This window comes from Schistocerca nitens, chromosome 1 (genome assembly GCF_023898315.1).
Source record: "Schistocerca nitens isolate TAMUIC-IGC-003100 chromosome 1, iqSchNite1.1, whole genome shotgun sequence".
Taxonomy (NCBI): domain Eukaryota; kingdom Metazoa; phylum Arthropoda; class Insecta; order Orthoptera; family Acrididae; genus Schistocerca; species Schistocerca nitens.
The window spans coordinates 245,034,420-245,178,598 of record NC_064614.1 but is presented as its reverse complement, the minus strand read 5'-3'; the positions used below and the strand labels follow the sequence as shown (position 1 = coordinate 245,178,598).

The following is a 144,179-nucleotide window of genomic DNA, read 5'->3' as shown; positions in this document are numbered from 1 at the left end:
AGATAAGTAGCTGTGTTTTCAAGATGAGTAGTCATAGGAACTAAGTGCCCTGAAAAAAAAAAAATTAGTCATCGCCAGGTAACCACACTAATGTCACGAAACACCACCTCTATCTCGATAATGCTCTGATTATATAAAATAAGTGAAGCGACCACTCACCTATAGCAGCTTGATGCGTTGAGTACAGACATGCATAACAGGAAACAGCATTCACACTAGCTCTTGAGCAATAGCTCCTCCTCTAGCCCAACTACACACATTCACACATATAACAACACAGACACACACATTTGCATGGTCATAACAAGACTGTTGATACTCAATTACTGAAAGCAGTTGTCTGAGCTGTTGCAGGTGGGGAGGTGGAGAGAGGATAAGGAGAAACACAAGGAGGGGATAGTAAGAAAGGGGCAGGTCATTGGACAGATGACTCCATGGCTGCACAATGAGATGAGAAGAGTACAGAACGTAGAGCAAAAAAGAGATGTAGGAAGAGGGAGAATGGAGAAAGGGGAGGGAGGAAAAAAGAGAGAAAAGTGGAAATAAATAGGTAGAAAGGAAGAGGAGAGGGAAGAGTGTGCGGGGGAGGGGGGGGGGGGGGGGGGAGCCAAGGAGCAGGCAGCGCACGATCTGGATGGAGGAGGAGTGATGTGAACAGAAGAGGGAATGGAAGGTGAGGCAGTGGGAACAGGTTGGCAGAGGCTTAGGCCAGGAGATTTCAAGAGGGCAGGATATGCTGGAAAGAGAATTCACACCTGTGTAGTTCAGAGAAACTTGTGCTGGAACAGAGTATCCAAATGGCCCTGTGTAGTGAAGCAGCTGTTGAAGTCATTTGTGTTGTGGCATGCAGCATGTTTAGCAACTGGATGATCCAATTTATGGTTTGCCACCATTTGGTAGTGGCCATTCATGAGTCACTTGTCAGGCCCACATACAATGAAGTGCCAAAGAAACTGGTATAGGCATGCCTATTCAAATACAGAGATATATGAACGGTCTGAATATGGCACTGCGATCGGCATCACCTACATAAGACAAGTGTCTGGAACAATTGTTACGTTGGTTACTGGTGCTACAATGGCAGTTTATCAAGATTTAAGTGAGTTTGAATGTGATGTTATAGTCAGTGCATAAGCAATGGGACACAGCATCTTTGAGGTAGCAGTAGGGATTTTTCTGTATGACCGATTCATGAGTGTACCGTGAATATCAGGAATCCTGTAAAACATCAAATCTCTGGCATCGCTGTGCACAGAAAAGATCCTACAAGAAAGGGACCAGCAATGACTGAAGAGAATCATTCAGCTGACAGAAGTGCAACCCTTTGTAATGGATCTGGGAGATGTGTTATTTTCTACCAGATTTGTCGATATCAAATCTAATGAGGGAGGTTTTAAATGTTTTCTTATATTTTTGTCAGAATATTTTTTGTGAATTGTAATTTGCCTTATTTTATGCTAATTTGATTATATGTTCGAGAGTGACAGCATATTGATTAATATTAGTAGATGTGACGAATAATATCAAAGAGACTGGTTACAAGTGGAAGCTTGTGTGTTGTGTGAAATGTCTTTGATGCTGGAGTCGTCTTTGAGTGTAGTCAGTCGGCAGTGAACACTCGGTGTGTGATGGTGGAACAATGTACAGGTCCCCGTTATAATAATTTGCAAGTGACCAGCAAAAATGAGTTATTCTACTGCCTTTTTTTTTTTTTTTTTAAGCACCAAAAATGAGGCAAAAGCATTGATCCAGGACATTTCTGCAGCTGACAAAACAGCATTATGGAATCATACTTTCACAAGACAACTGAAGCTAACACAAAAAAGTCAAATATCATCTTATAAACATCCACGGAAAAGTGAATACTGTCACGAAATATGCTAAATTCAAGTATATAAAAATAGTGAGCATATTTCACCTTCCACAAATTTCTGCAGATTTCAATACAGGGCCATCAGCAAGTCTCAGCTTGCTAACAATTCAATTGAACATCATTGATATGGGCTTTTGGAGCCAAAGTTCCATTCATGTACCCTTGATGAGTGCAGAATACAAAGCTTTACATCTCATCTGGGCCCATCAACAACAACTATTGATGCCTGAAAATATGTTGCTATGTCAGACAAGTCTCATTTCAAATTGTATTGAGTGGATGGATGTGTACGGGTATGGAGACATCCTCAGGAATCCATGGACCCTGCATGTTGCACCGTATTGTGTATTCCCCAGGTATGAGTCCCCCCTCCTGCTGGTAGTGTGTTGTCTCACACAGCACACAGGCACCTAAATAAATTGTCGTTAAAGTCTATGTGCTATACCTGTAGCCCATGTGAGTATTTGTGGAAGTTATTGAGGTAAATATGATAGTGTAATAACACTATAAAATTCAGAATGTATTACCTTTTTAGTATTTGTTGTTTGTTTAAAAACATTTTTACAGTTTGAATCATTGGTTATTGTGGATATTGTATTTTTAGATGACAGTTTCTATAAATAAAACGAACTGACAAATCCGAAGATGGAACAAAAATCATCAATGAAAAGGCCACTCCATCTGCTCTGTAGAACATAATTTACTCCAGTTACCTGTTTTGAGATTTGGTAAAGTTTTGCTCAAAACAGTTGCTGATGGCCTCTCATCCTGCTTTGATTTGATTTGATTTGATTTGATTTGATTTGATTTGATTTATTATTGGTCCTGTAGATCATACAATTTCTACAGCAAAGCACATCATGATATAGGACAAGTCAATTTGAAAAATTATGTTAAGATGGTATATGACGAGAGATGACAGTAGTGGCACATACATATAGGATATATAGACAAAATATAAAAAAGGTGGTGTGTGATGAGAGATGACGGTGGTGCATACTGCAAATAACAGAATACATATAAGAGGTACAGACAGAATATGAGTAACAAACAATAATTAAATTATCTTACTAAGTAGAAATATCTACAGCTTATTACAAGTAATTAAAATATTGTGGTACATAGTTAACATAGCAGAATACATATATGAGATACCGACAGAATATAGATAAGATAAAATAATTAAATTAGCTTACTAAGTAGAAACATCTACAACTGAATAAACAGCTTATTGCAAGAAATTAAAATTTTGTTTCAAGAAATTCATGTACGGAATAGAAACAGCGATTTAGTAGCAATTCCTTTAGTTTAATTCTTATTATTTTTGGGTTTTTGCTTGTTTATATGTCTGTTGGGAGGTGATTGTATATTTTAATGCCCATACATTTAACCCCATTCGCATATAATTTTGTGTTGTGGGCTATAATTTGTAACTGTGTTTTGTTTCTGGTGTCATGTATGTGGTGGTCTGCATTTCTGTCGAGGGTGTCCAAGTGCTGTACTGTAAAACAAGCTAGTTCCAATATATAGAGGCATGGCAGTGGCAGGATTTTTAGCTGTTGAAATAGTGGTTTACAGTGTTCAGTTCTTTTTTACATTTCATTATTCTTACTAGTTGTTTTTGTAACTTGAAAATTGTGAGAGAATCAGAGCTCTTTCCCCAGAAGATTAGGCCACAGCTCAAGACAGACTCAAACAGGGCATGGTACACCAGCTTCAATGTATCTACACTGGCTGTGTCTTTTAATGATCGTAATAGATAGCAGGTTTTACTAAGCTTTTGTGACAATGCCTCAATATGTGATTTCCAATTTAGTGTGTTACTGATGGTAAGTCCAAGAAATTTGGTGTCCTGCCTGTTTGTAATGTCATTTGCTGATAACTATAACTGCATTGAAGGGGGTTAGGTTTTGTCTAGTATGAAAGTTCATAATTACAGTTTTTTGAGTATTTATGAGTAGTCTATTTGCTTCAAACCACGATTGTAAATGACAAGTAGTTTCATTAACTGCATCTTGCAGTGTGTCACCTCTACTGGTTATCAGGATATTTGTGTCGTCTGCATACAGAAAGGAGCTGGCATTTGGTATGTGTTCTGGGAGATCATTTATGAACAATATGAAAAGAACAGATCCAAAGACAGATCCCTGAGGGACGCCATTTGTTGTATATAGTATATCTGACCTGCAGTGCCTGAATGTCTCTGATTTTCTTATTTCTACATATTGCTTTCTTTGACTAAGGTAGCTATGGAACCAATTGTGGGCTACACCTCTAATCTCATACTTATGGAGTTTCATAAGCAGCAGCTTGTGGTCGACCATGTCAAAGGCCTTGTACTGATCAAGAAATATACCGACAGCAGGTTGCTTATGGTCAACAAAACTTGAGCACTTTTCTAGAAATGCATACAGAGCATGTGTGGTGGACCTATTTTTCCGAAATCTGTATTGGGAAGATGTGATTATGTTGTTAGAATTTAAACATATTTCTAATCTAGTTAACATACAGTATTACAATTTTGTCGATATGGTGGGCATAATGGTCTTGTGATATATTAGATTAGCAACTCTGAAACAAAAGTCATCCACCACCATTACCTACCAAAAGTCAGATTTGAGCTAGCAAGGCTTTCTATTGAGCACTGCATGTCACAGGAAAACATACACAGAGGTATCAAACTCAAAGACAGATTACTTCTTAGGCTTCCAGAACAACCCCTGCGGCCTATTATGCCTAATTTTGAAGGAGCTGGCCATTGTTCTGTTTGTAGCAGGGCTCCTGATCATGGCACACATAAACAGTGCAGCAAATGTAAGAGACGCATTTATGACAATCATTGGGCATTCATGTGTCCTGCATGCATGCCAATTGAGTGAAAATGATTGTGAAAAATTGATTATTGGTTCAGTTATGTAGATGATCAGAAACCAGGAAACTAATAAGTATTATATATGAACTTAAAAACATGTGAACATAATCTAAAACCATGCTTTAGCATTGATTTTTTTTAGAGTTTTGTTTGTTTATTTAACACAACAGTTACAAAGTTACATTTTGTTATTTTATGTGCAAATGTGATAAAAATAAAGGTATTTTGTAACCACACAATGTATTTTATTTATATTATGTCCTGAGTTAATGTAATTTATTGTTGGGCTACATATGTAGCCCATGCATGCACTCGGGGTATGTTTAGTGTTAATGATAACCATGACTCATATGTCACATCCCTGAAGGTTCTCTTTTAGGCGGTACCTGTGGGCCACGATAAATGACTGTTTGAATGAGTAGAGGTGACTGAAATGATGGATGGTAATAGAGACACAAAAGTTGTCATTGATGTCTGTAGCTCTCCACACTAGTCTATCCTGTGCAATCTTTTTCAACTCTGCGTAACTACTTCTTCATTCGAACTTGGTTACTGTTTTCAAGCCTTCAGCTCTCTCTACAGTTTTGCCCCCACACTTCCGTGCATTACCAAGCTGATAGTTCCTTGTTGCCTCAGGATGTGTCCTATTCTCATCTGATCATACGATTTGTTTTGTAGTAACATATTTTGAAAGCTTCTCTACTCTCTTCTCTGAACTGTTTATTGTCCATATTTTGGTTGGGTACAAAGCCGCACTAAAGACAAATACTTCGTTAAAGAGCTCCTAACACTTAAATTTATTTTCAGTGTTAAATTCCTCTTCTACAGAACTTCTTGTCTTGTTATTGTCAGTCTGCACTTTATATCCTTTCTAGTTTGGCAATCTTGAGTTATTTTGCTGTCCAAATAGCAAAACTCATGTTCTACTGTTTGTGTCTCATTTCCTAACGGAATTGCATCATCGTAACCTGACTTCTCTGTGAACTTTTAATTTCCTCTCCAAATTTCTCCTTAATTTCCTTTACTGCTTACTCAGTTAACAGGCTGAATATCACTGAGGATAGACTACAACTCTGTCTCAATTCCTTCTGAATTACTGCTTCTCTTTCATGTCCTTTGACTCATAAATGCAGTCTCGTTTTTGTATAAGTTGTAGGTAACCTTTTCCCCCCTGTATTTTAACTGTACTATTTTCTTAACTACAAAGAGAGTATTCCTGTTAAAAACTCCACCTACACCTACAAGTGGCACCAATTTTCAGTTTGCCTTTCTTCATTTTATCTTCTAATATGAATCAATATTGCCTCATGTGTCCCTACATTTCTCCAGACACCAAACTGATCTTTCCTGAGATTCCATCAGTTTTTCCATTCTCCTGTAAATAATTAATGTCAGTGTTTGAAACCATGACCTACTACATTGATTGATAAATAGTATTCACACATATCAGAACCCACCTTCTTTTCAATTAGAAGTATTACATTGTTCTTGAAGCCTAGAGATATTTCCCTTTCTCATGAATCTTGCACACCATGTGGATTAGTTTTGTCATCATGTTTCCTGAAGTTTTCCTGGATACACTCCAAAAAAATGACAGAATTTTGTCGTTGTTTGCTCTTCCCATGATCTTTGACTGACTGAATGTTGTCTGCTCCAGGGGCATTGTTTCTACTTCAATCATCCAGTGCTCTGTCAAATTCTTTTCGCAGTATATCTTCCATTTAATCTTCATCTACATCTTTCAGTGCTCTGTCAGATCCTTCTTGCAATACCTATCCTGTAACTGACAACAATGTAGGAAAAGACAGGTTGCTACATACTGTAAAGAAGACACGTTAAGTTGCAGACAGGCACAATTAAAGGGCCTGAACAGCTGCAGCTGGTGGTCATGTGTGCATGAGGTGTGCTTGCTTGTGTAAATGAATGGCGTGTATTTCTCTGTTTCTCTTTTGCTAATGAAGGCCGTGCCTGAAGGCTTTGTGTATTGTCTTTTAATTGTGCCTGTCTGCGACTTAATGTATCTTCTTTACTTTAAGTAGCAATCTATGTTTTCCAATATTGTTGATATTACTACGTGGAGTTTCCATTGATTCATATCCTCCAGCTAATCTTATCTAATTCCCCCTCTGTCTCTATAATAATGTCTTCAAGTTAATTTTCCTTGTATAGAGCTCCTATTTATTCCTTCCACCTGTCCACGGCTCATGGTCTTGGGGTAGCGTTCTCACTTCCCGCACATGGGGTCCCGGGTTTGATTCCCAGCGGGGTCTGGGATTTTCTCTGCCTCAAGATGTCTTTCATCATCATTTCATCCTTATTCACTCGCAAGTTGCCATAGTGGCATTAAATAACTTGTGGAGCGGCAGCCGAACCGCCCCGTGAGGGGTCTCCCAGCCACCAAGAGCACCAGAAGGCAAAACAACACGCCAAATACCGCGAGACTTTCCACAACTTCCTGGAGATCCTGCTGACCGCCGCCTTCAGGGATGCCCTGTCTGCCACCATGTGACATGTCCGCCACCGCCGGCCACCGCCACAAATCCCCCACACCCTCGTTGCAGTCGCCAATGCCCTCCCCCATCCCAAAAGCACCAATAGTGTGATACGCTTGTTAAAGTGTAAAAAAAAAAAAAAAGTGACAGTGAAAAGTGGTATAACACGTAAAAGTTTCCCATATCATGTCAGTGTAACCATAGCTGTGAGTGGTTTTTTTTTTTTTTTTTTTTTTTTTTTTTTTTTTTTTTTTTTTTTTTTTTTTTTTTTTTGCTCATGTGCAATCGAGAGGTGTGCCCAACAGTGTGTACCTAAATATGATTATAGTTTCATGAATGCAAGAAATTAGTGCCTCAAGTGCTTATATATGTCTTTCCTTCCACCATGAATAGTTTCCTTCCCTCCTTTCTGTCTTCTTTACTCTCACTCACCACCTGTATCAAACTAGCTCTACGATTGCACCGCCGCTGTTTCCTAGTGTATTGCTCATCACTCAATCTGACAAAGTGGTTTTAATAATTCGCTATAATAGTAATGTTCTTTTCCTTTTTAGTTTTTATTATGGTTTGTTTTTTTTCTATGTTAAGATAGTTATTCGTGAGTGTTCTCCTTTGGATACCACTTTGCTCACCAAATAATGGCTTACAGTTGATACATTCATTAATATTCTGTCAAGTTTATTTCATGTCAAGTGTATTCTCCACTACAGGCTGGGTTTTAAGGCCCAACGTAAAATGCCTCCCATTTTTGTTTGCAACAGTAGATTTAATAATAAAATAGTAAAAATACAGCATTATTTTAAAATGGACAGAAACATCAACAACTCAAAATATATATATATATATTCCTTTCATCTTTCCCTCTCCTTCCCTCTTTCCTGACGAAGCAACCGTTTGTTGCGAAAGCTAGAATTTTGTGTGTATGTTTGTGTGTCTATCGACCTGCCAGCGCTTTTGTTTGGTAAGTCTCATCACTTTCTTTCTTTTTAAAAACAAAGATGATGTGACTTACCAAATGAAAGTGCTGGCAGGTCGACAGACACACAAACACAAACATACACACAAAATTCAAGCTTTCGCAACCAACGGTTGCCTCATCAGGAAAGAGGGAGGAGAGGGAAAGACGAAAGGATGTGGGTTTTAAAGGTGAGGGTAAGGAGTCATTCCAATCCCAGGAGCGGAAAGACTTACCTTAGGGGGAAAAAAGGAAATAAGGACAGGCATACACTCGCACACACACACATATCCATCCGCACATACACAGACACAAGCAGACATTTGTAAAGGCAAAGAGTTTGGGCAGAGACGTCAGTCGAGGTGGAAGTAAAGAGGCAAAGATGTTGTTGAAAGACAGGTGAGGTATGAGCGGCGGCAACTTGAAATTAGCGGAGATTGAGGCCTGGTGGGTAACGGGAAGAGAGGATATATTGAAGAGCAAGTTCCCATCTCCGGAGTTTGGATAGGTTGGTGTCAGTGGGAAGTATCCACATAACCCGGACGGTGTAACACTGTGCCAAGATGTGCTGGCCGTGCACCAAGGCATGTTTAGCCACAGGGTGATCCTCATTACCAACAAACACTGTCTACCTGTGTCCATTCATGCAAATGGACAGTTTGTTGCTGGTCATTCCCACATAGAATGCATCACACTGTAGGCAGGTCAGTTGGTAAATCACATGGGTGCTTTCACACGTGGCTCTGCCTTTGATCGTGTACACCTTCTGGGTTACAGGACTGGAGTAGGTGGTGGTGGGAGGGTGCATGGGACAGGTTTTACACCGGGGGCGGTTACAAGGGTAGGAGCCAGAGGGTAGGGAAGGTGGTTTGGGGATTTCATAGGGATGAACTAACAGGTTATGAAGGTTAGGTGGACAGTGGGAAGACACTCTTGGTGGAGTGGGGAGGATTTCATGAAGGATGGATCTCATTTCAGGGCAGGATTTGAGGAAGTCGTATCCCTGCTGGAGAGACACATTCAGAGTCTGGTCCAGTCCCAGAAAGTATCCTGTCACAAGTGGGGCACTTTTGTGGTTCTTCTGTGGGAGGTTCTGGGTTTGAGGGGATGAGGAAGTGGCTCTGGTTATTTGCTTCTGTACCAGGTCGGGAGGGTAGTTGCGGGATGCGAAAGCTGTTTTCAGGTTGTTGGTGTAATGGTTCAGGGATTCCGGACTGGAGCAGATTCGTTTGCCATGAAGACCTAGGCTGTAGGGAAGGGACCGTTTGATGTGGAATGGGTGGCAGCTGTCATAATGGAGGTACTGTTGCTTGTTGGTGGGTTTGATGTGGACGGACATGTGAAGCTGGCCATTGGACAGATGGAGGTCAACATCAAGAAAAGTGGCATCGGATCTGGAGTAGGAGCAGGTGAATCTGATGGAACCATAGGAGTTGAGGTTGGAGAGGAAATTCTGGAGTTCTTCTTCACTGTGAGTCCAGATCATGAAGATGTCATCAATAAATCTGTACCAAACTTTGGGTTGGCAGGCCTGGGTAACCAAGAAGGTTTCCTCTAAGCGATATATGAATTTGGCCAGCTATGGACCGCATACAACTTAAGACTTATGGTGTTTCTTTTTCTTCCGTTCTTCCCAGTACTTCTTCATTTTCTCGCCAACTGCTCGTCTCTGCTCATCTGTCCACACTCTCTTGGGTTGAGGTTTTGGCGCATCTTCTTCATAGTTTGCGTTTTCTATAAGTAGCTTAAAGTTATTTCTGTCACGTATTATTTCTTCTGTAACACCTATTTTGTTGGCATCTTTCTTTACTGCTTCTATCCATCCTACAGCTTTTTTCAGCTTACTAACATAATTAAAAATTTTCTTTGTAATCCGTGTTTCTTCCATTCTTTTTAAATGTCCATAAAATTTTAGCCATCTCTTCCTCATTGTATCTGTGATCTTTTCTGTATTTTTGTATAGGTCTTCATTTCTCCTTTTAATCCAACTATTTTCCTTGTTTTTCTCAGGACCTAGAATTTTTCTTAATATTTTTCTACCTCTTTTTTCTAGTTCTCTTAATTCGCCTTTCTTATTCAATGTTAGGCACTCTGATCCATATGTTGCTTGTGTCCTAATAACTGAATTATAATGTTTAATCTTTGCTTGTATGGATATTTATTTCTTATTGTAGTAGTTTTGTGTTAATTTATATGCAAATTCTAACTTTTTTATTCTTTCTTTATTTGTTGCGTTATCCAGTCCATTGGTTTGGATCCACTCTCCCAGGTATTTGAATCAATCAACTCTTAATTTTTCCATACTTTGTTTTCATAAACTTTTCTGTATTATGTTTGTGTTCTATATACTTGGTTTTTTCATAGGATATTTTTAGCCCAGTCTTTTCAGCAATCTCTTGTAACAGATCAAGCATAACTGTTGCATCTGTTCGGTTTTCAGTTATCAATGCCATATCATCCGCAAAGGCTAAACATTTCACTTCAAATTTGTTCTTTCCTTGGCCGATGCATATACCCTTTGTGCCTCTATTTTTTAATGTGTTTTCCCATGTTTTTACTACTTCATCTAAAACCAAGTTAAAGAGAATTGGGGACAATCCATCTTCTTGTCGAACTCCTGTTTTGATTTTGAATGGTTCAGAAATTTCGCCTTGAAACTTAATTCTTGAAGTTGTATCTGTGAGTGTTTGTTCAACAAGTCTTCTGGTGTTTTCATCTATCCCTGATTCATAAAGTATCTGGAATAGTGTTTGTTTGTCAACTGAGTCATAGGCCTTCTTGAAGTCTATGAAAGTAACTACTGTATTTTTATTTTGTATAGCTCTCACTCTCAAAATTATTTTTAAATTAAGAATCTGTTCTGCACATGACCTACCTTTTCTAAATCCTGCTTGATAATCTCCTATATTAGGTCCTGCTTGTTCCTCTATTCTATTTAAAAGTGCTTTAGAAAGTACACTCCTGGAAATGGAAAAAAGAACACATTGACACCGGTGTGTCAGACCCACCATACTTGCTCCGGACACTGTGAGAGGGCTGTACAAGCAATGATCACACGCACGGCACAGCGGACACACCAGGAACCGCGGTGTTGGCCGTCGAATGCCGCTAGCTGCGCAGCATTTGTGCACCGCCGCCGTCAGTGTCAGCCAGTTTGCCGTGGCATACGGAGCTCCATCGCAGTCTTTAACACTGGTAGCATGCCGCGACAGCGTGGACGTGAACCGTATGTGCAGTTGACGGACTTTGAGCGAGGGCGTGTAGTGGGCATGCGGGAGGCCGGGTGGACGTACCGCCGAATTGCTCAACACGTGGGGCGTGAGGTCTCCACAGTACATCGATGTTGTCGCCAGTGGTCGGCGGAAGGTGCACGTGCTCGTCGACCTGGGACCGGACCGCAGCGACGCACGGATGCACGCCAAGACCGTAGGATCCTACGCAGTGCCGTAGGGGACCGCACCGCCACTTCCCAGCAAATTAGGGACACTGTTGCTCCTGGGGTATCGGCGAGGACCATTCGCAACTGTCTCCATGAAGCTGGGCTACGGTCCCGCACACCGTTAGGCCGTCTTCCGCTCACGCCCCAACATCGTGCAGCCCGCCTCCAGTGGTGTCGCGACAGGCGTGAATGGAGGGACGAATGGAGACGTGTCGTCTTCAGCGATGAGAGTCGCTTCTGCCTTGGTGCCAATGATGGTCGTATGCGTGTTTGGCGCCGTGCAGGTGAGCGCCACAATCAGGACTGCATACGACCAAGGCACACAGGGCCAACACCCGGCATCATGGTGTGGGGAGCGATCTCCTACACTGGCCGTACACCACTGGTGATCGTCGAGGGGACACTGAATAGTGCACGGTACATCCAAACCATCATCGAACCCATCGTTCTACCATTCCTAGACCGGCAAGGGAACTTGCTGTTCCAACAGGACAATGCACGTCCGCATGTATCCCGTGCCACCTAACGTGCTCTAGAAGGTGTAAGTCAACTACCCTGGCCAGCAAGATCTCTGGATCTGTCCCCCATTGAGCATGTTTGGGACTGGATGAAGCGTCGTCTCACGCGGTCTGCACGTCCAGCACGAACGCTGGTCCAACTGAGGCGCCAGGTGGAAATGGCATGGCAAGCCGTTCCACAGGACTACATCCAGCATCTCTACGATCGTCTCCATGGGAGAATAGCAGCCTGCATTGCTGCGAAAGGTGGATATACACTGTACTAGTGCCGACATTGTGCATGCTCTGTTGCCTGTGTCTATGTGCCTGTGGTTCTGTCAGTGTGATCATGTGATGTATCTGACCCCAGGAATGTGTCAATAAAGTTTCCCCTTCCTGGGACAATGAATTCACGGTGTTCTTATTTCAATTTCCAGGAGTGTATTTTGTATGTCACTGGTAACAAGGATATGCCCCTGTAGTTGTTGGTGTCTGTTTTATCTCCTTTTTTATGGAGAGGGTGGATCAATGCTTGTCCTCCAGTCAGTGGGTATGATTCCTTTTGTCCAAATGCCTTTAATTACTTTGTGAATTTTCTGACATGCGGATAAGCCCCCTAGTTTCCACATTTCTGCCACCATCCCATCCTCACCTGGTGCTTTGTTATTCTTCAATACTTTGATAATCTTTTCTATTTCTTCTACTGTAGGTGGTTCCAACGGTGGATTTTCACGTTGTGGTTTTTGAAATTGCACCTGTCATTAGGCTCCTCACAATTTAATAGATTTTCAAAGTATTCAGCTAAAATTTGGCAGTTCTCTTTATTGCTTAAAACCATTTTTCCATTTTTGTATTTAAAATGTAAACTTGGTGACTGGAATCCTGTTAAAACTTCTCTGAAAGCTTTATAGAAGTCTCTAGTGTTGTTCCTTTTGAAATCAGAATCCATTTCTTCTAATCTGTCTTTGTCATAATTTCTTTTCACTGATCTGATGATTTTTGCTGTATTTTTCCTTTCTTCTTTAAACTCTTCCCAGTATTCGTGTTTCTTATTACTGTTCCACTTTTTCCATGCCTTTAGTCAATTGTCAATTGCTTCATCACACAGCTCGTTCCACCATTTGTGTTTTGGTATTCTGTGTGGCTGTCCCATTTCTTTAACTGACTCTAGCATTGTTTCTTTAATTTCTTCCCAATTATCCATTTTTCTTGTGTTTAGTATATGACAGAATTTGTCCTGATTTTGCAGGAGAAATTCAGTGTTTACTCTTGGAAATCTTCTTGGTTTTGGTTTAGGTTTGTTTGGTTGGAACATGGTCTTTATTTCTGTCAGATAATGATCTGAGTCTATGTTTAGGCCCTTCCTCACTCTGACATCCAAGATTTCCTTGTAGTTGCGAGTCGTTATTGCCACATGGTCCAACTGATATTCTCCTTGATTTGGATTAGGTGATACCCACGTTTTTTTCTTTCTTGCATGTTTCCTGAAACATGTCGACATTAATTTTAGATTAGACAGTCTACAAAAATCTATGAGTCTTTCCCCATTTCTGTTGGTTCTTGCATGTGCTGGATAATCTACAACTACTGATTTAAATTTTATTTCTTTGCCAACTTGTGCATTAAAGTCTCCCACTAAAATTTTTATATGTTCTTTTGGTAATATGGATGTTTCGTATTCTAGCATTTCCCAAAAGTCTTCCACTTTGTCAACATTTGTTCTGTTATGTTGGTTAATAGGTGCATGTGCATTTATAATAGTGTAACGTTTATTGCCTGACTTGAATGTCAGAAATGAAATTCGTTCTGATGGGGAGCTAAAATTAGTTATTGATTCCGTAAGTTGCTGTTTGACCATAAATGCGGTCCCTAATATAGTCATACTATTGGAATTTTTAATGGCTGGTTTTCCTTTGTAGATCCTGTATCCACCTGATACAAATGCATTTTCATCCAGATACCTTGTTTCTTGAAGAGCTAATATAAGTATGGTGCGTTGATTGAGAGTGTCCATTAGGTGTTTTAGTTTTCCAACTTTCATAAGTGTGTTGATATTCAGAGTCCCCAGTAGATGTTTTTTCTTGGGTCTTATCTTTGAAGAAGTGCTAGGAAGCTCTGACTCTTCCTTACATGATGTTCTAGGCTCTCCAGAATCCAAAGACCTAGTTGCACCACCATGAATAGCAATGGAAGATTGGTTACTTCCTGGAGTAGTTTTCCTTTTGAAATTTACCATCATGTCTTAGGTTAAAGTTTGGTTTGGGGAAAGGTAGTTGAATCTTTTGATGATAAAAATTCAAGCATTTAGAATAGGAGAATAGATATATATTGAATTTAATTGTAAACTGTATTCAGTTCTACAGTGCTTTGGAACTGGCTCTCAGGGGCCACAATGAATCAGATGTCTCTCAAAATCAGGTTTTTTTTCGCAAGCTAATTCAGTTCAGCATGGAACTGGATAAAGATCTTCAAGTTCATCTCATTCAAGCATCAGTGTTCAAAGGTATTTCTAAGACTGTTGAGAACGAACTACTGTAATGCATGTTGGAAGTGTACTATGATGAATTTTGTATAGAAATAAAATGTGCCGATTATCTTGCAATAATCGTGGATGAAAAAAACAGAATTGTCTTGTGAATTTCAATTGGTTATTGTTTTGCGTTCTGTTGTTGAGGGAAAACCTGTTGAAAGATTTTGGAACTTTGTTAATCCAGAAAGTCAGAATGATGAGAATATTCTGAAAGAAATTGAACCATTAATTGGCGATGATTGAGCAAAAATAATAGCTCAGAGTTACAATGGTGCAAACTACATGAGGGCAAGTCGAATGGGGTTCAGAAATTAATTAAAGACAAATATCCAAATGCAAACTACATCCATTGTTATGCGCTTCAGTTCAACCTTATGTCTACGGCAGCCTCTGTTAATTTCAAAGCGCTTACCTTTCTTGCACACCTTTCAGGTGATTCTTCTTTTCTTCTAACTCAACAGAGAGATCAAAAATGCTGCATAGCATTATTCAAAAAAGCTTGCCCCGTGTGTATGGATGAGATGGAATTACAATTCGTGAGTAGTAAAATATGTTCTTGAAAACAGGGAAAAATCTAATTACTGTTATGGAATTCACTGAGAGAAATGAGCATAAAACTATCTTCTACTATTGAAAAAGCTGGTTCATACAAACAAATACTGCAAGATAATTAATTCATTTTTTGGCTATCACTTTTCTATAAGATAACGCCACATGCAGACATACTTTTTAATCAGCTTCAGAAGAAGATAACTGGACTGACCACAGTAATGGGAGACAACCAGAACTTTGAAGTGGTAATGCTAAACATCAGAGATGACATTGGCTCCATCCTTAACTAGATTAGTTTTGAAAATGACAAAACAGTGCCTGCCAAGAAACCATGGTTTCTTGATAGGCATAAAAAAAAAAGAGATGCTTTGGAAGTGCTCGATGCCATCCTTTCTGAAATAAAATTACATTTTCAGTTCACTGGACACCTCATTGCAGCCAACTTGCTTGATGTAAATCATTTTGACAAACATCACGGATTTTCCAGACAAATACCTTGAAGTAAAAGACACATATACAATTCTGGAAAAAAGACAGTTGGAGGGTGAGCTTCAAGTCTTGTATGCTAGACCTGAGTTGAGAGCAGTTGCTGACACAGTTCTGTTTATTTCACTGATTCTAGAGGATGAACTTCATGACACATCCGACAAAACTGTTAAAGTTTTGAAACTGCTAATCACGACCCTATCTTGACATCAGAAGCTGAGCAGTGCTTTTCAATGTTCAAGAGAATTAAAAAGTTCCTACAAAACACAATGAAATAAGAATGACTGAGTCCTTAGGGATGCTATCCTGTGAAAAGTCATTTGTATGCAAAACTGAACATTTCAATCAGAGATGACAGATATATTTGCCAACAAGAAGGAGCGACGAATCGATTTACAATATCGTACCTAATGATTATTTTGAAGCAGTCTTCCCAAAATCATGGAGTTGCTGCATTTGGTGAGTGTAATGCTTTTAGTTTTAAATGTTGGTAATTTGATTAAATGTGCTTCACAAAATCCACATTACAAGTTCGAATAATTTATACATGCTCTATTATTTCTCCTACTGACACTCATATTGTAGCAGACACTTTTCTGGCAGTCAGCTGCGAATGTAAAACAAACAAGGAGTTGAGGCTCTCAAGGGGACAAGAGCACAGTGGGGGATGGGGGAGGGGAGGGAGGGGGGGACAAGCCGCACCTTCCTCTCAGATGGCTGGCAGCCTACGTCCATGTTCTGTCCTCCTAGGAAGGCAGAACCGATATAATAATGTACATATGGATCACTGATTCCATCTGGTGTTGTGAGAGTCATATTTGAACACTGTGACAGAGCAAGATTTCTCTCTGCACTCCTTTCAAAATAAGAAAAGGAAACAACCAGGAAGCACAACTTAAAGCAAAGCGGATCACATAAATCATCTGGTAATGGCTAGAGTGCAATTGTTAGCTGAGGTTGGTGGAGTCATCATGTGGTAGTTCAGGCCTCATCTCCACCAGTATCTTAAGCAACTATACATCAAAACATCCCCTGCTTACGACTGCCATGCAAAACCGACCGAAAATACCCTGTGAGGAGTGAAAAATTATGCTGTTGATATGTGTGTTTATTTTTGCATGTAAGAGAGATTTTCGGAGTTCATGCAGACATGTGAAAAAGATAGCTAAGACAACCCCCCCCCCTCTCTCTCTCTCTCTCTCTCTCTTATATCTCTCTCTTATACAAACACTTGCGATCATATTCTCCGGTAACATAACAATCTCTTACTGTGCATAAGAATGGCGCTGTTGTAATACATGTTTATTTCTGATTCCCTATATGTTTTGTTTGATGTAATATCTTATGAAATATATGAATTACCTACAAAATTCCATAATATGTTTGGTGCCATGAAACTAAGTTTTTTTGGCACCACCAGTGGAATGCCTCAGTGGCCGTCATTGAGGAAACATGTAATTTTTTGAAATTCTATTCCTGCTTACAGCCAGGATTAGGGAAATGAAGGATTGCCCAAGTAGGTGAACAATACTACAGAGTTTAATACCCAGATGCAGAGTTTAATACACAGATGATTGAGAGAAATGGAAAAAAATACTGAATATCTAAAGAGACAAGTTCAAAGTTCTATCGAGCTGTGGCTAAATTCATAAATGTTAAGCTGCCCAAAGTAAGGAAAAATATTATCAAAACTGCACAAAAGCAAACTGAAAGTTTTTGGAGTAGGAAAACATTCTGAAAGCATTAAAAACATGCAATAAATAGAAAGAAGAAAATAAGAATTAATAAAATGAAGACAACCAAAAACAACACAATCATAAATAATTGTAAATATTGCTTCAAAAAGGATGACCAACAAACATAATTTGCCTTAAATCTGGATACAAAGTGTGAACAGCTCTTGTTGTTGTTGTGGTCTTCAGTCCTGAGACTGGTTTGATGCAGCTCTCCATGCTACTCTATCCTGTGCAAGCTTCTTCATATCCCTGTACCTACTGCAGCCTACATCCTCCTGAATCTGCTTAGTGTATTCATCTCTTGGTCTCCCTCTATGATTTTTACCCTCCACGCTGCCCTCTAGTACTAAATTGGTGATCCCTTGATGCCTCAGAACATGCCCTACCAACCGATCCCTTCTTCTAGTCAAGTTGTGCCACAAACTCCTCTTCTCCCCAATTCTATTCAATACCTCCTCATTAGTTATGTGATCTACCCATCTAATCTTCAGCATTCTTCTGTAGCACCACATTTCGAAAGCTTCTATTCTCTTTATGTCTAAACTATTTATCGTCCACGTTTCACTTCCGTACATGGCTACACTCCATACAAATACTTTCAGAAATGACTTCCTAACACTTAAATCTATACTCGATGTTAACAAATTTCTCTTCTTCACAAACGCTTTCCTTGCCATTGCCAGTCTACATTTTATATCCTCTCTACTTCGACCATCATCAGTTATTTTGCTCCCCAAATAGCAAAACACCTTTACTACTTTAAGTGTCTCATTTCCTAGTCTAATTCCCTCAGCATCACCCGACTTGACTACATTCCATTATCCTTGTTTTGCTTTTGTTGATGTTCATCTTATATCCTCCCTTCAAGACACCATCCATTCCGTTCAACTGCTCTTCCAAGTCCTTTGCTGTCTCTGACAGAATTACAATGTCATCGGCGAACCTCAAAGTTTTTATTTCACCTCCATGGTTTTTAATACCTACTCCGAATTTTTCTTTTGTTTCCTTTACTGCTTGCTCAATATACAGATTGAATAACATCGGGGAGAGGCTACAACCCTGTCTTACTCCCTTCCCAACAACTGCTTCCCTTTCATGTCCCTCGACTCTTATAACTGCCATCTGGTTTCTGTACAAATTGTAAACAGCCTGTCTCTCCCTGTATTTTACCCCTACCACCTTCAGAATCTGAAAGAGAGTATTCCAGTAAACATTGTCAAAAGCTTTCTCTAAGTCTACAAATGCTAGAAACGTAGGTTTGCCTTTTCTTAATCTTTCTTCTAAGATAAGTCGTAAGGTCAGTATTGCCTCACGTGTTCCAACATTTCTATGGAATCCAAACTGATCTTGCCCGAGGTCGGCTTCTACCAGCTTTTCCATTCTTCTGTAATGAATTTGTGTTAGTATTTTGCAGATGTGACTTATTAAACTGATAGTTCGGTAATTTTCTCATCTGTCAACACCTGCTTTCTTTGGGATTGCAGTTATTATATTCTTCTTGAAGTCTGAGGGTATTTCGCCTGTTTCATACATCTTGCTCACCAGATGGTAGAGTTTTGTCAGGACTGGCTCTCCCAAGGCCGTCAGTAGTTCCAATGGAATGTTGTCTACTCTGGGGGCCTTGTTTCAACTCAGGTCTTTCAGTGCTCTGTCAAACTCTTCACACAGTATCATATCTCCCATTTCATCTTCATCTACATCCTCTTCCATTTCCATGATATTGTCCTCAAGAACATCGCCCCTGTATAGACCCTCTATATTCTCCTTCCACCTTTCTGCTTGCCCTTCTTTGCTTAGAACTGGGTTTCCATCTGAGCTCTTGATATTCATGCAAGTGGTTCTCTTTTCTCATAAGGTCTCTTTAATTTTCCTGTAGGCAGTATCTATCTTACCCCTTGTGAGATAAGCCTCTACACCCTTACATTTGTCCTCTAGCTATCCCTGCTTAGCCATTTTGCACTTCCTGTCGATCTCATTTTTGAGACGTTTGTATTCCTTTTTGCCTGCTTCACTTACTGCATTTTTGTATTTTCTCCTTTCATCAATTAAATTCAGTACCTCTTCTGTTACCCAAGGATTTCTACTAGCCCTCGTCTTTTTACCTACTTCATCCTCTGCTGCCTTCACTATTTCATTCCTCAAAGCTACCCATTCTTCTTCTACTGTATTTCTTTCCCCCATTCCTGTCAATTCTTCCCTTATGCTCTCCCTGAAACTCTGTACAACCTCTGGTTCTTTCAGTTTATCCAGGTCCCATCTCCTTAAATTCCCACCTTTTTGCAGTTTCTTCAGTTGTAATCTACAATTCATAACCAATAGATTGTGGTCAGAGTCCATATCTGCCCCTGGAAATGTCTTACAATTTAAAACCTGTTCCTAAATCTCTGTCTTACCATTATATAATCTATCTGAAACCTTTTAGTACTCCACAGCTCTTGTGTGGATGTAAATTGTTTCCTCATTAGGACGTGATACTATTGCCTCTTTATCTAGCTTGTCCAACGTCTATCTGTTCTTGGTAGTTTTCAGACAAAGCATTTAGTAGCATTTCACACTCACCATTAACAAGACTGTAATTATCCTAGTTGATTGTTGGATTGGTCAATAGTTATTTAATTTGACTATTGGTCTGATCAAACTATACCACAATAGCATTCTAGCATTAGTAATCTACTATGGATCTAGCATTTTGATAACCAGGTTCAAGCTGGTTAAACCAACCATTACCATGAGGAAGTTTGTAGGAATCTGTTGTGGCATTTACAGCCACCCTAACTGATTTGTTTCTTGCAATAATGCAATTATATATCCTTGATAGGGTAATTAAGGAACAAACAGCCAATGGTTGGCTAATAGAACACAATTTTTGAAAGATAGATTAAAATAGAGAAATACATACCGGTAATACCTGATAGCTAAATAATATCTAGCAGCCTTTATTCAATTCACTAGTCTGTGACTCAACTTCTCCATGTGGTCAGAGCAACATATCCTTTTTATATTTTTAATTCACACATCAAAAAAAGTTTTGTATCACGAACTCCTGAAGATAGATGTTGACTGTGGATATTGTATCACAGACACAGTCCCTTTGACTGTTCAGAGTTGTCACTAAACCCACCCATGGATGTAAACAAACATGCATGAGCAGCACCTGTTAGATGGAGAGGGTCCGACAGCCGATCAGTTCCAGTCATTCCACCAGAATGGAGGTACACAGCCCATGTTGTCTGTAGTTCAACCATGCCTAGACAATCAATACTGCAGTTCAATCACATCTGCATTGTTACCTTGTGCCAGGAAGGGCTCTCAACAAGGGAAGTGTCCAGGCGTCTCAGAATGAACCAAAGCGATGTTATTCGGACATGGAGGAGATATGGAGAGACAGGAACTGTCGATGACATGCTTCTCAGGCTGTCCAAGGGCTACTACTGTAGTGGATGACTGTTACCTATGGATTATGGCTCAGAGGAACCCTGACAGCAATGTCACCATGTTGAGTAATGCTTTTTGTGCAGCAACAGGACATTGTGTTCTGACTCAAACTGTGCGCAATAGACTGTGTGATGCGCAACTTCACTCCTGACATCCATGGCAAGATCCATCTTGGCAACCATGCAGCATGGTACAGATGGGCCCAACAGAAGCGGAATGGACTGCACAGGATTGGCATCACATTCTCTTCAAGGATGAGTGTCACATATGCCTTCCACCAGACAATCGTCGGAGACGTGCTTGGAGGCAAACCTGTCAGGATGAAAGCCTTAGACACACTGTCCAGCAAATGCAGCAAGGTGTAGGTTCCCTGCTGTTTTGGAGTGGCATTACGTGGGGCCGACTTATGCCACTGGTGGTCATGGAAAGTGCTGTAATGGCTGTATGATACATGAATGCCATCCTCTGACTGATAGTGCAACCATATCAGCAGCATATTGGTGATGCATTTATCTTCATGGATGACAATTCGCGCCCCCATCATGCACATCTTGTGAATGACTTCCTTCAGGATAATGACATCTCCAGACATGAACCCTATCAAACATGCCTAGGATGGATTGAAAAGGGCTGTTTTGGACGACGTGACCCACCAACCATTCTGAGGAATTTACGCCGAATCGCCGTTGAGGAGTGGGACAACCAGGAGCAACAGCGCCTTGATGAACTTGTGGATAGTATACCACGATGAATACAGGCATGCATCAATGCAAGAGGATGTGCTACTGGGTATTAGAGGTACCAGTATGTATAGCAATCTGGACCACTGCCTCTGAAGGTCTCGCTGTATGGTGGTACAACATGCAATGTGTGGTTTTCATGAGCAGTAAAAATGGCAGAAATGATGCTTTTGTTGACATCTATTCCAATTTTCTGTACAGGTTCCAGAACTCTTGGAACCAAGGGGATGCAAAACTTTTTTTGATGTGTGTATAAGAACATTATTATGTCTAGAAAATGTTTAAGGAACTTCACTTAAAAGACAGTAGCCCGTTTATTCCTGTCCAAATGAGGGACAATGTGGTGAAGAGACCATCCCTCACTAATCATTTTAAGGCTGCAGTCTCCTAAAACACGAGTCAATAAATTAAATCAAAAAACAGATTCTTACATTTGTTGCAGTCCTTAAGTGTTGGTAGGATACCCAAGTTTCAGGCTGGTCTTTTGTTTAGATGATATGAGTAGCTAAGAAAGTTGAAGCTAGAAGCAAAAGACTCTGAATCGACTCTAACATCATTTAAACTGTTTCAGCGTATAATTTAGATGTGCTTTAAGAAGTAAATGAGTGCTGTAGTCTAGAAAATAGTGGAGGGTGTTGCAGGTGAGAAGGTCAGTTTAGCTTGATAGTAGGGACACATGTCCTTATGTCATAGTGGTGGAGTGGTAGCTCTTTGGAGTTAGCACCAATGTAAAATGTAATATCGATGTAGCTATTATTGTTTAATACTGTAATCAAAGTAGCGGCATGGTACATTTTAGACACTATGCAATAGCTTTTATTCTAATAAATAAATAATGAGCTGAATTACTGGTGCCTCAGTGTTTGGCACAACAATAGCTAAGGAGAAATGGCTAGAGGACAAATGTAAGGATTTAGAAGCATATTTCACAAGGGGAAAGATATACACTACCTACAAGAAAAATGAAGAGGTTGTTGGGGAAAAGAGAAGCAGCTGTATGAATATCAAGAGCTCAGATAATAAACCAGTCCTAAGCAAAGAAAGGACAGCTGAATGATGGGAGGAGTATATATAGGTCTATACATGTGAGATGAGCTGAAAAACAATATTATAGAAAGGGAAGTGGTCATAGATGAAGATGAGATGAGAAATATGACACAGCGAGAAGAATTTGACAAAGCTCTGAAAGATCTATGTAAAAACAAGGCCCTGGAGGGTAGATGACATTCCATCAGAACTGCTCATAGCTGTGTGAGAGCCAGCCATGATAAAACTCTTCCACCTGGTGTACACGATGTACGAGACAGCGAAATACTCTTAGACTTCAAGATGAGTGTGAAGATTATCAAACTCTCAGTTTAATTACAATATTATGAAAAGAGTAGTTGCTGCTCACCATATAGCGGAGATGCTGAGTTGCAGATAAGCACAACAAAAAGACAGTCAACAAAATAAGCTTTCAGCCAACAAGGCCTTTGTCAAGAACAGGTGACACACACACACACACACACACACACACACACACACACACACACACACACACATATGACTGCAGTCTCTGGCAGCTGATAACCTGGTTTTAACTGCCAGAGTCTGCAGTCATGTATGTGCAAGTTGTATTTGTGTGAGTGTGTGGGTGTCTGTTGTCTATTTTTGACAAAGGCCTTGTTGGCTGAAAGCTTATTTTGTGACAGTCCTTTTGTTGCGCCTACTGCAACTCAGCATCTCCGCTATATGGTGAGAAGCAACTATCCTTTCCATAATACTGTACCAGTTTAATAAGTCATTGTTGCAAAACACTAACACAAATTCTTTACAGAAGAATGGAAAGAAAGGTAGAAGCCAACCTTGGGGAAGATCAGTTTGGATTCTGGAGAAATGTAGGAACATACAAGGCAACACTGACCCTATGATTTATATTAGAGGATAGGTTAAGGAAAGCCAAACCTAAATTTATAGCTTTTCTAGACTTAGAGAAAGCTTTTGACAATGCTGACTGGAATACTCTTTCTACTAAAGGTAGTAGGGGTAAAATACATGGAGCAAAAGGCTATTTACCACTTGTACAGAAACCAGACAGCAGTTATAAAGAGAAAGGGGCATGAAAGGGGGGCAGTAGTTGAAAAGGGAGTAAGACAGGGCTGTAGCATATATCCCATGTTATTCAACATGCACATTGAAGGACACCAAAGAAAAATTTGGTGTGGGAATTAAAGTTCAGGGAGAAGAAACAAAAACTTTGAGGTTTGTTCATGCCATTGTAATTATGTCAGAAACAGGAAAGGACTTGGAAGAGCAGTTGAACAGAATGGACAGTGTCTTGAATGGAGGATACAAAGTGAACATCAGCCAAAGCAAATCAAGGATAATGGGATATAGTCTAATTAAATAAGGTGTAATCTGTTAACATCAAATATAAATTTAAGTGTTAGGAAGTCTTTTCTGAAAATATTTGTCTGGATTGTAGACATGTATAGAAGTGAAATATGGACAATAAACAGTTTAGATAAAAAGAGAATAGAAGCTTACAAAATGTGGTGCTACAGAAGAATGCTGAAGATTAGACGGGTTGATCACATAACTAACGAGGAAGTACTGAATAGAATTGGGGAGACAAGACATTTGTTGCACAACTTGAGCAAAAGAATGGATCCGTTGATATGACACATTCCGAGACATCAAGGAATCATCAACTTACTATTGGAGGGAGGTGTTTGGGGTAAAAATTGTATAGGGAGACTATAAGATGATTCAGAAAGCAGATGCAGAAAGATATAAGTTGATGTAGTTATTCTGAGATGAAGAGGCTCACATAGGATAGAGCAGCATGGAGAGCTGCATCAAACAAGTCTTCAGACTGAAGACTACAACAACAACTGGAAGAAAGCAGTACCCACCTTGGTTGTATCAGAGGTACATCCATGTTTGATCACTGTATGTTACATGTAGAAAGTGGGGGACACATGCCAGGTGTATTGACGGATCAATCAACATCATTATGCAACATCTGGCAAGATTGCGAGACACAGTGCAGAAGGAAATATTTGCTGGCACCAGGTCATATGGCAAAACTCTATGGCAGATTTAAGGGCTGATGTGGACCACCACTGCTTTCACTTATCAACCAACCAGTGACTCTACTGATGATGACCCTGCACTATGTGGTTTCACCTAAACAGCAATTTGGACTTGGTTCTTACCTACAGGTGACATTTGTCTAACCACGGAATTGACTGTCTGCCTTATGTCATACAATTTCCGCACTCTATTCCACTGTATGTGGAAACACTGAGAGCATGGTTCATATTCAGATGCTTCCCAGTTGGAGCTACAAACAATGTTCTCCTTCACTAACATGTGAGTCACACAACAAACTTCCAGAGTACTGTATCAAAGTCTTTCGTTGTGTGTATTTCTAGAAGAATCAGAAACAATTACTTTTTGTAATTTATTTGTACATAATTTGTGTTTAATAAAGTTGGACCACTTAGTTGAGTGTTTCGACTATGATGTACATACTGTTTTTCGACCACTGGAAACAACAGCTAGAACAGCAGCATGAGCTCATACAGGAGCTGGCAGATCGAGCATATCACCAACTGCTTCCGGCAATCTTTGTTTTCCTGCTGTATAATGAAGTTCAAGAGCACTGGGAATTATACCAAAAGCAAGTCATCATTTCTAGGCGAGTGAGATTGTGTCCTGAGTCACAGCAAGCATTTCTGTTATCTGCTAACCTACACTTCTATTTTCTTGTGCCAAAATTGGCCCCTTTTATCTGACCCATCAGTGCTGCCCCTCAAGACTACTCATCACTTTCATGTGAACATTTGCGACAAAAATGCATGTGGCGGCCACACATTTTAAGAGTTCCTTCAACATAGTAAGCAACAGTAGACAGTTATGCAATATGGATTGTAGAACTACAATGCCTGGCTAGAAAAGGCAAGTTTGTATGATGTTGTGGACTATCATGTGCAAAATAATTAATACATGATGTGGTGATTAGATTTGCACTGGACAGTAAGCGTGTGCTCGAGCACCATGACAATCAGATGCTTCTTTAACTGAAAATTTGTCTATTATTAGGGCTTTTGAGGTTACTCAAGTTGCTTGGATTTCCATTTCCTCAGACTGTGTGGTATCAGAACATTCATCTCCATCAGCAACTGCAGCATGATCTAGTCTGTCCAACAGTGACACTGCAAAAATGTTGTGGCTCCAGGTGGCAGTCGAGCGAGCAGCTCTCACTTGACAGGGCAGGAGATACCCAGTGCCATAACTGCTTTTCCATTCAGTTTTGGCAAAATATTCACAGACAGCCCAGTTATGCTGATTGTTTTTCCTCACATGCTAAACATAGTTGCCCACATTTCAATGATGTCTGTCAACAGCATTTTTGCAAGTGTCATACAGTAGTTGTCCGTCAGAACCAGTCAAGGCATCAGCAGTCGTGTGCACCAATGCAAATTCTGTCCAGTAAGTCTCCTTGAGTTGGGGTTCTGGACGAATTTTCCATAGCTCTTTCCATATCCTGAACCTAACCAGTCCTTTTCCTTCATCTCCTTCATCCCTTCTGCCACAAGAAGGAGCCAGTGGCTCCAAAAATTTGCGAATTTCCTTAACTTTAATGTGTGTTTTCTCTTGTCCCACTTGGTGAGTGATTTTTTTATCTACCCATTGCTAATAAATGGTACCACATACCACACTGTCTTACTCTGTCGAATACAGTTCGCAGCATTCCCATGTTATTCCTTTTTGAAATCTAGGGGATCAGTCTCAATTATTAATATCTCTAAACATCTTCTTTTGGCATCTTCACCCTTACAATCAGTGTGAGCTAAGCTATGGGCTGCCACTCATGAAATTCCGATACTAGGAAATGTACTTTTGGGATTAACACAAACGCAAGTGACCAGAACCCTTACCTCCTCTGTAGTAGCAAAACTCTAGGTGGAAAATATTTTCAGCCTGGATGCTTACATAACCTTGGAATTTTCTATCCAACAATCAGTCCAAGCAATTCAGACTACCATTCCATGTGCAGAAGTAGATTCTTTGCGTCTCCAGTATGCTCTTGTTTTCTCCAGGATTCTAATTTGTCTGCTTGAAATTTTCCAAAGCATGCCCTATACCTCTACCTTGTGGACAAAGTTAAAGCAGAACTGGATCACTCAGAGAAGTTAAAAGTGCTTCCCCCAATTCCTTATAGCAGATGGACCTCATCACTGAGCATTGTTCACATTATGCCTCTGTGGGGTCCTGAAATTTGGTAAATGATCAATTGGTTTGTGGACTCATATCACCCTTCTGTGTCCTGAAGAATTATTTTCAAAAATAGCAGAGGTCAGTATTTTTCTAAGACCAGTCTTTTGGAAGCTTATTTTCAACTTCCTTTAAACAAGGCTTCCAGAGCCATTCTGGTTTTAAATATTCTGTACAACTTCTATCAGTATAACAAGTTAACTTTCAGCATTTCTAGTGTACCACCAATCATTCAAATTTTTTTTAGAACACACTGTTGCCAATATTCTTCAATGCATCGATTACCTAGATGTCACAGTGCTCACAGGATGAACTCTGGAGGAGCATAAAGCAAATTCCCAGCGAGTATTTTCTATCCTTTTCCAATTCGGATTAAAGTGTATCTGATTATGCTTATCGATTATGAATATTTTAGTGTATCTTGTCAAAATGCTCTTTTCTTTCAGCTTTTCATAAAGTACAGGACATAGGACATATCCTCAGCAAGGATGGCAGCCATTTTCCATATTCCTACACCAATGCACGTAAAGAACAAGTGAGTTTAATGGGCAAGGATACCTATTATGCCCAAATTATCCACCAAATAGTAACAATAGCTCAACTACCGAACTGTCTGCAGGGAAAAATTTCCAGTAACCTGCAGATTGTCACCAAGAATTTCTTGAATGGAAGCAATGTCTCCAAACTACACCTCAGCTGACTTTGTATCAGCCTCATTTGCCACTCATTTTGGCTGGCCACTAACGTGTCATCATATGGCATTGAGACATTGTACCATTTTAAGTGCCTGAATGGTTCAAAACTGCCTGTTGCGTTTGCCTCTAAGGACCTCACAACATGGCAAGAGAATTACTGCCAAGCAGAAAAGAAAGCACTGACAATTATCTTCAATATCAGAAGTTCCTACGTTTCCTGAATGGCAACAAATTTCATTTGATGGCAAGTCATAAGTCATTGTTCTCCAGATTGAACCCCAAGTCACAGTCATCTGAAAGGACATCTCAAAGATCACAATGCTGTTTTTTTCTTCTTTTTTTCTAATATCACATTAACAATATTCCATTCCTCTTACAAGGCAACACCAATCCACAATCAAAGCTTGATGGGACTCTTGCATGGGTATCCATGCAAAACCTGTAGCAGTCTCCTTTGGTAGCAGAGGATGCAGACACACATTTTAAGGTGGACGTAGCTGGGTTTAATCAACGTGGCTCTATCACCACCCAACAAGGGTGCCAGCTGGTCCTAGTGGCCACAACTTGTTCTGCCAACATCAGAATCAGATCTGTTGTGCACCCACGGCAAACTCCATCTGCAGATCTGTTACACTGGTGGAGGCAGATCACCTCCCTCACCTCAAGGACCAACAACAGCAAGTGTGGAGTCCAGTGCCAGGACAACATCCTAGGTAGTGGAAGCCTGGCATTCCCAGTTCTCCAGCGAAAGTACATAACCCCCATTCTATGTCATGTCTGATGTCAGACCCATAGCCTTCTCAAAATGAGCAGCAAGCACTGAGTCCTACCTACCATTGCTTCATGCCCCTCTAACACTTGCCCTAGGAATGGCTCCTCCACTACTAGCAACATCCAAAGCTACACTCCAGCCTTTGCAGCAGGTCATGCCCAGCTCATTCTCCCACGCTGTCCAGAATGGTTCTGATTCTATAGGCCAGTTCAAAAAGAGAGGGATTTATAATCCTGCTACACATATAAATGTATCAGTCAATATAATTAAACACTGAAGAGCCAAAGAAACTGGTACATGTGCCTAACATTGTGTAGGGCCCCCTCGAGCACACAGAGGTGCCGCAGCATGACATGGCAAGCACTCAACTAATGTCTGAAGTAGTGCTGCAGGGAACTGACACCATGAATCCTAGAGTGCTGTCCAAAAACCTGTATGAGCACAAGGAGGTGGAGATCTCTTCTGAACAGCAAGCTGCAAGGCATCCCAGATACGTTCAGTGATGTTCATGTCGGGGATGTTTGGTGGCCAGTGGAAGCATTTAAACTCAGAAGAGTGTTCCTCCATTCTGTAGCATTTCTGGCCATGTAGGGTGTCACATTTTCCTTCTGAAATTGTCCAGCCCAAGTCCATCGGAATGCACAATGGACGTGAATGGATGCAGGTGATACGACAGGATGCTTATGTATGTGTCACCCGTCAGAGTCATATCTAAATGTATCAGGGAGGAGTGATGTATCATAGGTCATAGCCAAGACAGAGACAAGGTCAACACTCACCATAGTAGCACAATTTTAGATGCCTACTACCTCTGCAGATTATGACGAAATTGAAAGAAAGTGTTTGGTGAGATAAAAGAAATAATTCAGATCATCAAGGCAGACAAAAATTTAATTATAATGATGCACTGGAACTCAATAGTAGGAATAAGACAGGAAGTAAAGATAGTAGAAGGAAACAGACTGGGGGAAAAGAATGAAAGAGGAAGCCATCTAGTAGAATTCTGCACAATACACAATTTAATCATGGCTAACGCTTACAATATAAGAATCACGAAAGACAGTTGTAGATGTCAAGAGACCAGGAGGCACTGTAAGGTTGAAGACTGATTACATAATAGTAAGACAGAAATTTCAAAACCAGGAGTTAAACTGCAAAACGTTTCCAGGAGTTCCGTGAACTCTGACCAAAATTTATTGGTTATGAATAGCAGCTAAAAACTGCAGAAAAGAAATGAATTAAAGGAGATGGGACCTGGGTTGTCAAAAGAACTAGAGATTATTGAGAGTTTCAAATAGAGCATTAAGCAACTGTTGATTTAAATAGGGGAAAAGAGTACTATAAAAGACGTCATTATTAAGGAGGAAGGAAACTGCCATTCTATGTATCGGAGCATGGAATGTCAGATCCCTTAATCGGGCAGGTAGGTTACAAAATTTAAAAAGGGAAATGGATAGGTAAAAGTTAGATATACTGGGAATTAGTGAAGTTCGGTGGCAGGAGGAAAAAGACTTCTGGTCAGGTGAATACAGGGTTATAAATATAAAATCAAATAGGGGTAATGCAGGAGTAGCTTTAATAATGAATAAAAAAGTAGAAGCATGTACAAGCTACTACAAACAGCATAGTGAACACATTAATGTAGCAAAGATAGGCATGAAGCCCACGCCTACCACAGTAGCACAAGATTACATGTCAAGGAAGAGAGACAAAAATTTAATAGTCATGGGGGATTGGAATTCTGTAGTAGGAAAAGGAAGAGAAGGAAAAGTAGTAGGTGAATATGGAATGGGAGTAAGGAATGAAAGAGGAAGCCACATGGTAGAATTCTGCACAGAGCATAACTTAATCATAGCTAACACTTGGTTTAAGAATCATGAAAGATGGTTGTGTATGTGGAAGAGGCCTGGAGACACTGTAAGGTTTCTGATGGATTATATAATGGTTAGACAGAAATTTAGGAACCAGGTTTTTAAATTGTAAGACTTCTCCAGAGACATATGTGGACTCTGACCACAATCTGTTGGTCATGAACTGTAGATTAAAACTGAAGAAATGGCAAAAAGGTGGGAATTTACGGAGATGGTACCTGGATAAACTGAAAGAAACAGAGGTTGTAGAGAGTTTTAGAGAGGGCATTAGGGAACAACTGACAAGAACGAGGGAAAGAAATATAGTAGAAGAAGAATGGGTAGCTTTGAGAGACGAAATATTGAAGGCAGCAGAGGATCAAGTGGGTAAAAATATGAGGGCTAGTATAAATCCTTGGGCAACAGAAGAGATATTGAATTTAAATGATTAATGGAAAATCTCATATAAAGATGTGAAACAAATACTAGCAAAGAGATAGAGGGGCTGGCCAGTACTTACCTCAGCTCAGTACAGCCGATAGATACACAAAAAACAGAACCGAAAATTTACGTTCCTAGCTTTCAGAACAAATGTTCCTTCATCAGGGAGGAGAGAGGGGAAAGAAAGGGAAGAAGGGAAAGTAGATTCAGTTACTCACAACCCAGGTTATGAAGCAACAGGGAGAGGAAAACAGGGACGGTGGCAAGGATGGAGGCATGGTTGTCGGAGGGAAGCCAAAGATATCTTGTCTTGAATATCTTTGGCTTCCCTCTGACAACCATGCCTCCATCCTTGCTGCCCTCCCTGTTTTCCTTTCCCTGTTGCCTCATAACCTGGGTTGTGAGTAACTGAATCTACTTTCCCTTCTTCCCTTGCGTTCCCCTCTCTCCTCCCTGATGAAGGAGCATTTGTTCAAAAGCTAGGAACGTAAATTTTCGGTTCTGTTTTTTGTGTATCTATCGGCTGTACTGAGCTGAGATATTGAATTTAATTGATGAAAGGAGAAAATAAAAAAATGCAGTAAATGAAGTGGACAAAAAGTAATACAAATGACTCAGCGATGAGATAGATAGGAAGTGCAAAACGGCTAGGCAGGGATGGCTAGAGGACGATTTGTAAGGATGTAGAGGCATATATCACTAGGGGTAAGATTGATACTGCCTTCATGAAAATTAAAGAGACCTTTGGAGAAAAGGGAACCACTTGTACGAATATCAAGAGCTCAGATGGAAAACCAGTTTTAAGCAAAGAAGGGAAAGCAGAAAAGTGGAAGGAATATATAGGGGGTCTATACAAGGGTGATATACTTGAGAGCAAGATTATGGAAATGGAATTGGAAGTAAATGAAGATGAAATGGGAGATATGATACTGCATGAAGAATTTGACAGGGCACTGAAAGACATAAGTCGAAACAAGGCCCCGGGAGTAGACAACATTCCATTAGAACAACTGATAGCCTTGGGAGAGCCAGCCCTGACAAAACTCTACCATCTGGTCAGCAAGTTGTATGAGACAGGTGAAATACTGTAAAACTTCAAGAAGAATATAATAATTCCAGTCCCAAAGAAAGCAGGTGTTGACAGGTGTGAAAATTACTGAACTACCAGCTTATAGAATTCTTTACAGATGAATGGAAAAACTGGGACACGCTGACCTTGGGGAAGATCAGTTTGGATACGGTAGAAATGTTGGAACACGTAAGACAATACTGACACTGCAAATTATCGAAAAGATAGGTTAAGGAAAGGTAAACTTATGTTTCTAGCATTTGTAGACTTAGAGAAAGCTTTTGACAATGTTGACTGGAATACTCTCTTTCAAATTCTGAAGGTGGCAAGGGTCAAATACAGGGAGCGAAAGGCTATTTACAATTTGTACAGGAACCAGATGGCAGTTATAAGAGTTGAGGGGCATGAAAGGGAAGCTGTGGTTGGGAAGGGAGTGAGCCACAGTTGTAGCCTATACCTGATGTTATTCAATGTATATACTGAGCAAGTAGTAAAAGAAACAAGAGAAAAATTTGGAGCGGGAATTAAAATCTATGAAAAAGAAATAAAAACTTCCGAGTTTTGCTGATGACATTGTAATTTTGCCAGAGACAGCAAAGGACCAGGAAGAGCAGCTGAATGGAATGGACAGTGTCTTAAAAGGAGGATATAAGATGAACATCAACAAAAGCAAAAGGAGGATAATGGAATGTAGTCGAATTAGATCAAGTGATGCCGAGGGAATCAGATTAGGAAATGAGACACTTAAAGTAGTAAATTAGTTTTGCTATTTGGGAAGCAAAATTACTGATGATGGTCGATGTAGAGCATATATAAAATGTAGACTGGCAACGGCAAGGAAATCGTTTCTGAAGAAAAGAAATTTGTTAACATCAAGTGTAGATTTAAGTGTCAGGAAGTCTTTTCTGAATGTATTTGTATGGAGTGTAGCCACGTATGGAAGTGAAACATGGACAACAAATAGTTTAGACAAGAAGAGAATAGAAGCTTTCGAAATGTGGTGCTACAGAAGAAAGCTGAAGATTAGATGGGTAGCTCACATAACTAATGAAGAGGTACTGAATAGAACTGGGGAGAAGTGGAATTTGTGGCACAACATGTCTAGAAGAAGGATATGTTCTGAGGCATCAAGGGATCACCAATATAGAATAGGAGGGCAGTGTGGAGGGTAAAAATCATAGAGGGAGATCAAGAGATGAATACACCAAGCAGATTCAGCAGGATGTAGGTTTCAGTAGTTACTTGGAGCTGGGTGCTATAGGAGTGAAGAGCTTAGAACTAGATACACTGTGGTCAATGAAGTGGGGAAAACATTTTGTGAAGTCAACAATGGCTCGTGACAGATTCAGAGAGAGAATGCATTATCTCAGATCTGACATTAGATCCATAACATCAGAACGACTGAAAGAGGACACATTTGCTTCAGTATCAGAAATCTGGTATGAGTTCACTGCAAACACACAATGTACCTACATACCCGGTCCATATATAACAATCAACAAACACTTTTTTCCTTCAAAGTGCTGTTGCATATTCACACAGTTCATGGCCTCAAAACCGTACAAATACAGGCAAAAGTATTGGATGACAGTAAATAAAGACTGCAAATATATTGTGAATGCTTTCCCTAATCTAGAAAAGGATGACATTAGGCCGAAGAGCATCTTGCCAATTTTGTTGTGAAAAAATTGATGCAACCTTACCTCAATAAAGGAAGAAATGTCATGTGACAATTTTTTCACCTCCTTGGTTCTCTCTGAAACCTTGAAAGCAAATACTAGAGGTCTAGTGGGCATCATAAATTGATGTCGGAGGGAAATTCCAGTCTGTATCAAGAAGGCAAAAGAAGTGTTATACAGCACAGTATTGTTGAAGAGCAATTATACCACACTGACAGTTTACCAGCATCCTTATGTTAAAACTGAAAATGGTTTGAAAAATAAGTCAGATACAGTTACATTTTATAATGGCTCTAAGTATGAAGTGGACGTGGTTGACCAAATGGCTCACAAATACTTATTCACACATTTTACAATTTTCTAAATTTAGCTGGAATAAATGCCTGGGTATTGGACAATGCTCTAAACAAGGAAAAGTTCAAACGCACAGACTTCATACTGCAGCTGGGGGAGGAGCTTGCTGAGAACTATGCAGTAACCAGGAAGAAAAGTACCTCTGTCACACCTGAAGATAAGAAATGCAAACATGTTGCCTCGTAAAGTCTAACTGTGAAGGAAACAAATCATTCATAAAGTGTCATATGTGCAAGAAAACTGTCTGCAACAAACATACATTAAAAGATGATTATTTGTGCTCATTATGTGCTGGTACCAGTAAAGGCACTCAGCAAATGTGTGTACATTTCTTAAAATAATAAATGATAATTTGTGAAAAGCTACTTTATTTTTGTTGATTTCATAATAAAATGCCCAGTACTTCAAAGAATAGATTCATTAGTAGTAACAATAACCCACTGACACAGGAGAATAAAAGGGAAAGCTACGTCAGTCATTAGTGGTCCATCCGCGGTTCTAGGTATGTCGAAATATCAGTGGTTCTGGTGTTAAGCAGGAATGGCCAGAGGACAAATGTAAGGATTTAGTAGCACAGTTCAGTAGGGGAAAAACAGATACCACCTACAGCAAAATTAAAGAGGCCTTTGGGGAAAAGAAAAGCAGCTATATGAGTATCAAGAGCTCAAATGGTAAACTAATCCTAAGCAAAGCAGGGAAAGCTGAAAGCTGGAAGGAGTATATAGAGGTTCTGTACAAGAGAGATGAACTCAAAAGCAGTATTACAGCAAGGGAAGTTAATGTTGATGGAGATGAGATGGGAGAGATGATACTGGGAGAAGAATTTGACAAAGCTCTGAAACATCTAAATCTGAACAAGGCCCCAGGGGTAGACGACATTCTGTTGGAACTAATGATAGCTTTGGGAGAACTAGCCATGAAAAAACTCTTCCACTAGGTCTACAAGATGTACGAGAAAGACAAAATACTCTCAGACTTCAAGAAGAATGTAGTACTTCCAATTCCAAAGAAATCAGTTGCTGACGGGTGTGAAAATTATCGAACTGTTACATACCATTCTGGATTTTCCATTGTTTGAACTATCAGTTTAATAAGTGGTGGTTGCAAAATATTAACACGAATTCCGTACAGAAGAATGGTGGAAGCCAACCTCGGGAAAGATCAGGCTGGATTTTGGAGAAATATAAGAACATGTGACAGTAAAAAATTGTGACACCCTCCACTGACCTGAACACTGAGTCTATGTGAAACATAACAGACCAATTTGTTGAGCATATTGGACAGATCAGTACCACAACTCTCAAATCACTGTGGGCAAGCCATCAACCAGACTGCAATTAACAGGATAATTATAATGTCAGAACCAGTAATCTCTACCTTGTGAATTATGTATGTAAATGTTTATGAAGCAACAACAAATCAAACCTATGAAACTCAGTTGGTATGAGAATCTAAAATTTTCGTATTGTTTTAGTTAACATGTAATGAAATAGATCACTCACTTTCATTTCATCAGCCAAAATACTTGAAGTAATGTTTGGAATAACATGAGAACTGCTATTATCCATTATTGTAATTACTGAATGTGACAAAGTTTACTTATTTTCAAAATAACTGTGACAATCTGTGAAGTAATGAAACCCAATACACTTGAACAAATTGTGAAAAGATACTTTCCTCAGTAAAAAAACAGAATAATTAATGTTAATATTGCTCAAAAGCTCTAATCAAATGTGCTGCTAGAAACAGGGTTTAGTTTTGTTATTGTGTAATTAATGAAATTGTCAAGATCATTGTCTGTTCTGCATACCTGATGTAAATTCAATTTATGACATTGTTTTCTGACCAATTTGTAAGTTTGAAACGGATATTAGCAATTGTAACATCTCTGGATGTACATCAAATTAAGTTTTTTAATTGCAATATTTAAAAATTGTAATACCAACAATGAAGTACTTGTTGAAAGTGTACATAAGGGCATAAGTTTGAGAGTTCATGGTTCACTGTGAGCTCAATATTCACATAGGACAATGTGTATCATTCTGAGTAATAAATAAACCATTTGAGGGTGTATCTTTTACTTATTTCACATAGCATGCTGAATGGATATACATTACAACCAAATCCTGTACTTGTGAAGACTTACTGGATATCGAATGAGAAGAAGTTAAGTACTTAAGTTAACCACCCTTCTGAACTGTTTATATTTTGTTGAGTCTCAACTGCAACGAGCTTACATCATTTTAACTGTCAAGAAATAAAATACATTTAGTTGAAGTGATTACATCTCATGTGCCTTAATGAGTTTGACAGGGAATGTAAAAATGGGAAAGCAGGGATGGCTAGAGGAGAAAGAAAGATGTGGAAGCATGCATGACTATGAGAAAGATACATGACTCCACCAGCAATTTCGAGGAAACTTTTGAGAAAAACATAAGCACCTGTATGAATATTGAGAGCTAAAACACAAACCAATAGAAAGCAAAGAAGGGAAGAGTGAAAGTGGAAGGAATTTAAGAGAGGAATCTACAAAAAGAAACAAACTTCGGAATAATACAATGAAAAGGGAAGAGGAAGCATGTGAGTTGAGATGGGAGACTGGATATGCAAGAAGAACTGGACAAAGAACTGAAATACCTGAAGTCAAAACAATGCACCTGGAGTAGGTGATGTTCCCTCAGGATTGAAATACAAGATAGACAAAATACCCTTAGACTTTGGCAAGAAAAACTTAAATAGTTCCTATTCTGAATAAAGCAAATGATGTCTGGTGTTAATACCACAAAACTATTAGTTTATTAAGTCTTGTTTGCAAAATACTGTCATAAATTACTTATAAAAGAAAGGAAAACTGTTAGAAGTCAGCTTCAGGAAAGGTCAATTGGGATTCTGGAGAAATGTAGGAACATGCAAGGGCTTACGAGAAGCCAAAGAGTGTAGACAGACAAACCTACATTTATAGCACTTGCAGATTTAGAGAAAGTTTTTAACAATCTTGATTGGAAAACACTTGTTGAATTTTGTCACAGACAGCAAAGGACTTGATAGAGCAACTGGACAGAATGGATAGTGCCATGAAAAGAGGTTATAAGAACATCAATGAAAGTAAAATACCAGTAATGGAATTTAGTGAACTTCCATAAGTTAATGCTGAGGGAATCTGGTTAGGAAATTAGGCACTAAAAGCAGTAAAAGAGTTGCTATCTGGGCAGCAATATTACCATATGATGGGCAAACTAGAGGGGAAGTAAAGTGTAGATTGGCAATTATAAGAAAAGTGTTTCTGAAACACAAACAGCGAAAATAAATTAAAGTATTTCAAAGTCTTTCACGAAGGTATTTGTCTTGTATGTAATATTTTACAGAAGGGAAATGTGGACAATAAACAGTTCATAGAAGAAGAGAATAGAAATTTTTGAAATATGGTGCTACACAAGAATCTGACAACTGACATGGGTCGATAGGATAACAAAATTAAAGAGGTACTGAGTTGATTTGGCAAGAAAAGCTGTTTACAGCACAATTTGCCTAAAAAGATTATATAGATTGATAGGACATGCTGTGACTGACGCATCAAGGAATACTTAATTTGGTAATGGAAAGAAGGCAGAGGTAAGGGGTGGGGAGGGGGCGGGAGGACCAAGGCCTGAAAACAGTATGCCAATTGAAAAGGATGTAGGTTACAGCAGTTACACAGAGGCTTGCATAGGATTGACAGGAGGCCTCCATCCAACTAGTCTTTGGACTGCAGATAAACACTTATTTGGTTGCCAAGACATCAACATTAGTTCGCTTCTGCTTCTCAAACCACTGTAGCAGAGACGCTGACAATTATACTGCTGAACGATGACATCTCTGTCGGGGAACACGTCAAGCACGAAGGGATGCAGATGGTTCACAGCTGTCAGCGTGTCTTCGATTACTACCATGGGTCCCATGCAAGGGCAGGAGAATGTCTCCCATTGCATAATACTGCTCCCACCAGTGTGCATCTGTGGCATGCTGCACATTCTGAGCCACCATTCACCTCAGTGACCACATCTGTGGAGACAACCATCAATCTAGTGTAGCAAAATTGTGATTCACCCAAAGAACCAGCATGTTCCCATTTATTGACAGTAAACTCCAATGGTCCTGCACCAACTGCAATCATAACTGTTAATGATGTTGGGTCAATATGTGAACATGTAAAGTTGGTCTGCTGCAGAGCTCCGTGTTCAACAATGTATGACAAATGGTGTGCTCCAAAACACTGGTGCATACACCACCACTGTGCTCCTTCGACAGAGATACCACAGATCACCATCTATCCTACTTAAAAGAGCAGACAAGTCTTCAAAACCCAAGTTCTCTGAAGAGTCGTGAGCATCCAACCATTTACCACCTAGCGGTAGTTTTACTGCCCTCCTACCTCTTTCTGTAGATGCTCATGACAGTAGCACATGGCATTTGACCACTTTGCCATTTTTCAGACACTCATTCACAGGCTCTGCATGATAATAATCTGCCCTTTCTCAAAGTCGGTTATCTAAATGGATAACCCCATTTGCAACCCATATCTTCACTAGCCTCATCCCCGTCTGTCTCTGCTCCACGTACATACTTTTGTTACCACGTCACACGCCTGCACACCACCAGGTAGCACCCAACATTGCGGTGGGCAGTGGTCATAATCTTTCGGCTTATCACTGTACACACAATTCAGATGTCATAATCACACAGACAGGTTGCGTAAAGACTACCGACAGTTAACAGACAAGTTTCGCCAAAGGCAAGGACTTTTGTGAAAATTGCCTGTAGCCTGTCAGTAGCCTTTATGTAACCTTTGCAAGTTTAATGACATTGACTAAATTCAATGTATTTTACACACCACTGTGAGACATCTTTTATTTGGTATGCTACTCAGGCTTATAAGTAGTATGTGCTTTTGATTCATTTGATGTAGTACTTTTCGACCAATGATTATTTTAAAAACCAAAACTGGTAAAGAATAAAATTGAATGTGTACAGCTGATGACTGCAAAAAATGCTTTTCTTCAATTATTTAACAGCTGTAGCAAATTACCTAGGCAAAGTAATTTTTCAATATTTTATTTGCAGCCTGGAAATAGATATACATTCTATGTTAGCAATTTCATGTCACATTTCTTGCGCAGTGCTATAAAATTTTTCTGTTATTAAATAATTTGCTAATATGACACTCTTGAATGACGAAATGAAAAGGTCTGTCAGTAGTTGTACAATGCAGGTTAAATTTGGTTTGATGATAGCTGGCAGTTCCACTAAAGCTACTCTACATTTATTTGATTTTTTTTTTTAATTTTTGGACAATTCACCAATATTTTAGAATGCATGGATGATATAGATATACAAATTTCAGTGCCTTGCCTTACTTTGTTAGTCCATAAAGATCACACATTGAATTGCAGTGAGAACCAGCCATCTCCAAAAGCTCCAACCTGCATTCCAGAATGCTGGTCTGATCTGCTGGAGATTGCAGTCATGTACACAAGAAGCGTGTTGTTTGTGTGAATGAATGTGTGTTTCCTTTTCTGAAGAACACTCTGGCTGAAAGCTCAATGTGAAACAGTCATTTTGTTGTGCCTGTCTGCAACTCAACATGTCATCTTTACAGTGAGCAGCAGTCTACCTTTTTCCTTATATTTTTCACCTTTTTAATTGTAAGATATGTGCTGCTCCTGATTCATATCCCGATGTCTTCATCACTCAAAAAAAAGTTCAGGCTAGTGCATTTGCTTGTCAAATGCTTTAGTTTCTCCAGTACGTGTATTTTTTGCTTGTGCCATGATTGATATTCATGACAACCTGTGACATGGAATGTGACAGCGGGTTTAAAAGTGAGATAAATTTTCACTGAAAGCACAGCTACATGCTGGCCATTTACATCACTGCCATTGTTAAATCAATCTACAATAAAAGTTGTAAAAAACATGAACACACATACCATCTACAACGAGATGTATCTATTCAGTACGAGTTGTCATGCAATAACAATTCCAAATTGTTTCAAAAACTTTCATTACCTGGCAGCACTTTTAACACACATGGGAGCGGTCAGATATTTTTTATCGCTGCATACCTTATTCCTTTCTGAGCAAGAAAAACTTATGGATACTTGGGGCTATTTTTGTTCCTTGTGAAAGCTTTACAAATGTTATTTTCAAATAGCACCACAAATTTCACAAGAATGTATTTACATTATGGAGCTGAATGCCTAATTTTTCAGTAGCCTATACGAAGCTCAGCATATGGACACCAGATAATATCCTTACAGCATGTTCCTGTGCAATGAAAACTGTGTACAAGGGGCATTCAAATGAAACCTGGTCACTAGTGTAAAGAATAGTAAAGACTTTATTCACTCAAAAATGTAGTTATACACAGTACACACATTTATCCCTTTGTGACACTAACCCATCGATTCCATCCTTTAAGAAGTTAGTAGGCTGCTGTCGCATCCAGGCCTGGACCAGTCACACACTTCATCGTCCATTGCAAATCGATGTCCAAGAATAGCTTGTTTTAGAGATCCAAACACATGAAAGTCATACAGTGAAAGATCAGGACTGTACGGTGGATGTTCCAGCATTCCCCACTGAAACTGCTGCAATGTTGTCTTCACCGCATTGGTAATGTGTGGGTGGGCATTATCATGCAGGAGGATAACACCATTGGACAACACGCCTCGGCATTTTAACTTTATGGCTCATCTAAGGTTCTGTAAAGTAGCTTGCTAACACTGGGCACTAACGGCGGTTCCCCATCCAGGAACTCGACAATCAGTGGACCCTCGTGGCCAAAAAAAGGACATCATGACCTTACCAGAACTGGTGTGTAAGGCCTTTGATATTTTTTTTTTTTTGGGGGGGGGGGGGGGGGGGGGAGTTGGTGAAGATGCATGTTGCCACTGCTTGCTCTGACACTTGTTTTCTGGTTCAAAATGGTGACACCATGTTTTGTCACCTGTGACAATACATGTCAGAAAGCCATATTCCTCCTCATGATAGCATTACAGATGGCTCAAAGACAGCGTCATTCGAGTATTGCGCTGTTTGGCAGTCAGTTGGTGAGGAACCCATTGTGCACAGATTTTTTGAAAGTTCAAGTGTTGATACATTATGGGGTGGACGGTGCCCACACTAATACCCATTAACCAATGGATGTCGTCCACAGTGGGTCTGCGGTTGTCCAAGACTAAAGCATTCACTTCTGCAACCATTTCCAGTGTGACGACACGATGAGCCTGCCCAGGATGAGCAACGTCTTCCAGTGACTCATGCCCCTCAAGGAATCGTTTGCGCCATTCCACAACACTTGAATGACTCAAACTGTACTCACCGTACACAGCCTTCATCCATCGATATATTTCACGCGCAACTCCCTCCGCCGCCAAAAATCTAATCACACCTCATTGTTCCTGCTTACTCTCCTGCAGGCCCACTAGTGGATGGTAACTTGTGAGATGACCTTCTGTTCGGCGTGAAATCACACTGGCACTATGCAACATCAAATGGTGCGCACAGATCAGTCTCTCTACTAATAGATGGTGCCACCATACCCACAGTTACATGGTGCCACCTTAGAGGTAAGGCAAAGATAGATGCACTGACCATGTTTCATTTGAATGAACCTCATACATTTACAGGATGATCACATCTCTTTATACTACAGCCTGATAAAGCAGTATCTTGAGAAAATAACTTCCTAAAAATTTGATGGCACTACTTTTACCCACTCCACTTGCAGTTAGAAAAATGACCGCCTCAAAAATTAAAGCTCTGAGTAGGATAGTAGCATTAACGACATGTATCATTCTTCCTCAAATGTTTAATATATCATGTCGACACACTTCTACAGAAAGATTAATGTATCCCCTTAACAAGAAAGGTGGTACAGAGCTGACCATCTCAGCCTCCCAGTCTTCCCCATTACCTCATTGCTGTCATGTTGCAAACTTGCAGTCAAAAGGTGTAGTAGTGCAAGTAGTGATAATACATCTGGGATGGCTAGCCTGCCAGCTCTGCAATGTTCTTAAGGCTCAATGGCAAGTGCAACTTATTCTTAAAACAGTGCTATGGGAAAGAAGGACAATTTTACAGATGTTAGCAGATACATAATAGTGCTGTACATGATTGGAAAAGTGGCTGTAACCAGAGTAATATTAAGGTACTAATTATTTAATAAGTTGGGTCATTTAATTTCAGATGAATGATGCATCCAAGCCCACATCATTAGATTTTTCTGAAATCGTCCTTGTTCACTTTTACAACCATTTGAAAAGTGAAGCTCTCTCTGTCACACACAAAACAAAGCTGATTTTTTTTCAATTACAGATGAGGGTTCAGGAGGGAGGGCTGGAAGGTGGGTCACCTGATAACAGTTTAAAAAAATTGCAATGGTAACTGGACAATGAAATAAATTTTGAGAACGTATTTGGAAATAGTGTTCCTCTGATTTCAGTTTGAAAGTAGGTACTACCCAATCTTCACCTAAGGAGATATACAAGTTTCAACTCTGGGCCACGAGAGAAAATCATATTTTCCTCTCCAATTTTTTATTGCCTTCTGGTTTCAAAAAATTTGTTTCATTATTTTAAAGATGCAAGTGAAAGAGATACTGGTATTTAACAGAAACAATGTTTATTAGCACTATTTTTAATTTATGATCGTTGGAAAGGGAATATGGTAGTGATGAGGGTCATGTTCAGGACAAAGAAATAGACGCCAAGGGAATCACAACAAGCATGATAAGGTACAAGACATAAGTGCTAAAATATCAAACATTCAACATCAACAACTTTATGAGTGGCAGAACCAAGCTGGGACAATTGCGTGCTAGTGTTTGCATTCAATTTGCAGCCCTTCAACACTGTCAGTGGCACAGGTTCCCATCAGTTTTTCCGAAGAATTAATCAGCTTTGTTACCAAATAAGGCACAGTGAGTGCATAAGAAAGGTCACCTTCTCCGAAAACATAAGCCAACCTATTCAAGAGCCATTGAAGTGAGATATGAGATCATGTATATAGAAAAGGAAGCCACAGACTAAAATGATCATGCTATGATAAGCAATCTTAGGACAATCATCACTAGATTCCATACCACACTATCACAACTAATACTGTAAATCACGAGAACATGTAGGAACTAGGAAACAAAGTACTTCTCCGAATCAAATTTGCTGTTTCTACAAAAACACAGTGAACATATGCACATGTAATTACGCAAGAAAGATTGCTGCTAAATATAATTAGTCTGGTTTCGAGCAAATTATTTCTTTATTTTTGTCTAAGTCCCACTGAACTTAGGTTAATGTTGACTACTTTCAAACACCTCCGTTAATTATCAAACCATTACTTGTGTGGTACTGAGATGATCCCATTAATTACATTTGTACATCCTGAGCTATTCAACTCCGAACGTTCTGTGTCCTTAACGTAAGTGCCTATTGTACAATGAGTCATTGTCAGTGGAATGACGATTCAGTATATAACTGGCCCTTACATTATACACACACAATGTTCAAGGTTGAACAGTTGTGAATAGCTCAATATGTACAAAATTCATCAAATGAGTAGAAGGAGTTACCATTAAGAAATTCTTTTAATTTCCTTTTAAATGCTATATGGCTATCTGTCAGACTTTTGATGCTATTAGGTAAGTGACCAAAGACTTAAGTGGCAGCATAATTTACCCCCTTCTGAGCCAAAGTTAGATTTAACCTTGAGTAGTGAAGATCATCCTTTCTCCTAGTGCTGTAGCCATGTACACTGCTATTACTTTTGAATTCGTTCGGATTGTTAATAACAAATTTCATAAGTGAAAATATATATATAGAGGGAAACATTCCACGTAGGAAAAATATATCTAAAAACAAAGATGATGTGACTTACCAAATGAAAGTGCTGGCAGGTCGACAGACACAAACAAACACAAACATACACACAGAATTCAAGCTTTCGCAACAAACTGTTGCCTCATCAGGAAAGAGGGAAGGAGAGGGATAGACGAAAGGATGTGGGTTTTAAGGCAGAGGGTAAGGAGTCATTCCAATCCCAGGAGCGGAAAGACATACCTTAGGGGGGAAAAAGGACGGGTATACACTCGCACACACACACACATATCCATCCGCACATACACAGACACAAGCAGACATTTGTAAAGGCAAAGAGTTTGGGCAGAGATGTCAGTCAAGGTGGATGTAAAGAGGCAAAGATGTTGTTGAAAGACAGGTGAGGTATGAGTGGCGGCAACTTGAAATTAGAAATTAGCGGAGGTTGAGGCCTGGCGGATAACGAGAAGAGAGGATATACTGAAGGGCAAGTTCCCATCTCCGGAGTTCTGACAGGTTGGTGTTAGTGGGAAGTATCCAGATAACCCGGACGGTGTAACACTGTGCCAAGATGTGCTGGCCGTGCACCAAGGCATGTTTAGCCACAGGGTGATCCTCATTACCAACAAACACTGTCTGCCTGTGTCCATTCATGCGAATGGACAGTTTGTTGCTGGTCATTCCCACATAGAAAGCTTAACACGTCCGTCCACATCGAACCCACCAACAAGCAACAGTACCTCCATTATGACAGCTGCCACCCATTCCACATCAAACGGTCCCTTCCCTACAGCCTAGGTCTTCGTGGCAAACAAATCTGCTCCAGTCCGGAATCCCTGAACCATTACACCAACAACCTGAAAACAGCTTTTGCATCCCGCAACTACCCTCCCGACCTGGTACAGAAGCAATTAACCAGAGCCACTTCCTCATCTCCTCAAACCCAGAACCTCGCACAGAAGAACCCCAAAAGTGCCCCACTTGTGACAGGATACTTTCCGGGACTGGATCAGACTCTGAATGTGGCTCTCCAGCAGGGATACGACTTCCTCAAATCCTGCCCTGAAATGAGATCCATCCTTCATGAAATCCGCCCCACTCCACCAAGAGTGTCTTTCCGCCGTCCACCTAACCTTCGTAACCTGTTAGTTCATCCCTATGAAATCCCCAAACCACCTTCCCTACCCTCTGGCTCCTACCCTTGTAACCGCCCCCGATGTAAAACCTGTCCCATGCACCCTCCCACCACCACCTACTCCAGTCCTGTAACCCGGAAGGTGTACACGATCAAAGGCAGAGCCACGTGTGAAAGCACCCACGTGATTTACCAACTGACCTGCCTACACTGTGAAGCTTTCTATGTGGGAATGACCAGCAACAAACTGTCCATCCGCATGAATGGACACAGGCAGACAGTGTTTGTTGGTAATGAGGATCACCCTGTGGCTAAACATGCCTTGGTGCACGGCCAGCACATCTTGGCACAGTGTTACACCGTCCGGGTTATCTGGATACTTCCCACTAACACCAACCTGTCAGAACTCCGGAGATGGGAACTTGCCCTTCAGTATATCCTCTCTTCTCGTTATCCGCCAGGCCTCAACCTCCGCTAATTTCTAATTTCAAGTTGCCGCCACTCATACCTCACCTGTCTTTCAACAACATCTTTGCCTCTTTACATCCACCTTGACTGACATCTCTGCCCAAACTCTTTGCCTTTACAAGTGTGTGTGTGTGTGTGTGTGTGTGTGTGTGTGTGTGTGTGTGTGTGTGTGTGTGTGTGCGCGCGCGCGCGCGCTCCAATGTATACCTGTCCTTTTTTACCCCTAAGTTATCTTTCTGCTCCCGGGATTGGAATGACTCCTTACCCTCTCCCTTAAAACCCACATCCTTTCATCTTTCCCTCTCCTTCCCTCTTTCCTGAGGAAGCAACCGTTCGTTGCGAAAGCTAGAATTTTGTGTGTATGTTTGTGTGTCTATCGACCTGCCAGCGCTTTTGTTTGGTAAGTCTCATCTTTGTTTTTGGAGATTTTATATATATATATATATATATATATATATATTAGTGAGGCTACAGTGAGGATCTCTAGCTCTTTAAATAAGTGTCTGCAGGATGATCTTGGATGAGCTCCAGAAATTATTCTGATTACACGCTTTTGTGCAATGGACAGTCTTTTACTCAATGGTGAGCTACCCCAGAATATGATGCCATACGAAAGCAGAGAATGAAAATAGGCGTGGTAAGCTAATTTACTCAGATGTATATTGCCAAAATTTGCAATGACACTAATAGCATAAGTAGCTGAACTCAAACATTTCAGCAGATCCTCAGTGTGTTTTTTCCAGTTCAACTCCTCATCAATGCATACACCTAGAAATTTTGAATATTCTACCTTAGCTACTGATCAAAGTCTATATTTATTAATGGTGTCATTCCATTTAGCAATCTCATATAGCGTGCCGAAAGAACGAACACCTTATCTTTCCGTACGAGCTCTGATTTCCAATTTATCGTGGTGATCGTTTCTCCCTATGTAGGTCAGTGTCAACAAAATATTTTCGCATTCAGAGGAGAGAAAGTTGGTGATTGGAATTTCGTGAAAAGATTCCATTGCAACAAAAAACACCTTTCTTTTAATGATGTCCAGCCCAAATCCTGTATCATTTCTGTGACACACTCTCCCATATTTCGTGATAATATAAAACGTGCTGCCCTTCTTTGAACTTTTTCGATGTACTCCATCAGTCCTATCTGGTAAGGATACCATACCGCACAGCAGTATTCTAAGAGGACAGACAAGCGTAGTGTAGGCAGTTTCCTTAGTAGATCTGATACATTTTCTAAGTGTCCTGCCAATAAAACATTTTGTGTGGGTTCCTTCCAATTTAAGTTGTTCGTAATTGTAATACCTACATATTTAGTTGAATTTACGGCTTTGAGATTAGACTGATTTATCATGTAAATGAAGTTTGACGAATTCCTCTTAGCACTCACGTGGAGGACCTCACACTTTTCGTTATTTAGATTCAACTGCCAATTTTCGCGCTATTCAGATTATCTTTTCTAAATTGTTTTGCAATTTGTTTTGCTCTTCTGATGAATTTATTAGCCGATAAACGACAGCGTCATCTGCAAACAACCTAAGACGGCTGCTCGGATTGTCTCCCAAATCGTTTATATAGATACGGGACAGCAAAGGGCCTATAACATTACCTTGAGAAATGCCAGAAATCACTTGTTTTACTCAATGACTTTCCGTCAGTTACTATGAACTGTGACCCCTCTGACAGGAAATCACAAATCCAATCATATATCTGTGACGATATCCCATAAACACCCAATTTCACTACAAGCCGCTTGTGTGGTAGTGTCAAAAGCCTTCCGGAAATCCAGAAATGATCTGAAATCCCTTGTCAATCGCACTGAACACTTCATGTGAATAAAGAGTTAGTTGTGTTTCACAGGATCGATGCTTTCTAAACGCATGTAGACTGTGTCAATAGACACTTCTCTTCGCAGTAATTCATAATGTTTGAACACAATATATGTTCCAGAATCCTGCAGCGTATCGACGTTAACGATATGGGCCTGTAATTTAGTGGTTTACTCCTACTACCCTTCCTGAATATTGGTGTGACCTGTGCAACTTTCCAGTCTTTGGGTACGGGTATTTCGTCGAGCGAACGGTTGGGTAAGTATGGCGCTGAAGTATCATCATAGTCCCAAAGAAACGTAATTAGTCTACAGTCTGGACCAGAAGACTTGCTTTTATTAAGTGATTTAAGTTGCTTCACTACTCCGAGGATATTTACTTCTACGTTACTCATGTTGGCAGCTGTTTTTGATTCGAATTCTCGAATATTTACTTTGTCTTTTGTGAAGGCATTTCTGAAGGCTGTGTTTAGTAACTCTTGCTATCGCACAGAGAAGGAATTGATTGTTTCTTGCCACTAACACTTCACATACGACCAGAATCTCTGGATTTTCTGCCAGGTTTCGAGACAAAGTTTCGTTGTGGAAACTGCTATAAGCCTCTAATGTAAAAGATAGCCAATCTGGGGATTTTGCATGTTTGTTTCGTTGCTTCTGCAACAGTGTTCTAACCAGTTTTGTGTACCAAGGAGGATCCGCTCCTTCGTTTGTTAATTTATTTGGTATAAATCTCTCAATTGCTGTCGATACTATTTCTTTGAATTCAAGTCACGTCTGGTCTACACCTATATTATTAATTTGGAATGAGTGGAGATTATCTTAGGCAGAGCTGTTTTTCTGTGGGATGCGTACCCCTAACTTTTTCGTTGGCAAATTAATTTTTTTATGATGTTGAGAGCTTGCAAGAGTGCCAAAGATTTATTTCACGGACGTAAACTTTATTTCATTTTTTTGTGTTGGTAATTGCAACACGAATTACACCAGTGCAGTTTTTGGTAGGAAAAGCGATGTCATTGACTGCTTCTAGCATTTCGAAGCTGCGCTAACCATTCTCAACAACTGACTCGCTGGCAGCCAGTTCGACAAGCATGTAGTGTGCTTTCACAACGGGAAGCCTAACAGACACATCATTGTGGTCCAAAACCACTCGGAAGTGACGTCAAAATGACGTATACGCAAACTCGCTGCACACTTGTCGACTGATCGAGATCTGTGGTCGAATCGAGTTAGCGGGAAAAGCGTCTGCTTTGTTCTGCACTGTCACACTGACCGTGTATCTTGAGTGGTTGTGTTTTCGCTATCGAGCAAAATGTCACAGGTGTATGAAAACCTCTTTCGTGACGCTCTGAAAGATTTCAGAGTTTCGGCGGATGGCCTGATTTCAGGCTGTTGTAATTCGTTGGAGGAGGTAATAATAATTTTATGTTAGAATTGGCTGGCAAAAATATGCGCCTTAGAAAATTACTTTTTTTATGCTGCCAGTTAAGATTTCACTTTAATAAATTTTATATGTCGCTTTCCGCGATCTGATTCCAATTTTTAAGTGAGTTTAAGTATTATGCAATTTTTTCTTTGTTTTCGTTGTGAGGTGCTGCATTGTTACATTACCTTTACTGTAACATATACACGTGGAATGTTGTTGTTGTTGTAGTCTTCAGTCCTGAGACTGGTTTGATGCAGCTCTCCATGCTACTCTATCCTGTGCAAGCTTCTTCATCTCCCAGTACCTACTGCAACCTACATCCTTCTGAATCTGCTTAGTGTATTGATCTCTTGGTCTCCCTCTACGATTTTTACCCTCCACGCTGCCCTCCAATGCTAAATTTGTGATCCCTTGATGCCTCAAAACATGTCCTACCAACCGATCCCTTCTTCTAGTCAAGTTGTGCCACAAACTTCTCTTCTCCCCAATCCTATTCAATACCTCCTCATTAGTTACGTGATCTACCCACCTTATCTTCAGCATTCTTCTGTAGCACCACATTTCGAAAGCTTCTATTCTCTTCTTGTCCAGACTGGTTATCGTCCATGTTTCACTTCCATACATGGCTACACTCCATACAAATACTTTCAGAAACGACTTCCTGACACTTAAATCTATACTCGATGTTAACAAATTTCTCTTCTTCAGAAACGATTTCCTTGCCATTGCCAGTCTACATTTTATATCCTCTCTACTTCGACCATCATCAGTTATTTTACTCCCTAAATAGCAAAACTCCTTTACTACTATAAGTGTCTCACTTCCTAATCTAATCCCCTCAGCGTCACCCGATTTAATTAGACTACATTCCATTATCCTCGTTTTGCTTTTGTTGATGTTCATCTTATATCCTCCTTTCAAGACACTGTCCATTCCGTTCAACTGCTCTTCCAAGTCCTTTGCTGTCTCTGACAGAATTACAATGTCATCGGCGAACCTCAAAGTTTTTACTTCTTCTCCATGAATTTTAATACCTACTCCGAATTTTTCTTTTGTTTCCTTTACTGCTTGCTCAATATAGAGATTGAATAACATCGGGGAGAGGCTACAACCCTGTCTCACTCCTTTCCCAACCACTGCTTCCCTTTCATGCCCCTCGACTCTTATAACTGCCATCTGGTTTCTGTACAAATTGTAAATAGCCTTTCGCTCCCTGTATTTTACTCCTGCCACCTTCAGAATTTGAAAGAGAGTATTCCAGTTAACGTTGTCAAAAGCTTTCTCTAAGTCTACAAATGCTAGAAACGTAGGTTTGCCTTTTCTTAATCTTTCTTCTAAGATAAGTCGTAAGGTTACTATTGCCTCACGTGTTCCAACATTTCTACGGAATCCAAACTGATCTTCCCCGAGGTCCGCTTCTACCAGTTTTTCAATTCGTCTGTAAAGAATTCGTGTTAGTATTTTGCAGCTGTGGCTTATTAAACTGATAGTTCGGTAATTTTCACATCTGTCAACACCTGCTTTCTTTGGTATTGGAATTATTATATTCTTCTTGAAGTCTGTGGGTATTTCCCCTGTCTCATACATCTTGCTCACCAGATGGTAGAGTTTTGTCATGACTGGCTCTCCCAAGGCCATCAGTAGTTCTAATGGAATGTTGTCTATTCCCGGGGCCTTGTTTCGACTCAGGTCTTTCAGTGCTCTGTCAAACTCTTCACGCAGTATCTTATCTCCCATTTCATCTTCATCTACATCCTCTTCCATTTCCATAATATTGTCCTCAAGTATATCGCCCTTGTATAAACCCTCTATATACTCCTTCCACCTTTCTGCCTTCCCTTCTTTGCTTAGAACTGGGTTGCCATCTGAGCTCTTGATATTCATACAAGTGGTTCTCTTCTCTCCAAAGGTCTCTTTAATTTTCCTGTAGGCAGTATCTATCTTACCCCCTAGTGAGACAAGCCTCTACATCCTTACATTTGTCCTCTAGCCATCCCTGCTTAGCCATTTTGCACTTCCTGTCGATCTCATTTTTGAGACGTTTGTATTCCTTTTTGCCTGCTTCATTTACTGCATTTTTATATTTTCTCCTTTCATCAATTAAATTCAATATTTCTTCTGTTACCCAAGGATTTCTATTAGCCCTCGTCTTTTTACCTACTTGATCCTCTGCTGCCTTCACTACTTCATCCCTCAGAGCTACCCATTCTTCTTCTACTGTATTTCTTTCCCCCATTCCTGTCAATTGTTCCCTTACGCTCTCCCTGAAACTCTGTACAACCTCTGGTTCTTTCAGTTTATCCAGGTCCCATCTCCTTAAATTCCCACCTTTTTGCAGTTTCTTCAGTTTCAATCTGCAGTTCATAACCAATAGATTGTGGTCAGAATCCACATCTGCCCCTGGAAATGTCTTACAATTTAAAACCTGGTTCCTAAATCTCTGTCTTACCATTATATAATCTATCTGATACCTATTAGTATCTCCAGGATTCTTCCAGGTATACAACCTTCTTTTATGATTCTTGAACCAAGTGTTAGCTATGATTAAGTTATGCTCTGTGCAAAATTCTACAAGGCGGCTTCCTCTTTCATTTCTTCCCCCCAATCCATATTCACCTACTATGTTTCCTTCTCTCCCTTTTCCTACTGACGAATTCCAGTCACCCATGACTATTAAATTTTCGTCTCCCTTCACTACCTGAATAATTTCTTTTATCTCGTCATACATTTCATCAATTTCTTCATCATCTGCAGAGCTAGTTGGCATATAAACTTGTACTACTGTAGTAGGCATGGGCTTTGTGTCTATCTTGGCCACAATAATGCGTTCACTATGCTGTTTGTAGTAGCTAACCCGCACTCCTATTTTTTTATTCATTATTAAACCTACTCCTGCATTACCCCAATTTGATTTTGTATTTATAACCCTGTAATCACCTGACCAAAAGTCTTGTTCCTCCTGCCACCGAACTTCACTAATTCCCACTATATCTAACTTTAACCTATCCATTTCCCTTTTTAAATTTTCTAACCTACCTGCCCGATTAAGGGATCTGACATTCCACGCTCCGATCCGTAGAATGCCAGTTTTCTTTCTCCTGATAACGACGTCCTCTTGAGTAGTCCCCGCCCGGAGATCCGAATGGGGGACTATTTTACCTCCGGAATATTTTACCCAAGAGGACGCCATCATCATTTAATCATACAGTAAAGCTGCATGTCCTCGGGAAAAATTACGGCTGTAGTTTCCCCTTGCTTGCAGCCGATCGCAGTACCAGCACAGCAAGGCCGTTTTGGTTAATGTTACAAGGCCAGATCAGTCAATCATCCAGACTGTTGCCCCTGCAACTACTGAAAAGGCTGCTGCCCCTCTTCAGGAACCACATGTTTGTCTGGCCTCTCAACAGATACCTCTCCGTTGTGGTAGCACCTACGGTACGACCATCTGTATCGCTGAGGCACGCAAGCCTCCCCACCAACGGCAAGGTCCATGGTTCATGGGGGAAGACACGTGGAATATTGTAATTAATGATCGGTGTTTAGGAAGTTAATGGCAACTTTGTTTCAAAATTCGCCGTTTGTGAGTTCATCTATGTATTACAGTAAAAGAAACTGAGCATTGCAGCAGCTCAAGCGCAAACGTCGTCTCGAGTAAATGGCATAATTTAGAAGACACACACATGAAAATGGGACTCAGGGCCTGGGATCAATCATGCAGAAGGAAAATAAAAAGCAGTATATTTGCAGCTAATGTCATTGCCAGAGCGTGGGCTCTGTATTCCACATAAATGTATCCTGCATTTTCCCAGGAATTTTACGTAGTTCTTTCTAATTGCACTATCAGCTCCAGTGCATAATTGCACAAATCCATTACTGCTGTTTTCTTTGTGCTGGCACTGAGCTGAATTTCATTGAGGTACTGAATTCAGAGATTAGCTAGAAAACTGTCTATGCAGGGATATGGAGCTCTGTAATTCAAATGACTGTAAGATCCTTAGTTTCCCACCAAAGTTTCAGCAAGGTCAGTGACATCAACTATGAAACAACTTTTTTCATCAATAGCACTGTAATGAATGCCACTTTATGCAAATGTTGCAACATGACCACATTTGGCCTCCCTACTGAATTCTGAGCAAAGGTGTATTGTTGGTGGATGCTGAGTGAGAGCTTTTTGTTCAGGATACCATTGCTCAGTAATAACTGTCCGCTTAATTAATACATGTTACGATGTTTCAATTATTACGACTGCTTAGGTGGCTGCTTAAGTATGTGTGGATAATGTTGGAACTCTATTGGGATTCCTGGATTATATTGGTAGACAAAGTCTGTCAAGATCTAAAATTTTCTCAGCACCACACTGAAATTTTGATGATAATGTAAGCTGTTTTAGTCTTTAGAAATACTCGTTGGTGAATATGGGTCCTCATAGGGTATAGAACGTTATGACACTTTGAAGCCCTCAAAGTTAAACTTCTCTTACAGGTGTTCTTTCACGTCTACACTCTTCTTATTGCCCTGCTAGATTTTATTTTAATTTCTTCTATTGGTCTGGCTTTTACTGGAGATAATGATGATGGGAGTGAGTTATTAAGTAATTTATTTATTTTTCTTAGTTTTTCGTCTCACAACATAGGACTTGGGATGAGGCAAAATGTCTTCTGGAGATATTATCTCAGTTCTTCTACTGGATAGTGTTGACTTCTCGAGGAGGAGAAATGTTGAGGTCTGCATCTATAACCTTGTCAGGAATACCAATAGTAGAAATAGATGGCAAATTATTTTTAAGTTTGGAGTGTATCAGTCAAATAAGCCTTAAAAGTGCTGTATTATTTCTGTTGGTGATAAGGAGGAATTCTGGCTAACCAGCCCTGATCGTGATTGATTTTGCTCTATTTGTCATTAGATAATTTCCTGTATGATACAATAACTTAAGACTTCAAGACAAGAAGTCATAGATTATGGCTTGTATGATGGGGCAGAGTATGCAAAATTATGCTGTTTTTTTCATATGATGATTATGCAGAATCATAGTTGTAGTCCTTGAGGGGAGTGTCTCATGTACGTAATGGAAGTTTCATGAATTCTGTGAGCAATTCGTCGTATCGTACTCTCTTTCCCAGGTCTTTGTCACAGATTTCAATCCCTTTGCAAATTAATGTGCCAAGATGCTTGCAGATTTTGTGATTAAGCTTAATGGATGTTGTATTGAAGTAATGTAGTCAGAGATCTTTCTTCCACTTTTGTTAAGAGTTTGACAGCCGAAAACTGATATTTTTCAATTGTAGGAGAGAAATCATTTTGTAATTTTTACAAAAACTTTTTCATGGATGTATTAACCAGTTTCAACTTTCATCAGTTGTACTGGATAGTTTTGATTGGTGATTGTCTTATTCTTAGTATATACAACCTGGAATTCATAGTATGCATAATTATTATGCTTAATAAAGCTTTTGTTGACATAAGGCAAGGCGTGCTTGAAATGAGGTTAACTGAAGTACTGATCAGTTAACCCCAAAACTAGGTCATTAAACTTCATGTGCACTTGGAAAATATTTTTCATCATCATAATCACAACTGAAAGAACATTTTATGATTACAATTTTAACTGAAGTCAACAGTAACATAATTTGTGGTCAGTGAATAACAATGGAATAAAAGCAAAAGAGCTAACAAATGAACTCCCAATTTTGTTAACTCATCCATGATTAATAACATAACACTTACTTACTTTAGCTGTCAAAAACATCAGATGTGATGAAAGGCTGTGTACATTAAATAACTGAATTTTGTAAAGCCTAAAATTTCCCTCTTCATTCATGTTTCCCAGTTAACCTTAAGTGTAGTTACCCTCAGTTTATGCTACTGGTCACTTTATTCTCAGGTGGAAACACTTCTCGATCATCTGAAAACTGTGGGGTTTTCATACTGCGTGAGAAGTAGTTGTTTTAAAGAGCCTTCTTCAGATGTTATGAAAAGTAAGTGAACTGCTGCATTAATTACTTTCTGTGGTTTATCATTTTAGTTCATTTATGTATACTTGAAGGAAGAACTTAGTTTGCTGGAATTAGGGATAGTATATATAGGCTACTTTAAATGGACATTTCTTTCTAAGCTGCACTAACAATTGATGGAATTGACTGTTTTTGTTATTGTTAATAGTTGTTGTGATATGCAAGGCAGAATTGTATTAATTATTTTCGTCTGTGTTGACTTGTTTGTCATTTATCCATTTCACAGCCATACACTCAGTAATTTTTACACACTTGCATTTTATAATAGGCTGATGAAAATTATTAGTTGGTTGACAATTCCTGTCGGAGCTGGTTTCCTCCAGAGTGCTGAATGCGTCAGGTCCAAACTCTCTCTGTTCGCCATTTCCTAACTGCCACAACAGCTGATCAATCCACTTCCATTTTCTTGTCTGACTTCCTTTCTTGATGTGTTTGAACGCCATGCAATCATTTGCTGCCTTCAACAAGATTGGCCTTAAACAACATTTTCAGACAGTAGGCATAACTATGTATCCTTACAATATCTTTATGGTGCTAGAGCTAGCTTTCACATCATAACATAATGTGAAAGGCTGATCTGGTTGAAGGTAGCACATGATCGTTGGGACCAAATAATCTTACGTTAGTGTAATGTAGAGTGGTGGCATAGTGCAATGGATAAGAAACATTCCTGTTCAATATAAAGTTGTGGATTTGAGTCTTGACAGATTCTTTCATATTTTTTATACCAAAATATTATCAAAATTACTTCATTATTTTTATTTGGTTAATAGGTTTGGATGCAGTTTTATTTCTAACACTCTGCTGTGTCATTTTCGACATTGTATTTACTTTTTAATTCCTTATATTTCTTCTTCATATCATTATTTCATTTGAAATCAGCTTGTCACCTATAACCTGTAACTGAATACAAACCAGGACTGCTCATTAGTTGGTAATTTGGCAGTCCATGCAGCTTGTGTGAGGACAGTTTCAGGTGCCATAATTAATGAAAGGAAGAAATTAGTTTGCTTTTAGCATTGAAATACAAATTCCCCCCCCCCCCCTTGAGTTTGCTTATAGAGAATAGCTTCAGCTAGTTTTCTGCCACATGCTTAGTGTTGGATGTTTCACCATCAAGCCAGGCCAGGCAACAGCATTAGGTGTGAGGCTCTGCTGCGACTGCCCGTGGTCAGTGTATTAATTGTTGTGAACAAAGTACGATTAACAGTTCTTCTGTAGAATGCTGACAGCCATTTTCTAGGATATATTGCACATCATGTTATGGTTAGGTTATCAAATGAGTTTAAATTCTGGGCTATAAAATGTCGTATCTGCCACAGTTATGCCATTGGTCACTCCAAAACCAGTTGTCAGCAGAGCATGTCATATTCATGTTATTTCATAATGGCCACTTCCAAAACTGCCCAGAGTTACATGTATATGTCTCCCATCCTTCGTAATCCCAACCTGCCCACATCTCGTGGTCGTGCGGTAGCGTTCTCGCTTCCCACGCCCGGGTTCCCGGGTTCGATTCCCGGCGGGGTCAGGGATTTTCTCTGCCTCGTGATGGCTGGGTGTTGTGTGCTGTCCTTAGGTTAGTTAGGTTTAAGTAGTTCTAAGTTCTAGGGGACTTATGACCACAGCAGTTGAGTCCCATAGTGCTCAGAGCCATTTGTAATCCCAACCTGTGCTCTGCCTCTACTGAGCTAAACCTACTTTTTTTAACATGAAAATTAAATTGAACAGCACTTGCTGAGTGACCTGCTCTGTTTGTTGCCTATAATACAGCAGCAGCCGGTGTGCCAACACTTTAGCAACAAGTGACAGATGCCAACTAACAAATAATTTTAATGAATCTATACTGCTGTGTTCATGTTGAAATGGTTTCTATGGTTTTCGATAATTGTGGTGTTGATATGTAAAACAGTAGTCAGCTCATTGAACATATTGACAGGCATGTTTAGCTTTATTGTCTTTCTAGTTAAGTTTATTTTTTGTAATTCCACATTTATAGTAATTACATTTTTCTACATAAGTGTTCTTCACATCTCCTTTGTTTACAAAGAATATTAATTCCACATTTATTGGAACCACAATAAAGCACTTCAGTTGCCCGAAATCAGTATGGTATCCTCATTGCACATGGCAGACAGTTCCATTTCTTTGCTAGATACAATAGGTGTGACATCCTGTAAAATTTTGCTCCAGTACTATGTAAAGTAGATAGACAATCTGCTTCTATCAGTTCAGAAATTTGACAATACCTGTCAAATGAATGAAATGTTTTCTCACATTGTATTTAGTTAATTAACAATAACATATGTGAATTATTTAACAATAACAATGTTTTTTTGTCTGTGAGAAATATATTAACTGTTCCAGGTAAAACAAAGCATTTCTTCAAGCAAATGCAGGGACATGTCCCTATCCCCTTTTTTGGTTGTGCATTTGCAGTGGAGAGTGTGTGGTCAAGGCACTGTGTTTTGGGGCCAAAATACTATAAAAGTAAAGAGTCTAGTGTACCTGAGCACTTGGTAATATCATGCTGTGTTAAGATATACTTACTTTCCATAAAACAAGTTCGTTACAGGGAAAGTTTATTAAATAAATTTTATAGTAGTTCTTTACCCTCTTTAGGAAGACCATGTGACTCCTCGTAAGAGATTGAGGATCATGGATACTAGAAAATCCAACTGCCCAGCAACTTTAAATATGAAGTGTATAAGGGTATATCCTGATTACAGTATGCACTCAGCAACTGAACACAGGGATACCAAGGCAAAAGTAAGTATCCAGTTTGGGTTCTGCTTGGAGAAAATTTTACATGATCAGTTGACGGTATACTTTAAAATCTATTGTTTTTAATGCTCTTAATTAAATAATTGATACATTTTTGTCTTACAGGTTCTTGCAAGTCTACAGAAAGATTTGGCATTGCCATGCCCGCCTAAGAGCTATCTACGTTATTATTTGACTGCTTCCCCAGCAAGTGCACACACACATGCTACTGAAAGTGTTGAAGCAAGTGGGTACATACATCCTTCACTTGTAAAGGAAATCAAAAACTTAGTACTCAGTGGCATGACATCTCTCAAAGTCATTAAGTTGGCTCTAGACAGATTTTTTGAAATAAATTTCACTGGGACACACATACCAGGTCAAATGAATACTACCTTTTACCCCATAGAGAAAACTATTTACAGTCACATTTATCGGACCCTTTATGGTACAAATAAAGTATTGTTGGATGAGACTAGACTGCAGAATCAGGTTGATGAGTGGCACAAAGACTCGAGCAATCACATGATTTATTATAGACATTGTACGGGGGCCAATGGAGAAGTGAAACCATTACTTTTTTGCTATCAGAGCAGTTGGCAGAGAGATCTTTTGAAGAAGTATGGGGGTAGTTGTTTGTTAGATGCAACATACAAAACAACAACATATGATATTCCTTTATTTTTTATAGCTGTGAAGAGTAATGTGGGCTATTTGGTTGTCGGTTTTTTTTTCATTCAGATTGAAAATGCAAGATCCATTCATGAAGCACTAGACATTTTCAAGGATTGGAATCCCCTCTATTGGGTTACTGATTTCTCGGAGTCATAGATAAATGCAATTGAGCAAGCATTCCCTCAGACAAAAGTTTACTTGTGCCTTTTCCATCGAAAACAGGCATGGGGAAGATGGTTGAAAAAAAAGGATAATCTACGTGTACCAAATGACATGAAGACATTTCTGGATATGTGACAAGAAATTTCAGAATCACCAACAGAGAGAGAATTTAGAGATCGCGTAGAAGAGTTGCGAACGCATGAGGTTTCTCGGAGAAACGAGCGTGCATGGCCATAATTTCAACAGCAATGGCTAACGCTATGTGAAAGATGGGTGAAAGCGTATGAGGACAAGGGCAGATTTGCAACTATTGACAGTACAAATGGAGTTGAAGCAATGAACAAGGTTGTAAAACATTTTTTCCTTAAACACAATTCAGACAGGACTTTAACTGGGGTTACTAAGGTTATAATAAACCAGTTTCTTCCAAGCCTAATTAGAAAGTACTGTCTGCAGAATTCTGCCATCAAAGCTTATAACAAAGATGTTCCACTGTTTTTGCATAAAAAAAAACAAACAAGTTTGTGAAACATGTCATGCAGCGATATGCATCAGCAAAAGTTGAGTTAACTGCAAGATCAGTGAGTAGGAGATCGGATGGTTCATTTTGTGTGGAGAGTGCAAAGTCCAAAAACTGTAATTATGTTGTAAACTTTGATATACCAGATTCCACATGTGAAGATTTTCGGAGATATAAATACCCATGCAAGCATTTCTGTGCAATCTTTATTTTTTACCCAGAGTGGGGTTTTGATAAAATGCCAGAAAGTTATAAGACTAGTCCATTAATCTGTCTTGATGAAATGTATGGGGTGGGCTTTAGAATTGGCTCTTCAGTAATTTCATATGAAGGCAGTTGTAGTGACGAAGCTGTTGAGGAGGCAGTTGAAGCAGCTGAGGAGGCTGTCGAGGTTGAGGAGGCTGTCGAGGCAGCAAATACAGATGGTGTTGTTCAAACCCAGAATATTCCTTTGCAGCAGTTTGAAGCAAGGGAGCTGTGTAAACAGATTTATAATCTCACATACAACTGCAGCAACAGCGAAACATTACAAAAAGTACTTGAATCACTGAGCAACTGTGTGCAAGATTTGCAATTAGCGAATCCTGAAGTTGGTGGTCTCCCATTAGCAGTGCCATCAACTTCCAAACAATAGTGAAGAATGATGCCAAAAGCCTTACAAGATCTGTCTTAAACACATTATAACTTCCATTTGAAGGGTAAGAAATGACGGTTTATTTGAATTTTAGATAGCTCTTTGTCTATGTAAAATACAAATAAGCTCCGTCATTTCTGATCCTCAAGATGCAATGCTATGAGGTCTTTACGTTGGTCTCTGCTTTTAAACTTTGTTGCACATTTGAATTTCGAAGTAGCAATAGATAAAATATTATAAAAAGGATAGTTGCTACATTTGTGTGTGTGTGTTTGTGAGTGAGTGAGCGAGTGTGCGCGCGCGCTTTTGAAAAGGCCCTTGTTGCCCGAAAGATAAGTCCGACAGTCTTTTTGTTGTGCCTTTCTGTGACTCAGCATCTTCACCATTTGGTGAGCGGCAACAACTATCCTTTTCATAATATTGTTACATTCCATCCTGGATATTTCGTTGTTCATCAGAGAAAAGATTTTTCTGAGGAATTAAACTAGATGGTAGTGTAGAACTTGCAAACTTTTTAAAATATGAAGTAAAAAATTTTAACTTTAAATTAGGTTAATTCAAATATGGGACAATGTTGAGAATTGAAAAGGTGGAAAAAATAAATAAGATATATCTTAGTGGCATTGAGATGTCGTATGAGTGATGGAGGAAAGATTTTGCATTTCTTTTTGCAAGTAAGAATGCACTTGCTCTCACTTGCTTCAATACATGTCTAGTGATTCACGTGAAACAGAGAAAAAGATAGACTGCCCTGTTAATGAACATGAGATTGCCCAGTATCACTCTGACAGAAGAGTATGGTGTTTCCTTGATATGGTATCTGGTCAGCAATGTCATTGGGACCAAATGAAGTAAGTATTGGCTTTTTTTATTTGCTTTGGAAGCTTAATGTGTATCAGTTACCTACATATTGGATATCTACCACCTTGGTTCTAATAATCTTAATAACTTTGCAGAGTTACTGCAGATACCACACAGAAGCAATTACTGTTACTGGAATACCAGTAATGTTTATTAAATTCAGTTGTAAAGTAGTTCTGGACATTGCAGCTGGTGAGCAATGTCGTTGGGCACCAAAAGAAGTGAGTACTAAATTTTGGAATTGTGCCTTGAAAACATGTGTATCAGTTGTCTTCATGTTGCATAACTCAATTACTTGTTGTTAATTTATTTGTTAGATTCAGTTATGATGGATTTCGGGCCTTCAGTCCATGGGAAAATTCACACCAGATTGCATCAAGACTGTTATATTCCAAGGATATCTTGGAAGATTGATAGTATTCCTGAAGGAAAACAATCCATATAGTATTTCACGTGTGTATCAAACTGCCATTTGTTGTGGCACATAAATGTTTGCAACTTGATTGTAATTTTTGAACAGTTTCTCAACAATCCAAGAATTTCTTGTAATGAGAAGTAGACATTGTTGCTTGGGTAAAGGAAATACAAATCACGGTCAATATAACTACCTTATTAACTTTCGACAGAGAAATATTTTTCACTACTGCTACTTAAAAATTCAAATGTGTGACAAAGTTTGCTTACAGAACTTGGCATAAAGATCTCCCTTATTTGTATTTTTTAGGTAGCTCTTATTGTTTGATCCTTCAAATGGAATGCTATGACCTCCATGTGATCTATTCCTTGTTGTTGTTGTGGTCTTCAGTCCTGAGACTGGTTTGATGCAGTTCTCCATGCTGTTAAACGTACAGTGGTGCATATTCGTTTCTCTGAGAAGCCTCACTATCTCTTCTGTATGATCTGTAGATTCTCTGTTGATGATTCTGAAATTTCTTGCCACATGCCCAGAAATCTCTTCATGTCATTTGGTATTTATTCAGCCATCTTCCTCAAACCTGTTTGACTGAAACGCACAAGTAAACTTTTGTCTGAGGAAATGCTTGATCAGTTGCGTTTATCTCAGACTATAAGAAATCAGTAACCCAGTAGGTGAGATTCCAATCCTTGAAAATGGCTAGTGCTTCATGAATGGATCTCGCATTTTCAACTTGAATGAAAAAGAAAACCAAATAACCCACATTACTCTTTACAGCTATAAAAAAATAAAGGCATATCATGTGTTGTTTTGTATGTTGCATATAACAACTATCCCTGTACTTCTTCAAAAGATCTCTTTGCTAACAGCTCTGATAGAAAAAAGTGATGGTTTCACTCCTCCATTGGCACCTATACCATGTTTGTAATAAATCATGTGATTGCTTTATTCCTTGTGCCACTCGTCAGCATGATTCTGCATTCTAGTCTCGTCAAACAATGCTTTATTTGTACATTACAAGGTCCAATATGCGTGAATATAATTTTTTTCAGTGGGGTAAAATGTAGTATTCATTAGACCTGGTATGTGTGTCCCAGTGAAATTATCAATAAATGTATCTAGAGCCAAATTATTGGCTGTATGATGTCATTCCATCGTGCACCTGAATTTGTATTTCCTTTACAAGCTATTGTTAGCATGTGTGTGTGTGTGTGTGTGTGCTGATTTGCTGGAGAAGCAGAGAGATAGTGTTTCAGCTATCTTTGAGACAGTTAAAGGAGGTGCTTTAGAAATGAGTGTCCTGATTGATATGACAAACAGTTTTCAAATTTTCTGTACAAACTATAAACAGTTCCTCAGTTGGTGATTGTGGAAGAGATTGCCATAGCCGCAGTATTGATCCACTGTCAGGTGGTAAACCTAGGATTTCCTTCCAGTATGAGCCAAGTGAAGTAAAACTATGGTTGGAGAAATGTTTTATATTCTTAAACTGAGTATTTGTAACCCATTATGGTGGATTGCAGTTCATGTGTCAACACTTAAAAATGTTTAGTTCTTCACTGATGACACTTGATACAATTTCAATTTTTAAGGCTATTCTGTGTCAAGTTAAATATTGAATTATCCATTTAAGCTTATTTTTTGCTGTGTGGCAGACGGATTTATGTTCATGTAATATTTTTAACATTGATTGTAGTAAGGTGTAATAATATGTAAATGCCCAATAAAATAGATTGATATTTATATTTTTTGTTTCTGTATAATAATTCTGTAGCTTGGTGACCTGTGTGTGTGTGTGTAAGATATTATCATTTCATGGGAAATGTGGCAATAACAGATCAGAAATTGTGTGCAGAATATACCTAATTATCAACACCTGTAAGCGGCTAAAGATCTGTATTTCATTATAATTTCATTTTTAGAGAGCTGCAAGATCACCAATGGTATCTGTACAGATACCAGCTTCATATAAATTAGTAAGGTTTTTACTGACTATTATTCACCAAAGCTGACAAAACAGGCTGCATTCAGTAGTAGTACTACATAATGGTGATACTTCAGTACAACTTTGAACCCTTTAAGTGGTTTAGATCAGCAGGAGCAAAGTATATTCTTCAAGGTATGTTTCACATGCAACTAAGAAACCTTTGCCTTGAATGTCATGTGATTTTGCACTCTGCTGCTAAGTTTTCCTTTTAGATTTATTAAATTTCTTAAAGAGGCTTCTGTTACAAACACTAGCAATCCACATAGGTAACATGTGACTGATATTCCTTATGTATCACAACCTTATTTCTGTTTCACTCTGTTGTTGCTGGTAACTGTTATGATGGAAGAGTTGATTTGTGCCACATTAAGGAAGATTAAGAAAAAAGTCATTTACAAACTCGTGAAAAGGAGGCAGGGTTCCCCAAAAGTATAAAGGTTGCCATAAGCAGTCACTTTTGTTGGATTAAGTTATTTCCATATCCTTTCTGGATATTTCAGCCAGCTGCATCCTATTGTAGAGATAGACTAACCAAAAACCTTAGTGTTATATGAACAGAGCAGAAAAACTTTATTAAATGCACAAAGGACTGGTAACTACCTTCATGTATGGACCACTTTCCAAAAAATACACTGTCAAGGCATTCAGATTGTACATATTCTTTCTGAATATTTTTATTGTAGCAGGAAGAATGGGGATTGTTTAACTTACCTTTAACCTAAGGTACATTAGAGTGAGTATAAAATTCATCAAAAGAGTAAATACGGGCTCCTACTTAAACTGTTTACTATAACAAGAGAAATTAGAGTACAATATTATAAGAGACAGATGAAGACTAGGTGGGAGATAGACTAAGAGAATAATTTCACATGGTGATGAAAGACCTGCACCCAAATAAGGCACCTGGAGTAGACATTCCCTCACATTTGTGGAGATCCTTCAGACAGACAGCCAAGTCGAACTATTTCATGTGGTATGCAAGATAAGAGACAAGTGAAAAACCTTCACGTTTCAGAAGGAAGTAATAATTCCTATTCCACGAAAACCAGGCACTGAAAGTTGGAAATATTACAGAACTATCAGTGTGGCAAGTCATGGTTGTAGTTTGACACAAATTAAGTAAAGAATAGTGGACAAACTGGTAGGTGCCAACTGACCTCAGGAAACATTACTTTGGTATCTGGGAAAAAGTAGCAACACATGAAGCAGTATTGGTCCTATGAAAAATCTTACAAGAGGATATAGAGAAAGCTTTTGACACTGTTGGCTGGACTATACACTAGGAAATTCTGAAGGTAGCAAGGATAAAATACAAAGACTAAAATTTGCACACTGATGTAACAGTAATGTGTAAAGACATGAAAAGTGTGCAGTCCTTGGGAAGGGAGTGAGACCAGGAGTGAAGTATTGTAGAAGGTGAAACCACGACTTGCAGATGTATGTTTAAAGGGGTGTTGTTCCTGTTGCAGAGGAATTAATTTAGTGTACAATCCTTACTGTGATTTGTATTACCAATGTTTTGAGGGGAATGGAAATATTAAAGTAACGGTATACAAATTCAACAAAGGTTTTTAACTAATGAGTATCATCTTCAAGCTCTGATTCAACATGCATTTAAAATGCTTGGCTGTAAATCATGGCACTGTCTGTAGCTCTTGCCAGTTCATTACACACAATTCGAAGATTCAACAGTGGAACGAAAGACCTGACATAAAAGTAGCATTCATTGAGTGATTGGATATGACAATTGCTCTATCCTGACAATATTTTACATATAAATTATAGCCATAAGAGTTGCTTATCAGTTGAATTGGGTGTACACAGGTATGATTAACATAATAAACCCATAATAAATATCACTGGTATCTTTAAGTACTCATCTTGGCAACTGAAACGGCTACACATCTACGCTGATAACTGAAGCCATGTTTAACATCCTCAGATGTATTTTACTACATTAGATTCAGTTCTCATTCTATAGACCCAAAAATGAGATGGGTTTCTTGGATATGGAATATGTCAAAGTACAACATAAAAAACAAAGACCATCTGAATATAACACTTCCCTGATCACATGTCAGGATACTTTAAAGATATGTGAATTAAACTGGGACTGCCAACGTTTACAGAATTAATACACTCAGAATGAAACAGTTATGCACTTTTAACAAATTTATCATACACACAACACCTAATCTTAACTGTTGTAAAACCAAATCTAAGACATTTTTACTTAAGCTGGTCTAACAGTCCCTGTTAAGACATTCATTTATAGAGGAGCTGCCTGCCTAAAAATCTTTCAAACTCTGTTTAAACTGTGCTGTTTCTGAAACAAACTTTTTAATGGTAGCTGGCAATTTATTGAAAATGTGTGTTCCCATAAACTGGACTCCTCTTTGGACCAAGGTAAGCAATTTTAGGTCTTAGTGTTCCTAGTATTTTACTATGTGCTGAGCTATTGCCTGGAAATAAACATGTTATTTGCAACCAATTTCTTTAAGGGATAAATATACTGAAGCATTGGTTAGAATACCCACTTCCTTGCTCAGATTTGTACATGATTATATGGAATTTACAACACAATTGAGTCTTATTACATGCTTCTGCAGTATAAAAACTTTTGCTCGGTTTGACGAGGTACCTCAAAATATGAAAGCAAATGAAGTAAGCAAGTTTTTTTTCTATCTCCTACATCTGACATCATTCCCATTGCAAATACAAACTTGTTTAGGTGCTTCAGCAATTTTGTGGTACACACCCTTCCTAACTGAATTTATTACTGAGTTGTAACCCGAGAAATTTAACACTGTCAACTGCTTCTATCTGCATGTCTTTGTACATTATACACATCCTGGAAACAAATTTCTTACAGGTTCTTATCTGCATATAGTGGGTCTTTCCAAAAGTTTAATGACAGTAAATTACTTCTAAACCATTTATTGTAAGTGAAAATTTGATTAGTAGCAATTTCTAAATCTGTACTTGACTTGCTATTTGTTGCAATGTTTGTGTCATGTGCCAACAAAACAAACTTAGCATCTGGCAATTTAACAGATGAGGTCATTACTGTAGACAGGAATAAACAACAGATTCAAGATGGAACCTTGAGGAGCACCACATGTAATCACTTCCCAATCAGACGAAGACTATTTGCTCACTCCGCATGTATTTGCAGTGACACCCTTGTTTCCTTTTAGTTAGGTCCGACTCTAACCATTTTGCAGCACTGCCAGTGACATCACAATATTCTAATTCTCTTGAGAGAAAGCTGTGATTCATAGTCAAGGGCTTTTGACATGTCACAGAGAATGCCAGTAGCCTCTAACTTGTTTTCTTATGAATTATTCCCACTGTATGTGCAAATACCCTTCTCTATATCAGTAAGCATAAGGAACCCAAACTGTGACTTGGATGATATATTGTTTGCAGTCGGATGCTTAAGAAGATGCTTAGACACAACCTTTTCAAATATTTTTGAAGACACCAGCAAAAGTGAAAATGATCAATAATTTGATAGTATCTCTTTAACGCTCTTCTTGTACAGAGGCTTAACTTAGGCATATTTTCGCCAGCCTGGAAATGTTCCACTGATAAGAGATTGATTACACAAATAATTTGAGGTACAACTCAACTCACATGAATACACTTTGAAAAACTTCACTAGAATACTTTAAGGATTTTATGATGGGTGCTGCTACTTAGGGAGAAGTGAGTGTCATTTCCATTTTACTGAAGTTATTTTTAGGGAGTGGTCTCAGATGTTCAATTGCACTGTTAACTGAACCTGATAACTTGAAGCTGTCAGTAACAGATACAAAGTACTGCACCTATTTAAGAAGTTTACAACACTACATGCATTTGTTACCAATGTCTCATTTACTTTAATTTGAAGTGTTACTGGAATTTTCAAAATTCAGAACCTGTATGTATCACAGCATCAACAACAAGTTTAAATAACACATGGCTTTATCTCAATAGGAAGTCAGACTGCTACTTAATTTACAGATGGCAGCAGAAATGATTTTCTTTCAGTGTTATCTGTAAGGCAAACAGTAGCCTGTCTTCCTAATCACAGTTAATGTAACATAGCTGTTACTGTACACTCTTTAAATTTGGTCGTCTTGTCAGACTGTAGTGTATTAGATTATCTTATCATTATTTACAAGATACCAGATGCATTAGTAAAACAAGTGTTTTCTGGAGACAATTTCTTAAAACTGTGTAGCACAATAAATACCTTACATCTCTCAGTATTTGAACATCTGAATCAAATCTACAGTTACTCTGCATTATGTGGTGCAAAATGTAAATGTACTGTGATACTGGAGGGGTGCAGAACTAATTTTTATATGCTCTCACAGTAAGAATGGTTACAAGAATGCTTTATGGAAAGCTTCATAGCGTTCTGTTGTTTGTAAATTTTTAGTAAAATTTTCCAAAACTGAAGTCAGCCACATGAGAAGAAAGTCCACATGACCTGGATTCATATACAAAATGAAATATTTCATTCAGCTATGAATTGTGCATAGTTAAATTGCAAGGAAAGTGGAAATAATGTGAAAGGTTTAAGACAACAATCTTTGTAACACCGCCTGTCATTTACTCTTCTTTCTTGCTGAGTGAGCTATGCACCCCATAGCAAACTGCCTTGTTTCTTATAGTTATTTACCCATTCTTCTTAAATCATATATAGTTTTTGTGTGACACTGCAGGGCACAACACACAAGTATTCTTACTAATTTAACTGTGGTATAATGAACACAGGAAGTAGTTTTTAAAGAATTTTATGTTGCCCTTGGAGGTTTCTTTCATGATCCTTTAAGGCCGCTTTTGCGTGATCAAAATTCATTTGTATGATCATAGAAACTATTATTAATATAAAAGATTAGCTGTCCTATGTATAGCCAAACAACTACCCCTTAAATGTATAACAAAGCCTGCTTCTTCTGAAAAGTTGTTTTCACAATTAACTGAGAAGACGGCAAAAGGCATTAACTTCCTGTGAGGCATAATTTAGAAAACATATCTATTTTTTTTAACACAAGTAACAGCTCTTGGTAAACCAATTTCATTATAACTGCACTGGAATCTTACGTATCCCAGGAAACGAAAATTTATAGCTTTATCACAACACTATTCTTAAGTTTGTTTTTTCCCCCAGTATGAGCTGCGTACTCGACAACAAATGCTATTTATCGTAAGCAATGACAATGTTTTGCTTCTCTCAACGGTTATACATGATGGTTTATGGAATGTGTAACGGAAATACTGCATTTATTATTTAGGTGTATAACATTTTATGCTACCTATTTGGTCCTCGACAGAATAAGCAGATCAATCACAGCATGGTCAAGAAACAGGTAAAATCCGATAAGCTGAGAATCCGTACGATTTATTTACTTCTACGTAATTTATAAATACATTTCCATTTCTCCGCTACAGTGTACATGCGATAACAGCCACATTTCTTTCACATTACGGTCACATATCAGCGGATCACACTCGTTTCACGATTCAGCAGACACGCACCGACGTTTTAACATACACTCCAGTGTGGTCCGAAAACTTTCACGTAACTCGACTCGACCACGGATCTCGATACTCGACAAGTGTGCAGCGCGTTTGCTTATACGTCATTTTGACGTCACTTCCGAGTGGTTTTGGACCACAATGACGTAAACTTTATTTCATTTTTTTGTGTTGGTAATTGCAACACGAATTACACCAGTGCAGTTTTTGGTAGGAAAAGCGATGTCATTGACTGCTTCTAGCATTTCGAAGCTGCGCTAACCATTCTCAACAACTGACTCGCTGGCAGCCAGTTCGACAAGCATGTAGTGTGCTTTCACAACTGTGAACAAACGTAGGCTCACGAACTAACTGCTCGAAATAATTTTCAGAGAATGCGTTTAGCATAATTTCGGATGATACTGTATGCGTACCTCCGGAATTGAACTTTTATTTTCGCCAACATATCGAGGGTAAATTAACGATTATCGTGTGAATCGGGTACGTGTTTGAAATCCAACAAGTTTTCTTTTGAACCTTTCAGCAACTGTATCATCTGAATTGGGAGGTCGGTAAAAGGATCCAATTTTTATATTCCGTTTGCCAACAATGATCTCTGCCCATAATAATTCACAGGAAGTATCTACTTAAATTTCGATTCGCCCCGATTAGGAACTTGTAATGTCACAAAATCGGTTTACTTTCTGACGCAAACGTAAACTGGAGAACTGTGGCTATTGGATATTAAATTTACACGCAGAAACTCGAGAAACTAAACTATTAATGCACGCAGATGATATAAAATTCACTCCTGGTTAGGAACTCTGAATTGTCACAAAAGCGATTACTTCCCTGTTGCTGTGTCTGTCTCTGTCTGCTACTACTGCCTGAATTACTCAGGTAATGGTTTGATGATGTACAGAGCCAATAGTGGTCACCATTGAACTACCTGAGACTGTCAATGCAATATTTGAGGGGGGGGGGGGGAGGGTGCAGTGGCAAAAAGGGTCATTTGTAATGGTTTAAAGGCCAACCATATAGCTCTTCAACATCACAACATTCCCATGTGAAGTGCACTGCATAAAGACAGCTTAAAAAGGCACACAGTGGGTGAGAAGTTCCTTAGTGAAGAGCTGCCTGATAGTCTTATCTTCATCCAGGCTGTGTTTAGAACAGAGGGATCCATGTAACAATCCAGTTTGATGGCAAGACCAGAAGAAACATTACATCAAGACATTGAAACTAGATGGATAACATCTATGTAGTTGGATTCATTTCATTCACAACAAAAAGGTATTCTGAACTTGCTAATGGAGAAAAACAAACAGGAAATGATATCTTTGCATCAACCTGATGTAATGGGTAGCATAAATTTTGAAGTAGTCACAAATGACCTAAGGAGTGGAAAAAAATTGACATTTCCTTTAGTAGTGCATGGGCATTTAGTTCACAAAATTAATGCCAATGTGAAGATGGCAATGCAGTACCGAAATAGGAGAAAAATTTCTTGTAGGACGTCAATGAACAAAATTCTCAGTGCATAACTACACTTTTTCATCCATGTTTCAAGGAAATCCATGTCCTAAATGAGGAAAAGAAAGGACACTTGTACATCAAATTCTTCAGCAGAAGCTAGAAAATGCTATCCACATTATGGCCCTGGTAGAGGTAGAGGGTCTACACCCGTGCTTTTCCCAAACTGTCCGAAGTCCTACATGCATTCCAGTATCCCTGCAAACTGAAAATGTTTTAAAAGGACCCCCCCCCCCACACACCCACACACACACACACACACACACACACACACACACACACAGTGTATTTAACCAGAGCACATTAAAGATGTTTTGCTAATTCATAACAAGAGATAAGCAAATTAGAACCTGTGGAAACAGCCTATAGTTGTGTAACGTACAATACACAGTCTGTGATACATTTTTTTCTTTCTAAGCTCATAGTAGTTGTATACTAAGCTCACCAGACAATATTAGACACCGCCTTAAGAACACACTGGTTGCTTCAAAGCACTGTGGATTATGCAGAAATCTTAATGTAGAACTGGTACCAGGCAGTCACGTAACCTGCCACTGCAGACGCAAGTCATGACAGTAAAGTGGTATGTGCCAGTTCCTTGTGTAGAATGAGTGCAGTTAAGATAGCTCAACAAGGAGACATGACAACTAGGAGCCATCATAATGGGACACACATGACCACACTGAACGAAGTTGCCCAGATTCACTGGTGTAGCAAGACAGACTACCCATGTCAACAAGGAATTTTATACCACAGGCAACCAAGTTGCAGTGTGCGAATAGTGACCATAAAAATATCCTCACCAACAGACCATAGGCATGTACACACCTGGTCACTAACAGTTTCAAACCCTACAGCAATTTCCACCACTGGTGAATGCAGTTCATCTGAGATCAGTCTATGAGAACACAAGAAGGTTGTCTAGTGCCTCACAAAAGGCGCCACTGCTCACAGAACAAAACTGCACTGCCTATGTGGTCCAAATATGGAAATGGACAGTAGCTGGCTGGAGGCATGTACTTTAGTTCAAAGAGTGACAATTTTGCTTCTCAAATGTAAGGTGTTGAGTGCAGTGACAGCCCAATGGTGCATTAAATATGCTGTGAAGGGTGTAGTTCAGGTAGTTCTGTAACTTTTTGTTCCATGACTAGGCCACTCATTCAGATAATCAAGAAGGTGAACCAGGACATTTATTTCAACATTCTTTGTGAGAAAGTGTTGCCCTTTCCTCTACACCATTATTATTATTATTATTATTAGGCTTTGGACCCCCCCCCCCAATCTTTCAAATTGTTGACAGCCATGCTCACAGAACTGCACTTATACATTCTTGTTTTGACTAATACTGGGCAACTTATTGCACCTTGACTGGTGCAGCCTCCCAGGCTGTGAACCTTTTCAATTATACTGCAATACTAAGCAACGACAGAAGTGAAGCAGCCTTTAGCTATGTAACATTATTATTTTTTGACTGTTTCATAATTTCTTCCATAACTTTTTTAAACAAATGCATATTCTTACAAACTAACATCTTGATCTCTGGCATTACGGTTGTTATCATAGACTGACATTGTATTGTGAAGAAGCACTTTTAGTCTCTCAAACAAAGTGACTTTATACAGGGTGTTTCAAAAATGACCGGTATATTTGAATCGGCAATAAAAACTAAACGAGCAGCGATAGAAATACACCGTTTGTTGCAATATGCTTGGGACAACAGTACATTTTCAGGCAGACAAACTTTCCAAATTACAGTAGTTACAATTTTCAACAACAGATGGCGCTGCGGTCTGGGAAACTCTATAGTACTATATTTTCCACATATCCACCATGCGTAGCAATAATATGGCGTAGTCTCTGAATGAAATTACCCGAAACCTCTGACAACGTGTCTGGCGGAATGGCTTCACATGCAGATGAGATGTACTGCTTCAGCTGTTCAATTGTTTCTGGATTCTGGCGGTACACCTGGTCTTTCAAGTGTCCCCACAGAAAGAAGTCACAGAGGTTCATGTCTGGCGAATAGGGAGGCCAATCCACGCCGCCTCCTGTATGTTTCGGATAGCCCAAAGCAATCACACGATCATCGAAATATTCATTCAGGAAATTAAAGACGTCGGCCATGCGATGTGGACGGGCACCATCTTGCATAAACCACGAGGTGTTCGCAGTGTCATCTAAGGCAGTTTGTACCGCCACAAATTCACGAAGAATGTCCAGATAGCGTGATGCAGTAATCGTTTCGGATCTGAAAAATGGGCCAATGATTCCTTTGGAAGAAATGGTGGCCCAGACCAGTACTTTTTGAGGATGCAGGAACGATGGAACTGCAACATGGGGCTTTTCGGTTCCCCATATGCGCCAGTTCTGTTTATTGACGAAGCCGTCCAGGTAAAAATAAGCTTCGTCAGTAAACCAAATGCTGCCCACATGCATATCGCCATCACCAATCCTGTGCACTATATCGTTAGCGAATGTCTCTCGTGCAGCAATGGTAGCGGCGCTGAGGGGTTGCCGCGTTTGAATTTTGTATGGATAGAGGTGTAAACTCTGGCACATGAGACGATACATGGACGTTGGTGTCATTTGGACCGCAGCTGCAACACGGCGAACGGAAACCCAAGGCCGCTGTTGGATCACCTGCTGCACTAGCTGCACGTTGCCCTCTGTGGTTGCCGTACGCGGTCGCCCTACCTTTCCAGCACGTTCATCCGTCACGTTCCCAGTCCGTTGAAATTTTTCAAACAGATCCTTTATTGTATCGCTTTTCGGTCCTTTGGTTACATTAAACCTCCGTTGAAAACTTCGTCTTGTTGCAACAACACTGTGTTCTAGGCGGTGGAATTCCAACACCAGAAAAATCCTCTGTTCTAAGGAATAAACCATGTTGTCCACAGCACACGTGCACGTTGTGAACAGCACACGCTTACAGCAGAAAGACGACGTACAGAATGGCGCACCCACAGACTGCGTTGTCTTCTATATCTTTCACATCACTTGCAGCGCCATCTGTTGTTGAAAATTGTAACTACTGTTATTTCGAAAGTTTGTCCGCCTGAAAATGTACTGTTGTCCCAAGCATATTGCAACAAACGGTGTATTTCTATCGCTGCTCGTTTAGGTTTTATTGCCGCTTCAAATATACCGGTCATTTTTGAAACGCCCTGTAGAAGTTTTATTCATTAATTACAAATACAACAGATCAGACCCTAAAAGAAATTCTGTAGTCCTGAAGTTTCAGCACCAGCAAACAGCAGAACCTGACTAGATATTTTCTGCTCAGAGGAAAGTGACAAGACATAAAAGGCATCGATTTCCACAGTAGTCCAACTGCCTTCATGCAGAATACAAATCAGAAGCCTCCAACAACAATAATGTTAAACGGGTCTGCATAAGCTGACCAAAAACCTACAGAATATTTGACTACTTGGAACAATGTTTGAAATCTGGCAACCACCTTTCTTGTTGTGTGCTGGCTCTTTGGGATCTAATCATCTATGGGCTGCTTCAGCTGGACACTGCATACCTGAAGTAACTTGAGGGGACACTGCCTTTCCAAACTGAAGCCATTATCAAAGCTACAGCATCTCGTCTCATAGTAATACCAACTGTGTAATCTCTGTGTTTCATAATGTTCTTTAGGTCCTCCTGTTCTCCACTTCTTTCTGTAGGAGGTTACACCACATTCATTGTGGCTTAGGCTGTAATTTAACTTACCATAATCTGAATACAATTATGTAATGTTCCAAATGGAATATAAATAATGGGAGGAGCTCTCAAGAATATCTAAGGCACAGAGTGATCAATAAGCACATAAACATGCATCTGTACATGGGTGAGCTTCAGCAACAGTACAATGTAGTTGTGCAACTGTATGTGTATGTGTGTAAGTATAGGTATTCAGTGCTATTTAGCTCTGAAGTATGTTGTCACCTGAAAGCTTAGCAACATTTTCATAATATTGCTTACCTTGCTGTTAACAAATATTTCATTTCATACAAACAGTACATTACAGATTTATAAAAATATACAAATAAAGGTGTTACACTTCTCAATAATCATATCTTGTTCCATTATTACAATGAAGACAATATAAAAGACCATCCTTTTGTAAGCCCCAACTTGTTAAAAAGTAGGTTGCATGAGTCTAGGAGTTAATGTTGAAAAGCTGATTTTTGTATTCTGTGATTGCTCCCAAATTGTTAGAGCAAACTACTCACAGAGCACACTGCATAACCTATAAGTATGATAAAATTTCCATTCGGGTACATTTTACCACAAAAAGATAACATTTCAGGTCCACGCACACTTTTAAAAAAGAAAAATACACCTAAAAGATTATTAAAAATATCTAAAAACTGCAGCGAAACATTACAACAACACTGATGCACAGCACAATATTTCTCTCATCTTTCTACAGGAATTCTTCATACGTGCGATCATTCTTCATGGAAGGAAGATTGCGAGTTAAAAAATCCAGCTGATGTTGAGGTCAGTAGAGGTTAAGCAAGCAATGAATACAGAAGGATAGTGAAAAATATTTGAGTCTTCTTAAAATGAGCTGAGACAACACTTAGGTTGACTCATTTAGAGAAACTGTAGAAAACCCAAAGATGGTTCAATAGCAAGCCATTTTAACTCCAGTGCTCCAGAATGGGAGAGCAATGTCTTAACCACTGTACAACCTTGCTTGGCAACTTCATTCAATGACATTCAGAATCTCAAAAACATCTTGCTGCCAGGAATTCTTCCCCCATGAAGTTTGTACAACGAACAAAATTACTTCAATACACACAAATGTGTGCAACGTATTTTCGTCTCAAAAATTTGTATGAAGTTTATGCCACTGTTCATCTGTAGATGGACAGAGCACAATGCCACACACACCAATTATGTTTACATAACGTTTAGGCTGACTCAATGCGCAAAATTTCTACAGAAGCTGTGCAAATTATGCATGGATACATGTCACCAATTGCTGATTATGACTGGATCACACACAGACCATCAAACTCTCTATTAGACATTTATGAACTTCAACTTTCTGACACTCACTTTTATTCATATGCTTCACTCAATAACAATGTTTTTAAATTCTGGTCACTTTGAGCTGGTGGGAGCAACTGCGAACATTTTTATATCACTTTCCAAATCAACACAACAAATCAAGGAATACTTTTTAAGTTCCTTTGTGATTAGCCATATATAGTTTTGCATGTCACTGATAATACCAGAAACATTTGTCCCCACATCAAAAAATTACAGTAGTGCCAGAAATCACTCTGTATGATTTATTCTCATCTTACTCAAAAACTTAGTACAGAGTGAAAATGGGTAACAGATCAGCATTTCAATTTGCACCTATGCTTCATACTGTAGATGAAATGAAACTGCTAATTTCATACAAAATATATATTAAACTGTTGACAAACAGAATTACAAAAGCTTTTATGTACCGATTACTTCTTTTACATTGTACAACCCCATACTCTAAAACAATTATAAAGAAAGTCTAGTATCATTTATGTAGAAGGACCTAATATAAATAAATAAAACAAAAGGAGCTCCATCACATGTTTAATATTAAAGTTGTGCCAAAATGCACAAAGAAATTCATTTCCACAATATATATGTATATAGTGTCAGAAATTAAACATGACAATACTCTGCAATCAACATCAATTTACCTCCACTATCAATGGCAGTTTACAGGTTATTAGTTTAAAAACCTTAACCAATAGAATCTTTCCATAAACAGGTTAAAATAATTATCCTGTGCATTTAGATACAGTAGAGCCTATTTCATTTGCAACACCAGAAATTCTTGAACTTTCTGATCCACAGAAATTTCCTGGTGTGTTTGTATAATAGAGCAGCTTAAATCTCAAATTTACAGCAGTGAAAATGAAGCACAGGTACGAAGGATGCTTATCTTGGAACATTTAACATAAATAACTAAAATGTATAAACATAACGGTATGAAAAATTGTAAATAATCTTAGAATAAACATTTTCATTATGTCCAATTCGCTGTTACAACCAAATGAAAACTCTGAGAAAGCACTTCAGGGTCTTAAGTCAGTACCTTGAGCATTTCATTTGCTCAGTGTAACTTGACAGTGAAGTCAACTCTGTGGTATTTACTAGAAATTTCTTATTCTTTGTCCACATGGCAGTCTTATTTTAAAGTTCCTCCACCAACCATGTTTTTAAAGAACTGACTAATGCAATCTTCCAATCAGTATAAAGGCATTCTTTATAATCGCAAAAACTTTAACATTCACAAACATCAAAAACATGGTTCGGAGAGTTGGCCACCACATGCAGACGACAGTTCAGATAAAAACTATGTTACAATTGTTTCCTAGTAGTCATCAATGTCATATAGATCATCTTCCAACTCATCACACTGCATACTTTGGAAGTCTACCTTGTATCGAAGTAAACCTGCAACAATAAACAGTACTCATCTTTACGACATGCAAACAAAAGCTTCACCAGCACTCCAAGAAACAATTGTCATTTCTGTCTTACATAGCTTGCATTTTAGGTTACACTTTCAAAAAGTCATAAAATGAATCTCAATTGACATGATGGGCTTTTGAGCTGCCTACTGAAACAATATCATCACACTAATATCCCGTTTTCTTCATTTTAAGGTAAGATATGAAATAGTGGAGCATATTACACTCACAGTGAAAACTATCAGATTAGAAGTCTGAGTAACAGAACAGCTTTTTTTTTTTTTCGCTGTCATGACATCGGCTAATTTCCTTCTGAAATTTTAGATCCTTTCTACAACTAGAGTCCAAATGATGAATTTCACAAATAATTCACAGATGAGACTGTTACACATAACAGCTTTCAAGTAACAGTTAAAAGATATGATAGTAATTTTATTCCCTGTAACTTCCTTGAATGTGTTGGGAATTGAAAGAGCAGGAAACATAGCAAACATATGGAGCATCTAACGCAGATTAATTGAATAAAAAAGTTAAGTAAGTTAAGACCCAGTGACTGCAAAACTCAAGTTGATTACATTTAAGAATAACGAAAAGGAAATTCACTGCACGCACAATGTGTTAATACTGGGCGAGTCTACAGGACACACAGAATTCTGGCAAGAAAACAGCCCCAGATCACAAATAATGGCATAGGAAGATTTAAGTGTTTGGAAGCAGTGAACTCAACAGATGGCACTATGGACATGACAAAAAATCTTGAGAAATTTATACAGACACAAAAGCATCAACATGTCACACCTATTTTATATGAACAATACAGAATTGGTCTATGTGGATATTTATAGTGGACAAAAAAGATGACAAAAAATTTTTACTCTACTTTAATAAATCTATATAAATCTTGTCCCAAATTTTGTATCCCATAAATTACTGAAATTTTATAAGTAGTGGTAGCAGAAGACAAACAAAAGAAAATGTGCAGAGAATTTGGTATCCTTACTGTGATTTACAATGTTTAACTACAAGAGGAGAAACTGTTAGATAAAAGTAGTTGGTATTAAAAAAACTACGACAAACTTATCCCTATGTCAGTTTAGTGTTTTATCTTGCTTTAGTTTTGGAAATGCAACCATTACAACAGACTTCAACATATTGTAAATATGGCTTTTGACAGACCACCAGGGACAGAACTTTAGCCTACTTAATATCAAAGCAATATTCTGTGATAAAATTAAAGATTAATCTATTTTAAGTACTGTACTTTTCCAAAGGTTAGGCAAGTGGACCCTGCTACAATGCTATGTAGCCTTTCAAATTGTTGCATGTGATTTTGCTTCTAACTCATCTGAAGCCACAGTTATAAGGTACTACTGTATTGTTTGTATTGAATAAATTAACAGAGCCACTCTTCAACAAATGATACTTAGAAGCCCTTTGCCAGTGCTCACAACAATGAACACACACACAGAGGGAAAAAAACCAACAACAACAACTTGTAGTGACTACAGATCAGAAGCTATATGCTTTAATGTGACTGGGATTGGTAGCAACTAAAACTACTGCTTTATTTTTCTGGCATTAACATTTACAAGGAAAAGGTTTGCCCATTACTGGGCCAATATTGCAGGAAAAAGAACTGCAATTTCAGCAGTAAATGGAAAAAGATTCAGAATTTATAACCAGTGATGGATGGTCAGATCAGGGGAAAAACGAATCGGTATTCTACCACCATTAGTGGAGAGAATTTATCAACTGATGAAGAGGCTGTGCCATTGTTTAAAGACATTAAGTTAACTGACAAGGAGGGAATTTCTGGTGGACAGTTGTGCAACTGCAACAGAAGTGGTTTAAATTACAAAATATTCCCAACGAAAATGACTGCTTAAAAAAGGAAGCTGTGGTACCTGGATACAAGAAAAAGTATTTAGTTACTGTAATATACTAGCTTGCAGTAATTTATCTGACAAAATTTTAAGATTACATTAATAGGGAAATTGTGGAAACCTAGATCTTTCAAAAACCTAAAAAACAATCATTACTCCTACATTACACTCAAAAAAAGCATGGATGAATTCAGAAATCTTTGAAAGCTGGTTCCAAAATGAATTTGTACTAGCTGTAGAGATATTTGCTCTACTGTTTCTTTTAACATGCCTTCACGTCATGCCAGTGATAAACTCACAGATGGAGATATCAAAGCATTATTTTTACCACCAAATATGACAGCTCTTTGTCAGTTGATGGACCATGGCATACTTGTAATGTTAAATAATAAGTATTGCCACCACCATCTCAGTTTGTCAATATCCGCAATTGATAAGACTGTAACCATAATGAAGATGTCATAAGGCGGTTGGCCGAAGCCGAGGAAGAGACTAACGCATCACTAGTAAGGTCTTTGAGAATCCTTATAGACAGTGATGATGAACATTATAACTTCGAATCCATGTGTGAAACTGAAGACAAAGATGAAAACGATACCATTTTGTTGCTCAAATATGTACTGTGCTTTGACCATGTCGATGCAGAGGAAGTCACAGAATAGATGAAAAATGAACAAGTTAGTGAACTAACTGCCAACAATACTATGGAAATGTTGATGCAGGGGGAAGTAACACAGAAGGAGAGGAGGAGGAGGAGGAGGAGGAAACAGATTTGGATGACATGAGAAATCTCATCCCACATTCAGAAGGGTTCAGGATGACAGGCAGTGCTACTGTACACTATTGAGCACGAGGAAGCAATACCAACTGGTATCCTCTATTTACATAAGTGGAGCAATATTTCAGAATGAAAGAGCACTAAATGAGGGAAATGGTCGTCTATCAAAGACGCTCTTAAAACTTCAAACCTGTACATTTCATCCTTTTTTGTTTGGCATGGCTTTTCACATGCGTGATCATACATTCAAGCTTTATAAGCACATCTGTTTCCCACAATCATTTTTTAGGGATGCAGCTTTTACTTCAACACTTTTAAATAGCATGTATTACAGGAGAAATCAGAAATGTTAATAAAATTGGGTTTTGGTATTAAAAAGATGCTCTGAATGGTACAGATGGACTCAAAACAGAGAAAAGTTCTAAAACTACAGCCTATTTGGCTTTATCTTCTATCACATTATGCTGAATAATCTAATTTGAGGTATAAGCATTTTCTCGGTGCATGCACATTTTCACTTTTTGTCTTCTGCTTCAACTGATATCAACAATTTCAATAATTTTTCTGCTTCAACTGATATCAAAACAATTTCAATAATTTTTGTTTTTTCTACATCATGCAACATTCTGAATCAGATTAAAATTGTGTTTGAGTTGAAATTTCATAAATTATTCACTGTAAATATTTACACACACACACACACACACACACACACACACACACACACACACACACACACACACTTACATCAGATTTTCTCACAGTATTACACCCAGAGAGGAAATCTTATTTCTGGATTCTGCTATTTCGGAAAGTCCAGCAAGTGACAGAAGATGTAATGAACAGGCTACATTAGAAAAATCAATTGCATGCACAAGTCGTGTCTTAACTGAAGACACAAGAGGAATATATATGAAATATTCTGCAACTGGATACAGTCAGAATTACACTTCGGTGAGTAAGTATATGACAAAGACCTATTCTTCAAGAACACTCACAACCTTTTACAAAAGATTTTTCACAGAAATAATTTTGAAAGTGATACTACACGAGAGTGCCACAGTATCAGAAAGGTTTTATTCACAAAAACATGCTCAAAATATCTGATACCAAAGAAAACAAATCTATGGGATTCTTCAAACTAGCTCAGCAGAATAGCTGTAAATTTATCAGCTTCTACCATCACAGTTAACAGAAAGATTGCTCGTAACTGGTGCTACTCTGAAGATTGAATGCAGCTGACATTTCTACTTAAACGTGACTAGTAAATTAGTGTATGTCGTTTCACCAAAACAAAAACCATCAGAAACTAAATTTAGTATCAAGAGCAACGAACATCGAGAAAGGGTAATATTCTCAATTGCAACATCACATTCTGAACTTAAAGACTTTCAGCTCAGACATGGCAACTGTCACACAGTAATGAAAACACAGTAAATAATATTTTTAGCAAAAAATTTGGTATTTATGACATAATTAAAAATATTTTACACAATTCTTCATTGTCTTCATAATGTAAAGAAAGAGTCCTGGTTCTCAAAAAGTGACAAAATAATTGAAAGAAGCTATTTAGACAAAAACTAAAGAAAGTAAACTCACCTGTTTTGTGGGCACTTATATGAGCAAGCTGAATAATAAAAATTAAATTTTAATACTGTATAAATGTTGCTCATAAAATTCACAGGTAATTAATAAGATAAGAAGCCTACAAAGTTTAAAAGAAGAATGACTTATATCATTGAGCATGCAAGAGACACACACACACACACACACACACACACACACACACACACACACACAACTTCGCACTACGTCCAAACATGCACAAAATTAAATTATGTCTAAGAAATGTCATGAAACACAAATTTTTCAAGTACGCATTATAAAGAAAGTATAAAGCTGATAGTTAAAACCTTGGAAATTCTCTACGTGAGTACAATAAAACTGACTTTCCTATTTTCTCAAACAACATACCAAAAACATAAGTAAATTACCTCTGAAAAATACAATAAATTTCAGTTCATAATGACAAAAACCATACCATTTTCTCTTTAAAAACTTACAAACTGCATTTTTTATCTATTAAGAAATTTCGAAGTACAAGGAGTAACACACCAATGCAAAATGATAAATTTCTTTATAACTTCTATCTTTATAATGTCTGCTAACTGTTTACTACAACTGACAACGAAACAATAAGTAAGGTATTAGAACCAATTACAAATAATAGCATTCAAACAGCCAAACATTTGTGCGTATTGCAGAAAGGGGGCTTTGTAAACCAAGAAAACCATTTTTCAATAATTTAGGCACATAACATTCCAGCTGGACACAAAATGCTGGTATTGCAGTTTGGCGGGTGAACTAGGATGGGTAGCTGTGTTAGACACATGAAACTTTCCTAGCCTCCCAAAACTTTAAACACCTTGTCTGGTTCACGTTCACTGGTAGCTCCATAGTATTCCCCCAGGGCCAAGATACCCTAGTGTCATTCCTCCACAACCTCAACACTTCTCCCCGTATGCCTTACTTGGTCCTCTTCAACCTGGATATGATGGCACCATGCATATGTCTCTGTATACCAAACCCACCAATACCCAACAGTACCTGCATTTTGGTAGCCGCCACCCTTGTTGTTGTTGTGGTCTTCAGTCCTGAGACTGGTTTGATGCAGCTCTCCATGCTACTCTATCCTGTGCAAGCTTCTTCATCTCCCAGTACCTACTGCAACCTACATCCTTCTGAATCTGCTTAGTGTATTCATCTCTTGGTCTCCCTCTACGATTTTTACCCTCCACGCTGCCCTCCAATACTAAATTGGTGATCCCTTGATGCCTCAGAACATGTCCTACCAACCGATCCCTTCTTCTGGTCAAGTTGTGCCACAAACTCCTCTTCTCCCCAGTCCTATTCAGTACCTCCTCATTAGTTATGTGATCTACCCATCTAATCTTCAGCATTCTTCTGTAGCACCACATTTCGAAAGCTTCTATTCTCTTCTTGTCCAAACTATTTACCGTCCATGTTTCACTTCCATACATGGCTACACTCCATACAAATACTTTCAGAAATGACTTCCTGACACTTAAATCTATACTCTATGTTAACAAATTTCTCTTCTTCACAAACGCTTTCCTTGCCATTGCCAGTCTACATTTTATATCCTCTCTACTTCGACCATCATCAGTTATTTTGCTCCCCAAATAGCAAAACACCTTTACTACTTTAAGTGTCTCATTTCCTAGTCTAATTCCCTCAGCATCACCCGACTTGACTACATTCCATTATCCTCGTTTTGCTTTTGTTGATGTTCATCTTATATCCTCCCTTCAAGACACCATCCATTCCGTTCAACTGCTCTTCCAAGTCCTTTGCTGTCTCTGACAGAATTACAATGTCATCGGCGAACCTCAAAGTTTTTATTTCTTCTCCATGGATTTTAATACCTACTCCGAATTTTTCTTTTGTTTCCTTTACTGCTTGCTCAATATAGAGATTGAATAACATCGGGGAGAGGCTACAACCCTGTCTTACTCCCTTCCCAACCACTGCTTCCCTTTCATGCCCCTCGACTCTTATAACTGCCATCTGGTTTCTGTACAAATTGTAAATAGCCTTTCACTCCCTGTATTTTACCCCTGCCACCTTTAGAATTTGAAAGAGAGTATTCCAGTCAACATTGTCAAAAGCTTTCTCTAAGTCTACAAATGCTAGAAACGTAGGTTTGCCTTTCCTTAATCTTTCTTCTAAGATAAGTCTTAAGGTCAGTATTGCCTCACGTGTTCCAATATTTCTACGGAATCCAAACTGATCTCCCCAGATGTCGGCTTCTACAGATTTTTACATTCGTCTGTAAAGAATTCGCGTTAGTATTTTGCAGCTGTGACTTATTAAACTGATAGTTCGGTAATTTTCACATCTGTCAACACCTGCTTTCTTTGGGATTGGAATTATTATATTCTTCTTTAAGTCTGAGGGTATTTCACCTGTTTCATACATCTTGCTTACCAGATGGTAGAGTTTTGTCAGGACTGGCTCTCCCAAGGCCGTCAGTAGTTCCAATGGAATGTTGTCTACTCCCAGGGCCTTGTTTCAACTCTGGTCTTTCAGTGCTCTGTCAAACTCTTCACGCAGTATCATATCTCCCATTTCATCTTCATCTACATCCTCTTCCATTTCCATAATATTGTCCTCAAGTACATCGCCCTTGTATAGACCCTCTATATACTCCTTCCACCTTTCTGCTTTCCCTTCTTTGCTTAGAATTGGGTTTCCATCTGAGCTCTTGATGTTCATACAAGTGGTTCTCTTTTCTCCAAAGGTCTCTTATTTTCCTGTAGGCAGTATCTATCCTACCCCTAGTGAGATAAGCCTCTACATCCTTACATTTGTCCTCTAGCCATCCCTGCTTAGCCATTTTGCACTTCCTGTCAATCTCATTTTTGAGACGTTTGTATTCCTTTTTGCCTGCTTCATTTACTGCATTTTTATATTTTCTTCTTTCATCAATTAAATTCAATATTTCTTTTGTTACCCAAGGATTTCTACTAGCCCTCGTCTTTTTACCTACTTGATCCTCTGCTGCCTTCACTACTTCATCCCTCAAAGCTACCCATTCTTCTTCTACTGTATTTCTTTCCCCCATTCCTGTCAATTGTTCCCTTATGCTCTCCCTGAAACTCTGTACAACCTCTGGTTCTTTCAGTTTATCCAGGTCCCATTTCCTTAAATTCCCACCTTTTTGCAGTTTCTTCAGTTTTAATCTACAGGTCATAACCAATAGATTGTGGTCAGAGTCCACATCTGCCCCTGGAAATGTCTTACAATTTAAAACCTGGTTCCTAAATCTCTGTCTTACCATTATATAATCTATCTGATACCTTTTAGTATCTCCAGGGTTCTTCCATGTATACAACCTTCTATCATAATTCTTAAACCAAGTGTTAGCTATGATTAAGTTGTGCTCCGTGCAAAATTCTACCAGGGGGCTTCCTCTTTCATTTCTTAGCCTCAATCCATATTCTCCTACTAAGTTTCCTTCTCTCCCTTTTCCTACACTCGAATTCCAGTCACCCATGACTATTAAATTTTCGTCTCCCTTCACTACCTGAATAATTTCTTTTATTTCATCATACATTTCTTCAATTTCTTCGTCATCTGCAGAGCTAGTTTGGCATATAAACTTGTACTATTGTAGTAGGTGTGGGCTTCGTATCTATCTTGGCCACAATAATGCATTCACTAAGCTGTTTGTTGTAGCTTACCCGCGTTCCTATTTTCCTATTCATTATTAAACCTACTCCTGCATTACCCCTATTTGACTGTGTTTATAACCCTGTATTCACCTTGACCAGAAGTCTTGTTCCTCCTGCCACCGAACTTCACTAATTCCCACTATATCTAACTTTAACCTATCCATTTCCCTTTTCAAATTTTCTAACCTACCTGCCCGATTAAGGGACCTGACATTCCACGCTCCGATCCGTAGAACGCCAGTTTTCTTTCTCCTGATAACGACACCCTCTTGAGTAGTCCCCGCCCGGAGATCCGAATGGGGGACTATTTTACCTCCGGAATATTTTACCCAAGAGGACGCCATCATCATTTAATCATACAGTAAAGCTGCATGCCCTCGGGAAAAATTACGGCCATAGTTTCCCCTTGCTTTCAGCCATTCGCAGTACCAGCACAGCAAGGCCGTTTTGGTTAATGTTACAAGGCCAGATCAGTCAATCATCCAGACTGTTGCCCCTACAACTACTGAAAAGGCTGCTGCCCCTCTTCAGGAACCACACGTTTGTCTGGCCTCTCAACAGATACCCCTCCGTTGTGGTTGTACCTACAGTACAGCTATCTGTATCGCTGAGGCACGCAAGCCTCCCCACCAACAGTAAGGTCCATGGTTCATGGGGGGGCTGCCACCCTTTGCACATTAAAAAATTAATCCCATTTAGCCCACCACTTTTTGACGGTATCTGCATGCTGAAGGTCTCAAAGGCCAATCCCTCAAACACAGTCCCCAGATTTCTTGCACACTCCTAACTGCACCACCACAGCCACCACTCTCCAAAGAAACAACAAAGGAGCCCCCTCCCACTTATCACCCAGTACCAACAATGACTGGAGCAACTTAACCAGGTCCTTTGGCAAGGCATCGACTTATTGAACATGCTGACCAGAAATGAGTAGACCACACCCACAATCCTTTCCACCCCACCTAAAATGGTGTTCTGATGTCTACCCAACCCAAGGTGTTCTGATGTCTACCCACCCTACAGAACATTCTGGTCCACCCATATGCCACTTCCACACGCAACCCCTTGCCACAAGTGAAAGACCCAGATGCAAGACCTTCCAGATTCACCCAGCCAACACATCCTACTCCAGTCCAGTCACAGGTTTATCCTATCCCATCATAGGCAGGGCCACCTGTGAATTCAGTCATAGTGTACCAGCTCTGTTGCAATCTCGGCACGGCATTTTACGTGGGCATAACCACCAACCACAATGCATGGCTACTGTCAAACTGTGGCCAAAAAGTTGACCTCCCAGTGGCACAACAGGCTCTGCTGACATGACAGCTTCACAACCAGTGGTGTCTTGGCTCCTCCCTGTCCCCCCTCTTCACAGATTTTCTGAACTATAGAGATGGGAGTTATCCTATCCATACACCTGCTGCCTCCGCATCCTGTTCTACCTTGCACACCAGCTGCCTCCCTCCAAGCCTTCAGCCACCTCTTTTTAACACCCCCCACTGATTCCTTCTTCTAATCTCCTCACCCGACAACCCTCAGCCCCCCCCCCCCCCAGTCCACGTGCTGTCCTGTTATCACAGCACAGTGTGTTTAAGCGCCTTTTCATTCCTTTTTTTGTCGGGTGAGGTGATTAGAGGGAGAAGGAATCAGTAGGGTGGGGGAGGGGGGGGCGCAGCCAACACCCCCTACTGATTCCTTCTCCCTCTAATCACCTCACCCAAATACCCCCCCTCCCCTGCCTGTCCCCATCTGCTCTCCTGTCAGTGTGTATAAGCACCTTTTCATCCCTTTTTTTCGTGCATCAGACAACAAGTGGACTCCTTACACCTAGATTATTTATGCAGTTTGCTAAACAGTGGAATCAAGAACCTATCACTGATAGTGCAACAGCAGCCATTACATCTGAACCCCAACTGTGTTACAGAGAATGCTATCCTATTCTGGCTACAGAAAGTGCTCTGATCTAGTTAACAATCGTCAATCAGTAGCTAGCAAGCATTATAACCAAAATAAATCTTTTTTTAACTATCTTGCTGTAACCCATTTGTTAACTTTCAAAATAATTGCACTACCTTATGTATAGATCAAGTGTGTAGTTGCAATACATCCACTTCACCTGTTCACTGTGACTAAAGTAAAACAAAACTGTCTTAAACCTATGATGTGTAAGTTTGGTTTGAAAACTTATGCTTTACTAGTCATGTTGCTATTATGGTGCTATTTTGTCACTTTTTCACGTTCGCAAGTAAATGATGTGAAGCAAGTGGCACAAGAAGACTATGTATGAGACCCAACACAGAATTTAACCCCAGATTTTTGGAATTTTAAGCCAGTAACTACCCTTTAGTCATCGACCCATCCTCAGTGGCTAATGCCTTACTCCATGACAAAGACAGCTAATTCATCCCATAAACATTGCAGCTAGAAAGACTTAAAAAAGTTATATTTAATAATATGATTTCACAAAAAGTCAAATGCTTTTTGCTTTTAGAACTGATTATATTTATTGGAAACAATTAAGACATGCGGAGGCATTACAATAACGTTTTTGCTTTACTCCATAGAAAATGAAAAACACAACAAACCAATACAACAACTAAATAATTTACATGTTATGGGATGAAAAGGTTTACAAAAATCAACTTTACGTAATATCCATCATGTTACCGGATCCCAAACAAAAATGTTTCTGCACCTATCCTTCAGCAGGATGATAAACGAGGGAAGCCACAAAGTGGTATGGATCAAGGCAGTGCTGTCGCAGTGAACATCTGAAGTAAAATTTTATCGAATTCCAGGTTACACACATTTGTGTACATTAATGATATTGTATGAAGATCCTACTTGAAGATTGTTTTAAGAGTGCACAAAATAGTAGCCATACAACTCTGGACTGAGCAGCAACAGTTTGTTCTATGATGCAGTGGAGCAATAGTTTAGAACAAAGAATCTACAGTATGGATAGTGAAAAGAAGCTGCATCATTTTGTATAATTAGTGTTAAGAGATTAAATGATAAAGCCATTTCTAGACTTTACAATCAGCAACCCCCCCCCTCTCTCTCTCTCTCTCTCTCTCTCTCTCACACACACACACACACACACACACACAAAGATTCCACTGTGAACTTATAATTCCACCATGCATGAAATTAGCATCAATTTGAAGTTGATATCCAAAGCCCCAGCATCATGGAAAAGGTGGGGGGGGGGGGGGGGGCAAGGTGCTGAGTTACATAGCAGTCATACATTTAGTTGCCAGCAGAGTTACCTGTTCAGGGTAGGTAGTCACTGCACGTGTGTTTCACAAACATAGCAACAATTTTACAGCTGCACAACGAGAGTTTAGGCAACACTAACCAGATCCTGAGCCACACAAAGTTCCTTTGTTTCACACAGATGACGTGCGAGCTTCCTTCACACAAAACTTAATCATTTCGTGGTCAAACTTTTATCATAGCAACTCATGTCTGAGTGTTTGAAGAATACTGAATCACCTATATTTTCATACGTACACAAACTTCAGACTGTACAACTAAATCCTAATGGCTGTGTCCTGCACCTGCAAGTTTGTAAAAGAATTGTTTGTTAAAGCACTGAAGATGCAAACTTCATTAAAATTTCTGGATACGTTATGAAGCCAATTTTCACTTAAGTGCTTTGTCAATAACTTCACAGGAACCGTTACACAATATCAGAGTTACTGAATGATGTTCATTTCCAGGTTGTGAAGTGACAAGTCTTCTTTTAAGTACGAATGAGGTACAGACGTCACTGTGACAGCTGATCACGATGTTGACACATTAGCAACTCCTGGTTTCAACAAGACAGATCCACCTCACACACTGCCAGACAGTCTATGGTAGCAGTGAAACATTTGGGCAACTGGGCCAGTCTTTCAATCCGACTTCTTTTTATGGAGAAGTCTGGTGAGCATCATACATCAGATTAGACCAAAACACTGGCTTACCTCAAACTACAGACGAAAGTGGAAATTGTCAAAATCCCTGGGGAACACAGTGCCGCACTTTGCATAACCTACTACAATGACTTACTGGCTGTGTGCGCAACATGGTCAGCATCTGACTGACGCAATTTTTAAAATGTGGTTTCCAGTCCTGAACAACATTTTGAATCTTGGATGAAGTTTAGTAATACTCCATTTCTGTAATTATTTCAATTTTTTTTTTTTTTTGTTTCTCTGCAGCACCTTATATAAGGTTCAGAATGATAACTACATCTCCACAGAACAACTCAGTGATGACAGAGTTGACGACCTGTATTCTTAGTAGTTACATTATGATTTACTCCTTGGTTCTATTATTACCACAGGCACAGATTTTCTACAGGATCAAAACAGCTGGTGTTCTTATGTGGCATTGTTTGATGGTGGAGAAGGAGAAGGAGGAGAAGAAGAAGCATATTGAAATTATTATAAGACAGAACAAACAAATTTAACAAATATTGAGTTCAAGGAGGACACTTAAGAATTACATAACTTTTAATTCCACATTTATTTTACAATACCCAGTAGAATCAATCTTTTGTTTGCACATTCTGTGCGATATCTGAACAATAAATGCAAAACACGGTAGTGCATGACAATTGTTGATTAAGTAAGTACACAATACTGACCCCAAAACAGACAAACAAACAACAACAACTCAACTTAATGACATCAAATTTTAAAATTTCACATGTCTTCTTTTGTCCACTGTCTAGACAGAAAATGTGAAAAAGAATGAGACGTATGTGATATTGTAATTTTAAATGAAACTAGAATATGCTATTACTAGCTGAGCAACTGGGGAGGGGGAGACGGGGGGGGGGGGGGGCGGCACAGCTCACCAGCCTCTTGAGGTCATCACCTTTATGTCCTTCAGGCCTGAAAATCATGTTAAGCATCACAATGAAAAACTCAGGAATTTAACAGTTGTGCTCACAAGCACAACAATAGCAGGTTGAAAGATTGATGCCTTTTACGATAAGAGGTTAAATCCAATATTTTCATCTTAATTCTCAGTCCCTGAAGACTGACGGCTGCTGGCATTCCGTAATTGCTTAACTGAAGGAGGAAGTGAGTGTGAACTATTTAGTCTGTATCTTTCAATCTTATCACAACAGTAAAAGGAGACGGGCTTGAAATACTTTCCTGAGTAAACCCATTCTTCAAGGCAAATTTGTTCGAGAAGGAAGAGCCACTGAAGAAAAAGTGAAGAATGTTAACAGCAACAACTTCAGCTAAAAAGTTAGTTTAGAGTGTAATGTTTTTAGGCACTGGTAGAACATTTGGAAATATCTTTTAGATATTATGAGGTGTTACTTAGAAAACTTTTGTACATTGCCATTTCCACCCTTGGTAACATAACCCAAAAGGATTTTAAGAACCAACACAAAATGACTATTCATCATTTATTCAATTGGTTTGATGAACAGCTTGGCTAGATAACTCTACAAAAACAGTTCTAACCCTTTCACAGGCACTTTTTGCTAGTGACTCAGGTCAGGTTAGCTGTTTTTGAACCATATTCGAGTTGTAATCAATTGACTTTTTGTAATTTAGTTTTTGTGATGCAGGCAACCAAAACCTATTGTAGGAAGCATTCTTCCCACTGCCATTCTGTGATCTGTTACAGATTGTCGTTACACAAACCTTCAAAATTCTGTTTATAACACTAAACATCCACATGCTATGCCGCAGATTTGAAAATTGTGTGATTTCCATTCATTTCCCTTAGTACGCCAAGGTACAACAAATCACTGTAGAATGTAATGTGGAAACAAATCAATGTGTTCCGACTTCATAAGTGACAGTAATTAACTCACAACAAACCAAAACTGACTGCCGTACCAGTTTTCATACACCTTGCACAGCGTTCTACCCCAAAATGTCAAGCACATCTTGAAGAGTTACGTCATCTTCCCATGAGCATAACAAAACAATTAATTAGGCTGGAAGTACGCTTCCCACAGCCCACAAAAAGAAATATTAATTTTGTTGTTAAGTATATGTCCTATGTCTCAGGGAATAACTACTTTGCCTTTAAACTTCCCAATGGTCTTGTTATTTGGTGGTATGAATATTTTCAAAAACATCAAATGCACAAGAGACATTTGGTGACAGAATTTTTATCCCAGAATGAAATTTTCACTCTGCAGAGGAATGTGTGCTGATATGAAACTTCCTGGTAGATTAAAACTATGCATCGGGCCGAGATTGGAAATCGGCAAGCTTTGCCTTTCGTTCTATCAACTTGAAGACCGAAGCATGAAGACTCGCGACTCCTCCTCACAGCTTTATTTCTGCCAGTACCAGAAGTTTAGTAGGCAGGCAATGAGGTACCAGTGCAAGTAAAGTTTCGAGGATGAGTCTCGAGTCATGTTTGGTATCTCAGTTGATGAGCACTTGCAAGGAACAGGCAGAGGTCCCGAGTTCAAGCAAACAATGTGGAGCAGGTTTAATCCGCCAGGAAGTTTCAAAATCTATGTCACAACAAATGAACTACAGCTGGTGAAACCAACTACCATTAGATGTGAGGAGCATACAGAGATTTAAAGAACTTTACCACTGTCAGTAAAGGGATCAAAAATGGTCTTTGCACACACTAAAAGAGATTCAAAGCAAATTTTGTAGACTATGTTGAAAATAGACCTTTTAAAGCCACATTGTATCTTATATATTACTGTCGGTCAAGTGAAATTTTTATGGCTATATTCCTGGTTTAAAACCTGATTAAAATTTCTTCAAGTTTTAACATCTTGGGAGAATAATCTGAATGAATTTTAATTTGCATGTTTTTTAGGAAAGCATACCAATGACAAGTAATTACTTAGGAAGTAATACATAAAATGCAAACAATGCACACCAAACCCTAGGAACACCAACTCTTGAGAGACAGAAGAGCTCCATGTTCAACTATTTAAGAAGTTTCAAATGATGATGAAATAATGGGGTGGGGGGTGTTCAATTTCAAAATATCTGCATTTGAGGCAGTTCAAAAGGGGTGACTTCAAGAACAGAATTTGCCTGTGATTCCACAACATTTCAAACCACACTGCTCTGACAGTGGTGACAGTGGGGAACCACTGGATACAAGAGGATCATATGAGGCAAAAGAGTGACTACTGAGGCAAGCAATGCAACCAGAGCACAGTGTGACAACTGCTTTGTGTGCAGCAGCATGAAGTACCATAGTACTTGGACATTCCTGCCAGCTTGATGCTGAAGCAATGCGTGTAGATCTCTCTGCGTCAACAATTCTGCACTGTAGTTTACACACACACACACACACACACACACACACACACACACACACACACACAAAAGCTTTCACTGGTTTCCATGTTCTGAGCCTGCAGGACCTTAGACTGAATTGAACAATGTCACTGGCCTACTGAGAAGTAAAACATACAATCTAAGAAAATGTATTGAGACAGCTGTTAATGCACATTAATAAAGGGTTACCTGTATGACATGTTTAACTATGCTGTTGACACTTTCAGTGTGGTGTCTGAATGTATGTGGAGGAACAGCAGACCCTTCTTCCGCAAAAGTCGAGACCAGAGACAGGAAGAATGTTGGATGCTGGGGCCTGGAGCGAAGTTGACATTCTAAATCATCCCAAAGATGTTAGACAGGATTAAAGTCAGAGTCCTGGCAGGTCAGTCGATTTCAGGAATGCTACTGTCCACAAACTATCGTCTCAGTGATGCCACTTAATTACAAATTGTGTGTTATGCTGACATGAACAATCACTGTCTCCGAGTTGTTTCTCAGCTGTACACAGAACATAATGCTGTAATACACATTTACATCCTACTGCATTTATGTTTCTTGTGAGTGCAAAACAGGAACCACATATTAACCATGTGCAACACCCCCACATTGCAACACCACTCTCTTCGTACTTCACTGTTGGCACTGCACATGATAGCACGGGAATTTCTTTAGGCATTTGCCAAACCCTGATCTCTCCATCAGATTGCCCCAGGGTAAAGCACAATTGATCGCTCCGAGAACAGTCATCCACTGTCTAATGACACTGCTCTTCACATAACCTCAAGTACAACTTTTAGCACTGACTAGAGAAATGTGTCACTCATGAGAAGCTGCTTGACCACTGTACCCCATTTGTAACTCCAAATTCATAGTCATTGTGTTAACTGGATTACTGGTAGCACTTTGAAACTTGTGCAATTCCTTCTGCTGATTAATGCAATCTTTTACAACCACCCCTGTAATGTTCAATCGTCCTTGACCGTCTGTCAGCACATGAGGTCTGCCTTCCCATGGTTTAGGTGTTATGTCCTTTGCATTTACTTTTAATGACCACATCACCAACAGAAGACTTGGGCAGCTTTAGAAGGTTGAAATGTCCCCGATGGATTTTTGCTCCGTAGACAACTGATGACTCATCCACATTCGAACTCCCTGAGCTCTCCTCCTCTATTAACAATGCAGTACTTCCCACCACCTTTTATACAGGGCAGTTCCCCTTGTGGCACTACACAACCTTCGGACAACGCATCATTCCGTATTTCAGATAGCTAGTGCCCAGCCGCATTCACAGGGGAATATGCAAGCATGTTGAGAAAAATTGTGCATACCATGGTGTCCTACAACCTCACCTGACATGTTGCTTATCAGAAACATTTGGAACCAGGTTGATCAGCAACTTTGTCATGGTCTTCCAGCAACATTGTTTACTTTTACACACACTCAAATGAATCACAGGGAGTGGCATTCCCTATAAACAAACACTGTCCGAATAGGCTTCGAAGGTCCAACAGTACTGACTGGCCACCATGTCATCCTCAGCCCTTAGGCGTCACTGGATGTGGATGCGAAGGGGCATGTGATTAGCACACTGCTCTCCCAGTTGTTTTCAGTTTTCGTGACCAGTGCCGCTACTTCCCAATCAAGCAGCTCCTCAATTGGCCTCAAGTGCCAAATTCACCCAGCTTGTCAACAGCACTCAGCAGACCGAGACAGTAAACCACCCAAGTGCGAGCCAAGCCAGACAGTGCTCAACTTCAGTGATCTGATGGGAACCGGTGTTACCACTGCAGCAAAGCTGTTGGATTTTCCCTATAAACATATCCCATGAAATTCAGAAACTGATAGAACACAGGGGATTCACACTGTAAAGATATCTTTGAAGCCAAATTTATAGTTCTGTAATCCCAATTATTCTTTTACTGTCATATATCTAAATTGTGGTATTAAGTCAGTTTACCTTAAATTACCCTCTGATACTCTTTGCTAACAGTAATTTTACTAATTTGTGAGTGGCATGTCATATGCATATGCTATTTTATCTCCAACTTTACTATAACAAGGGGACAGCTAGCTCACAAAGAAATCACAGTAGTTGTTGCCAAGAACAGAACAAAACTCTCTTTTCTTCCTGACTAGAAAGAAAATTCCTTAGGTTCCTCTCTCCACTGAAGCCCTTCTTTTAAGTATCACTCAGTAATAGAAATGTGTTTACAGAGTGTTGCACCCTGAACAATGAGATGCACAGTAACTGTGACTATTGATACAGTATTTTGGTATTGCAGAAGATGTACCTACAGGAGAAGAGAAAGTTATTTATGAACAAATACAGCAACAGTTGACACAAGAGGATGCTGTAATAGCAGAGGTTACTACACATAATAGATTAACTGGCATCAAGTGAAGAAACTGACAGTGAAATGGTAGTGTGGAATGAAGCTATTTCACCTATGGCTGATTTATAGGAAAGCTGCAGTTCATCTTGTCAGTCATCTCTTCTAAGAAAATTAATGAAGTTTCCAGAACAATATTTGGATGAAGCGTACAAGATATGGACAAAGAATAACCAATGGAAAAAGATGGAATTGTTGATGCTCCCTGTCTGCATTGTCTTGGATTAGCAGCTGGCATGACACCGTGCCTGAAAATTACAAGTGTTGTCACAGAAAAGAAACATAAAAGCAAGACTGTAACAAAAGTTTGAAAACATGCTAACTCAATGTCATTCGTCAAACCCAAAAATTCTGCAAGGTATTATAAATCGTGAATTATGCGACAATTCTATAGCAAAGAGACAGGAAACCGCAATAATACATGACCACACCTTGAGACTTTAGGCACTGAAAATGAAGATAACCCACCCCCACAATTCACTGCAGTTCAAAGCTTCCACTTGTGGGTAATGAATTTAAATGTAAGAATAAAATCGTCTGTTACAAAATAGCCCATAAAGTTAGCAAGCTGTTGGCTGAAATGTATGCCGACATTCTAGATACAGCTTATCAGTTCGTGAAAGAAATCAGATCTCTCACCGAAGAAAAGCACCCGTCATCATATCAAGCAATTAATGCTGACCAATCAAGGTTCGATAAAGAGTTACAATCTGGACAGACTCTTGCAGTGAAGGGAAGCAAGTACATCTTTGGTGCAATTGGATTCATAACGGCAGCCACACACACACACATGTACAATAAGGCCTGGGATGATGATGAATGACACACTGCTACCCCATTTGCATGCCTGTATCTGGGCCCACCAGCAATTTTCCTGCAAATACTGATACAAATTTACCAAATATCAAAATACTTGTTACCAAATCTACTGTAAGGTGTACAACTTTGCTTACACTATCTTTTTCCCCAACATTACAGGCTTTAATGAAACAAATTGATTATATGTGTATCATTCAAAGTATTTTCCACAGCTGGCCCACTACTTTCTCCCACCTTTAGGGCAATGTACGAATCCTGCGTCGAAAAAATTGTTCATCTTTTGACGCGATCCACGAATCAATCCAATTTATGACATCTTCATGAGGTTGGAAGTCTTGGTCAGCCAGGCCATGCGCCATTGAGCTAAACAGGTGATACAGGGAGCAATGTCTGGAGAATATGGTGGGTGGGGTAGGACTTCCCATTTTAATGTTTCCAAGTACATTTTGACCTCTTTTGCAACATGGGGTCAAGCATAGTCGTGCTGCAAAATCACTTTATCGTGCCTCTCGCTGTACTGCAGCTGTTTTATCTTTTAATGCTCTGCTCGAACGCATTAATTGCATTCGATAACGAGCACCAGTGATTGTTTAACTTTGTTTTAACACCTCGTAGTACACGACACCGAGCTGGTCCCAATAAATGCAGAGCATGATCTTCGAGCTGTAAATATTTGGTCTGCCGGTCGACATGGGTGCATGGCCGGGATATCCCCATGATTTTTTGCATATAGGGTTATCGTAATGAATCCATTTTTCGTCCCGTCACAATGAGATGCAGAAATCCCTTTAATTTTTGCCTCTGAAGCACCTGTTCACAAACACACAAACGCCGTTCAATGTCTCTTGGTTTCAGCTCACACGGAACCAAAGTTCCTTCTTTCTGAATCGTGCCCATAGCCTTGAGACGTTTTGAAATGGCTTACTGTGTCATGTCCACTGATCGTGCCAATTCTTCTTGAGTTTGATGCGAGTCTTCACTCAGCAATGTCTCCAATTCTGCATCTTCGAAAACATTCTCTCTTCCACCACTATGCCAGTCTACGACGTTAAAAATCACCATTCTTTAAGCATTGAAACCACTCGTGAAACTTTCTTTCACTAGTAGCATCCTTACCGTATGTACTTGAGAGCATTCAATGAGGCTCAGCCACTGTTTTCTTCATATTGAAACAAAATAGTAACACTTCCCACAAATGACGATAATTAGGCTCATAAACTAACATTTTCAATCAAGAACAGCTTTATGATGCAGACACATATTGAGTAATGTTTGAAGGAGGTTATGTTGACTAAGGTCCAAGTTAACTGCCTGACGTCTAATCTGTTTCTTTTGACCACTACTTATGGTTGTTGCCACATATCGGCAAAAGGTGGAAGCAAAGTTGTACACCTTGTAGTATGGCGAAGAGGGATTTCAAAATCTTCCTTTCAGTAGTAGTAGTAGTAGTAGTAGTAGTAGTAATGTGGAAACAAACATAAAAACACTAAAGCCCTTCTTTTGGTTGACTCCTGAACTACGTAACTTTACAGTTTCTTAAGGCATTTAATGCATGAAGAAGCTGATTTCAGCATAGTGCAATGTGCCGACATTTTCTTCTTCCATTTGTGCAATAATTTTGTGAAGTTTATCACAGATACAACGATGTTATATTCTGACATTGACATTAATATGGCAGAGAGACCACTTCCTACACCTGCAATATTTCCTGTTTTCAGCAGCACGATTCTCCAACTTAATCAAATTAGTACTTTTTAAATGTTGCTACAACAAAGACTTTCCTGGTGTATTTCCAACAACCTTTGAGTACTGTTTCAAAGACAGATTAACAGGAGAGTGTTTCCATGATAACTGTGACCAACATGCTTTCATCAAATGTGCACATCGTGTGAACTGTCTATGCACTGACCATGCTGTTATTGCTGACTTGCATTTTTTTGTCTCCAATAGTGCAGTCGAGAAGTAATCTTTGAGAGATAACATGCACAACTGGCCAATAAGAATTTCCTAGTCCAGATACTAACAGAGTCTGAAAATTTACAGCAAGTCTCACTTTTAAGTGACTAGCACATTTATGAGATTTCACACCTTCATACCCCAAGTTTCAGGAACTCTACACCAACCTTGATAATTCACTCAGATTATGTTATGAAAGGCTGTCTACAATTAGCTAATAAAATCAAACAATGGAAAACCCAGGATGGAACGTAACAATATGAGAGAAGGAAAGTTGCTACTCACCACATAGCGGAGATGCTGAGTCGCGATAGGCACAACAAAAAGATTCACACAATTATAGCTGTGTGGTTTCAGTTGTCATACTGCGGATATGAGTGCAAGTTTTCGCGCGCGTGTGTGTGTGTGTGTGTGTGTGTGTGTGTGTGTGTGTGTGTGTGTGTGTGTGTGTGTGTGTAGCTGACAAAGGCCTTAATGGCCGAAAGCTGTAATAGTGTGAATCATTTTGTTGTGTATCGCGGCTCAGCCTCTCCGCTATATGGTGAGTAGCAACTTTCCTCCTCTAATATTATAAGCTATTAAAAGTCAGATTAAAATAACTGGAGAGCTCCATCTTTTCTTACACGTTTCCCTTCAGAATATTTGAAATACTACGGTACAACAGATTACTGATTAAATCTAGTATTACCAAGTCTTGCACATCTAATCGGTATGCTGCTTCCAACACACCATTCCAGGTATCTTTAAGCAACAAGGAAGTTTTCCCATTCACTGCAGTCACTAGATCAGATTTTCCCCACAATTTTTTCTTGCCCTGTACTTTTGGTGAAATTCTCACAACTAGTGTCAGTAATACACTAAGTGTTACATTTTAACTGTTTGCTAAATGAACTATTTGGTATTCTTTCTCATCCCCCACATTGTGGCTAAGCCATGTCTCTGCAATATCCTTCCTTCCACGAGTGCTATTTCTGCAAGGTCCGCAGAAGAGCTTCTGTGAAGTTTGGAAAGTAGGAGACGAGGTACTGGTAGAATTGAAGCTGTGAGGATGGGTCGTGAGTCATGCTTGGGTAGCTCAGTTGGCAGAGCACTTGCCTGTGAAAGGCAAAGGTCCCAAGTTCGAGTCTCGGTCCGGCACACAGTTTTGATCTGCCAGGAAGTTTCAAGTTTCATTTTTTCTCATTTTTTCATCCCACCTTACCTCCTACTACAGTCCCATCACCTGCTCCTCATTGTTATGTCACTTAATCATTAAGTTCTACAACTGTTCAATGCAATGCTTCTGTTATTTAATATAAAATCCTCAAAACCATGTGTTTGTGTCTTATTACTACAGTTTGTAATTTTTCTTGTTCTCAGTTTCTGTTGCTATGCACACCATTGCTTTTCATTATTAATCAGTGCTCAGAGAGAGAGAGAGAGAGAGAGAGAGAGAGAGAGAGAGAGAGAGAGATCAGTGCCAAATTTTACACACAAAAGCTTTATTGTGAATGACTAAACACAACTCAGCAGACAAATGTTGTCAGTTAAAATAGCAGCATATTCCTGTTTTTTAATAAACAATATTCGCAGAAAGTAATTACTTTTCTTGCTGTATAACACACACAAATGTCATTTATAACAGTTCAACATAAGTTTTGCCAACAAACTACTACATTCTACAAAATTCAGTAAAAGAAACTGGAAGCAAGTGTATCTCGAGTGTTTATATTGCCAACTAACAAACTACACACTAAAGATACAAGTCTACTTTATGTTAATTACAGATTCTGGGAATGACAAAAGGCACACTGCAGGGCAACACAAAATACTCCCACACTCTAAAAAAACTACACCACTATTGTAATAACAGCAACAAAGGAAACGCTGTCAGCCAACAGACATAATTGACATACTATCTTTGTTGGAAACACAAAAAACCCACATTAAAATAAAAATACTGACTGAAGACAAGGACAGTCTGTCCACTGATTCTGAAAGGATATAGCATTACAATACAGATGGTATTTGCTTCTGCTCTGGATTAGTCAAGTTTAATTTCATAAACAATTTACAACACATACAAATAAGTCAATCATTTGTAAGAAATTGTTGAATGCTTTTCTAATTTAAGAGACAAAATGCATTGAAAATGGGAATACTTCAGTCGTGCTCAACGGTTACAAAATGTGATCTCAACAAATCTATGAACCATGCAAATATAACATGCCATACTAAATAACTCAGAAGCTTCCAACCAAAAATGAGTAAAGGACTGCAGACTAACTCTCCCCTTCAAGAAAGAGCATGTAGAAATTTGGTTTAGTCAGAAGTAAGTCCCCAGCCAAGTATCAGAAATTAAACAGGAATTACTGAAATGCATTATCAAAAGTAACTTTTTTCTATTGCTTTGAACGGTAATTCTGATACAATCATCCTGATTAAATATTTAGTGATTTGGAAGACTACTATACTTGGATAATTCATGTAAAATATTATTACAGGAGCTCATTGTCTACAGGCAAAGGATGAACCGCCCAGTAATATACTGAACATCTAAAATGACTGCAAAATCTGTAAAATAACTGAAACCTACATTCTCCAGCTACTCTGAAGTAATCTGATCTTAATTCACTGAACATTCGTTTTTAAGACCAACTAACAGAAAATTTACACATTCTCATTTATATGTATATTTATAATACAAAAATAAAATGAATTTAAGAAAACTAAAAGCACAAATGCAAAAGTGCAGAAACAACAAAATGCTAAACTGTGGCAGTACAGGCAGCAGAAACTACAGCAACTATCAAGTGCGGGGCACTGCCTTAACTACCTTATGAAATGTGATCTGCCAAAAGATCTTAGTAATCATCTAGGTCGACATCATCCAAAGGCTCATCTGCCTGAAGAGACTGGAAGTCAACTTTGTAGCGCAGAATTCCTGAATGAAAACACAACATTTATCGTGACCTCAACAACTCTTCAATTTGAGCAATCACAAGGGAGAGAAAACAGTGCAAAGGTACATATTGCACTGTCAAGTCCAATAAAATTCACTGAAGAGCAACCCACTAAAAAGTGCAAAACAGACCACCTGACAAATATAAATAACAGTCCTTTAATTATATTCAGAAGTTTGTAGTGCAGTCCCTAGCTGGGCCCTTGTTTACAACTATGGAAAAATATATTAAGATATGCAGTACTATGCAGAAACCATTGTATTTTGCACCTTTTAGCTCAACACTAAGCATCAAACTTAAAGATGTGAATAAAGAGAAGAAATAATGTTATTTATGGAATTTCATTGCAATGTAAAATGTGTAATTTATGTACAGTTGTTCTGAGAAAAAGTCATTTACACATACCTCCTATGCCACCAAATCCTCTGACAAACTGAGAACCCTCCTGCGATTTGTCCGTTATAATTTCGAGTGTAGCACCAAAACTTTTATAATTGTTTGCCAGCCATTCTAAAAGAGGTTGGCATTCTACTAACTCAAGTTCAACTCCACTCTGCAAAATACGAATGAGTATATAATTACAAGAAAATTTCCACATCCTGAATGACACACTAAATATACACTCCTGGAAATGGAAAAAAGAACACATTGACACCGGTGTGTCAGACCCACCATACTTGCTCCGGACACTGCGAGAGGGCTGTACAAGCAATGATCACACGCACGGCACAGCGGACACACCAGGAACCGCGGTGTTGGCCGTCGAATGGCGCTAGCTGCGCAGCATTTGTGCACCGCCGCCGTCAGTATCAGCCAGTTTGCCGTGGCATACAGAGCTCCATCGCAGTCTTTAACACTGGTAGCATGCCGCGACAGCGTGGACGTGAACCGTATGTGCAGTTGACGGACTTTGAGCGAGGGCGTATAGTGGGCATGCGGGAGGCCGGGTGGACGTACCGCCGAATTGCTCAACACGTGGGGCGTGAGGTCTCCACAGTACATCGATGTTGTCGCCAGTGGTCGGCGGAAGGTGCACGTGCCCGTCGACCTGGGACCAGACCGCAGCGACGCACGGATGCACGCCAAGACCGTAGGATCCTACGCAGTGCCGTAGGGGACCGCACCACCACTTCCCAGCAAATTAGGGACACTGTTGCTCCTGGGGTATCGGCGAGGACCATTCGCAACCGTCTCCATGAAGCTGGGCTACGGTCACGCACACCGTTAGGCCGTCTTCCGCTCACGCCCCAACATCGTGCAGCCCGCCTGTCGCGACAGGCGTGAATGGAGGGACAAATAGAGACGTGTCGTCTTCAGCGATGAGAGTCGCTTCTGCCTTGGTGCCAATGATGGTCGTATGCGTGTTTGGCGCAGTGTAGGTGAGCGCCACAATCAGGACTGCATACGACCGAGGCACACAGGGCCAACACCCGGCATCATGGTGTGGGGAGCGATCTCCTACACTGGCCGTACACCACTGGTGATCGTCGAGGGGACACTGAATAGTGCACGGTACATCCAAACCGTCATCGAACCCATCATTCTACCATTCCTAGACCGGCAAGGGAACTTGCTGTTCCAACAGGACAATGCACGTCCGCATGTATCCCGTGCCACCCAACGTGCTCTAGAAGGTGTAAGTCAACTACCCTGGCCAGCAAGATCTCCGGATCTGTCCCCCATTGAGCATGTTTGGGACTAGATGAAGCGTCGTCTCACGCGGTCTGCACGTCCAGCACGAATGCTGGTCCAACTGAGGCGCCAGGTGGAAATGGCATGGCAAGCCGTTCCACAGGACTACATCCAGCATCTCTACGATCGTCTCCATGGGAGAATAGCAGCCTGCATTGCTGCGAAAGGTGGATATACACTGTACTAGTGCCGACATTGTGCATGCTCTGTTGCCTGTGTCTATGTGCCTGTGGTTCTGTCAGTGTGATCATGTGATGTATCTGACCCCAGGAATGTGTCAATAAAGTTTCCCCTTCCTGGGACAATGAATTCACGGTGTTCTTATTTCAATTTCCAGGAGTGTATTACATATTTACAGACATTACACAGTATAAAACTACTGCTATTAGAATCATCAGTGAAAAACAAGATTGGAATTCCCCATTGAAGGATGTGTCACAGCTTAACAGTCTTGCTGCTGTATGCAAAATATTTGCAGGATTCGCTCCTACATTGCTACAGGCAAGGAAACTTATTTGTGCACCATTTTGTTCAGTGGCACACTCCTGTTGCCATTTATTGATGTCTACAGTGAGAGTTACATTTTCAGTTTTCACTTTACAATAACACCAGACACAAACATTTGGCATTGTTCCATCTGTGTTTCCCATAGTTAGGAAATGTCCTCAACAAAGTCTGTGCACCTAGTGTCATGCCATCAACTTCAACAAAGAAATTGCCACTAGAAAATGAATTGTGTGGGCTTGTTTTACTGAATAAAGGTACATACCAATTGGTATACACAAAATTGTTCCTCTTTCATTACATTTGTACAGCTGTACCCCCCCCCCTTTTTTTTTTACAGGGTGGAATATCTGGAAGTTCAAATGCATTCTGTAAAGGAGAAATATCTTACCTCTCTGTCAGTGAAATGAGTCTTGTCTTTCTCTTGTTCTGGAGTTAAATGCAGTATTTTCTCCTCTGAGGTCACATGGTTTTTCAACACGTATCTCTGAATATCTAGGTTTTCCCAACAGATCAGAGTTTCTACAGACCCCAGCTCCAACGCTCTTAAAGTGTCTTCAACACCAAAGCAATATTTTCCAGTGTCTTGACTGATCTCATCAAAATAACGTCCTGTAAAACACGAAATACTGAAGAGCTGCCATGAATATAACAATGGATTCCAACTTCAAGTACATTTTGAAAACCCAGATAGAAAGTAAAAACAAAGATGATGTGACTTGCCAAATGAAAGTGCATTGCAGGTCGAGAGACACACAAACAAACACAAACATACATACAAAATTCAAGTTTTCGCAACAAACTGTTGCCTCATGAGGAAAGAGGGAAGGAGAGGGAAAGACGAAAGCATGTGGCTTTTAAGGGAGAGGGTAAGGAGTCATTCCAATCCCGGGAGCGGAAAGACCTTAGGGGGAAAAAAGGATGGGTATACACTCGCACACGCACACACACACACACACATATCCATCCACACATATACAGACACAAGCAGACATATTTAAAGACAAATTTGTCTTTAAATATGTCTGCTTGTGTCTGTATATGTGTGGATGGATGTGTGCGTGCGTGCGTGCGTGCGTGTATACCCGTCCTCTTTTCCCCCTAAGGTAAGTCTTTCCGCTCCCGGGATTGGAATGACTCCTTACCCTCTCCCTTAAAACCCACATCCTTTCGTCTTTCCCTCTCCTTCCCTCTTTCCTGATGAGGCAACAGTTTGTTGCAAAAGCTTGAATTTTGTGTGTATGTTTGTGTTTGTGTGCCTGTCGACCTGCCAGCACTTTCATTTGGTAAGTCACATCATCTTTGTTTTTAGATATATTTTTCCTACGTGGAATGTTTCCCTCTATTATAATCAGATAAAAAGTAATATTTATTAAAAAATATTACATACCGATAAGCTTCTTTTCCTGAATGAATTTCACATTCTGAAGAGATTCAGCAGCTAACTCAATTGCTTGATTAAATCCATTCTCTCCTCCATATGAAACATCAACTAGCTTTATGATTTTTGCTTGAAGTCTCTGAAAATAATGCCAAATTATAACACTCATACAAGCAGTATTACAATCACTACTTAATGAACAATAACGACTATGCGAAATCCTGTGAAACTTCATTTAAAAGTTATTGTACCTCTAATACTTTTCAAATGTTCCAAAGCATTTTGAAAGGAAGTACTGCTTTGTTGCTACTTCAACCTGAGACACCACCATAGACTGATGCCACACGTACTGGAGTCTAGATTTGAGTTTCTTGGGCAGCTGCATATCTGGAGGTCAGAATGATTCCAAATGGCAGCATAAAATATGAAAATGATTTGGATAGTCAGAGCAACATCACGCAAACAAATGATTGGCACTAACACGCTCTATGTACAATGTTCCCGGCTGATTCAAGAGTCCTGCAGTCCCATGACAGTTTAAAGAAATACAAACAGCTTCATAACAATCATTTGCAGGAGTTCTCTACGGTATGATACTTTATACGACAATCCATATAATGACCATAATCCATTCCTTGTCAGTAAATTAATACAATTCCAATTAAGTACAACATAACTCATACAATGATTCAAAATCAGATAGAAAAATGTCTGGTATAGGAAGCAAACCTAATATGGAGAAAGAATGTACATCTAGACAAATGTTAAGTAAGAAATGCAGATGGTAATCAACGCTCACACACATCTATCACCAGCTGTCTTTACCACGGACTTGTGTTATTGGCATGATATTATGTACAAATCTGTACTCGACAAAGTACAAACCAAGATTGTAAACGGTATCCCACTGTTAATTAATAGAAACATAAAAATGCTGTGGAAAGTTCTCCCAGAATGTAAATAACTCAGAGGTAAAGGTAACATATTTTGCCATCAGAACTTTCCATACCACATTTATATCCATTGCTTTTACTCCTAAATTAACAATGAGTTACATATGGCCATATTTGAAACTGCTTTATAAAATTAAATACTCTAAATAATGGAACATATTTTTCAGAGAGTAGCTGGACCATTTCACACCTATCAGACTAACTCTCAAAATGGTACTATCAATATTCCATCTTCTAGAGACACTTTACTACTATTGTGCAGCAATTCTTACGCTGAAGTAGCTAACACGAGCTAATCTACACAGATAACTTCTGTAACAAATTTTCTTTCTGTCTTTCGCGTGATGAAACTTGAATGCCACTGTGTTACACACACTCACCCCCAAGGTGTAGTGTACCTCCACACAAATTACTCACATTAATTTCAATATTTTTTCGAAGACAGCTAACCTCATGTAATGGAACAGTTACAAATTTCCACGGGCTAGAAAATCTACTAGGCATTTAAAAGTATGCGATCTGTCTTTCAATATATTATGTTCTTTGATACTGTTTTGTTTTTCAGAGCTTTCACTGATATTCCAAGATATGGAAATTCTCTCAGCGTTTACCAGCTCTGGTAGATGTTATGAGCAACAAGATTTTAATAAACTTAGTGCCGGACCCCAAGCCTTATTTAAATTAAAGCCACCTCTGTTTATTAGGTTTACTGATTATTTCGATAGCCTGCTTAACCATGCTATCCCAGAAACTGCTATCCCAGAAACTGTCATTTGAACCATGGTCTCTCAATATTTCATTTCATTATTATATTCCGATTTGTTTGGTTGTTTTAGTTGAGTGTGTTGCTGATTTTCTGTGTGTCTCTTCTCGACTGTTGTCATAGTCTGTCCCATGTATGATCTGCCATAATCACAAGGGGAATGAAAACATGCACTCACCTTACAGGGAGTCAATCATCTTTAATGTTACAAAGAAAACTTTTCATCTTGGTTGACGGAAGCAAAATAAACTGAATGTCATGTTTCCATAGGAGCCTACAGGGACAGCATAAGGTAAATAAGAAATTTTTGGCTTCTCTTGCTTGGTCTCGGGTTCAACTTCTTTCTCTGGGGTTCTTGATTTTGACTGCATCACCTGTTCAATATGATCTGAGTCCCTACTCCTTCAGATCACTATTTGTAGGTGGTGTAATTCTTCAGCAAGGTTCATTTGTCTCAAGTGATAAGAACCTGTCTTAAGCACCGAATTTCCTATAACAGATGGGGATAAAGGCCAGGGCCTACAAGTTTCCCATATACACTGTGACATAGGGATCTGTTCATTATTCTCTTAACACATCGAGGAATGGTAGTTGGCTCTTTTGCAACTTCCATCATTAATTTTACATTACTATAAATAGAATTTAAATGTGCTAGGAGCTCAAGTTTCTTTTTGCTCCATGTGGCCACATCGCAAATGTGTCATCCACGTACCACTGGAAACACATTGGTTTCAACTTGGCAGATATTAGTGTCTTTACTTCAATGTGATTACACAATCACCACACCATTGGTTATAGTTCATAATATTTTTCATCAAATAGAAAATAAGTATGTCATATCTTGCCTAAAAAGTTCTTCGAAACAACTGCCAAACTTATCTATGATTAGTTCCAAGGAATCCTAAAGTGGAAAACTCTTGAACAGGGAGATCATATTACCTGTATCCTGGAGCCTCAATAGATGTAGTGTAATGGTCTGAAAAATTGTGAATGTGGTGTCTGAACTTCCCTACTTATCTACTAACAAGGGAACCTCCCCATCGCACCCCCCTCAGATTTAGTTATAAGTTGCCACAGTGGATAGACCTTGAAAAACTGAACACAGATCAATCGAGAAAACAGGAAGAAGTTGTGTGGAACTACGAAAAAATAAGCAAAATATACAAACTGAGTAGTCCATGCGAAAGATAGGCAACATCAAGGATAGTCAAACCTCATGAGCGCCGTGGTTCCGCGGTTAGCGTGAGCAGCTGCTGAACTAGAAGTCCTTGGTTCAAGTCTTCCTTCGAACGAAAAGTTTAATTTTTTTATTTTCAGACAATTATCAAAGTTCAGGCACTCACACACAATCAACTTCGCTCTCCAAAATTCCAGGACATGTTCGGATTTGCTTTGACATATGCAGGATTTGATGGTCTACACACGGAAAAATTTGAAAACGTTAAAAACATATGTTTTGACAGAGTACTGGGAAAAGTGTGCGACTGTGAGACTTTTGTTGCAGTTTGTGAGACAAACTCTTATGTTTTCATCACTTTCTTTGGGAGTAATTATCACATCCACAAAAAACCTAAATTGGGCAACGTAGAAGAATCTTTTTACCCATTCGCCAAGTGTACAAGTTAGGTGGGTTGACAACATATTCCTGTCATATGATGCACATGCCGTCACCAGTGTCGTATAGAATATATCAGACGTGTTTTCCTGTGGAGGAATCAGTTGACATATGACCTTGCGATCAAATGTTTTCGGTTCCCATTGGAGAGGCACGTCCTTTCGTCTACTAATCGCATGGTTTTGTGGTGCGGTCGCAAAACACAGACACTAAACTTATTACAGTGAACAGACGTCAATGAACGAATGGACAGATCATAACTTTGCGAAAATAAAGAAAAATTTTTTGCTCGAGGGGAGACTTGAACCAAGGACCTCTCGTTCCGCAGCTGCTCACGCTAACCACGGAACCACGGCGCTCATGAGGTTTGACTATCCTTGATGTTGCCTATCTTTCACATGGACTACTCAGTTTGTATATTTTGCTTATTTTTTCATAGTTCCACACAACTTCTTCCTGTTTTCTCGATTGATCTGTGTTCAGTTTTACAAGGCCTATCCACTGTGCCAACTTATAACTAAATCTGAGGGGGGTGCGATGGGGAGGTTCCCTTGTAAGAATGCCATCAGGTATTCTGCTGCCTGGCACAAATATTTCTAACTACGGTTATTAGAGGAATTCCTTCCTTACGTACCTTAGGAAGGCCATATAGTCCTGATGGCACCACTGCTCATGTTCCAAGATCTTGACGCTTTTACACAGTGTGACCAACTCATTGAGAAGCATCAGCTTCCTCCTTCATTTATTCTTAACCCAGATAACCCTGACGTCCTGGAAGGACGACTTCACTCGGTGTTGAAATTATTTATTTTTGCGAATAAAGCATTGTTGCAACGAACTGTGACGAATTGTTATATGAAGTAAGCAGAGTCAGCTGCGCGCTGCGACGGACAGTTTGACGCTGTCTTGAAAACAGGGCCAATTTTACCATGGACGAACTGATTGACCTTGTCATCGATGGGTATGTATATTTTCTTTCATATTGCGTCAATAATTCTGAAACTTGTCATATAATATCTTAAAGAATTAACCTGTGTTATTTATGGGTTCATATTATGATTGAAAGTTTTCTTCAGTTGTAATTCAATAATGTTTTCAACCATCCTTCCTGAAGGACTACAGGGTAATATGTTGTCATTTTGTATTCACAGAAAACGATGTACGCTGACGGAACTTTTGGACATGTTAGTATGAAAAGATGAGGAAATGCCTAATACTGGTGTGAAAGTAACATTACACCCTCCTCTAAATTCAACCGATGACGTAACAGATGAAGATTCGGGTGCTGATGAAAATCCAAGTGCAGATAAATTACCAGCATGTCAGCTCAATGCTACTGCGCTTTGTGATTTGGCCATTTCTACCAATGGTAATGCTGTGAATGTAACAAGGAAACAATCCTTTACATCTGATGTTCCAGGACCCTCCAGCAGTACAAAAACAGCAACAACAACAACAACAACAACAACAACAACAACCACAACCACAACAACAAACACACCAGCAAGGCTATCGAACAATAAAGTTCTAAACTTCAAGAAATATAACTGGACAAGTGGTGAAATAGTTAATCCAACACCTGTATGGCCTATAATGTTCACAGTTGCAATGAAGAAAGGGTGAACACCACTTGAATATTTCCAACAGTTTTTTGATAACGAAGTGCTTCAAATGATGACCACTTACACAAATCAGTATGCACCCATGAGAAATAGACTAGGTGATTGTTCAGAAGATGAGATGTTGGTGTTTATTGCAGTACTTCTGCTAAGTGGATATGTAACAGTGTCATGCAGAAAGTTGTAATGGCAATGAGATAAAGACAGTCACAATGACCTCATTACAAATGCAATTTCCAGAGATGAATTTGACTATCTTTTCCAATTTGCATGTATGCAACAATGACAATTTAGATAAATCAGACCGTTTTGGGAAAATCCACCCATTACTGTGTATACTGAATGATAGATTCAAACAATTTGTACCTCACGTGGGGCATCATTCTGTCGATGAATCGATGGTCCCATACTTCGGAAGTCACGGGTGCAAACAATTCATAAAAGGGAAACCAATCCGATTCGGATTCAAATTTTGGTGTGGAGGCACAAGTGGTGGATATATTATTTGGCTCGAACCCTACCAAGGATCTGGCATGTTTAGTAAGGATTATGAAATGAAAGGTATGGAGTACAGTGTGGTAATGACTTATGTTGACCAGTTACTTCCACATGTTCCATATCTAATATACTTTGATAACCTCTTTACCAGCATTGAACTACTACATGACTTAGAGAGGGGCGTGGAAGCAACAGGAACAACAAGAGGAAAAAGAATTAAGAATTGTACTCTATCATCTGTAGATAAAATGATAAAAGAAAAGAGGATCATTTGAAGTTTTCATCTTCAACTTTTGTAGTTCTGTCTTCCTCAGTTGCATGTAATATTACGGTATATTGATAATTTTTACTTATGGACCGTCTGACAGCAACTGAATAAAACACAATTTTAGTGCCATACGCGTTTCGCCTTTATTTTCTGCAAGGCATCATCAGTGGCAGGTTGCGTGGACAATTTCTTACATATTACGCTCCTGTTGCATTTTTGGTGATGTTGTTGTTCTTATGAACGCCAATTTGCGGTTTTTTCCACATTCCACAGCACTATGCACTGAACGCTTGTTTTAATGCAATGTTTTGGTTTCTGTTGCCGACTGTCAAATGTTTTTGCCAAAGATCGATTGTATATGTAAGAAATTGTCCACGCAACCTGCCACTGATGATGCCTTGCAGAAAATAAAGGCGAAACGTGTATGGCACTAAAATTGTGTTTTATTCAGTTGCTGTCAGACGGTCCACAAGTAAAAATTATCAATATACCGTAACATTTGAAGTTTGTTCTGACCCAGCATCCAGGATTTCCATTGAACGTTGGAATGACAACAATGTTACTGTAGCCACTAACTCTGACCGAGTGCAACCGCTACACTCTCTAGCAAGATTTTCAAAGGAACAAAAGAAAAGGATTAGGGTGCCTCAACCTAAGTTATTACTCCTATAATACTCATATGGGAGGCATAGATCGAGCTGACCAACATGTATCCCTATATAGATGCTCTATAATTGGGAAAAAGTGGTATTTCCTGATCATTGCACATTTTATAGACATTGCAGAGCAAAATGCCAGGGATCTTTACAAGCACAGCGAAGAACCCATAGATCATCTGACATTTCGTCGTCGAATTGTCACTGCAATTCTTGGAAGTAACAAAAGAGTCACTACCAGCAGAGGACATCCTAGTAAGAGGGCAAAACTAGATTCTAGATCTGATGGAAGAGAACATTATGCTCCTGAATTACCAACGGACAAGATAACAAAAAAGAATCACCTGAAATGTCGAAGTTGCCACAAAAAAACTACTATGTGCATAAAATGTGATAAACCTCTTCATGTTTGTTGCTTTTTGTCTTATACTAGTGCATAAAATGTGTATAGTTTTTTTTCTTTGTTTTTGTATTTATTAGCTGTTTTAGCCCATAATTCAAATTTATGTTTATTTGAAAGTATAAAAACCAAAACAAGTTAATTGTGCAATGCCATATACTTTAAAAACATGTTCCCTTATTGTCCTGACATCCTCCTGGAAGGATGCCCATTTTTGGAAATACTAAATAAAAATAAATGCTCAAAATTGCTTCTAATTTCTTCCTTACAACCTTGTGAATGAATGTAGTTAAGATATAAATCAATTTTGACAAACAAATAATTCAGGACTATCTGGGTTAAGATAGGCATAATGTCAGTATGCAATGTCATTCATAAGACTAAAACCTTCTTTTGTAGTCCACACGAGAATAGGACCACAGCACTGCCCTTCACTGGCGGAACTACAGTTTCATTGTCCTCCTGGAGCTTTCTCAATGCTATTCTTTCTTCCTTGGAGATGTTTGATCTTAATACTGATGCCTTGTTAAATGCTCCATGTTTTGTGGTGAACCTCTTCTGCCTCCATGGAGCTTATGTAATCTGCAACTGGAATAATTTTTTGGGTTGCTGCAAAATTTAGCCCTTTAGCAAGGATTTTCACTGTATCCTTGTCCACATGTCTGTCAGTTAAATTACAGTATCACTTCCTGCAATCTTAAGATTCTTCTGCAGGTGATCAAATTTTGCTTTCTGGTGCACAGTTATTTTCAACTTCACTGATTCTGCTTGTGATCATGTTATATTGTCAACCCATTCCGAAGAATATGTAGTGTTTGGCTGGAATGAGTTGGTGAAGATGAATGAGCTTTTTAAAGTGTCATCTAGCATTCATCAGGTGTCACAAATTCTCTATTGTATTAGAGCCGGGCTTGCACGGCACGTATTCTATTTGCTGCTGGTATTAACATGATGCTTTATTTTAGCAAATATAGGTGCAGCTTTTTTATCTCAACACCTTGTTAGTTTATCTCAACACCTTGTTATGAAGGTTAGCATACTGGGCCTATCTTTCTTCTCAAAGAGATTATCTAATCTATGTGTGTAATGGAACATTGCCTCCGTATAGAATGGAGTGATGTGATCTCAGTCACTTTCTCAGTCCAACTAGTTAATGATGTGGTTCCGGGGTTATGTCAAATTGTTGTTCCCACTTTATGCAGTACATTTCAACATTTCAATGGCCAGCCAAGTCACCGCATTTAGCTGTTTTAAGTTTTGCTGTTTGTGTATTCACTACAGGGACTCTAACCAGACAACTATTGTTGGACTCTCACTGCTGTTTATAGCCGAATTTGACTCCCGACACCCACTGTGTCCTTTAGCATTCTTCTCAAAGAGTCACATTTGCCATGTATCATAACGGGTCTCAAAACATGAGCAGCAATATCATCACACATATACAGCCTTCCTAAGGTACACAAGGAAAGAATTCCTCTAAGACCCATAGTTAGAATATTGGCACAAAGTCTCTGAATACGTAGGGAGGCGTGAATACCATATTTGCAACTTTGCTAATTTTGCACGCTGCCTCAATTGTGGGTACAGGGTACAGACAGTAGGGGCAGTTCTGACGTTGTCTCCCTCTTAATGATGGTACCACTTCCTGCTGCTCGACAGAAAATATCAAGAACATGATGGTGTGGCAATGGGTAGCCCGTAATCGCCTTCTGCAATGAACTGCAGCACAGAATACTTCAAACCGAAGTCACTAGAATTGACCAAGTTGAAACCAATATCTTTCTTTCAGTATGTGGACAACACATTTGTGGTGGGGCCACATGGACCAGAAAAGCCTTATTTCTGGAAAACTATTCATGGTAATACAATTCATGATGGAAACTGAAAAGGAGGACAAACTACCTTTCCTAGATGTGTCAGTTACGAGAAGAATGGACAGTTCCCGAAGTCACACAGCATACAGAAAACCTACGCACACTGACCGGATATAAAAAACCTCAAGCCATCACCATTAATGACAAAAATATGATGCATGAGAATTTAGTCCACAGATCTCCAAGACATCCATACAACGAGAGCCTTGCGAAATAATTACATCATCTACAAATGATGTCATGAAGGAATGGGTCCTCTTATAAACTGAACAAGCAATGCAGTCAATATCAATAATGCCTAAGAAAGAGGTTGAAGGACCAAAGAAGAGAAGGCAAAAACTGCTTATCTACCTTATGCTGGCCAAATACAGAGATATCTGTAGCTTCCAAAGGAAATATGGCATCCAGTGTATTTCGCTCCATCGGATACTTTATAATGCTAAAGATAATTTAAGTCTCCAAAAGGCAGGTGTGTATTGCATACCATGCAAATAAAATTAGAAAAACATCTTATTACAACCAAGCAAATCAGCTGCCACCAAGCACTCACTCAACAAGAAATGAAATACTGCGAAACTGTGGTGTAAATATAGTAAAATCATATTTTTACACTCCGCATTATATGTTTTCCCACTTATGTTAGACAGAATAGAAGTCCTATTCTCTCAATATGTCACTTTCCAGTCATTAACAATTCCGTGTTACAACATTTCCAAGATTTTATGTTTTCTTTCATGTTATCACCACATTTAGGCAAGTCCATATCAATTCAGGCAGGCTAGGAAAAAATCTTACCTTCATAGTCTCCGATGTTATTGAATTCAGTATATGTTAAAATGAAGGACTAAATAAGGAACATACATTTGTTTGTTTCTCCAAAAGATTTCTGCTCCGAGATACAGCCCTCCAAAGATGACACTGCACATACCATTTTGAAGATGTGAATTTTGGAAAAATTTTAAAATGGTAGATCTCTGGAACAGTTCTAGATATTTTATTGTTTTTTATTTGAAAGATAACTGCTTTATGATTACAAAGAAATCCTCCATTTGGACTTATCTGTCAAAGTTCTTTTACTATAGCATTCTGAACTTTATAATTTATGGAATTTTTCTTTTTCAAAAATGCCAGTCCACAAAATTGATTTTTCTGTTGATTAGTGCCATATAGTTCTACATTCCCTGAAAAGGAGGGCTTCCACTTTTAGGTTGAACAGGTTTTATGTTGTTGTTGTTGTTGTCTTCAGTCCTCAGACTGGTTTGATGCAGCTCTCCATGCTACTCTATCCTGTGCAAGCTTCTTCATCTCCCAGAACCTACTGCAACCTACATCCTTCTAAATCTGCTTTGTGTATTCATCTCTTGGTCTCCCTCTACGATTTTTACCTTCCACGCTGCCCTCCAATGCCAAATTTGTGATCCTTGATGCCTCAGAACATGTCCTACCAACTGGTCCATTCTTCTTGTCAAGCTGTGCCACAAACTCCTCTTCTCCCCAATTCTATTCAGTACCTCCTCATTAGTTATGTGATCTACCCATCTAATCTTCAGCAATCATCTGTAGCACCACATTTCAAAAGCCTCTATTCTCTTCTTGTCCAATCTATTTATCGTCCATGTTTCACTTCCATACATGGCTATACTCCATACAAATACTTTCAGGAACGACTTCCTGACAAATATATACTTGATGTTAAATTTCTCTTCTTCAGAAACGCTTTCCTTGCCATTGCCAGTCTACATTTTATATCCTCTCTAGTTCAACCATTATCAGTTATTTTGCTCCCCAAATAGCAAAACACCTTTACTACTCTAAGTGTCTCATTTCCTAATCTAATTCCCTCAGCATCACCCAACTTAATTCGACTACATTCCATTATCCTTGTTTTGCTTTTGTTGATGTTCATCTTATACCCTGCTTTCAAGACACTATCCATTCCGTTCAAAAGCTCTTCCAAGTCCTTTTCTGTCTCTGACAATTACAATGTCATTGGTGAACCACAAAGTTTTTATTTCTTCTCTGTGGATTTTAATACCTACTCCGAATTTTTCTTTTGTTTCCTTTACTGCTTGCTCAATATACAGATTGAACAACATCGGGGATAGGCTACAACCCTGTCTCATTCCCTTCCCAACCACTGCTTCACTTTCATGCCCCTTGACTCCTAACTGCCATCTGGTTTCTGTACAAATTGTAAATAGCCTTTCACCAGGTTTTATAAACAAATGAAATTTTTGCCACACGTAAAACCTGTTTTATTACCACATCATCACGTAACAGGCTCATAAAAATCAAAACCTAGCTTATGTAACACAATTTTAGGTTTGGAACGTGAGTAAGAGTGATTTTTCAAGCCTTTTAGATGGTTCCAAAATGTATGTGAAAGGTCCAAAGACTTAAAAGGTTTCAATTATGCAACTTCTGTACACTGTTCTGTACTGAAATTAGTCAATGAACTAAAAATGTGTTCCACAGCTTCAGTATCTTCCTTTGATATAGAGTGAGGCCTTTCTATTGAACCAATAGGAACTGGAGCACTACAATCTTCAAAACATTGCAAACAGAAAGTGAACACCACATTCTTGAGACAATCGTCTCGCTTTACATCATCACAGACTACTAATGACTTCACACACCCAACCACCATGTCATGTGCTTCAGTAAATTCTTCAAAGTTACCACATGAAGTTCAAAATTTGTGCAGTACACACACAGACAGACATCTGTAAGTGTGTGTGTGTGTGTGTGTGTGTGTGTGTGTGTGTGTGTGTAACTACTCACTTAGGTCATAGTCCATAAAATTTTTCCAATATGTGAAGTTGTATAGTTGTTCTTATAAATTGCAAAAGTTTCTTTAATACTGTGAGTCATATACCTCTTTCCTTTCACATCTTTTTGACCTTCAGCTGTTCTAATGTCTTTTTGTTGGCACTCTGGCGAGAACAGTCCCATTCGTCACCAAATAAAATGACTGCACTATTTGAACTTTAGCTGCTTCTACAGGATGGCCATAATAGGGATATGGTCTTCCAAAGACTCCTTTTGCAGACCTCACATTTCTTGATTTGTCTACCATGTACTTTTGATACTGATGAAACGTGGTTCAAAATTGTTTTCTTTGAAAATGTCTCTGGAATAATAGTTGAAACTTGCACTTTTTCACTGTAGTATGCACAATATTCAACAGCTGAATTGATATTTGCGAAAAAATTCCTGGCAAGAGGTGCAAGAGTGCTTTGGTTCATTTTCTACTGAAAATGGAATTTCTACGTTGAAGAGTGTGATCAGTTTTGCTGTAGTGTATTTGTCCATTGCTTTAGTAATTTCTCTGCACTTTCTTGATGCATAGAGCCTATGACTCAACTCCACTGACTACAGTTTCTTAAAAGGACTAACACCTACCTCGGTTGGTTGGTTGAAATGGGGAGGGAGGACCAAACTGCGAGGTCATCGGTCACTTGTTCCCAGTAAAGGAGGAAAAAGGAGACCTACAGCACAATAACAGGAGAAAGGAAGAACCAGAAGAACGACAGAAGGACAACCAACACTACTATGGACAAAACAGGGAAAGAAAACCACAGAGAGAAGCAAGAAATGGGTGGTAGGGATAAAAACAAGAAAGCAGATGACTGGCTGGCCGACCACGAGAATAAAAAGGAAAAGCCAGCCCCTCTGTGACATATTAAAACATCCACCCTAATAGCATTAGAGTGGAGAACACAAAGGGACAAAACATATAGAATGATAAAACCTACCGTCACGTATAAAACGTAAAACGAAATTAGCCGATGAGGCGTTGTCCGCTAAAATTAATGGCAACGAGTCTGGTAACTGAAGAGTCCATCGCAGGTCAGCCAAAGGAGGACAGCTCACCACGATATGGGCCACTGTCGGCCGGGCACCGCACCGACATTGAGGTGGGTCATCACAGGAGGTAGCTGGGTGTCACCTAAGTGTGGACAATGCAGAGTCGGCAGAAGAAGAAGAAGAAGAAGAAGAGGGAGAGAGAGGGAGAGAGAGAGAGAGAGAGAGAGAGAGAGAGAAAAAATTAAGAGTCCCTGCGAGAGGACCGCATGGAGAAATGCCACACATTCATAGTCTCATTAATGGCATGCAGTGTTGCGCGTGCTGAGGTTATGCCATTTTGTCTGCCAAAGCCGCCAAACCTTATGGCGTAGTACTGAACGCAGGTCAGTTGCAGAGAAGCCGATCTCCATAAGTAGTTTCCACATAGCCAGTATGGCCAGGCTGTCAGCAAGTTTGTTGCCTGGGATTCCGATGTGACCTGCAGTCCAGACAAACACCAACGAACGACCGGACGGTTCTAGGCCATAGACGGATTCCTGGATGGTCGCTATCAAAGGATGACAAGGCTAGCACTGGTAGAGAGCTTTTACGCTGCACAAGGAGTCAGTACATAGAAGAAAAGAGTCCCCATGGCATGAACAGATGTGGTCAAGAGCACGAGATATAGCCACCAGCTCAGCGGGCAAGGAATGTTGTTCAATATCTCCTCCATGGACAATACGTGTAGCCGATGTGAGTATCAGCCATTGAGCTGTCTGTGTAAACCACTTCGTGGCCTTGGTACATGTCAAGAACCTGGAGGAAGTGGCAGCGAAGAGTCGCATTGTTAACAGAGTCCTTACGGCTATGTTAAAGGTGCTGCCTAGGTGTAACACCATGGAGGTGTACATGAATGGATCTCAAATATAGGTGGTAGAGGCAAGGATTCCAGTTCGGAAAGAAGGGATTAGACACGAACTGCATTTGGAAGCCCAGACCTGGGCTGCCGATGCGGGAAAAGGAAACAGTGACTTGGATGTGCAGGAGAACTACGAATCTGTGCAACGTAACTGGCCAGCAGTTGTGCACTCCTAACCTGCAATGGAGGGACTCCGGCTTCCCAAGTACACTGGTCACCGGACTTGTCCTTAAAGTCCCTGTCACTAGGCAAATGACACTGCAGTGCACTGGGTCGAGTAAACGCAACGCTGAGGGCACCGCCGAACCATAAACCAGACTCCCATAGTCAAGGCGGCATCGAACAAGGGTTGTCTGCATCAGTGTAGAGCAATCTGCACCCCAGTTTGTGCTGCTCAGGCATTGACGTGCTGACAACTCTTCTGCTTAAAGCTGACGAAGGTGAGGATGCCATGTCAATCTGGTGTCTAAAACGAGCCCTAAGAATCGATGTGTGTCGACTACAATGAGTGGATCATCATTAGGGTAAAATTCTGGTTCTGGATGAACGGTACGACGCCGACAGAAGTACATAACGCACGACTTTGCAGCCGAAAACTGGAACCATGGGAACCATGAATGTGCCTTGCGGATGGCTCCCTGTAGGCGCCACTCAGCAACACCAGTACTGGTGGAGCAGTACGAAATGCAGAAGTCATCTGCATACACAGAAGGCAAGATGGACAGCCCTACAGCTGCTGCTAGACCATTAGTAGCCACTAAAAATAGAGACACTCAATACAGAGTCCTGCAAGACCCCATTCTTCTGGGCGGGGGAGGGGGGGGACTAAGGAAGGCACCAACTTTCAGTCCGCAGCTCGTGGTCTTGCGGTAGAGTTCTCGCTTCCCACGCACGAGGTCCCGGGTTCGATTCCGGGCGCGGCCAGGGATTTTCTCTGCCTCGTGATGACTGGGTGTTGTGTGTCTTTCATCATCATTTCATCCCCATCGACACGCAAGTCGCCGAAGTGGCGTCAACTCGAAAGACTTGCACCAGGCGAACGGTTTACCCGACAGGAGGCCCTAGCCACACGGCATTTCCATTTACCAACTTGCAGACACGGAAAGTATGAAGTGACAGGAAATTTTGAATAAAAATCTGGAGCGGGCCTCAGAGACTCCACTCATATAATATGGCAATGATATGATGTCCAAGTTAAAAGTGGAAGCGCTCCTTTACAGAGAACGTAGTACTACATGGTACTAACCCAAAGAAAAATGTTTAACTTTCCTGGATTGGCATTGTTAAAAAAAATTTTCTGTTAATTATAAAAAATTCAAAAGACGACAGTAAGAGATCTTTGACAGATATGTCCAAACAGAGGATACCCTTGCAATTATAAAGCAATTATCTTTCAAATAAAAAACTAACAAAATATCTGAAACTGTTAAAGACATAGCATTTTACAAAAATTTCTGAAATTCGCATCTTCAAAATGGTTGTTTGCAGTGTCATCTTTGGAGGCCCGTATCTCAGGGCAGGAATTATTTTGGAGAAAACAAAAAAATTATGTTTATTACTTCCTCCTTAATTTCAACATATGCTAAATTGAAGGTTAACCCCCCTGCCTGAAGTGATATGGATTATGCCTTTAACGTTTTCATACAGATTTCTGCAAGAAGTGCATTGTATACCAGTTCAAAGACAGCCTTTAAAAAAGCAGGAAAACAGACTATTTGTGAAGTTATTGATCACATACATAGAGTTAGTGCGGTAAACAAGATTTTCAGTTGGCATGTTGGGGTCACAACTACCTGCGTTAGGTTCACAGCGTTTGGAAGAGGAAAAATATGTTGGATCACTGCTTTAATGATAACCATGATCTGATTATAGTGACTAGTGGCAACCTTCCTTCTGCTCACTACATTGCATTACAACAGCTTTAATTTAATTTCAGTCATTTACATGAATAAAAACCACTTTTGAAGACAGCTGTATCTAATGAGCTTTCATGAATTATCACTACTTTTGTGTAATATACACTAATCTATACCAGGCATGCAGCCTTAGGTTGATACGACCTGATGACGGACTTAAAAATTCCTCCTTACAGTGCTCCATAACATGACAACAGTTTCTGCCCCCTCCTCACCAAGGACACTCCTGAACCAAGTGACCTTATCAGCAACAAGCTTTAGATTCCATACCCGTTCTCTGTTTACAAAGACTGACAACCTTTGTAAATTTCAACCAATAGTGTGTTACATGTTTTATTTACCATAATTTTAGTAATGATTATCAATAACTCTCTCATTAGAATATGCATATATATTTTATATGTGTGTTTCATAAAAGAGTAAAGCTAATGCCTGTTAGAAAGAAATCATTTCAGATTTTCTTTTAAGAAGGAAAATTTTGAATTATTGTAATTTTATATTTTGAACAACATAAAGAGTACAATAGGAGTCATTTATTTGTTTTCACTTCTTGTGTTTCCTATGCTTTTCCGTATTTTACACCTTCATGAATTTTACACTTTTTGGATCTGTCCCCAGGAAAGTGTAAAAAGGGGGATTTTAATGTACGAAGTTTCTGGGATTGCATAATTAAGAAGTCTAACAAAATAAAGATGTAACAAAAACCTAATAAACAGGATGGAGGTTTCAATTTAAATAAGACTTGGGGTCCAGTACTGCATTTATTCACATCTTATGGGCCATCACATCCAACAACTGGAAAATGCTGAGATAATCTGCATTTTTCGGAATATCAGTGCATGCTCTGGAAAACCAAAGAATGTGAAAGAGCAAAGTGAGTGCCTGCTGGAATCGAACTCTACTATAAATAGCAATGTTGGACCACACTGTCCAGTTGGACTCCAGAAAGCAAGTGCATGTAACAGCAAAACTCTAAGCACTTTAAGGCAGCTGGTTCAGTCATCAAAATACTGCGTATAAAATGGGAACAAGTCTGCTGAACACCAGGAAGCATACCACTGATCAATTGCTCCCACAACACACTTTTGAAATAGCGCGCGCACACACACACACACACACACACACACACACACACACACACACACACACACTCTGCAACTATTTTCTCCCACAAACTGGGCAAATTTGCATGCAAGCAGGAGTCACACTGACCGTATTTTCCAAATATTTTGTAATGTTATCTCTAAAGGCAAAATTTCCCCACTGATAACTGATCATCTGCTGTTTCCTTGACTACAGGTGACTAACGAACAATGGCATGCATTCCACATAGGCTGAGGAACAGACAGGTAAGGCACTTTTCTCAATTCCAAGTGACAGTTGCAGTAAGCGTACAGATGAGTTTTTCACTGTAAGTGCTTATGAAGAATTTGTTGTCTACCACCATCTGCCAGAACAACTCGCAACAAATGGAATAAAAATTCACTAAATAACTCGCTATGATCATCTTTATGTTCACACTGGCTATGATGTTCACAGCACAGCACTCTGACCACCACTGGGCACTCACTGACTCACTGGCTGTCAAGAGAACACAACAACAATGAACACAATATTCTTCCAAAACTCTAGAATAAGGTCATCAGCATAAAAAAGTGAATACTCATTCCTGAAATTCCATCAGTTTTCTGGAAATACTATTATATTTTAGTTAGAGAAGCAATTTAATAGGGTGACAAACACTGCAAATTATGAGACGTGAAAGATCGTGCACATAAACCACAACGCAGACAATGCATAAACAAATGAGAAAATCCCTTGACAGTCTCTCGAACATTTGACTTATTTCTTTCAATGCTTTTGATCACAAATGTATTTAACATAAGGGAAAGGAAATCACTCGCCTAAAGCAGACTTCTACATGTAGAACAAATGCATAACAGAAAACAGTATTCACAGTAACTATCAAGATCTTGCTCTTTTTCTATTAAAAATGTACACATCCACACAACCACAGACACCAAAACACACTCTCCTGTGGCCATGGCCACAGGGGTGTGCATTTGGGTATCACTGTGGTCATGTGTGTAGTTAATTTAGAAAAAGCTAGAGTGATTGTTTTCTGTTACATGTTACACACCAATCTGTTACACATGAGTGGCTGCCTTTTCCTTATTTTTTACATATTGTTCTATTCAGGAATTTCCATTATTGCTTATCACAAATCTAGAAAAGAAATTTCTGGCAGAATGTAACTGAAGGAGGTACTGCTGCCCACTAGGATGAACAGCAACCACCAAATTGTGGCCAAGAACAAATTTACCATCCTGGGGAGCACAACATACTGAAGTTCAATGGCGGTTCGCAACTTTCTCCCTGGATCCCTCCCTCCAGTATAAGCTTTCTGAACAATGCAGATGGAAGCTGTATACTTGCAACAACCTTTGCTCCCAGATGCCTGTGGCCTCTGTCTCCTCTCACCCACTGTCCCCAGACCATCCAACCAACAGTTTCCTCTTCCTTTGTCCTGTTACCCCTGAGGTTTGGCATCATGTGTCACTTGTGTACAACAGTAGCCAGGAGATACCTTCACACAAGAATCATGGCTCTAGATATAGATGTGCGCTCTGATCCAGCACCAGTTTCAAAACAGTAATGGCTGTGGCTGAAACATGTCAGCATCTTACGGACTATGAATACCAATAGTCAAAACAGTATACAGTAAAATCTCCAATTAACAAACCCACTTTTAAGGAAATACCCGAGTGAGTTTCTGATTTCTTCCCATTTCATCTCACACAGGCCAAATTTATTGTCACATGAAGTAAATGGTACACAATTCAACCAGCCGACACGTACATAGATCTTAGTCAATAACTATTTCCCTTGTTACAATACCAGCAGATGCATTAAAGAATCAGAAATCTATTTCCATGCAACTTAGGTCAAATGTGACATCACAGTCACTGAGTCTACAATGCACAAAAAGTGTAGTAAGTTGTTCGTTTACTGAATTGTGCAAGTTCTCAATTTTACTTTTGTGAAGTTATGGCCTGCAAATGTTGAAAGCTTACACTTCAGGTAAAGCTAACAATCATCTGTGCTGTGAATGGCAATTTTAACATAACATACAGCAAGAGAAAGCTCGTTAAATCACTCTGAAGATCAACATTGAAAATTTTAGTGCACTGAATGGCTGGTTGAATGGTTTTAAAAACAACAATCTGTCATTTCAAAGCACAAATGGAGAAAGTGAGGCTCCGGGCATAGAAAAGTGAAACTATTGGAAGAACATTACATGACCCCAGATATGTTTCCAACACTGATGAAACTGGAGTCTTTTATAGTCTACTTTCTGCAAAATCATATTCTGTTGCGAGTGAAATGGTGACAATAACATTGTGATGGAAGTGAAAAGTTGCCTCCATTATTAATTCCCAGACATTTCCAAAACATAAAAACACTACTTTGTTATGAATAGAACAGCAGATCCTGAAGACCTTAGAAATCAACCCGCTAGAGCAACAACTACTTTCACTACAATATTCTGGAGGGACAAAACAAACAAGACCTCAGTTTTTTTAAACAAAAAGATAAAGGATGCATTCTGTGAAAAGTTTAATAACTGTACATTTACAGCATTTCAATTTGTAGCAATTAACTTTGTAATTAAGTAGCATTATCTGACCTAACACGCTTGGAATTATGATCCTAGGTGACTTCACGTATTCCAGCAAAAAAACAATCCATTAAAGTAAAAAATGCTTGGTTACCCAGAGATTCGTTAAAAAGGGTTTTTTACCATGCTTATGAAACAAAGATAAAATATTCACAAAAGATACATATTTTAACTAATTACTGATTATTTAATACATGTAGTTATTAGTGTGAATGGTGGTGCGAGTGCAGAGAAATATATTAAATGACTGTAGTTACATCTAGTAACTGAGTAAATGATATTGTGGGAATTTTATCAATTTTCCTCACAAGGAAAGTTTGTGAAGTGCAACTAGCCAGTTTATGGTACTGGGAAAACAAACATCTAACAATAAATAAGTTTTTTGAAGAAAGTTGTTTTTATACTTTAGGATTTTCTAAATTTTTTCATTGAATACATTGTTCATGAAAGTTATTAGGCTACAACTGGTTAGATGCAAAAGATGCAGGACAGCACAGGTTTAATACAAATATCAAATTGGCTATGAAGCTCTTCAGCATGTCAAAGGACAATATGCTTGTGTTTATTTTGTGGACTATGAGAATTGCTTTTTGAAGTCTCAGGGAGTTCGGAGCTCAGCCATCCATGTTCAGATGCAAATATAAGCAGCTCTGAATGTATGTGATAATTTTGCATATTAATGAATAAAACTTGATTGTGGAGCACGGCAAAGTAAACGCAAACAAGTGAGAAAGATGAACACATGAAATTCTGATTTTTGTGTGTAATCAGTGACTTCTAAATTAACCAAACCCTGTGTGGCACAATGTGCAAGCCAGGATTGAGAACTGAACATTCAAAGGACTGAAATGTGGAATGTTTGAGTGAGCATTCTGTGATATCTATGTTGTAATCTTTCCTGTAATGCATTTGGTCAAATATCAAACTGGTTATTACAAGTGACTGTTTGCGCCTAAATTGTAACTTCAGATAAGCACTGACTTTGCAGTGTTTTGTACAAAAGCAGTAACAATATACGGAAGCTTTCACTCAAGAGCTGTCTAGCCTTCAAAAGTTCAGATAACCTGAAACAAATACCAATAGATACAATTAATGGAGCTGATTCTACTACAGCTTGTCCAGTTGAGCAACAATGACTTGTTTACAGGTTTGAGTGTGCATGCAGAAGTGTTTTCGTGTGTGCATATTTGTACATTAGCTCATCAAAGGATCTTTTCTCAAAACTAGCAAAGTTTTCCTTCTCTTGAGTGTACTTGTCAATGACTCAAAGCTTTTGCTCTCAATCAGGGGTGTCCTTTATTTCAAAAATATTTTTGATCAAATTACTGTAATATTTAAACACACATTTTTCAGCAGAAATATGCTTTGAGTGGCCAAATATAGTTTAACAACAAGAATAATTTTGGACAATATAACGTTACTGGATCGATAAAAAACCAATCACCAAGCAGCGGCAGGAGAAAACACACACACACACACACACACACACACACACACACACACACACACACACACACAAAAAGGTTTTACTTACGCGAGCTTTCAGAGTCAGCGGGTCCTCCCAACAGAAGGCTTGAAGGTGAAAGAAGAGAGGTGAAAAAGGACTGGAGAGGTTTAGGAAAAGGGGTAGAGTTCAGAAAAGTCACCTAGAAGCCCTTGTCGGAGGAGACTTACTGGACGGGATGAAAAGGAAAGACCGGCTGTTGGGGAACTGCTGACTCTACCCCTTTTCCTAAACCTCTCCAGTTCTTTTCCTTCACCCCTCTTCTGCCTCCTTCAACTCTTCTGCTGGACGGAGACACCACTGGCTCCAAAAGCTTGCACAAGTAAAACCTTTTTGTGTGTTCTCCTGCCGTAGCTTGGTGAGTATTTTTTATCTATCCAATTACAAATACATTGTTTGTAACATCACTAAAAATAACTTTGCCATAGATATTTTCCAAAATATTTGACAGTGTACCAAGGTAATTGAAGCAGGGTCCTGGCTTTTATAAATGACTGCATAATAGGAGCCCAATAAGTCAAGCTGTCAAATATTTTACAAATTTATTTATGAAACAATAGGTACGGGCAGGAAAATTACATATGAATGATAATGCGAAACATGTTTTAGTGATTATGTTTATGAAATGTCGCATTTCACATTTTCATGATTTCCACATACAAATGTCAAATGTGAGGACAGCATTTTTCTAATATTGGTTACTGAAACTCAATTTTGGCTCCTTTCCTCAGCCTTAAAGTGCCAGTTCATTTCCCATGTTGAAAGGTGTGGCTCTAGATATGTCAAATGAAAATCCTTCCAATACTCTCCATTCTGGTAACACTATTAGGGAAACTTCGTGGCAGATTAAAAGTTTGTGCCATTTTGGAACTTCAATCAAGGTCATCTGCACTTTGCAGGTAAGTGCTTTACCAACTAGGCTATCCAAGTGAAACACACCTGTCCTCACAGCTGTACTTCTACGTGTACCCCTCTTACCTTACAAAGTTCAAGGTTTCCCCTGCATAACTAGCAGTCCTTGATAACGATTCAGTCTTTCGTTCTCATCCCGCCCGATAAATCTCCCTTGACCAATATTTTCGAGTGACTTTCCCAAAATCTACCCAGTTCCCATTACACCTAAGGTCCTTTTTCCTTCATCCTCTTCCTTTCTCTTCAACCCTTCTACCTCAAGGAGTCACTGGCTCCAAAAGCTTGCCTAATTATAACCTTTTTAGGTATGCATTCTGCCACCGTTTGGAGAGATTTTTTATCCATCCAATTACATTATTTTGTTAAAAATTGATTGTTTTCTTTGTTATGACGATATTGCGATAAAGATGTTTGCATTTTGATGCAAATAATCTCACAAGCCAGCCAATATCTTGTTTTGCTTTCACTGAAAATTTTTACATGTGCTTGAATCTCAACTTCCATGGCACCACACTCTGTGCTATTACATGCACGCAGCTTTACAAGCTTTCATGAATTGTTGCTACATAACTATTTGATGTAACAATTACATGCCCCCATACAAGGAAATGATTGATGATCAATGTGTGTCTTATGAAACAACTAGTATTACAGTTATGAGGTGCCATATGCATGCCGCACTGTATACTTTTCAAAGGAGCCATCCTTGCATTCAACTTCAGGAATTCAGAGAAACAATGGGAAAATAAGACTGGATGGGGATTCTAAACCTACTTCTGAATGTGAACCGTAATTCAGAAACTATAGCAGACACCAGCAAAATCAGTTAAATATAGATATAGGAGATTTACATTACCTGACACTTTGATATAAGTGAAATAAAAATTTCAGTCAGAATCTTTTAGAAGAGTAAACCGAACAACTACCACCACAAGACAGCACACAGACAATCTGATGAACACACCCGAAACTGCATTTGCTCTTCATGCAAAAGCCTGTTACTTTGTTCTAATAAAATATATGTAGCAAATAACACCATATGTACTTTGGTGAGGTAACTAATTCTTAGAAGTTGGCATAAAATAAAAGATCAAAGCCAAAAATGTACTCACTGGATCAAACATATCTGACTGACTAAGTTCAGTCTTGAAATCTGCACTGCCAGCCAATATTATTCCAGCTACATTTGGTTTATCATTCGTTATAAAAAGAGTTGTTGCAACTTCCGCAACTTTGCGCACATAATTATGTCTCTTTTCCATTCTTAATCTTGCAAATCGAAGTGCAGACTGACCACCTCTTCCTGTTTGTACAAAGTTGTTATTTTTTATTTCCATTCCAACAGATTAACAATAACTAACTGGTGTATTTTAATGCACACACAACACAAACACACAACACACACACACACAACACACACTTACCATGTTTCTTCGGTAAATCTACCGTGAACTTGTGAAGAACTTCTCTCGTGTTTCCTTGCAATGTTCCAAATAAAGCACCATTACCATCCATAACAATGAAACCAAATTTATTATCATCTGCAAGCAAAGCTGTTAAGGCCTCTGTGTGAAACTGTAGAAAGGGCATATCTATTAGTTTTCCACATAAATCAATTGAGACTTGTGGTGAATTGAGATTTCAGAGTAATCAACATAATACTCACAAAATTAGTTCTTTCATAGTACAATATCAAAATGTTCTAAATACTGTAGCTTAATTCTAAGGATTCTTTGGGAGTTTCACATGATTAATTATTTCTCCGACAAGCTATAATGTCTCAACCATTGCCAAAGTAAGGACATTCTTATAACCATTCAATGCTTCCAATAATTAAAAGGAGAATTTCTCATATTTATCTGTTCTTCCAATAAGAGTATACACCTACAGAAAACCAAAGATATAACCTCATCTACTCTTGTTGAAGTTATAAGCATTTCTTAATAAGGTATTTAATACTGCACTTTTAACTGTCAGTAAAAAGAATGCTGCTCAGATTTTAGAATATCTCTGACATTACATTTAGGTATTGTCAGAGTTACTTTAGTTTTTGCTATATTAAGGTTAAATCACAGCAATGGGAACAGGTGAGACAAAGAGTAAGGCTTTGACCTCAGTGAGCAAACTGGTTTGTACTGGATCTCACCAGTAGGGTATGTTGTACTGGATTTGACCAGAAAGATCCCAGGGATTACCAGTTCGGAGCTTGGCCTTAGAGAAACTGACAAACCTGATATGTCCTGATAGCTACACTGGTAACAACTTTCTCTCGCTAAACCACTTGTACAATGCACAAATCACAAAATGTCTACATTTCCAGGCTTCTTCAATTAGTTTCTAATGATAACCTCTCGCGTGGAAGACCTTTACATGCCTTTAAAAGCTGTAGCAGTTTTAATTACCACATTACACACATTGAAAAAATGCATGGCTCAGAAACTAAATCTACTGTCTAACTCCTTAATTAAAAAGTTATGACAGCCTTACCAGGAATCTAATTATTCTAAGGCAACTGTTGGCTCAAATTTAACTCAATTACTGGTTAATTACAATTATGAATGAATATACAAGACTGAACATGATTCAGTTCATAGGCAATAACCCTTCCTTGGGGAAAAAAAAATAAAATAAAATAAAAAAATGCAGATAATGTTCAGTTAACAGTCCGACTTTGTTCAAAATTAAATGTAAAATATCACACCATCCCATCAGCATACTTTCACTCCTATTGCTAACCTCTAATTTATTTCCCATTAATACCAAAATTTACTTTTAGACAATAAACTTCCTTATGGAACAAACATTTATTACTCTTACCTTATTGTCACATAAATACAATGATGTATTTATAGGTTTGAAAGGTTCAAAATCTATGTTAACTTTCTTCTCTTTGCCTTCATCAGTAACTATTGTTCCACAATATATTACCAGCCCGTTTGGTGGCACTGAAACATTGAAGAATTAATAGTTCAAATATTATCAATTCAGAAACCAAATACAATCAAACGTTTTCATTTCTGAATATGGATACAAAGAAAACTGATGTCTATAAGAGTAATTTATCAGTTTTTTAAATTTACTAGCTAGGAATCACAAATTTATCATTCGAGTTTGGAAAAATGGCTTGCTTGCTTGCTTTGAAACCAATGTATTCCAGTTTTAAACAAGAAAATTTCCAAAACATTTGTTTTTACAGATATGTGACAATATTTCAACATCTAAGAATGCACTACAATATTTCTCACAAACAACAAGCCTACTAGCTGTTTGTTACTCTTTAAAGCATCAAAAGTAATGTACATTACACTAATTTTCACATTATGGCAATAATATGGTATATGTTCCCTGATCTCTGTGTGAGCTCTATCCACAATTTAATAGATTACTCAAAGTATTCAAGCGCAAAGAAATATAGGAAAAATATTTAGCCTACATCATGTGAAATGAGAATAGTTCCTCTTTCATATTATTGTGAGACACATATCCTCCAAACAAAGCAGCTATGAAAGTAGTACAAAAGCTAAATTTCTTTTACTATTATATACATAACTAAGGCTTTTGAATAAAGATAACGTTCCATACACCTACGATTTTCTGCATATTCATTAAAACCATTCAATACTTTTTTTTTTTTTTTTTTTTTTTTAGACTGGAAACACTATGAGTGACTAATAAAGGCCTTGAAAAGCTCTCTGGTTTCTAGTGGAGCATTTATTATGAGCTCAGCTACAGAAAAGGGAAGTGAAATCCACTTTCATAGATAGTTTAAATCATAACCACAGGGAACTTCAAATTCCTGATAATTCATCAAAAATTACAAATCTACTAGTCTATGTACACACAAATACAAAACTACCACTGAAACACAAGACTATTGCGAATTTCAGTCGTATTATAATATAGCCAAATGTTACCATCAAAGCAAAATCTCTCTTTCTCTCGCGGAATATACTCCAATAACCCACAAGAATTACACTGTCATCGTTTGGCGGCCACTATATAATATAACCAAACATGTCACACTACTGCATGAACTGCCTAAGGTAAAGCGGTCACCGTTACGAGGTTCTTAAGACTTCTCATAATGCTCAAAACATAATGTTTTTCATACCTTTTGTATAAAGTTTTAATCTATGTTGCACGGAAGTTATAGCGCCCAACACCGACAATCTATTTACTCTAGATTTAATGTTCGATGCCGTTCCGAACTCATCAGCCAACATCTTGCTTACTCTCGATATTTGGTCTTTTGGTGGTATTATGAGCGATATCATGCTGGTACCATTTCTGAAAAAGAACGAAAATGACTACACGGTAATTTGCTAACTCAATATTGACAGCAAAATCAACTCCCCAAGTTGATATTAAAAGCAACTGACTGCACGAAGTTTCATCTTCAGCATTAATTTAAAATATCCTTTCTGAAATTTTGCGACATGTTTTGCAATATATAAGAGCCACGTATGTGACCACATGTTTACTCACCCTCTGGCCATCTCCAGACTTTTAATTAACTTCTTTATTTTCCATATTTCCACGTTGCGATCAGAAGAACTTTCTTCGGTATTGTTGTAAGAGGATGACATCTTAAAATCACAATGGTAATACAACTAGATTACCAAATAGTACTTAAATATCTACACAGTGCCTTCCAGCTCTGTGCCAAACCCTAGCAAAATGGCGCACATGCACGACAGATGGCCTTCTCGACCACACCAACAACCTCCAACGGTGTGATCTGCTGTGACACAACAACACAAAACTAATTTAGACTGAACGCACTGTCTTCCTAAGTCATTAGCGACCAGCCGTTCCAAACGTGTCATTTACATATGACCGATATTTTTTAAAACACTACGCATGCTAACACTGTTCCCAAACTACTGTGAGTGTAATCTCTGTTCATTGCAGTTGTTCCAAAGTTTGTCGCCTGTGAAGAAAGTACTGGAAGACGATATTGAATAAAAAGTCTCTCTGAATTTATGTTGAGTCCACTCGTACGTTTCTCCGCCTACTTAGAATCAAATTAGTCAAATTAACCTAGCCCTTGAGCTACGCTGCAGATCAGACTGTCACCACAACCAAGATTTCCGAGAGGATCTAATATCACACTCTAGTCCAATTTTCTGTAAACTGAATTCCTGATATCCTCTATGATCAACACACTGTTATTTTATCCATGTAGCATCTTTTGAACTCCGCCGGAGTTAATGATTGTTGGCGAATGACGCAACCAGCCACAAATGCTTTCCAAACGTTTTATTTCAATATTGCTGTTGGAAATGCGGATTAGAGTGTCGGATTTCAGCTTCGACATCCCGATTTCGCTCTGCAAACACTTCCGCATTTCAGTCGTGGCTGGTTTGTCAGGTTGCTACTTGACTTTTAAAACTTCGGTTAATGTAAACGAAGTGATTTTTGTGAGGTGAAGGAAAAGAAAAAATGTTGAACTGGTCAAGAAGTTATTAATTGTGTTTGTGTATTTATATTAGAAAGAGAGGATACATACTGTTACATTCCTCAATTTGTAAAACATAACTGCTTGAGAAAATCCTGTGGTGGTGTACATGGTGGGCAGACCCGCTACGTTTTCTGAGTTCCTGCTGTTCGCAACCCAGTCTTGAGCTTTAATTATAATATACTCTGCTATGTTTTCGCGGGAAATTACAAAAGTTTAAATTAATTTGTTGGTTCGTCCAAAAACCTTACCAGACTGTTGGATGTAGTGCAAATATTGTGTATGAAAGTGTGCACAAATATGACTATGCACACACACACACGCACACTTACTCTTACATTAAGTGCAGAAATAGCAACATTTCAGCAAATAAATGATTTTTTGGCTTTAACTGTAGAAGGGCTTGCACTATTCGGAATAGCTGCTCATCTAGTTTCCAGTCTTATATGTTTTCTAAAAATTTTGCTACCGAATAGAAGTAGTGCTGTAATAAGATTCATTGGAACTTGATATGTTTCCTTCAAGTTTTCTCATAAAAGAGGCCCTGTATCTGAAAGGGAAAGGTCACTTCACACTGGACATTACTGGCCAAAAAGTAAAAATATTTCACAATGCATTTCATATGGCGCAAATCACACCGAGCTTCAACAGAGTACGACACCAATGCCAAGTTTTCTCGAGAATGAAAATTGAATATCAACGTTAGCGCAGGGGTGGGTGGGGGGAGTGGCGTCGTCTGCGAAACAAAAATTTAACTTTTTTTCGCCGCGCTCACTCATGTTAGAGTGGTCTGCAGACAACGATCCGTCTGCGCTAATAACTGCATACATAGTATCTACGCAGACAGACCATAGTGTGTGAACAGGATATTTGGACATACATAAGATGTGTGTAGAGGTGGTAGTTATGGTTGGACGTTTGAGCAAAATTGCTCTAATCTGTGCGTGTAAATCACATCTGCGCAGCTGTTTGTTCAGACTATTGTTTCTCATCTGTGTGTGCACAGTGAATCCTAAAATGGCAGATACATATCTACGTTCTAGATAAATTATTGTTGAATTTATTGAAATATATGAGTCATACATGTTTGCGGAAAATCAAGAGCAAGAAACACAGCGACCGAGATAAGAACACGGGCCGTTCACAAAACTTCAACAGAGAAAATAAGGGACAGTTTTTTCGACAATATACGGAGTTTCATACACGTCTAAAAATGTAAAAATGTTATCTACGACTTGTTACAATAGATGTAGTACGTAGTACTTTACTAGCTTTCTTGAAATTCTCCTTGGGGACAGCATAAATAGTTTTTCTTGTTTGATTTGATCCATTATAAATGGTTTCAGTAAATGATTGTGTCGAAACAACAACAGAACATTCTACATCTGTGTAACTTCTTCCTCTTGCCAGAAATCTTAAAGTCGCTGTCAATTGTTCATGTGGAGAAATCGCTCTTGTAATATAAGTATCACGTCATACCATACCATACCAGGAGTTACGAGTGTCACTACTTATCATGGCAATCAGTTGGTTTGAGTGTTTGTACATATTAGTCTTTAAATTCTACTGTGCAAATAAATGGTCATTTAACTGTAATACGAAAGTGATTCAAGCTAATATGAGCCCTCAAGAAGAGCCCTGAGAAGGAAACGTAAATATTTCTTCTGGAACTAATAATTTAGATGTAATCATGCTATATTATAATAATTTATGTTTATACAATGAAAATTCTTGCGCCTAGTTGAGACAGTGATCCGTTAACTTTAGGTAGACATGTATCTATGATCATTTTAATGGGAAAGTTTTACGTATGTCAAAATGTAATGCTCCTTTGACTGAGACTTTCTTCATGTACAGTTTATCTTACGCGTATTTTAGCACTTGCACATATTTTTCGTCTGCCATGTGCAAATGAGTCTACTTTCAAAGGATAGGCAATGCCTGTTGTCCAAGCTTATAATACTGCTGAGCCCATATAGTAATAAATTCTTAAAATTGAATCGGCTTAACCTTTATTCAAACATCTATTCACCTATTAAAAAGGTGTCATATAAATGTTTGTGCAAAGGGCAAGAAAGAAATGCAAAGATGAATGTAAAATACTAATCCCTTTGTGTAAATAATGTTAAGAGATACAATTAATGAGATCCATAGGGGTGAACCTGAAATACGATTGTGTGTTATAATTAACAAAACTCTTAAGCGAAAACTCTAAGTTGAAGCTGTAGTGAAGTCATTGCGTCTTTTTAAAGAACAATTAAATGTTTATGATTGAAATAAGGAATTTGCTGAAATCCCATGTTTGGGGCGTATAGTTGTGTGCAACCAGAGAATTTCACTGATGCAGGTGCTTTAAAGAACGTGAAAACTTAACTTACCTGGTTTTCATCCCGTGAGCAGCTGGTTGCTTGAGGCTCAAAACGTGGAAGAGCGATGTCCATGGAAAGATTGGCGAGGCAGTCCATATAGACAGAATGTGCAAAGACATTGGTCACTATGCGGATGCAGTAACTGACTGTTTACCGCGCACACACGAGTGATCTCAATGACAATCCCAATTATGAAAGACAGACCTGACTGTCGTAACGGAGTGCCGCTCATGCGGCGCCGTTACAAACTTTTAAATGATATGAGTAACATAAATATAAAATAAAGGCTTAATATGGACATATATTGTGCCTGTTGTAAATATTGGTGGAATGTGACATCGACTAAACGCTTGTTGTATAGTGTAGTGATTAGAGAACTCGTAAAATTGCACTACAACGAAAATGAGGAGACATTATGAAAAATAAATTGTAAAAAAAATCATACCCCATAATAAAACTGAGCGAATTTCTTAGATAAATACAAAACATTTATGTATGTTTTTATATGCTTTCTAAAATGGAAATTTTGTATTTAAAAACTTTTAGTTCAGCACAACAATCATGTGTTGTGCAAAGGCATCACTGATTCTGCATTAGAACTGTTTCATGAAATCTGGCTCTTGCAAAAAAATATTCAAATGTGTGTGAAGTCTTATGGGACTTAAATTATAAGGTCATCAGCCCCTAAGCTTACACACTACTTAACCTAAGGACAAACACACACACTCATGCCCAAGGGAGGACTCGAACCTCTGTCAGGATCAGCTGCACAGACCATGACTGCAGCGCCTTAGACCGCTTGGCTAATCTAGCGCGGCTCTGGCTCTTGCAGGGCACTTGATGCCTGCATGAGTGACATCCCTGTTATAACGGATCGTATTATTTTTCTTTCTTCATCTTTTCCTTTTATGTATATCTATAACCAACGGTAAAGTAACTATTTCTTTTGTGCCAAAGACAATGTTTTGAACCAAAGGAGATGACATACACTCTTCAGTTGATTAATTTCTATATCTTCACCTGTTTTTTTCTATAAGTGGTAGCAGGCGGACGTATGACTAACTCCACCGTGCTAATATTGTTTAAAAATGTGTATTACAACCATATATTAAAAAGCATTATGAAAGTTATTAGGAAGGTAAGTTTATTCATATATATATATATTTGCATTAATCACATCCATTGTTCATCATTCCGCACGCCCCGAGAATCCTGCATCAGGAAGTTCGAAGCAGACAAGAGGAATTTGCATGAGCAGTGGGGGGGGGGGGGTGATCCTGTATCAGCAATGTCATAATCAGCTCTATCAATAGTGGAACTAATGAGAAGAAGTATGTAACTTTAAATGATGAATATTGATCTTAAACGTATTGACATTGCAGGTCTGTTGATATTAGTACCAGTTAAAGTTCACCCAGGATATGTGCACCTTCCAATTTCATTCAATTACTGTTTCCAATTAATTTTGTTAATTATTCAAGCAGAAATTATTAATCAGTTTCCATCATTTACTTGCCCACCTATTCTGCTACTATTCACTGTTTCAGTAGAAACTCATCATCTTGATCCTCTCCTTCCGATTGCTATTGTCTGTCAACCTCTGTCATCTGCTGTCACCTGTCATCCATGGGTCTACACTGTATGCTTCAGGAGGACAATGTTGAAAGTCTATCAATGAAACCCCTTCAGATCTCTGCTTGTGAAAAGTGAATATTTAAACTGATGTGTAATTGTTTTGTAAAATGAAGATTCAACGATCGTTTCTATCTATCTTATTCTTGAATACCAAACGTTGACAAAGTATATCAAGATGACAAACTCTAAAGACTAAAGAAAAGGAAAGCTTATTGCTGTACATGTCACCTTTCTTTTACTTGTATCAATAGAAATAGTTCGTTAGTTAATTTAAATACAAATACATGCTGCAATTAGTATTCATTGAGTGAGTTCAAGGACTAGAAAAGATAGACTGACTCCATTTGTGAGAGACAGCGAATTCAACTGAGTGATTATTTGTTGACTATTAACTTGCTGAATGATTTCGTCAAGTTATGTGGAAAACTATGCCAACATCATTCAAGGGGGCTGTATGACAGAACATTGCATAATAACATTGACAGCTACCCAAAGACAGAGATAATATGATGTAATATATAAGTCTCATATAAAAGTGCTCCATGTTCACTTTTCAGTTGTATTTTGTTTAAAGAATAAACGCTGACGCCGCGGCAACTACTACTTTCTTCACCTGGCACCGCTCCTGACTGCACATTAGGGAGAAGGGGCTCATTTTTTAAATTCTATATCTTATGATAATTACATTCTTAGTGCAATTACTTACTGCTTTTAAACATTCCTTGGCCTAACTTGTTTTAAAATTTTTTTCAGCTCTCTGTCAGAGAGCTTGATTCAAGTTAGTCATTTTAATATATTGATGCCATTCATAGCCGCTATTGTAGCATCCTTAAATACATAACACATGATTAGTGCAAGAACCTGCTTTCATTTTAAAATTACATTACGAAGATCGATGTCAAGTTTGAAGAATCGTTTTATTACAAAGACAAGTCAGCTCTCAAAAATTTTTTTATTTTCCTTCCACAGTCTCGCATCATTTTATTAACGACAGATCGGCAGCAACTAGTTACGCCGATTTCTTTACTGCTCACATAATTGTTATAATCACACTTTCTCTATTTGCTTACTTTATCTGTTGAAATCAACACTTAAAATCTATTACTGTAGGGAAAGAGCGATTATAAAGGGAATGTGTTACTGCCCTGTGTCATTGTAGGGGATGAAACATGGTGCTACCATTTCGAGTTTGAGAGCAAATGGTAAAGCCAACAGTGGAAACATCCCACATCAGCCGTGACAAAGAAATCAAAAGGTGTTCACACAAGTTCTGGCAAGGTCATGATGACCTTCTTCTTTGACTGCAGGGGCCCTCAGGTCATCGAGTTCCTCGAGTATGGACCCACAATCAATGTGCAGCACTACAAAGACACTTTGCAGAAACTGCAGTCTACCACAGAGTTAGCTCTTTGAAGGGCAGGCAAAACTATAACTAACCACATATGTAGACGGTTTCTATGGGCGGTGGTCACTGTGACTAACCAAATAATATTTTCTCCCTTTACCGCTCAGGGGCCAATAGTCTGTCTGCCAACAACCTAGTTGTTGCCTAAAACGTCTCTAGATGGCAGTGCAGATCTTCTGCGCGAATTATTGCCGCGTATTCAGAACAATAGTTGATACTTCTTCATTGTTAGCACTGTTCTTGGAAGCGGCAGGCAGTATTATCTGTATCTTTTCTTTATACACCTATTTTTGGTAAGTAATTGCTTATATTTAAGTTTTGAACATATATAAGTCTACGTGTAATGTAACTTTAAATTGAAATAGAATTTTCCATGTTTTACAGTCAAATTTCTGTGTGGTTAGCGCTGCTAACCACCGCCCTTTTGCTCCACCCAGTATATTTTCTTCGTCTCCATCAAATATGTCTAGCCAAAAAGGAATAACTGAGGACGAATGTTACCGAATTTTATTTGAAGAAATACCTTCTAGTGACAGCAGTATTGACAGTGACGGCAGTGATGGAAATGACCCCACATTCACGACAAGCTGTGCAAGTTCTAGTGTTGTGTGCAGTCATGTGTCGAGCAGTAGTGATTCTCGGGATGACAGTGAAACAGATGACGTCAGTGAAAACTATATTTTACCATCTACTGTTCCATCAACAGTCACAGTAAACTGGAGCCAAGAAACAAGTGTTGACTAAGTGCCATTATTTACTGGAGAAGGTGGTGTGATCGCAGAAATAAAGAACAAAGTGAACCTAAAGCCAATTGACTTGTTTTGTGAATTTTTCGATGAAAAACTAATAAAACACACAGTGTTCCAAACTAATTTGTGATACACAGAAAGGCAAAACTTTTGTTCCCAACCAACGAAGTTGAAATTAAGACTTTTATTGGAATAAATCTTTATATGGGTATCACTAAAAAGCCTAGCTACAGAGATTACTGGAGCACTGACCCAGATCTTGTTGAAAGTTACATATCAAAGCTGTTGCCAGTAAAACAGTTTAGTTGGCTAGTGAGTAACTTGCACCTCAATGACAATTCCCAGCTAGCACTCAAGCTTATTTCAAGGTGGATATTGAGTTTAGGTTCAGTTGAAAATTCAAGATTGAAAAATCAACCTGTTACACAGCTTATTTCAAGGTGGATATTGAGTTTAGGTTCAGTTGAAAATTCAAGATTGAAAAATCAACCTGTTACACAGTTTACATCAAGCTGTAAAAATTTAGCTAGAATTAAAATAATTTTCCCAAGCTTGAAATAAACTGTTATTTCCCTGGAAGGCTGTACAGCAGATGCGCGCACAGCGTAGCTTCCATAGACGTCCACGGGAAGCGCCACAAGCATTTATAAGCCTTGCACTGACTCTGCTAGGTTTACGGCCATTTTACCTTTGTGACGCGCGTTAATGAGTGTTGACTGCTGTGAAGTTTGTTTTATACTGGAAAATAGTTCGGTAAGTGTGTGGTGTCTCCTGCCTTACTACTACACTGGGTCTGAAGAGGATATATAGTGTATTACAGGTACGTTGGTGGATTTTCCTCTAGTGGTACGTTAATATTACAAATGTTAAATATTATTACGTAACATAAAGAAATATCATATTCTTTTACGTAGAAAAATTGAGCCTGGATGAAAGTGAAATGGATTACCAGCTAAGAATACATATTACAAGTTGTTCAGCAAAAAGAGGCAATTTAAACTAGCTCTCTAGTACGTGGCACCAATAAATTAAAACTTAATGTTATTTTACCTTTTTAAAATCTCGCCTTTTTATATATATATCGTCCTATTACATTTGTTTACTTGTAAGTACTCGCATGTGTGTCGTTTCCTTATAAGCTTACAGTATGAGGTGTATATGACTTCAAGTAATTGTTTCTTTATAATTCGGATTAAATGGCCCTGAAACTGTTAGAAATAGTGATGTGTGGCTTCTTCATGAAGTCATCGCAAAATTACCCAAATGTCATCTTTACTTTAAAAATTTCGAACAAAAAGTTATTTGAAATTACTTTAAAAACTCTTTGGAATGAAGTCACCAGAAGCAGCTGCTTACTCAGTGACGTTTATACTAGTTAATGATTCTTACTACATCAGTTTGAAGTTATTTTGCTAATCTGGGCCATAAATTATATTTAGGTTGATCAGTTTCAACTTTTTTACATTTTTTATGTTTAGGTATGGCTAACATTTTCTTTTACCTGTTACAGGATCATTATACCGGCAGAAGTCAGCGATATTTGATCCTGCTCTGGTCTGTGTGCTGGGGCCAGAGGGGCTTCAGAATAATTAACTATTAAAATAAAACAGTTTTAAACACTTTGAAAATAAAAAAATTTAAACATACATGTCTTGATAATTTTTTTCACACCATTTCCATTCTGATATGTATTTAATTAATTAGGTTCAATAAATTCAGATTAATAATTATATAGCTTAAAACAAGCTGTAAATACCAGGCTGTATTCTACATGTGTAGATACAGCTGGAGCGAAACATGGTAAGTCAAGCTTGAAATATAGCTTGAACTCTGCCAACTTTGATGTTTGTTTCAAGCTTGAATCCAACTAACAGGCCTGAATATTCCAGCTTTGATCAAGCTTATATACTTGAACTTTACATCTGGAAACAAGTTTGAAACCGGCTTACTGTGCTATCTGGGTTCGGTCGCTCCCGACAGAAACAGTCAGAATTATGATAAACTGTACAACTTACGTCCATTTCTAGTCCATTTGAACAGGAAATTCCAGTATTGCTATAAACCACATCAAAAACTTGCTATTGATGAAACAATGGTTAAGTTCAAAGGCAGACCATCTCTCAAACAATATATGCGGGGCAAACCTATAAAAAGAGGGTACAAAGTGTCGATGTTATCTGATCAGTCGCCATACAACCTTAAATTTGATGTTTATACAGGAAAAGCTTCACATTCTCCAGTAGTGGGGCTAGGATCGAAAGTGGTTCTAAATTTAAGCAGTGGTCTTCACGGAAAGAATCATTATTTTCATGGACAATTATTTTACATAATATGATCTCTTCAAGGACCTAAAATCCAATGGTGTGTACGCTTGTGGAACAATAAATCCCAGAAGGAAAAATGTGCCAAAACTCAAGGAGGAAAAGGTACTGGAAAGAGGGGAATTCGATTACAAAATAAGCAATGATGGCATAGTAAGCTATAGGTGGAAAGATAACAGGGCAGTCAACTTGATTTCAACATGTCATTCACCATCAGAGGTGTCCACAGTAACTCGAAAAATGAAAGATGGAACAATAACCAATATCACTTGTCCTATTGCATTGAAAGACTACAATTCCAGTATGAACTATGTGGATAATTTTGATCGACTAAAGTCAGACTATGCAATTGACAGGAAAAGCAATAAATGGTGGATGAGATTTTTTTTCACTTTTTAGACTGCAGTGTGACAAACGCCTTCATTATGCGCAAAGAAATCGAAATGGAGCAGTCCTCTTCTCCAAAAAAGACTTTCATCGAGAGGTGTACAAAATCTTTAGGTTCCAAAAATAGTTTCAGTGGCAGCTAACTTTGCTTCTGTATCCCAAAGTAGTATAGCAACCCAAATCAAATCACACAAACTATACGTAGACGAAAGTATTCGCCACGAAAGCAGTAAACATCAACCAATTCACTCATCATCTAGAAGATACGCAGTTTGAAGTTCAAAGAAAAATCCAGTGTGAACATTATGGATGTGTTCAGTGTGCAAAGTACCGTTGTGTCTCAGAGCAGGCAAGAACTGTTTCAAGAGATACCACGAAAATTAAAAACTAGTTATTTCAAAGTTCAACCACCAAATATCGAATTGGAATACTGTAATGGGGTGGTGGTTACCTGTAGTGACCACATTTAATGTTAATATTTTGTTGTTGTTTCAGTGAATTTTTACAAACTCAATGTATAAAACATGTCAAAACAATAAAATAAATGTGTTACAAGCAAAAGAAATTTGAAATTTGCAAATAATTTTTCTTGCCCCACTAGGGTAAATTTTAGTGGTGTTTACCTGCCCCTCAAAGAGTTAAAAAGCCCAGGAATGCTTTCGGACAAAATCATCCTGTTGCACTATAATGCCCACCCTCACATTGCCAATTGGATGGGGTTACACTTCAGCGACTTGGCTAGGAAACACTGCAACACCCTCCATCCAGATTTTTCGCTGTGTGATTTTCACGCCTTTGGTGACCCGAAGAGAGATAAATGTGCACCTCTGTTTCAGGTGGATGAGAAAATGCAAAGAGTAGGTGTGATTGTGGATCTGTCAGCGGCCAACCATATCCTATGAAACCGAAATTGATCATCTCGTCTCTCAGTGGGATAAATTTCCTAAAGCATGTGGTGATTACTTTTGATTGGAAACAGTCCATGGTCCCATTGTGATGGGTGTTCATTTGACTACCCCACATAATAGACAGTTTTTACACTTTGATCCATCAAGATTTCTGCATCCAAAAGAAATTAGCAATGATTTTGAAAATGTTTTGCCTAGTTTGTGGATGGATGCGTTTTATTTTGTCACAATTATTGGGCGAATCTAGAACATGAGGAGGGGGGGGGGCTTCTATTGAGAAGTATAACATGTTAGTTTAAGGAAGCCTTTTTCTGAGAATATTAGAGTAAATAAAAGCAAATGGTGTTGCAAAAATTGTTTAATCCTAGAAAGGAAACCATGAAAAGATTTGGCTTGAAGTAGATTACTAATCTGTCGTATTTAAGGAATAAGTAGAGGGAGAACAGATAATAACTGATTTAGAGGGGGGTAACAAAATCATTGCTGGTCCCAGAAATGACATAACTTATTAATTACCTGGTAAGGGTTGAAAATTTATTGTAGGAAGAGGAGCAGTCTAATAGAAGTTATGTGCCACAGGGAAATGTAAAAACCCACCACAGTGTAAATGTAAACAGAATAGGCATGTTCCAGAACAATAGTGGGAGATGTGCAATGGGCTGGTGCATTTCTACAACAAATAGATCAATACACAGAGAGCAAGAGCCTGTTTATAAACCACATTCTCCAATACATGACGATAATGATTTTCAAAATACATTGCAGGTGGGGGTAAGATTAGAAAATGAGTCAGAATCAAAGAGTACAGGAAACGAGATCCCATCTGTAAAATGGCTAGCATCTGCTACTGGGTAACACTGATGTAGAAACTGAAGACCCAGAACAGAGGTTGGATCAGAGAAAGTCACAGGAGATAGAAATGGAGACACTTCATGCTGGCTGTCGCCCTGCTGAGAAAGTTGTTACATCATATGGTGCTCCCAGACAGCCAGAACAGTTACTGTAAGTGACCTACTGCCAGTTACGACACCTGGGCGCCTTTGGGAAGACCCAAATACTTTACCAAATATGGTAACGACGAGAGGCTTCGGCATGACAAATTAATGACGCCAACATCATACAATCAGCAGGCAGCATAACATTTAAGTCTGATCCTGCTGTCATTCATCATTTGTCAGCATCATGGACCATGATGTATGATTGGTCCATGACAATCCAGCCCATGCAGATTATGTAGCTGCCTCTGCTGCCACCAGACCCTGGGCTCTTGCCCATCACCTGGATGCCTACTGTAGGAGCCACCATCTGTGCCGTCAGCAACTGAGGGGACAAGACGAAGAGGTTCAGCCTCCCTGCCCTTGCTGGGGATACGACACAAGTCTCCGCAACTGAGCTTGGAGCATGGCGCAGCCAGAGTCCTTGCCAATGCCTGCCGTGATGTGAGCCAGTGCTACGGGCCTCTCCACGACATTGCAATAACAGCTGTTATGCACACCTGGTTAACATTCAGAGGGCCTCTGCACCCAGCCCAATGGAATCAATGTTTATCAATTGTATACGCTATAAATAAAGTAGCACTGCAGTTTATCAATGCCTTCTTCAATTGTTGGACTTCTTCCTTCAGCAGCAACAACCCACATGCTGCCACCCACCAGGCCTGCACCTCCCACAGTAGTTTGAACTTGTTAACCATGCCCTTTGTATACAAAAACAATGTATCAAAGTAATGACAGCAGTGATACAACTGAGGCTACTGAGACTAATGATGTTAGAGTGGTCACGTTTAACGGTGGCTGCAAAGAATATTTTAATAGTAAAGAACGAAGTAAACACTGCAGTACAGCTAATTTGTTGAGTGGTTTAAGTGTAAAGGACAAATTATCTGATATACAAGTAAGCATGTACAGTAAAACCAATAGAGAATTTTATCAGGAGAAAGGAGAGGACACAATGAACGATTGCCATCTCATAATTAAGGAAGTATGGAGGAGGTGTTAGAGGCAGTTAAGGAGAATTTATTTGTAGCAGATTTAGATGTGCAGACAGAGGATGATAAAAATGGCAGTCAGTCAATTAGAGGAAGTGTGGAAGAGGATAACATTGTGAGGGGATCTAAGGAAATCCAGGGAGAAGAGGATGAGGCCAAAAGCTAAAATGATGTACAATATACGGACATTCTCTATCCACCCCTTAGCATCGTTGTGATGATGGGTGGATGATTGTTCACTTTTCGCCTCTCGGTGGGAAATCCTAGCTCTGGCCCTTAAGTGGCAGGGGTCAGGAGGGGGCTGAGGAGAGTTACTAGAGCAGTCCTACAAATTTATGTAATCTCTAGACCCAGAAAAGGTTTTGACAGAAGGGCTTTTGTGCGCTGTTTACAGGAAGAAGATTCTGAAGTCAATAATAAAGTGAAAAGACAGTACAACCAGTTACTAAGTTGACGATAAGTGAAAAAGTGCAATGTTTAGCTGACATTGGCAGCTATATTTGTATTGTTAGTCAGAGCTGATTAGCTGCATTCCCTAATATGGAGACATTGGTAATAATGCCTGTAATGGATCCTGAAATAATTGTAGCCACTGGAAATGTACGGAAGCCTGTTAAATATGAAGTGATGTTATCTATTAAGGTACATGGTATACAGTTGTGTCATAACTATTTTATAATTCCTGGCTTGAGCACTGAAATGTTGATTGGCGTAGTTTTTTTTTCAATAAACACAAAGGAAAGATGTATTTTGATGAGGATTCTGTGATTTTAGAAATAAACAGGGAAAAAGTTACTGTCCCATTTAAAGCAAAAAGAAAGTTACAGCTGAGAAAGGGGACAATATTCCTATAAGGTAATGTAGAAAACAAAGAATTGGATGAGAAGTGTGATGAAGTGTGAAGAGGCAGGAGCTTGGCTCATTTTCTGTTGCGAGGAACGAAGGCGAGGGGAGTGACCCATGGAAGGAGTGTCGATGTCAAAAGGCAGGCTCAAGTTATTTTTATGTGTCAAGGGAAGGTATTTGAGTGTCATTTCTTCATTGCGCTGTTGCTGAATATGGGAGCAATTCTGAGGACCGATTTTATGAATACCCATCAGGCAGCGATTGAACTGGGTGGAGGAACGATGCCTTTTAAAATAGAGGGAAGCCCCATAATGTCAGTTTTTAATGAATATGCTCTGTGTAGCAAGACTGAGGTGAGCTGCATGAGGTTTTGTACTCGATCTGGATTGTGACCTGAATTTTATGCCCTTGTCAACTATGTTAGTGAGTTCAGTTGTCCGCAGTGCCCCCGCTAAGAGCTAAGCAGCCTGGAGCCACATGCCATGCTCCGGTGACAGCTCCATTCAAAGAGACACGACACTTCTGCTACCAAGTTTATAACCTAACAAATTGAGTATAGAAGCCCTGATTACCAATGCTAATTGTAATATTTCTGGCTTATTCAGCTATCATATTAGGCTTCAGGAAACTATTCCCTGGGCAGTGGAGATGCAAGAAGCATAGAGATGACGCAATGTGGGATGAGGTACCGGTGACAGATGTTAGATTCGGTACCATTCCCGAGAGAAAGACCGCCTGCATGATGCTGCTGCTGTGTGATTGGCTGCTGTGTTCGGCGGTAGGGGGCCAAAACGTTAAACTTCAGTTGCTATTATTAATTAAACCTGTCATCCAAATTACTTCATTTTTTTAAATAAACATCTCTGAATAGCCAGCTATCAATCAGTCATTTCAAAATTATTAAAATCAAAGTATTACTAAAACAAAAGACTGACGATATTACTGTCGATGCACTTTGGTGGCGTTCGGGTCACGCCTTGCTGGCTTGGTATGCGAAATGTCTCGGGCAGTCTGGCTCTCCAGTTCTGACCATTACAGTAGACAGACATGTTGTCTGTTATAGCAGTATTTGTTTCATGCAGTTTTATTTACTACAGTTCCGACCGTCGCTAGGTACAGACATGTTGTCTGTAATAGTAGTATTTGATTCATGTAATTTTATTCTCCAGTTCTGACGGTTCCAGTAGACAGACATGTTGTCTGTGGCAGGATGTATTTCATGTTATTTTAGCCAGATATAATGACTGTGGAAATATGTGTTCAATACATTGTGATCAAGAATAGTTTCTCGTGTCTATATGAATAAAAACGCGAGTGGCATCCCAAATGAGTTATAGTTTATTCGTAGCAGCAGTTCCTTGCGAAGTTAATTTCAGCCTCAAGAAAAAGAACCCACGACCTGCGTGCTGTTTTCTGCGCTGGGGACATCATCATCATGAAGACAGCAGGTTAGTGAAGTGTACAAGAACTTATGTATTCCACACAGGACAGTGGAAACAACTAGGCACCTCACGTGTACTGCATGCACAGTACAAATGTGCTCAGTGACACGACATCTGCAGTAATGCAGAGGAGGTAAAGAAGGATGAAAGTGTTAACACTATCTCACTTTTATTCCTTTTTTCTTGCCGTATAATACGCTGTTGTGATAGCACCACAGCCACAGCACAGCCCACATGACTCGAGTTAAAATGAAGGGGAAAGCATGAAAAATACAGGAACCACACCTGTACAGCGATAGGAATCCACTCACCCCAAGTTTAAAGCTATGGGAAGCCTGCTGGCTGTCAAACTATAAAGCACTCATCCCAAATTTAAAACTGAACAGCTCACTCACATACCCTATGGTTGTCAAACACTCATCACTGTCCTATGTAGTTGGGGGAAAGGACTAGGAGAGGTATTTA

The 144,179-nt window shown here is 39.0% G+C and overlaps 2 protein-coding genes across 4 annotated transcripts; one reads left to right on the top strand and one right to left on the bottom strand.

Moving 5' to 3' along the window:
• The first annotated feature begins 48,308 nt into the window (after positions 1-48,308).
• On the top strand, positions 48,309-58,040 carry LOC126239841 (uncharacterized). Its single transcript, XM_049947892.1, has 5 exons — positions 48,309-48,423; positions 54,320-54,413; positions 56,814-56,965; positions 57,069-57,215; positions 57,336-58,040. The coding sequence occupies exons 1-5, from the start codon at positions 48,325-48,327 to the stop codon at positions 58,038-58,040; spliced, it is 1,197 nt and encodes a 398-aa protein (XP_049803849.1). The 5' UTR covers positions 48,309-48,324.
• A 17,029-nt stretch (positions 58,041-75,069) lies between these two features.
• Positions 75,070-129,115, bottom strand: LOC126246689 (eukaryotic peptide chain release factor subunit 1). Of its 3 annotated transcripts, XR_007545385.1 has the most exons (11): positions 128,693-129,115; positions 128,319-128,494; positions 127,025-127,152; positions 125,632-125,782; positions 125,320-125,510; positions 102,855-102,984; positions 101,856-102,076; positions 99,674-99,821; positions 99,142-99,249; positions 80,229-80,256; positions 75,070-75,951 (listed from the first exon to the last, which is right to left on the bottom strand). XR_007545385.1 is itself a non-coding variant. In XM_049948417.1 (10 exons), the coding sequence occupies exons 1-9, from the start codon at positions 128,791-128,793 to the stop codon at positions 99,170-99,172; spliced, it is 1,326 nt and encodes a 441-aa protein (XP_049804374.1). In that variant the 5' UTR covers positions 128,794-129,115; the 3' UTR covers positions 75,070-75,951; positions 99,142-99,169. The 3 variants fall into 3 exon arrangements, 2 of the variants coding, with proteins under 2 accessions (XP_049804374.1, XP_049804373.1); XM_049948417.1 differs by lacking the exon at positions 80,229-80,256; XM_049948416.1 differs by lacking the exons at positions 80,229-80,256; positions 99,142-99,249.
• Between the last annotated feature and the right edge of the window lie 15,064 nt (positions 129,116-144,179).

Coding starts and splice junctions, on each gene's coding strand:
- LOC126239841 (XM_049947892.1), top strand. CDS start 48,325: ATGTCACAGGTGTATGAAAACCTCTTTCGTGACGCTCTGAAAGATTTC. Junction 54,414..56,813: donor TTCTTCAGATGTTATGAAAA/GTAAGTGAACTG, acceptor TAACTGTTCCAG/GTAAAACAAAGCATTTCTTC. Junction 57,216..57,335: donor ACAGGGATACCAAGGCAAAA/GTAAGTATCCAG, acceptor TTTGTCTTACAG/GTTCTTGCAAGTCTACAGAA.
- LOC126246689 (XM_049948416.1), bottom strand. CDS start 128,793: ATGTCATCCTCTTACAACAATACCGAAGAAAGTTCTTCTGATCGCAAC. Junction 128,495..128,692: donor AGTCTGGAGATGGCCAGAGG/GTGAGTAAACAT, acceptor GTTCTTTTTCAG/AAATGGTACCAGCATGATAT. Junction 102,985..125,319: donor AGTCAGATATGTTTGATCCA/GTGAGTACATTT, acceptor CATTATTTTCAG/AGACTTCAAGCAAAAATCAT.